This window comes from Micromys minutus (assembly GCF_963924665.1).
Source record: "Micromys minutus genome assembly, chromosome: 4".
In the NCBI taxonomy this organism is placed as follows: Eukaryota; Metazoa; Chordata; class Mammalia; order Rodentia; family Muridae; genus Micromys; species Micromys minutus.
This window is the reverse complement of record NC_137973.1, coordinates 37,040,032-37,184,210: the sequence shown is the minus strand read 5'-3', so window position 1 is coordinate 37,184,210 and position 144,179 is coordinate 37,040,032. Positions and strand designations below refer to the sequence as shown.

Here is a 144,179-nt window from a genome sequence, read left to right as displayed (position 1 = left end):
CTCTCTGGAATAATCAATGCAAAGAATCACCTCATCTAATTGTCCGAGGTTTACTGCTTCTGTCTGCTAACCTAGGCCTAGTCCTGGAAGTTCCGTACAATATAATCTAGGCCTAGAATGTTCTCAGTCTCTGAGACTTACTGCTGAATAAACTCACCCTTTCTTGTTCTTTCTGATCTCTGACTAGATGATTCAACTTAGCTTTTCTGGCTCAAAACTCTCCAAACTGATTCAATCTAGCTTCTTTATCTCTCCAGAATTGTTCTGTTTGGCCTCTTACTAACTCTGGCAATATGTTTTAGTCTTCTGGCTCCTTCTCATTCTCTGGCTTTACCTCATGTTTTGTCTTTACCTGTATCTAGCTTGTTCTCTCTTCAACCTATCTCTGTAAAACTCTCCTGGTAAAACTGCCTTCTTTCTCTCTGCATGGCTCTCCCTTAAGTAGCCTCCTCTTCTCTTTTCTTGTGAGAGTTGGACATAGGCTATTCTGTCAAATCTTTCTTTGATTAGTCAGTTACTTTGTCTGTCACTCAATTAGACATTGTTTTCAAACATGGGTGTTTCCTTCTACAAACTAACTTTACCTTCATTGTTTGGGTGTATCTGTGTTCCAGCCAGAGGGATTAAAGGTGTGTGCTAAGGTTGAGCCACAGCACCACTAGAAGCAGTTTTTTCCCCCCAGCAACTAACACAATTTCAGGGGTCACAGTGTGATAAAATATCCTGCAGCAGTGCTGTGACTTTATTTTTGGTGCATAGACTAAACATTTTGTGACATAGGACCTCCTATTAAGAAATTGGGCCTTGGGCTGGAGAGATGGCTCACTGACTGCTCTTCCAGAGGTCCTGAGTTCAAATCCCAGCAACCACATGGTGGCTCACAACCAGCTGTAATGAGATCTGATTCCCTCTTCTGGTGTGTCTGAAGACAGTGACAGTGTACTTACTTATAATAAATAAATAAACACTGAGCCTGGTGGTGGTCATGGTGGTGGTAGTGGTGGTGACATACACTTTAATCCCAGTGTTCAGAGTCAGGCAGTCAGATCTTTGTGAGTTCAAAGTCAGCCTGTTCTACAAAGTTCCAGGACAGCCAGGGCTAGTCTAAACAAACAAACAAACAAACAAAAATAACCACAAACCCCAAAATAAAACAAAAACCAAACAAGTTGGTGCAGCAGTGCTGTGAGCCTGTAATCCCGAGACTGCAGATGGAAACAGGAGGATCAGGATCAAGTTGTCCTGAGCTATATTGCGAGTGTGTGGTCAGCTTGGGCTTATGACACTCTGTCTCAATCTAAAAAACAAAGACAAGAGCAGCCCAGTTTAATGTGCCATGACTTGGAGATTTCATCAGGAATTCTTGTGGAAACAAGGAACTAGAAGAATTCAGCATGAGAGTAAGAACTGCAGAGTCATACCCTGGACTAAGACTAAAGCAGCAAGTTAGACAGAGCAGCCGAGGCCTTAGGTCAGAGAAGATGTGACCAACAAAATCAGAGTTTAACAGTGGAACTGCATAACCTTGCCTCCTAACAGTGCCTTACAGCAGCTGTTCTCAACCTGTGGTTCGACACTCTTTCGGGGTCCAATGACCCTTTCACAGGAGTCGCCTAAGACCATCAGAAAACACATGTATTTACGTTACGATTCATAACAGTAGCAAAATTACAGTGCTAAGTAGTACTGAAAATAATTTAATGGTTGGGGATCATCACAACAGGAGGAACTGTATTAAAGGGTTGCAGCATTAGGAAGGTTGAGGACCACTGCATTATACGGATGAGATCATGTGCCTAGTGTCCAACACACTTTGTTTATATAAGTGGCATCTTACAAAATGATAGTGAAGTTATTTACATATCTTGCTTGGACTTTATGGAATCTCATCTCTTACTAATTAGCTATGAGAACCTAAGCAAGCACTGGAGTCTGGTGTCTATTTATATTACATTTTTTATGGGGAGGGAGGGAAGCAGGGAGGGTAATATATACATTGGGCAGTGTACTCATTTGTAAACCATCATTCATTTATCGATTTAATTGGTGTAGAAATTTATTTATTTTTTGGTAGGGGAAAGGAGAAACAAGACAAACACATCAAACTCTCCCATCACTTGTATTAATGGATTTTTCCATCAATGTGGACCCCAATTTTTCCTTTACAGCCCCCCCCCCCCCGCCCAACTTCTGCATACATTACCTGCTGGTTTGCAGAGACCCAGTGTCTTATAGCTAAAGTGGAAGAATATCACATTCAAAACAGAAAGCATTTGTTACGTAAACAATCAGAAGCTCTGAAGAGTGGACCTGCAGGTCCCAAAGCTCAGTCCCCGATGGACCGGTTATATATTGATTTATGTCAGCCTGAAATTGCCCTGTTTTGACCCAGGAGAGGGTTGTGTGGGAGGTGTGTCTGTGAGACAGAGCTGGGGCACTGCTCTGCAGAGTGTCTGGAGCCTAAGTGGATGCAGTGTCCCCTGTCTAGCCTCTGATAAGCCAGGAAAGTGCCTGCTCTACTCAGCTGGGACGTCAATGTAGCTGCTACGTTTCTGCTCATTCTGTGAGGAGGAGGGCAGACCGCAGGAACACTACCCAACTGTGAGTCTTTTGTTTTCTCTAAAACAAGACGACTTTAAAATCTTCTGCTGTCTGATTAAATATGAGTGTTAATTTTATTGTCGGTCTGCACAGTGATATCAAAAAGACATTTTTGAGAGCTTTAACCTTTACCATCACAAGTTTTTATTTTGCAAAAGAGAGTGAGCTGATAGTTATTTAGAGTTAAACCCTGAAAATCACTTTCCTTAAAAATAAGAAATTGTGTGGACTGTAGTAGATTATAAAGTCATTTCATTCTTGCCTGTAGAAGCTCAGCGATTTTGGACTATAGGTGAACTTAGCTGACGAATGGTCTAATAATGTAATCCATTCAGGATTGAGGCTCACTGTTTCACTTGCTAAGTGAAACCTGTTTTTAAATCAAGACCTTACTGATAATGTATTTTGTCTTAAAAGGCAAGATTACTGGTAGATCTAAAACACCATGAAATATATACTGTATACGACATTTCTGTTGAAACTGTTATGAGGATATAAAGATTAGACTAGGGAAATAGACACAAATTATGTTTCTGAAATATAGAATGCATTAATTTTATAGTTTCACTAATTTTAAAGAATATCAGCATTTTTCTCTTTTGATATAATTATTAATCCACAAAATTATTTGAGATAAAATGAATTAAATGACTATTTTTTTAAAACTTATACACAACCTTATGGCTCTTTTTGCATGAAATATCTAGACTAGAAGATGAATCTGTTGAATGTTTGGGAAGGGGGTGAGGTATGAACTCTGTTGGATTTGAGGTCTGAAGGCAAAAGGACTCTGGGGTTGTGTGGTGATGGCAGTTGCATTGGGTGTGAATATTTTGAATTCTATAGTTAAGGTTGAGTTTAATGAGTTAACTGTATGTCAATAAATTACCATCAAAACTACAGGTTAATAGTCCATATTGGAAAGTGTCTTCTATATTCTAAAGTACAAACTTTCTTAGAGGAGTTAATAAACCGTATTTTCTGTTGCTCAAAGACATCCTTCTCATTTTCTCTGATGAGAGTAATTTAGACTGGAGAGTCTTAGCTCAAAGATGCATGGGCATGAAAAATCTAATTTTTAAATGATTTTTGCATCAAAGAACAACTTTGCCATGCAAAACATTTTTGTAATGATATGTTATTCTTTTAGAAGTAGTATGAAAATGAAAATATTTTTCTTCGAAAGAAATCTACTTCATTTACTTAGAATTCAAGTGATACACACAAGAGTAAATCTTAACACTGTGAGCCCCCCCCCCCCACTATGTAATCTAGTTCTCAAGAGTCGATGTTTCTTTTTCCTATTCAAAACTCTAGACAGAGAAAATCTTTGAGACTAATTCTTGATTAAGGAAGAAGAAATGCCAAGGCATTTATAGAATTAAGCAACTTGTTAGCAGAACACCTCTACCAGTGACAAGTTGTAAAATGCACACTTTTTAGTGAGTTATAGTCATTAAAGGAAAAACAGATCTTGTCCATACCCAGTTGATTATCTTGATAAAAGGTCCTGTTTTAGCTGAGCTATTTTGTTTTAAATAAACATTTACTAGGAAAGATAACCAGAGTACTTCCAGATCCACAGAGACCTTGCTCTCTAGCAGGGCAGAAATTTTCTCATGCTTCTGGTTTACTAGTAATCTACTGGGGTGTTTAAAAAATTATGTTATACTTGTTTATTTGTGTTGTTTGTGAGTGTGTGCACACATGCAGATGCATGTGCCACAGAGCGTGTGTGCGTGGAGGACAGAAAACAACTCTTGGGAGGTGGTTTCCTCTTTGCATCGTAAGGTGCCAATCACAGGTCAAGTGATTTTTACATAAAGGTGTGCCTTGTTGACCCTACAGCAGGTTTTAAAATTAATGCTATTGATATTTTTGAAAGTTTTATGTTGCTGTATATCTACATACAGTACTCCTATTAAATATTTCAAGAACGTTGTTTATAAAACCTGGTGAATCAAAAAACATTGCAGCAAAATTAAATATGAGAAGTCTGGAATTTTTGTGAAAAGTTTGAGGTAGAAAAAGATGCAAGTACCAGGTGTGGTCTTTACTCCCAGCACTCGGGAGGCAGAGGCAGAGGCAGAGGCAGAGGCAGAGGCAGAGGCAGAGGCAGAGGCAGAGGCAGAGGCAGAGGCAGAGGCAGAGGCAGAGGCAGAGGCAGAGGCAGAGGCAGAGGCAGAGGCAGAGGCAGAGGCAGAGGCAGAGGCAGAGGCAGAGGCAGAGGCAGAGGCAGAGGCAGAGGCAGATGGATCTCTGAGAGTTCAAGGCTAGCCTGGTATACAAAGCAAGTTCTAGGACAGTCAGTACAGTTATATAGAAAAACAAAAACAAAAACAAAACAAAACAAGACAAAAAGGGGATACAAGTATTTCTGTGAGCACATAAAACAGACATGCATTTCATATTTTGAAAGGTCTCTCTTTGCAAGAGGGTAGCTGATGTATACATCCTGGATTATAACTTATCCACATTTGATGGGAAAGATCTGACGTAGCCAGTATTTTAAGGCTTTTTCCTCTAAAGCTAGTGTTAGGAGAATTTGGTTTTAGAACACCATTATTTGTAGCATGTAGTGTGACACCGGCATTGTTATAAGTCCCTTATGTGTGGCCAGACAGTCACCACTTTTGCTCAATATAGTTTGTCAAGTGAACTCTTAGCCAGAGAAATCGGATGTAAATAGAGATAGCTGATTTTTAATATTCAGTCTGTTTAGTTATTTTATGTTGTGCTATAGGAAGCTTAAATAATAAACACAGTCAATCTTAAAGATGAATATCACGTTCATCTGCATCATTCTAGTGTCTAAGTGAAACTCAGAAGAGACATTTAGAATAAACTACATGATATTGCTAAAATTAGCACAGAAATCAAACTAACAGCATTTTTACTTTTGGAGCCCTAGGCTGGTCTTGAACTCACTATGTGACTGCAGTTGGCTTTGAACTCACCGTGTAGCTGAGGCTGGCCTTGAACTTGTGGTGTTACTGAGGTTGGCTTTGAATTTACTGTATATCAGAGGGGCCTTGAACTCCTGATCTTCATTCCTCCACTTCCCAAGTGCTAGGTCATAGGACTGTGCTGTCACATTCAACTCAGAATTCCTTTTATGTGGAAAGTCAGCTGACTTACAAATACACAGCGCAGCGTCACTGGTGTTCTTACGAGGGGCCCTGGAGGCATTGCTCCTGCTTCATTCAGTTAGAGTCAAAGGACTGTGGTTGTACCAGCGGAGACTGGGAGGCTCGTGTGCTTTTAAAGGAGCATGACTTCCAGACCGATCACTATGGGAATCATCTTCATAGACGGAGAAGTCTTGGTTATGGAGCTCAGGAGTAACACACCAAAGAAAAATTTAAAAAATAATTTCACAGCTAGAGAGACGACTCAGTGGTTGAGAGTGCTTACTGCTCTTCCAGAGGTCCTGAGTTCAATTCCCAGAAATGACATGGTAGCTCACAACCATTTGCAATGGGATCTGATGCCCTCTTCTGGTGTGTCTGAAGACAGCAACACTGTACTCATAAATAAGTTTAAAATTTTTTTCAGATACTCAGACGTGTGTCATCGGTGTGTATTTTTGGAATGATTTAACCCCTCCCCCCTTTTCTGGGCATGGAGGCACAGAAATAAAACTTTATCTCAAAAAACCAAAACAAACAAATAAACCAAAGGAAACAACCTTCTACACTCCTGAAAAGCAGCAAACCCATCTTCTTTGCTGTTTTCTTTTGGGATAATATTTTTTCTTCCTTTTTGATTCACGCTTTCTGTGTATCCCAGGCTGGCCTCAAACTCACGAGCCTCCCGCCTCACTGAGGCAGCCCCTTATCTTCGGTTGGAGAAGATAAAGTTACAAACTGTGATGACCTCTTTGGTGTTCTTCCCTCCCAATGGCTCCCAGCTTCGGAACTGTGCTAGTTAAAGACGTCCTTTTTGGAGTTCCTTCCCAGGAAATAACAAAACCCTGCAATCTCCCCGAAGGGATAGCCTTAGATTGTGAGCATTTGTCTTCATGACTTTCTCTTCTTTTGTATCTTTCTATTTAAAGTAAAACTGATGAACTTCGCCAACATTATACTTTAATACTTACCAAAAGTGTTTACAAAAGAAAATGCCATGAAAACTATTGTTTTTCACTCTCCAACTCCTTCTGAATTCGCAAAAGACCTCTAGTTGTCTTTAAATTTCACCTTCATTTAAAACATGGAGATCTGAAACACCATTAGAATAATTTTTTAAAAAGACTTATTTATTTTGAGACAAGTTCTCATGTCTCTCTGACTGGCCTGGAACTCTCTGCTAGACAATACTGACTTCAAACTCAGAGAGATTCACCTGTCCTTTGTGTCCTCAATGCTGGGTATAAAAGCATCTTCCATGATGCCTATCTGAGCTACAACAAAAATTACAATTCTCTCTCTCTTTCCCCTTCTCTTCCTTCCCCTTTCTGTCTTGTGTATTCATGTGAGTGTGTGGGTGTCTGTGTGTGTGCATGCCAGAAGAGGCTGTTGGATTGCCTGGGGCTGGCATTGCAGGCAGTTGTAAGCTTTATCCTGAAACCAAACTCTGTCCTCTGAGAGAGAGCAGTTCTCTGAACTGCGGAGCCGTCTCTCTATTCCCCTAGAGCAAGAGTTTTGAGAAGTCAGTTACTGTTAGGAGCTGTGCTGAGTCTTAGACACCTACAGCTTTGCTAGAAGAGTGTCCATGCTATGGCTAAGGTTGAGAGAGATGTAATAAGTTACCCAAAAGTAAGTGGTGAAACGTTGTTAGAGTTCTACCTTCGAGTTTGGTATATCTCTAATGGTTATTGCCAAAACTGTTAAAGGCTAAGCAATAAAAAAATTGGCAAAATTAAATAACTTGGTGTTTGAAAACATGAAAAATTTCTTGATTATAATGGAAATATATGTCTCATGTATATATTCTGCAAATTTCACTTCTTTTCTAAAATATTGTTAATATGCATGTGTTTGTGTGTACGTGCACTCACATGTGTGCACATGTGATGTATGTGGGTGTGTGGGTATGCTATAAAACACAGGAGGAGGGATTGGTTTTCTCCTCCCACCTTTTTGTGGGTTCTGGGAACTGAACTCAGATTGCCAGGCTTTTGTTGCAAGCTTCTTTACTCCATGAGCCATCTAACTAGCTTAAATTTTCTATTAAAAAAATAAGCCATTGTAACATTTTGTTGTTTTTTTGACACAGAATCTTGCTATGTACCCCAGGTTGGTTTTGAACTTCCTGTGAAGTCCCGGTTGTTTACAGTGATGCTCTTCCTGCTCAGTCTCTCCAGTGCTGAAATTACATGCGTGTGCCACGATGCCTGGTTTTACACTGTGATGTAATAAAATCATAAGGAGTCTGTTCTAATCCCCCTCAGGTTTTATTCTCAAAGTGTTTAGCATTGTTGAAGAAAACAACTGGACCAGAGAATGGCAAATACCTATGTCACTACGTCTGATGGGTACTACCTCGTTGAACCCACACAGTATTATGGTATGTAATAAAAATATTTTGTGTGTGTGTGTGTGTGTGTGTGTGTGTGTGTGTGTGTGGCTGGAGGGATAGCTCTGCAGTTAAGGCTGCTTTTCCAGTAGACCAGAGTTCAATTCCTAGCACCCACATGTTTGCTCATAACCATTTACAATTTCTGTTCTAGAGAACCCAGTAGCCTTCTCTGGCCTCCTCTGGCACCAGGCACACAAGAAGTGCACAGACATACATTAGTGAAAAATTCTCAAACACACAAAATAAATAAGTGAAAAATTGAAAAAAGCTGTATTTAATTAAAAGAACAATTAACTCAAAAAAAAGTGGAAGTTAGTTTTAAGGACAAGCAGAGGGAAGCTTTATGTCAAATTGTACATGAAACTCACAGTAGTCATGCTTGATACGTTTTTATGTTTTTAAGGTTTATTTGTATTGATTTAATTGTGTGTGTGTGTGTGTGTGTGTGTGTGTGTGTGTGTGTGTTTGCAATGCAGGTTCCCATGGAAGTCAGAGGCATTGGATCTGCTTGGAACTGGAGTTTGTGAGCTGAAATGTAGGTGCTAGGAATCAAACATTTGTTTCTTCTTTTATGCATTACATCGCAACCACAGTTTTCCCTTTCTCCCCTCTCCCAGTCTCTTCTACCTCTCCTGTCTACAGATCCACCCCTTCTGCCTCCCATCAGAACAGAGCGTGCCTCCCAGGGACATCAACTACACATGGCATCACAAGCTATGAAAAGACTAGGCACATAGCATCACATCAAGGCTGGATTAGCAACCCAGTAGGAAGAAAGGGGTCCCACAAACAGACAAAAGAGACAGAGACAACCCCCCTCCCCGCTACCATGCACACTGTTAGGAATCCCACAAGAAACGCAGAACTCATTTGTAAAAACTAAACTTCCTCTCCAGCCCTTAAAAATTTTTGTAACAATTTATTTACTATTTTTTCTATTTTAGTTGTATATCTGTATGTGACTGTGTGAGTTTCTGTGTACCATGTGAGTGTAGGTGCCTGGGAAGGTGAGAAGCTGGGGTTACGAGCAGTTGTGAGCCACCCTGAGTGTGCTGGGAATTGAACCCTAGGCTCTTTGCAAGGGCTCTTAGTTATTGGGCTATCTCCTCAGACCCAGCTATGCTTGAAATGGTAATATAAACATAAATCTTATAAAACGGAAAGAAATGAAAAAAAGAATGTGGGTGGCACTAGAAATTGTCTACACACACACTATGGCAATGTTATAGATGTCATCTTACACGTCGTTTTCAAAGGGATTTAAACTGTCATTCTACAGGGTGAGAAAGGTCTACTCTGGACAGTCAGCTAGTGACAGCCCTTTTCTTTTTTAAGAAATAAGTAACTGTTTTACTGATTCCTTTTCCCTGGTTTGTTTGTGGTGCTGGGAATTGAACCAGGATCTTGGCATGTTCTGGGAACACTTTACTTCAAAACTATATCCCCAGGAACAATTTTCTTGTATCAAACTATTTGGTAGTATTCAGCCCTGCACAGGTGTCAGATGCTAGAGAATTATAAACGACTTGTGTAAATAAGTTTTACTGATCTTGATGGTGGAAACTGGAAGCTAATTTTAAATCTAATTGTCTGATGACTCAGTTTCAGGAAAAATGCAACTCTTACCAACTATAGACAAGGACAACTCTGTTCTTTTGGGGCTAATATTTTGAATTAATTAAGTAATTTTCCTGAAAGCTGGGAGTAAATTAGCTCTCGGAACTTCTGATGATCATGACCATAATTTAACCATTTATGCCACCTTATAGCTTATATGTGCTTTAAATTTTTATTTATTTACTTTTTAATTTTCTCTACCAGGCTTTGTGCTGTAGACAGCTTGACACTTGAGATACTAGGAGGTTTCCTCTTTCTGCCTCCCATCTCATTGTAGGAGTGTTAAGATTAGACATGTATACCACTGCATCAGGTTTTAGGTGGCCTCTGGGTATAGAACCAACAGGTCATCTAGCTTGTGTGGTTAATGCTTTTATGGGTCGAGCCATTGTGAGGACCCTAGGCTATGCTTCTAAAAAATTATATGTATGACTAAAGAGATAGTTCAGTGGTTAAGAGCACTGTGTGCTCTTCCCGAGGTCCTGAGTTCAATTCCCAGCAACCACATGGTGGCTCACAACCATCTGTAATGGGATCTGATGTTAATTCTTAAAACGTTGTATGTGTGTGTCCCAAGGTGTCCCAAGAACACACACACAAACACAAAACCAAGCATGCAATATATCGAGGCATACTCATGCTGCAGTGTAGGTATAGAGGCCAGAGGCTAACCTTGGGCATCGTTCCCACTTTCCGTCTGGTTTGAGATTGTCTCGTTTAGTTATTGCCATTCTATGCGCACCTTTCATCTTGCTGAAGTCCTGCTGGGATTACAATGTAATCCGGCCGAGCTGTATGTGGTCCCAACTCAAGTCTTCATGTTTAGTTCACTGAGCCACCTTCCCAGACCCCTTAGTTAATACATGTCATTTAAATCTCTTAGTAATTCTTTGGGGTTGAGATGCTGATCTCCATGTACACAGTAGGTTGAAAAAGAAGCTAGTAACCCTGGGATGCAAATGTTAAAAGAGATGCTTTAAAGGAGAAGCCCAAACAAAAGGCTGTTTGCTGTTGTTTATTTTATTTAAAATTTGTGTTTTTTTTTCTTTTGGGGTGAGTTAATTTATTAATTTATATTGTTTATGGCTCGACTGTACTAAAAACAGCTGTACCTATTAAGGTTGGAGGCAGGTGTGGCTCTGTAGGTGCTTGGAGTTGGATGTTCTTCAGATAAAGGGTTTGTCAGAGCTGACTTCATGGTGGGGTATGAAACAAACTCAGCAGGCTTAAGGAGCACAAAGGACATCTTTTATTATTATTTTTTAATAAAAGACATTTTTTTTTTGGAGACAAGGTCTTATTGGGTAAAGGAGCTCTTTACAGATGATCCCTAACTGGAGAAATTGGGTGAGGCAGCTGTTGGGCCCCCAGGAAGTGGGTCTAACGTTGACAAATTAGGCCAAGAGGCACTGTTCTATGTGGCTTGGGCTGGACAGGTGTTTAGAAAGTCCCAAGAATATTCTGCATAAGAATAATGGTCCCAGTTAAAACTCAACTAATTGGTTGTGGTTGTGGTGGGATGTATATGGGGTGCTGAAAACATTCTGACCATGCACGAAGCCTTCTCTGCTATGTTGTGGCAACAACCATGTATATTTCCAGGGTAGGGGAAAGTCAGTTTAGAAATCTGTGAAATACTGTTTTCCTTAAGGAGAGAGACAAGATTGGTGTAAGCACCACTAGCAACTAATACCCTTTCTTCTGGCTCCTGACCCATCTCTGCACATCCTTGGGGGTCATAGCATCTATTAGGTATTGTATTTCCATTTACTCTGTTCTTATTGTGCTGGACAGCAAGCCCTGAGATGTAGCAGATGTGTTGAACTAACTTTCTGTTGAGCACAAAACATTTTGAAATTTAAAATAACTATGAACCTTTTTTGACTTTTTTATGATTTGTTCTTTTTCATGTTAATAAAACTAGATATTTTGCCAGAACAAATCCATCCTCAGCTGTGTGACACGGATTTCCAGGAACCACCCTATTGTCAATATTCTGGTGCTCAGTTCCCTCTGGCTTTACAGCCTTCACCTTTACAAAGCCATTGCTACGCACACGACTTGGATCCACAGTCCAGTGGTGGCGGGTGGTGCGGACTCGACGCCCGAGAATCTAGTCAGTCCCCTTATGTGGTTGTTCAAGATGATGAAGATGAATTCCCTGGGACACAAAGGTGCAGACCAACTTGTTCTTTACGCTGGAAGGGACAAGATGAGCTCTGCATGGTCTGTGGTGACAAGGCGTCAGGATATCACTACAATGCACTTACCTGTGAGGGCTGCAAAGGTAAGGCTAAGGCACAACCAAACGGATAGTGCTGCATACACCTGGTACCCTTGTGCATGCACACACAAACTCTTTTTTACATACACACACACACACACAACACACACACACACACAACACACACACACACACACACACACACACACACACACACACACACACACACACACCACCTTTATAAAACATGAGAAAGAAAAACAGGAAAAATCATGTTTAAAGGAATCGATCCGAAAGATCAAAGACAGGAGAGTAATATGTTAAGTTTAAGGTTTAGTTTCTGTTTTGTCTTCCTTCCTTCCTTCCTTTCTCCTTCCTTCCTTCCTTCCTTCCTTTCTTTTCTTTCTTTCCTTTCTTTCTTTCTTTCTCTCTTTTTTTTTTTTTTTTTTGAAATAGCGTCTCTATGTGTAGTCTTGACTGGCCTAGAACTCATGGAGATCAGGGTGGCCTTGAGCTCTCAGATATCTGCCAGTATCTGCCTTCTAGGTGCTGAGATTAAAGGTGTGGCCACCATGCCTGGCCCTAGGGTTCATTTCATTTCTTTTCTTTTCCTCTGTTCTCCTTGTCCTCATCTTCATCCTCCTCATCTTTCTTGTCCTCCTCTTTCTCCTTCTCTTCCTCCTCCTCCTTGTCTTTTTTCTTTTTTGAGAGAAGGTTTCTCTATGCATTTCTGGCTGTTCTGGGATTCACTGTATAGACCAGGCTGTCCTTGAACTCTCAGAAGTCCACCTGCCTCTGTATCTTTAGTGCTGGTATTAAGAGCGTTCACTACCAGGTCTGTCTCTTCATTTTGGATGAAGACTTTCACATTTTACTTTAAACACAATAAGCAAATGTTTTCCCTATTTCTAGAAGAATTTAATGTTGTAACAAGACATGACATTATAAAGATCTATTAACCATGGCACCTTTTTATATAGTTGATAAAATTTACACACTTGGAGAAAATTTGAAATAAATGACTTCTATGATTCTAAGTCAAAAGATTTTTTTTAAAAGTGTTTCACAAAGAGAACAAACTGAGAACCCAGCATCAAGGGCTAGTGTTTGCAATGTTATTTATAAAGAGCAGAAGCATTTTTGATAACAGTTCGGAAGCAGTCCAGCCCTTCACTAATCAATCAACATCAGGATGGGAATTCAGGTAGGTGGTAGAGTACTTAGCACCTAATTTTGGTTTTGATCCTAGCACCCTCAGAAACAAAACAAAGCAGCCTGAACACCAGAAAACTGTTCTGCCAATATAACACAAATAAATGTGTTTGTTTAGGGTAAAATTTTACCTGTAAATCTTACACCTCAACACTGGCAAAGAATAGTCAAAAGGAAATGAGGTAACAGTCCTGAGGATAGTAGTTAGACAGAGGTGGCCTGCTCTTGACACTGTTAAAACTGAGCTGAAGTACCTGGCACAGTTTTGAAGACCTGAGCTGGGCCTTTCTATCCTTCACTGAATTGAAATGGTAAACTCCGTTTGTCAAGGTCCAGCGGAAGACAGTATGTGGTGGGGCTTTAAATGAGGCTCTGACTAAGTTTGAGGACTCAGGAGGGAGAGCAGGGATGGCAGGGATTACTGTGTGGGGTTCGCTCAGAGGAGGAAAAGGGAAGAGAAAAGCTTTCTCATCTCAAGTGGTCAGAAAGGAGAGAGGGAATGGTCTGCAGGTGGAGGGCTTAGAAAAGAGGTTTCTCTGATGTTTTTATTTTAGGTGACCATGTATCCTCTCAGAGGAAACTGAAGAGATGCTTTGTTGATTCTTGATATTTTGTAAAATGCAGTTTAAAAATTTTTAATAGGTAATTTACCTATAGTAGGGTAGAGAGTTGTCTTAATGTGATAAAGATACTTCATTTAATCTCCGGATGTTATAAAGAAAGCCCTAGCCTCAGGATGTCAACTGGAGTATACCAACTGGAAAAAATTAGATAACTTTCCAGATAAATATATATTAAAAAAAAAAACAGTGGGAGGAAAAAAGCCCATTTAATTGAAATACTCTAGTTAACTCGATTACTTTACTATAAAGGTAAAATGTCAATAAAAATGAGGAGTAACTAAAAATATCAATGTTAAGCTTTGTCAATCTTTGTTGTTAGGTTTTTTCCGACGTAGCATCACCAAAAATGCAGTGTATTCTTGCAAGAACGGTGGCCACTGTGAAATGGACATGTACATGCGTAGGAAATGCCAAGAGTGCAGACTGAAAAAGTGTAAGGCGGTGGGGATGTTGGCTGAATGTAAGTGCCACTGTGTTTGCGGTTTGCTTTTCTAAGGGGGTCTTAACTTTTCCCAACCTTGCCGACCCGGCAGGGAAGACATGGTAATGGTGGCGCTTTCCTCAGGGCTCACCATTGCACCGGGGATATGCTGACTGACTCCTACGATTTCCACACATGTGGGAAACTCGGGGTGCATAATTTATATTAGTGGAAGACTGTTCTCACACTCTCCTCTACATAATAAAATTGAACTTAAAAATAATAAAAAAATAAAAAAATTCCAACCTAACCGAGAACATAAAGCATTCTTCAAGTTGTTTTGAACAATGCCATGTTCGTTTGTATGTGTACCACCACACACCTGTGCAAGTAATTGCTCAGCACGGACGGCTCGTTATCAATTTAAGTAGTGATTTTCATAAATGTTGCTCTGTACTATATTGCTTTAATTTTGAAACCTGTCATAGTTTCATCTTAATTAGAAGTTTTTGGAGAACTGGGGAGTTAGTTCAGCAGTTAAGAGCACTTGCAGAGAACCTGCGCCCGGTTCCCAGCCTCCACAGGTCTGCCCACATCATTTCTAACCCCAGTTCCTGAGGATCCCTTGCCCTCTTCTGACCTCTGCAGGCAGGAATGTACACATGCAAGCAAAACATACATAAAACCAAATAAATCTACATAATAATTAAAACGAGATCTTGTATTTTTGTTACTTAACCTAAAACAAACAAACAAACAAACAAACCTTGAAGAAGTGCAAGAAAAACCAAAAGTGCAAAGTGAAAGTTAGAAGTTGCCAAAAAGAAAGCGAGGGGAAGGAGAAAGAGAAAAGGAGGAAGGGGAGAAGGGTTCTCAGAGTGCTAACACATGGCCGTGTTAGGACAATTGAAGGGTGAATGGATCCCTGGGTCCCTGCCATGCTCGTGTGCAAAGCCCACTAAGCGTCTCAGGTGAGTCAGGACCAGTCTCTGAGTACATCAGTCTCCAGCGCATCAGAGGGAGGACCAGTCTCTGAGTACATCAGTCTCCAGCGCATCAGAGGGAGGACCAGTCTCTGAGTACATCAGTCTCCAGCGCATCAGAGGGTAGCGCTTTAGCGTATGAGCTTTGGGAGTCACATTTCTGTCCAAAGCAACCCTTGAAAAAGGTTTATTTTCTTTTATTTATCAACTTAATTTGTATGTTTTTAAAATACTTATGAAAATGACAGGTATATTAATACTTAAAGAGTTGTAGTAGCTGCTGGTGGTCCAGCTATGGCACAAATAGAAGATTAAACACTTGATAAAAACAACAATCCCCAGGCTGGAGAAACGGCGCAGTGATTAACAGCATACAGAGTTCAGGTCTCAGCACCCATACTGGGTGGCTTACAACCAGCCATAGTTCCGGCTCAAGGGCATATGACCTCTCTGGGCTCTGTGGGCACCTGCACCCGTGTGTACATTTCCCCAGACAGACTCATGCAAATAACTATAAAGTATTTAAAAACAGACAAAAGCAACTCTCAGAGAAATGTTATTCACCTTTGAAAAAGAATTAAATTATAGGAAAAATTGACAGCTTATTTTAAAAATTCTAAGATAGTTTTTCTTAATCTTATTAATAAAACCAGTGATAATAGTTATATATAATTCTGCTACTCTATAAGAAGACTCTTTCAAGATGCAACTAATGTGTAAATTTCTTATGCAAAAATTTAAACATAATTTGGAAATGAAAAATTAATTCTTAATCTTTGTTATAAGTGTATTTTCTTTTTATATGTTTTATTCTTTAATCCCTTTTTACAGTCCAGTCTTAATTCTTCTCCTGCTCTACCCCCAACTGCTCCCCATCCCATACCTCCTCTCCTATCCCAAGAGGATGGTCCCACTCTCCCATAACTGTATTTTCAAGCTGACAAGGTAGCTATGAAGAACAAAGGAATATAGGAAATTTAATAGATACATACATGCACAAGAGATGCCTATGACCACTTACTCCCCTAAGACCATTCTAATCAAATTCTGCAGTGTTGTTTCCTGATCCAAAAGTACTTACTGTGAATTTTGTAATGCTGCAGGTTTGCTCACAGAGATCCAGTGTAAGTCAAAGAGACTTCGTAAGAACGTTAAGCACGGGCCAACCCTGTTCTCTGCCATCCACGTGGAAAGTGAAGGAGCGGACACCAAACACGTGTCATCCACCACTAGATCTGGAAAAGGGGCAAGACTCTTGTTCCATACAGTCTCTCGTTTCTTTATGAGCAGTGTGTGTAACAGGCACACATTACAGGGGCCCCTCTGTGTCCTCACAGGTTCAGGACAACATGACTCTAACTCTAGAGGAACATCGTCTTCTGAATACCATAGTGACTGCTCATCAGAAATCCATGCTTCCTTTAGGGGAGATAAGTACACTTGTATGTATCCATTATTGGCAAAAAAATAATTTGTAATGAATGTTATTAGGAAATGATAGCAAGAACAGTAAAAACAACAACAACAAAAAAAAAACCTCAGCAATTATCAGAAATAAAATACTGTGGGTCATTTTTATTTCTTTTTATGGACCAGCTACAGGAGTACTCCAACCCTGAACTGAGTTTTTTGAGACTCTCGGAGGCATTAATCGTGCATGTACACGGGCTGATGCAATTTACCAAGGGACTCCCAGGTAAAATTCTGTTCATTATTTTTTAAGCTTTATTTATTTGTACATTTATGCGCCGTGCATGTTTTGCCTTCAATCATATATTTACACTTTGTATACCCCATGTCGTGGAGGCCAGAAAAAGAGTGTTGGACCCCCTAGAACCAGAGTTACTTACTGATGGTTGTAAATTACCTTGTGGGCGCTGGAGCCAGAGTCTCTGCAAGAGCAGCACATGCTCGTAACTGCGGAGCTGTCTTTCCAGCCCCACATTTTCTGTTTTTAAGACAAGGGATAGTATAGCAAATGGAAACTCTCACTGTGGCCCTCCTGGATATACGGCTCAGAGGCAGAGCGCCTGTCTAATGTGCGTGAGGCTCTGGGTTCTCAGCAGTGTTGCTTCTAACTAAGAAAAATGCTTATTTTATTCTTGTCAATGAATCAGGTGTGTGACGATCTAGATATTTACAAAATTATTATAACGATGTAGGTCTTCTTAGCTGAAACAAGAAACAAAGTTTCCTGTGCAATACTAGAACAAGCCACAGTTTAACCCAAACTTAGTTATAGATAACTTATATATTTAAATAAATATTTTAAACATTTAGTTTATGAACATTATTTTTTGATTATCTGTTTCTTCATGCTTTATTTTTTTTAAGGTTTTGAAAATTTAACCACCGAGGACCAGACTGCATTACAGAAGGAGTCAAAAACTGAAGTGATGTTCCTTCACGTAGCCCAGATTTATGGTGGGAGAGACTCAACCTCTGGAAGTAAAATGACAAAAGAATTTTATTTAACTTTAAGTGTGGACACACACACACACACACACACACACACACACACACACACACACACACCATTTTTTTTTTTAAAAAGAGAATCCATGTAGCCCAGGCTAAGTAGAACTCATTATGTAGCTAAGGAGGATCTTGAACTCCTGCTTGTCTCCAGGGTAAGACTAGAGACCTGTGCCTCTATGCCTGGCTTCTACTGTGCTGGGGACAGGAGCCGGGGCCTTGTGCATAGTAAACCAGAAATCTACTGAGTGGCATCATTAGCCTCTCATTTACATCTTCATTTTATTTTATCTGTTAGCATAGAAACAAATGTTTCATAATAGCTGTTTATAAATAGTTTCACATTCATCTAGCATTTTTCTCTCAACAAATTAATTCTTTTAAAAATTGTATTTCTTATTCTTGTGAGAATTTTATTCATGTACTAAGTATTTTTTTTTTAATCTTACTCAACTCCCTTCCTACCAACTACTCTAGAATTCCCCACACACCTCTCTCCTAACTTCATGCTCTCCCCGATCCTCCTTTAAAAAAAAAACAACCCATTGAGTCTAAATAGTGCTGCTCATACACACAGGGGTGTGGGGTCATCCACTGAAACATGGCCAACTTCGAGGGCTCAGCACCCTAAAGAACTGGACCCCCAGCAGCTGTCAAAGGCCAATAGCTCCTCAGCTGTAGGTGGGGCTTCTGTGCTCTTCCAATGGGGAGGACTTTTACAGGTGCTCAAACCCTAAGGCATTGGTGATTCTAAGACACAAAGGAGCTCTGTGGGAAGGCCATGCCCTTGCTTCGAAACTCCTAACCGCAGGCTACTTGCTTGTGGAACACCTCTGCAGTGATATGCTATTTAGGTTAGTGTTGAACCAAGTATGCAGGACCTCACTTCCATAAAAAAACAAAAGCTTTTTTTTTTTTTTTAATTAAAAAAAACCAATAAACTGTTTGACTAGGGCAGGAAAGCCAGTATTGTTTAGTGTGTGAATGCAAGAATTCAGTCTGTAAAGTTGTATGTGGGTTGAGGACCTGGGAAGAGGCAACGTGACAAAATCAAAACCAAAGCCAACAAAACATTCGCCAGCTGTGCCGGTTGCCTTCACTAACCGCACTTGTTTCAGCGCATAGCCTTTCAAATATCCGTACGAATTCATTGCTCTTCTCTGCACACGCTAGTCCAGAGGCTGCCAAAGGGAGGCCCTTGGCGACCTGGTCCATGATTGCTTGAGTAATGTGTGCTTAAGAGTCTCCACGGCCTCTGGTGCACTGAACGGTTTGTGGAGGGTGTATGTGTTTAAGAAAGTCGTTTTTAGTTTCCACTCCATTATAGTATCATGGAAAACTCATTTTGGAGGGTCTTCTGTACAACCTTTTGACAAAATATTAACTAACATCTGGTTTTATGTTCCAGTAACAAAAATGAGAAAGATATCATTTTAGGAGATTTTTTTTTTCCCGCGTAATAGTTATGCTGGATTCTGAAAAGATACTGATGTACAAATTTACTATTTATATCATGATTATGAAAGAATATCAGACTTTGTCTTTTCCTCTTTTGCTAGGTACCATGAAACCAGCAAAGCCCTCAGCTGGGACACTGGAGGTGCATAATCATAGGGGTGATGAAAGTGTTTATTCTTCCGAAAACTTCCAGGAAGGCTACCCTTCGGCTCCTCTACCTGGTAACATTGTGCAATATGAAGTACCACCTTGGGTGGACATACTTTCTTTTCTCCCCTTTCCATGTTGTTACAAGCAGAATGCCAGAGGATTTCTCACAGTTCACAGGTGTCTCTGTGGTGGTAAGAGCATTTATAGACACAGCCAACGCAGTTGCTAGTGTTGGCAGGTCATCAGTCAGCATTCTGCTTGTAACCATTTTCTTGTTTTGGCTGCATAATGAATGGCAATTCTTTCCCTATTTAATTTCGAAGCTACTTGGGGCCTCTGAATTATTCTTTGAGATGTTTTCAAAGTTTCCCAGGATGATGATGATGATGATGTAATGTACAGCCAATATCCCAGTGTCAACCCCTTTTATGGGTAGAAGGGTATGCCTCACTATAGATAATACAGAAACACCGAGAACGGCTTCTGCAGGCTAAAGGCTCTCAGTCCCACAGCCTCCTACTTGGTTCACATGATGACACCCTCTAATCATTGTTCTGGTATTTTTCAATAGCACGCCTAATGAGCCCACTACTGAGGTTCAGACGAGGGCTTCAAGGGCACAACAAACCCCACCCTCATTTCAGTTTCCTTATACTAGTTTGAGAGAAGACAAGGCAATCACAATGGGTTTGCTTCTGTGCTACATTCTGATGAAAATTCACTTGTATTAATCTTTTCAGGTATTACTAGAGAATTTATTGCCTCACTGTCTTACTTCTACAGAAGAATGAGTGAACTTAATGTAACAGATGCTGAATATGCTCTGCTTACCGCGACAACCGTGCTTTTCTCAGGTACAGACTGTGAGACGTAAGGCTGGGGTGTCCTCTGGACAGGGAATCACCAAGTTCTTCTTACTGAACTATTATGTGAAGTTCAGTGTACCGATTCCATCCCATCATGGTTTGTACTCTGAGCATTTCTTTAAGCTCACCGCTGTGTTATAGTTTCTTGCATCTTACAAAAAGTGCTTTCTTGCCCTCATAGCCCCTGGATATACTCTTCCAAGTCCCTGACAGAGAGAGGTTCTTTAGCGAGTTGGCTATATTCTGGTCTCCACCTTACTCCTGCTCACTCCTGAGTCCTCCACAGTCCCATTTCACCCCACTCTCTCCCGTTTACTACAACCTGTCAGGATCTTCAGGACATCACTGATGCTCCGTCTCCATCTTACTTGACCCAGGGGTGTATTTTGTAGATAATATCATAAATATCTGAAAGAGAATATGGGGACATCCTATTTTCTGTGAGCCTTTCGGCAGAGTTCTGAAGCCGTGGTGAGGATGTTTGGTGTGTTAGGAGAATTTCTCAGGCTTTTTGTGTCAACTCATAGTCTTCTTGACATGCCCATAACCTGCATCATGTACTGGACCCAGGTTGAAGTGAGACAGTCGCTTAGCATGGGTAATCCTTTGCTCAAGCCAGTGAAGTCTTCCTAGGGTACCATTGTCCTGCCTCCTTCACTGATCCGGACATGTTTGTGCTCTTTTATACTCTAACTTGCTGTGATATCAGGGTTCATGAGCGCTCACCAGGAATGCACAGCCCAAGTTCAATCACGTCGGCTCCAGGGCAGCTATGCTGTTGTGCTGTCTGTTGTGCTGTCTGTTGTGCTGTCTGCTTTCCAGTATTGTTCTTCATTCCAAGACGCTTTGTAAGCAACTGTGTGGTGAAAGGATAGAGTTAAGGATTTAGAAGGCTGGAGGGACAGCAGTGTTGACTGTCATCTGAATCTAAATATTTGGAAAACCAGCTCGGACTATTACTTAGGGACAGCTCACCCTGGTTGGACCATAAAAATCAATTCTGGATGGTGCAGTACCGTAGAGCCTTGGTGTGCTGGCTCCGTGAGCATTTATTTCCCTGCCTCTCAGGAGTGGGACTAATGATGCCTGTGGCCATTATCCTTTATCTTTTTTGGTGGACCTTTTGAAACAAGGAATGTATCATGCTCTCTACATTTAAGAACGTTTCAATGGGGCCAAGGGCTCCCCTAGACTATACATTTGTCATGAGGATGTCATCACATCCCTTCAGTTGATCTTTGTTTTTTTCAGGGCTAATATTTTATTCCCAACAAGTTAACCCTGTCATGATCTTGGCATTCCTACTCACTGTTAGGTGGAAAATGGTAAGTTCTCTGTGTATACTGTAGTCGACTTAACAACTTGCCTCCAGCCTTGTTTTTTTCCCCAAGATTTATTTATTTTAATGCATGTCACTGTCCTCAGACACCAGAAGAGGGCGTCAGAGCCCATTACATGTAGTTGCTGGGAACTGAACTCAGGACCTCTGGAAGAATAATCAGTGCTCTTAGCCACTGAGCCATCTCTCCAGCATCTTGCCTTATGATCTTATGGCTGCATTTTACAATATTCATTTCCAGTAAATGACTTATGCTAAACAATTTTTTTCTTGCTCAATAAAAACCTGATTCTTTAAAAAAGATGATGGAATGTTTTATTCTGAAATTGGTTCCAAGTTCAGTGCATCCCAGACAAGCAAGTATCATCCCACATGGGCACTCGAGCTGACACAGAGTGCATCCCTGGACCTACACACACAAGATTTTTCTTGTCTAGCTTAAAAAGAATTTCTATTTGGGGAAAGTGACGGTGAGATTGCAGAGAACACCATGTATCTGCATACACTTCAACAGGGTGCACACATCAACAGGGGCTCACACATCAACAGGGGTGCACACATCAACAGGGCTCACACATCAACAGGGAAGGTGCCCTGTGGTCTACAGGGCCTTGTTTCCCAGGTGATCCTTTCTTAGCCTTGGGCTGTCATACTCCTTGTACTTCTTGCTGCTTCTCTCTGTCATGTCCACAGGGACACTCCCATCCTGGCCCTTCTTCCCTCTGTCCTGGATGAAGTCTTCCCCCCCGCTTTGACTCATCTTCATTTCTTCTGGAAAACCAGGCAAACTCTGAGTGAATGCTGTGCTTTCTGCAACTGTCTGGATGGCATCTTGAAATTTCAGGTTCTTTCTCTTGAAATCTTTTGTCCCTTGGCTCTTTTCCACTTCGATCCTGTAACCTCTCCCTAGATGTCTCTGACTAGCTCTCTGCCGGCCGGGCTTCCTGCTTCTCCTCTCCAGCACCAACGGCTTCACCTCTTTCTTTGGGTTTCTCTGTGGTCTCTTCTTCTCCTGTTTCCAGTTTCTTAAGAAGCTGAGAAATCGTAGCATTAATATGATTTACTATTACTACTATATGATTTATTACTAAGGCTTGGTGCTCTATAAGAGCACCTGGAGTAGGTTCCTATCCGCCTCCAGCCTTGTCAACATTCAGTACCACAAAGCAGAGCTAAAATTATGCAAAGAACTGTAGAAGCATGGTGGTCTCGGGAAGTTTCCACTCCAAATAACCACCCACCCACTAGCTCTCATGGGTGGCTTTGTTTCTTTTTGTTACACGTTTAAAATTTTATTTATTTATTTATTTATTTATTTATTTATTTATTTATTTATTTAGTGTGTGTACATGCCATTCATGTGGAGGTCAGAGGACAACCTATGGGAATTGGTTTTCTCTTCCCACCACGTGCATCCTGGGTTCAGGCAGTCAGGTTCAGCGTCTTTCCTGCTGAGCATCCCACTGGTAGCTTTTGTTTCACTGCATCTCATTCTCTCCTGATTTCCCCCATTCATTGGTTATTTTTTTCCATGGCTTCTTTATTCTGTACTCTTCGAGTCTCTCACAACGACAGATACTTAGGTTGTCCGAGGACTCAGTTTGCTTTTAGCTTACTTTGTTATTTTATGCGTATGCTTCGCTGGCACTTCCGCACCACAGTGCGCTCCATGTTGCTGAGTTCAGAATGTTATGGAGGTTGTGACAAGGCCCTGGCTTCCTTCCTGATTCCATTCTAGCTCTTGTCATTAAAGGCCTGTGTGGGTTTGATACTCTCAGACTTATCTGTGAACTTGCTGTGCTCCTCCAGAATGCATTAAATAGCTTCTTCGAGAGCTTCCGGCTGTGTTCAGCCTGGGCCCCATAGCTGAACCCACTTTCCGAACTGGATTTCCTGACTCCATGCTCTGTAGACTCTCCCTGTATTAGTGCACAGAGGGGTTCCCTGAAAATGTAAGTTAGAAGATAGCATTGTTCTGGAACCATCGATGGCTTCCAAGTCTGCATAGATTAAAACCAAAGTTCCTTCTATTAGTCTAGTCTGTCTTGCTTCCTTTTCATCCTCGCCTTTCCACGTTGTTTTGACACAGACATCCCTCGAGTCCTGCAGGTTCCTGCTATGGGCTCTACCGTTCTTGATGCATCTTTCACCCCCTTTGCTCAGATGCCCACATGATGCCATCTCATACTGTTTTGTCATTTTATTTAGTTTTTTTCTTTACCATTTTGGGTTTGGGTTAAATGTTGTTATATCCCTGATTAGTCTTTGCAAGTAGCTACCATCCCTCTACCCAAGAGCCTTATCTATTTCCCTGTTTGCTTTTCTCTATAGCACGTCACTATTTTACTTTTGCTTTTTTAAAAAAATATATTTTTTATTCATTTACTTTTATTGATGTGTATGTCTCCTTTGTCTGTATGTACACCCTGTGTGTGCACTATCTGTGAGTCCACAAGGAGGTGTCAGATCCCCTGGAGCTGGAGGTACAGATGGCTGTGAGACACCATGTGGGTGTGAGAATGGTACCCCAGTACTAGGGAAGAGCAGCTAGTGCTCTTAACTGTTGAAGCATCTCTCCAGGCTGTTTTAACTTTTGAAGATGTGTGTCATTCGCCCCTTCCCCACTTATTCCATATTAAGAATATAAGTACAATAAAGGGAGAAAAATTTCCCTGTGAATTTCATTGCGGTATAGCTAGCGAGATGACTGAATGAATGAAGGCTATCTAAGCCTTCAGAAATTCCTGGTTAGTTTATCTTTTATGGTAGGAATCCAGGAAGGTTCATGCTTTACTTCCTGTTGACTCGTAGAGAGGTTACTTACTACTGTTTTAAAGCTTCAGGCAAGCCTTCAAGGCTGTTAGATCCCTAACTTTATTCACCAATCCCATGTGACTTTATGGAAATTACTTAAGTCCCTACATTTCAGGGAGCTAATCTGAAAAATGTGATAAAAACAGAATGCAGTTCAATAGGATATAGTGAAGGTGAAGTAAAATCATGAACAAAGAGAATTTAACTAGCAAACCTAATGTGTATTGGGGTTCTGTAAGTACATGTAATTTTATAACTTAATAACTCATGGTTTTGAGTGCACTGATTAGTCTACCCCTTAGGATCAAGATAAATATGATGTTTTTCAGATCGTCCATGCCTTAAAAATAAGCAGCATGTGGAAAGCCTACAAGAACCAGTTCTGCAACTTTTGTTCAAGTATTCAAAAATGTGCCATCCGGAAGACCCACAGCACTTCGCTCACCTCATAGGGAGGCTTACTGAACTGAGAACTCTGAGTCACAGCCACTCCAAAATCCTTAGCACTTGGAAAACAAAGGACCCTAGGTTGGTTACACTATTCTCTGAGAAATGGGATTTGCACTCACTCTATTGAAAATTTAGAGTGTTGAGCTTTGCCTTAAAATCAAAATTGGATGAGTGATTTGAAAAATGTGAACAAAATCATTGAGTTATCATACATCACCATAAAATGGAGATCTGAAGAGCTCATCAGAGTTTGTGGAATTTTCAACTCTTAGTAGATGAGTACTCCAGGACTCTTCTCAATATTGGATGCAAAGGAAAAAAAATGGAGCCATGCGGTGGCACAGTCTCTGTACGTAGAGACAGAGGCAAGAGGACCTTATATTTAAGATAGTTCTGGGCTGTGTAGTAAGACCTTATCTCAGAAGAAGAGAAGAATTAATGGCCATTGTTTTTCCTCAAGTCCTCCTCACCTGAAGAAACTATTTATTATTAGTTTTTGATTAGCTTAAATACATAATATATAAATGTGAGCAAAGGTTAATTATGATTAGGATAATGCAGTTTGTACGCCTCACTGATTAAGGATATTGGAGTAGAAGCTAATGCTTAGAACCTCTTCTTTATGAATAATTAAAGAGGAAAAAAATCTTTTCAACTGTGTCGGCTTTATATTTTTAATGAGTATGTGCTAATTGTATAGCATGGTAGTTTGATTATGAAAGTTTCATACGTATATTAAGTATTTCTGGCATATTTGCCACACACTGTGCTCCCCACACACTGCTGGAGCCTTTCTCATTCCCTAATATTTCCCTTCCTCTTTCATGCCCTAAGAAAACAGATTCACACATGCAAGAAAACACTTGATTCCAGGCTGAGTCTGATTTATTTCCTTTGACATGAAATATTCCTCAGCTATTTTTCTGCAAATAACATAATTTCATTCCTCTTAGGGACTGGATTGTGTATGTGTATCTGCATACATCACATTTTATTTATCCATCCATTGGCTGATGGCACCTAGTTTGATTCTGTATCTTGGCCACTGTGACTCATGCTGTAATAACCATGACCGTGAACATTTTGAGATTTTATGTGGCTCTTGATTTCTTGATTTCCAGGAATTGGTGCGGGTTATAATGGAGCTCTATTTTTAGATTTGAAGGAAACTATGCAATGATTTTCACAGTGACTAGTTTCTTTTTAACAGTGAATAAAGAGTCATTTCCCTTCACAATTCTTGCCAACTTTTGTTTTTCCCTTGCTTTTGTATCCTTTTAATTAAGAAAGTGTGTGTGTGTATGTGTGTGTGTGTGTGTGTGTGTGTGTGTACATCAGAGACAGCTCTGTGGAACATGTTTTGTTGTTCCACCTTTATGGGTTGTCAGGCTAAACACAGTGTCTTAGCTGCTGAACTATCATCTCCCCTGTCCTGCCATAGCCTACCTGGCCTGGTTCTGGAAACCTGGCTGGGGTGATGAGTGAATGAAGACATGGCAGACATGAAGACACAGTACAGCAAAGCTGGACTTGGGTGGTGTCTTAGTTTCTTTTCTATTGCTGCAAATAGACCCTGGGACCAAGGCAGTTTATGGAAGAAAGCATCGAATTGGGAGCTCAATTACAGCTTTAGAGGGTGAGTCCATGTTGATCATGGCAGGCAACATGGCACCAGGCATGCCTGGAGCAGAATCCGAAGGGCTCACATTCTGATCTGCAAGTTGGAGGCAGGGGAGAGAAGAAAATGGCTGATGGCCTGGGACAGGGTTTGGAAATCTCAAAGCCTACCCCTAGTGACACACCTCTTCCAACAAGGCCACACCCAGTACTCCTCAAATAGTTCTACAAAGTAGGGACCAAGCAGTCAAATTTAGGAGAGAATTGGGCCCATGCTTATTCAAAACACCACAGGTGGGCCTTTGATGGAGGACATCAATTACACCACCACGGAGAAACTTAGCACATTTACTATGCATATTGTAAAGAGTCAGAATAGCTACTCTTGGTTGAAGGTCCCTGAAGCTGGGCAGTCTCAAGTCGTAGTCATCCCAGAGGAGGAAGCTGTGGGTGCTGGATTTTGCACACTCTGTCAATATCCGTACATGGAACAAAGGAAGGCTTTGCTATTCCCATGTGTCTGAGGCATCAATCTTTGACAGGGCTGTACTTCTGTCAATGATCCACATTCACTTAGGATTTCCTCTGATTTACACTGCTAAATTTATCCCATCAAAAGAAATATCAGCTAAAGATAAAGGAACACATTTTTAATATTCTGTAATATTATACATACAAAAAACCTTTTTGTATGCATCAAACTTTTCTCTTGAGAATACCCAGTGCTGCTTGATTTCAATAGCTGAATTTTTAAGGGAAGATCTGAAATAAATGCTAATGAGAGATCCGGCTCTTTGATGAAACTATCAGGGTTGGTGAACTTGTCAGAATTAATGTGAAACTGAGGAGGTGAAGCTGAAATGCTTTGGAGAGCAGTGTTTTTAAACAGCTCCATTTTTCTTCCTCTTCAGAGCAGATGAAATTCAATGGTGTCTATGCGGACGCACCGTGATATCCTGTTCTATAGCTTTCTAAATGCAACCCTGTGGGTTTAAACGGTGTGCTTACATTTACAGCATGCAAACAATATCGTAGGATATAGAAAGAAGCACTTAACCTTATGAACATTATTTAAAAAGTGTTTTGCTGTTACAATGTTTCTATTTGGGAAGAGGAAGGGGAGAAGGAAAAAAATAGAGCAAAACAAAACAAAACAAAAAAAAAAAAAAAAGAAACAGAAAAGAAATAGAGTGTACCCCCCAAAATTAAAAATAGCTATCAAGATACCTCAGGGAACTTCTGAATGTGGAGACACTGTAAGCAGCCACTGCCACATTCTCCTGCCTCCAGGCTTCCTCCCAGGATGCACTGTGAACCAAAGTTGCTATTGTTTGACCACAAGAATAAGAGATGAAAATTGTCTCTGAACAGCTGGACACGTGATAACGGCAAGTCTGTGGTCCACAGGCCTTTGCAAGGGGTTTGTGGCAGGATTTTGGAAACCTGTGGAGTTGTTGCCCAGAGAAACCCTAGACTGCTTTAGGCAGAGCTTAAGTGTGAAGGAACCACAGTGCTACTGGTGTGGGCGGTAAAGGCCTGGCTCATGAGGCTTCAGAGGGAAACAAAGAATAACAGAAATGGGACTAGAGACCATTTCTGTTACATTCTGGCAAAGAACATGACATTATTTCCATATCCTGAGAAACTGAGGTTTAAATATAAAATAATAATAATAATAACGGGCTAGTTTGTTTGGTAAAAGTCACTTCAGAATAGCATGAATTGGGCTGTGATAGTTACTATTTACTGCTTTTAAGCAGTGTTTATAACAACTGTGCAAAAAGATATGAAAAGATGTGCAGTTTTGTGGGTGGAAAGGATCTTTATCTAGCTTAAATTGGCAGATAGAAGGGTATGCTTGTTAAAAATATTACTGCAGTTTAGGAGAAGCCTTTCAAACTGAGAGGCTCCTTAGGACCAATGACTGATACACTGAAGATGCTAGCTTTCAAAAACCCCAGATTAATTTGGAAGGAGACAGTGAGTTGAGAATGGACCTGAATGAACGGGTTCTCTGCAGGGCTCTCTGCCTGGAAAAACCTCCTAAGCAAGTGCTTCCCTTGATTTGGCCTTGAAGGAGGTAGAGGATGCTGTGGGTGTGGTCTAAGAGGCCAGCTTATGTCGTCACCTGGCAACGGAACGGATGTCAGCACTGATTTTGCAGGCAGGCTAGATGAAAGAACGGGTGGCTAGAAAAGTACTGACCACCGAGGTCAGGCAATGTGTAGTAGGGTCTGGTTCCCTGCAAGGAGGTCATTGTGTGAATCTATGAAGTTCAAGCCTAGGTTATAATGGAGACTCCAGCATGGTTGGAGATGCCAGGACTGTGAGGCATCTGCTGGGAAAAGTTGAGGCATGAAGTGGAGTCAGCCTAAGAGAGTTGGGGAGAGTTGGGCCAAGGCAGCTGTCTCAAGACTGCAGTGATGATATATCTAGTTAGCCAAGTCTGTTCCTTGACTTCTTTCCCTTTTACTTAAGTCAAACATACAGATTTGAACTGGTAAATGTATTTTCCAACTGATACCTCATCTCCACCATCCCTGTCATCCATCATTCAGGTCCTCACATCTTGTACTACATATTAAAACAGGCTCACTCCATAAACTGGAAGCATTCTTCATACCATGAATTTTCTTCCAAACATGATCATGCTAACCCTGATGCTCAAAATTTTACGATCATCATCTGTAAAGTCCAACACATGCCCCTGCCCCACCCACTTTTAGCCTTCATATGTCCAGCCTTAGCACTTTCCATTTTCCCCACCCGGCTCTCACACAGCTGTCCTACTTATTGGTCTTGTTAAGACTCACAGACAGCTCCACTGTTTTGCCTACTTAGTTGTGGATCTTGTGTAGCTGGACCTGGGAAGCTCTACAGACCCTGTAAGCCATCTTTTTAGCATCCAGCATCCTCAGGGATCCTTAGAAACGACTCCTTTTTATGGGCTTATGGCTATAGCCTGAGACCCATGTTTGGTCCCCCTTTTCATGGGGCTTATGGTCATAGCAGAGGACTCATGTTTGGTTCTCAGCATCCACAGGGCAACTACAACCATCAGTAATTCCAATTCCACGGAATCCTACTCCCTGTTATGGCCGCCCAGGACACTGCACGCGGTGCACATGCGTACACACATTCACATGAAATACTCAACAACACGAGCCAGAAAGTTATAAATCATTAAAAAAAAAAAAAAGAAGGGAAAAATGACTCCTTTGAATGGCAATGTGACATTTGGACATTAAGGTTGTGAGCGCCTCAGTTTTTCTGTCTGTGCGCCAGGAGAGCTTTTCCAGAACTCTCTGGCAATTCTGACCTCAGACTTGGTGGAGAAATAGAACCCGGCCCGTGGGGAAGGGAAATCCCGCGAGAACTGCTCACGAGATCCCGGCCAGCTGGACCAACGGTTAAATTTAGCCGGTACAGTCCGGTTGCCCAGTCGGGCGGGTCCTCGGGCTTCTAGGAGGTTCTGTGCGGAAGCTCGCGGTTCCATTCGATGGCTTCATAAAGAAGTGTTCGCGGGGTGCGGAGCCCGCCAACGGTGAGGGTATGGAGGGTTCCCGGGGCCTGGGGCCCACGTGCAGTTCCGTCACTAATGTCTGTGCTCGGCTTCGCGGGCTTTGCGGGCTTCGCGGACCTCGCGGGCGAGGGAGGCCTGGGGCCTGGGCCTCAGGCTGTCCAGGCGGCCTTCGAGGTTCTGGCTGGGCCTATGGCCGCGTGGCGGCCGGGCTAGGGAGATGGCGGGACCGTGCAGGCCTTTATCGTGTAGGCCACGGGCACCGTGGGGGTGACACAGGGACGCTGGACCCCACTGTGCTTCAGCCTTACTCACAAAGCCCTGTGAACTCTGTCCTTCCCCCGAGGCCCAGTAGACACCATGGAGAAGCAAAAGCCCTTCACGTTGTTCGTCCCACCGAGACTGAGCAGCAGTCAAGTGTCTGCAGTGAAACCGCAGACGGCGGGAGGAGACTCCAACTACTTCAAGGTCAGTTTGCATGTGCGTCTTTAGGAAAGTGCCTCCGTCTGGGAGAGGACTGGGCAAAGGCCCTTGCCACTAAGCCCAGACCCAGTTCATCCCTCAACCCACGGGGTCAAGGGCGAGAAGCAACTGTGTAAATCGTACTGACTTCCACACCACGGGCACGGCTGCGAGTCCACGGACACACAAGAGATTGATGCTAATAAGAAAAGCATGCCTTTTCACTTTTTAATGTTACAGTAATAGCTGATATACCCTACATTTTGAATGGCTTTTTTTTTCTTTTGCTCGGAATTACAGGCTTATTGTATGTTGACAAAATTAGAACTTTAAAAGAGATTCTGGTAAAGATTCACTGCTTGGGTGGAGAAATGGCTCCGCCCCCAAGAGCGCAAACAGTTCCCAGTAATTTCTACATTTGCAGTGCCAGGTCTTTGATATCATTTTTGCTGGCAAAACACATACAAACACACACACACACACACACACACACACACACACACACACACACACACACACACACAACTTAAAATCCTTAAAAGAATTGCTGCTATAAAACTGCATAAATAGGATTTGCTCATTTAAATTATCTCTCTGCTTAGATGACTTGAAACTATTTCTATTGTTTCTATTAACATATTAATTGGAGGTAATAATGAGTTTTATTATGACATTTCCACATATATAAATTATACTTTAAACACTGTACTTCAAAGATTTTATAATTATAGTGGCTTGTTTTTAAGTCAGTGTATATGTAAGTGTATATACATATATATACATATACACATGTATAATATATACATATATGTGTACACATATACACATATACATATATGCATTATACATGTATATGTGGGTATGTATGTATATATATATATATATATATATATATATATATATATATATATATATATGCTTAAATGTATTTGAATATTAGCACTGCTCAGTATCAAAGTGATATTAAATAGTATATTTAAGAATTTCCATTCCCTTCTCATTCCCTTCTGACTAATTTCTTCCCAGTTAGTCCTACTTTCATGTTTCCTTTGTGTGTGTGTGAGTGATCCAGTGCTGTACCACTGCAGAATATGTCTCAGGATTTGAGGCAATTTATAAGGAAAAATAATATGAGAAAGGTAGAGATTTTATCAAAGAAAATTAAGACTATCTGAACAAATGGCTATATGTGGGTAGTAATTAATATTGTGACTGAGCTTCTGGGTAGATGGGGTAAAAAGGAAATTCATTTATTTAGTAAAATTCTAGTTGAGGAGAACTACACAAAATTTCTCAGGTGAAACAGCTTTTTATATTATTTAAATTTCTTAAGTGGTACTTTTTATGGAAATGATATGCAGTTAATATTTTAATTTTACATGCTGCAGGTAATTTTTGCTGTAATCAAGACATATGTATCATTGATAAGTGATTCAGTGAAGATCTCAATTTAGTTAAAGGAGATTGAAGGAAATCAGATACTATTGAAATTACTAATATTGTAGAATATTTACAAAGCTTCTGTTATATAATTTATAGCTTAAGTCCATCTTACTAGAGGAAATAATTAAAATTTTTGCTTTGTTTGCTTAGCAGAAGCATTTGATATTTTAAACACCATATATCAAAAGATTTATAATTACAGCGACTTTAATACTATATTTGTATATCACACTGTTAGGCATCAAAGTGGTATTGGATAGAATATTTAAAGAACCTCTTTGTATTTCTAGACTGTCAACAAATGTACAGAAGGTGATTTTGGTGTTCCATTTACAATGTCCAGTCTATCAAAAAATCGGGAAAACATTGATGCAGGTAGGTTTGGACAAATATGTAAACTTTCATAGAAACATTTTGTTATATACATTGTCAGTTATACAACACAAATATTACACTAATACTCTTGACATTTAGCTAGATAAAATAATATAAAATGATGTTCTCATATTTAATAACTTTTTTTATTTTGTAGATCCTGCTTTTCAAAAACTTAGCATTTTGCCCATGCTTGAACAGGTTAGTAAGAGTGTGTCCATAATCTCTTAGAGATTTAATTATTTGAAGAAAAAAAATTGGTAGTTGTGGGATTAGTAGCTTTGTGTAATTTAGTTTTTATTACATTTATGTGTATATGTGCTTCTGTATATTTGTATGTATGCGGGTGGGCACATACCATGATATGTGTGTGGAGGTTATACTACAACTTGTAGACCTGGGCTCAAATCAGGTTATCATTGTTACTCATGGAGGGAGCCATTTTGCTAGTCATTGTCTGGTGTCATTTTCTAATCATTAACTGTCATTAGCTTTAAAAATATAATCTTACAGTTTAAAAAAAATTTTTTTTAGGTTGCTAATTCTGGCAGTCACCACTATCAGGAAGGAGTAAATGACTCTGATTTTGAGGTCAGATATTTCCTTCTTATTTCTGGAATTTCATTTATTATCTAAATATACCTTTTTAAGTTCCCGAAGTATTCATATTTGGTTAATGTTTTAAAATATATTCTTTGAAGTCATTCTTTTGGTGGCTCTGGGGACTAAGCCAGTACCTTATACACTTTAAAGTGGCAGCTATTCTACAACAGAGTTGTATCCATATTCTAGATATTTTTTCTTCCTAAAGTATTTGAAATGCTAAACTTTTATATTTTCCTAGGTAAAAGAAAACAATTCTTTTAGGGAAATTAATCTTTAAAATAAAAAAAAAAAAAACGAAACTAGAAGAGTAGAGATAGATATGTGGAAAGGCCAGCATTTTACAAAAATAATCATTTAGTAGGTAAGATTGACATTTGGCTACTTTATTGTATAAGAAATTTATTTATAGAATATGGCATAGTTTTTGTATTATAAGAATCATTTTTACAGCATATCTTACAAATTAAGGGAAATCTCAGGACCTGATAAGTGTTGTATTATTGTGTTAAATAATAAATAAAGGAAGAGGCACCATGCTATACTAGTGCCAAACTATGCTGGGCACTGGTGGGCCACATGGCATTGGCAGGCTGTTCTCATCTCAGCAGACTCTCTGGTCTGGAACTACCGAACATCCCACTCAACTTGCTAAGTTCTCCCATGCCAGCTCCATACATTCCAATTCTGTGGTGGGCTTGGTGCATCTCACCACCAGACCTTTCTCTTGAACTCAGTTGAGTCACCACATTAAGGAAAACACCATACAATCTTGGTTTAGAATCAACAGGTAACTCAGTCACTGGGTCTAAGTACTAACATCCTAATTAATAAGCCATACTAAAATTAATTCTCTGGTGATGTATCTTGATGTATCTGTTATCTATCTTCACTTAAGAAAGGCTTAAAATCTATATGTTATATCCTGGCTAGCTTATATACTATTTGAAATAAATCTAATTAAATATTTTTCAGTGTTAAATAGCACGAGTAGGCTATGAGACTATATTAGTCTTCAACCCCAACAGAAATTAGAGAGTGATTAGTAGTATTAACTGAAAATATAGGAAGCCTAACATGGTTTTTAGAACTGAGACAAGTTATAGAGACAGCTGCCTACCTATATAGCTCTTATATGTCAGAAAGTTGGAGCATCAGTGTTTAGCCTTTTGGCCCAGGATCATCTGACAGACCTTTGTAATGCAGAATTTTGGAGGACTGGATACCCTGACTTGGCAGAAATTATCAGTCAACTATTCTGTATAGTGTGTCTTTTTTCTGGACTGTATTTTGTCTATAGATGAAATGCGTAATTTCTGCCCAGTGTACCTAGCCACAATGTACTACTTCACATGGAGATAGAGATGCTCAATTTATTCTTTGAATCCACAAAAGGGGAGCTACTAGGAGCAGGTATGTCTCAACAACAAAAGAATAAATAACATTAAATGTCACATTTTGTGGATTTCTGACATTTTTCAAAACAATCTATGTAAAGTAATCTGGACTATTGTTCGTTAACTATCCTTGGCTGTTTCTAAATAATATAAAGCAAGCACCCTAGCAATAACTTAGAGCCAAGAGTTTGCTATCTGGCCCTTAACTCGTATTGCTTATTAATCTAAAGATAGTTTAAAATGGCATTAATAGAAGGACGGGGTCCAAGCCTTGTAGTTTAAAAATTTTTGTAACAATAGAGGAAATTTACGTCAAAGAAAACCCTGATTTGTATCAGAACAATTCTGTACCAATGTGAAAAATTATAACTTAGTAACAATTATAAGAATTTTTACTAAATGAGATTATGGCTATACAATAAATTCTAGCTAATTTATCCATGTTAAATTATGACCATTTCTAAATTCCCCAGAAAGACAACATTAGAATAACAACCTTCAGTCCTCCAAAATCCAGGATATTTGGTCAATGACTTTTCATAACTTCTTCAGGCTGACTGAATATGGGTGTTGAGATATCTTGAAGGGGGGTTAGGGAGAATGAAGAAGTTGGTTAGGCCTTATAATCTCTGATGACTGACCTGACTGGATCTGGCTGAAAGTTCCTGAGATCAGGAGTTTATGGAGGTCAGTTCAGCATGTCTGACAGTGGGTCTCACCAAAGCTGTACATTCTGTAGTATATAAATCTCAAAACAAAATTTAAGTATCATCAAGATATCTATTTGGGTAGATCTGTGTAGGGTATATAGACTGGTTAGAATGAAATTCTGCTCTTTTTTTTTTTTGTTTTATTCTCTTGAATCTAGTTCAAGGGCTCTACCTCTATCAAATCAGATCCATATAGCTCTGGAACGTGTTCAGAGTTTAATCATCTTTTCTAAAAGCACAAAGACAAAAACCTTTTCCCCAAATCAGTAAGCATATCCTTTAGTTGACAACCAGAAAAGTTTGTATTTTGCATTATTTCCCAGAGAAATAATATAATCACAAAACTCAAAATCACAGCCATTTTGAAAATTACAACAAATAAACTAAAACACTTTATGTCTTAGGGTTTTATTGCTGTGAACAGACACCATGACCAAGGCAAGTCTTATAAACAACAACATTTAATTGAGGCTGGTTTACAGGTTCAGAGGTGCAGTTCATTATCATCAAGATAAAAGCATGGCAGCATCCAGGCAGGCATGGTGCAGAAGGAGCTGAGAGTTCTACATCTTCATCTAAAGGAAGCCAGGAACAGACTAAGCATCCTCAGACTAAGCTAGGAGGAGTGTCTCCAAGCCCACCTCCATAGTGACACACTTCCTCCAACAAGGCCACACTTTTTAATAGTGCCATTTCCTGGGCCAAGCATTTGCAAACCATCACACTGTATGAGCCTATTCATAGGCTTTTCTAATTTGTCATGCCAGGAAATTAACCCAAAATTCCCATGGAACCCACATTAGAGAATATAAGTTGCCTGCAGACTATAATATACTATCTATCTGTTATTCTCACTACCTTGAGCCTCAGACTTTTATTTATTAATGACTTTTATAATATCTATTTCTTATGCTCTCTACTTGGAGTTACAGACATGTTTTTTCTATCTTAGTTATGAACCATGGGTGAAATTCCTCATGTGATTCAGACAAACTCTGTATATAAATCTATCCTAAAAGCAAATAAGCCAGCCTTTGAATTAACTCACACTCCAATCAACATCTTCTAAGGAAGCAGGCAGCCTGTACTTTTCAAAGCAGGGGACCTCAGAACCTGCAAGCAGAGTTTTCTTGTGTTTCTTTGTTTCAAGGTTCCTGTGTGTGAGTCCATGTATGTGACTTGTCCCTGTACCACTTTTTTCTCACTTAGAAAATAAAACTTTCTCAGGCTGGTAATCTTAAATTTCTAGTGGATTTTTGCCTAACTCGTTGGATTGCCACCTGTTGTGTTAATAAAAAAGGAAAAGGCACCATGCCATACTAAGCTGGGCACTGGCAGGTCACATGGCACTGACAGGCGGGCTGTTTTCATCTTGGTAGACTTTCTGGCCTGGAGCTCCTGAACATCCCACCAATTCACTAAGTTCCCATCACACCAGCTCCACACATCCCAATTTTGTGGTGGGCTTGGTGCATCCTTTCTTTTGAACTCAGTTGGGTCACTGCATGAAGGAAAACACCACACAATCTTAGTTTAGAATCAATAGGAAGTCAATCACTTGGCACAACTACTAACACCCTATTTAATAAGCCATACTAAAATTAATTAATTCTCTGGTAATGGATCTTGGACATCTTACCAGGGCCCTCTAGTTCGTTACATCTTGTCCCCAAATTCTCTCTCTGTCCCAAAAGCCTCAAGTCTCTCTTCTCTCTTCCAGACTCTGACCTGGAAGTCCTGCCTACTCCTCACCCAGTGATTAGTCCCCTGAAATCTTTATTCATTAGGGGAAGGTCCTTGCTACACTGTATATGTATTGCAAGGGTTAATAGTGTCACAGAATAAAAAAAAAAATTGGAACCAGTTTATATTTTGGTAACAGGTTAAATGTAAGCAAATGCCAGTTTATATTTTAAATACAACTTAGAGTATAGCTTCATGTTAGAGTTATGTTATTTGTTTAACATGTGAGATGCCCCTGAGTTAGCTTTCCAGCTCCAACATGAAAAGCAAACACAAATTCCTCTGCCATTTATTCTATGATGTGGATAAAAGGTAAGAAATCGAAAACCTCAGGCTCATTGAAAATTATATATTAGCTATTTTCTTGTCATAGTCTTAATATACTCTTAATCCTCAGATAATTTCTATAGACAGAATGCTTTAAGACAATTGTTAGCATCTATGTATTTCCAGTGGAGTGATGTATTTTAGTTGTTATTGAGTTAGATTCTTTCACTGAATTAAATTGTTTTTAACTTTAGCATTTTTCAGTCTTGATTTTACTCAATTTTAGTGCAGTAGCATATGATGTCTTGATACTATGAAAGTTAATCTTGCTAAAATATCAATCAAATAGTTTGTCACCATTAGTACAGGTAGGTAGCTATTGTTGGTTATATTAAAATTTAGACAACTAACTTTTGGAAATCCATTTAAGTAGAATTCAGAGCCAATGAGCAGACTGTATTCAAAGCTATATAAAGAGGCTGAAAAGATAAAAAAGTGGAAAGTGAGCATAGAATCTGAACTGAAGCAGAAAGAAAATAAGTTGCAAGAAAACAGAAAGATAATTGAAGCCCAGCGAAAAGCCATTCAGGAACTTCAGGTATAATGGTGTTTTGAATTATAAATAATAAAAAGTATAAGAAAAAAGATAAAAATACAGCACATAGGAAATATTAGCACATTACTGTTGGAAATAGAATATTAATTCAAAGTTAATTACGTTAATTTTGTTTATGTGGCAGATATTCTGAGAACAAGACTTTTTGAAATTTTACTAATAAAAGTTCAGGTCGGGCAGGAGAGATGGATCAGGGGTTAAGAGCACTGACTGCTCTTCTAGAGGTCTTGAGTTCAATTCTCAGCAACCACATGGTGGCTCACAACCATCTGTAATGCGATTTGATGCTCTCTACTGGTGTGTTTGAAGATGGTGACAGTGTGCTCATATACATTAAATAAATAATTCTTAAAAAAGTAACAGGTCAGATTCAGGAATGAATACAGGACAAATTCTGCAAAATTCCATGAAGATGATTAAGGAAATACTTAGATGATGACAAATTTAGTCACATTGATTCATTAAAAAAGTTAAAAATTTTATTAAGTTCTATTATTGATGTTTAATTTGATGTGCTATATATCAGAATGTTTTCATAAAACTTTGAAACTGTTTAGTTATAGCATAGAATGAGAAAAAAGTTGAAGTGCAAGCAGCTAATATTCTTCAGTATTAGAGATACTATTCTCTAAATATTATTGAATGCTTTTACTGGTCACTTAGCAAATTTAATCCGATGAAAGTGAAAGGTTTTTTCTTCCCTTTTTACATTATTTAGTGTATGTGTGTGTGCGCGCGTGCGCACCCCCCCTCCTGTGTTAGTGTGTGTGTATTTGTTTAGGTCAGAGGACAACTTCTGGAATTCAGTCTTCTGCCTGTATCATGTAGGTTCCCAGGGATGATAGCATATGTCTTAATTGGCAGAGCCATCTTATACTCCCCTTTACTTTCTTGGGATGGGGTTTAGTCTTGTGTAGCTCAGGCTGGCCCCAGATTTCTGATGTTCATGCCTCTACCTCCCAAGGGAGACATATATTTTTATGAAAAATAAGCTGTAACAAAACTTTTTCTTTTATGTGGAATAAATAATTTTATAAAATTTATTTAATAACATGCTAGTAAAGAAATCTTGCCTAATTACACTCTATGCTCACTAATTTTTAAATGAAATTTAATTAACTTATTCTGTTTTATAAATTAGTTTGAAAATGAAAAAGTAAGCTTGAAATTAGAAGAAGAAATTCAAGAAAATAAAGATTTAATAAAGGAGTAAGTAGTAGTTTTACTTCCAAATTTATTATTAAAATAGTTTTATTTGTTGAGTACTTTCTTTGTGTCATATATCATAGCAATAATAATTTCTACCTGAGAGTGAGGGGAGCCTAGAAATCCCTGAGTAGTTGTGGAGGGAGTGGAAGAAGTCCTGAGTGAATGTATTGTTTTATGTAGCTAAGCCTTAGACCCTTGAAAGTGGCAAAGCCTTTTCAGGGTGAGGCATGAGGGATAACAAAGCTTTCCTCTGGTCTAAGAGAATATTAACTGTATGCAAGTAGGAATGTTTATGAATGTTTGACCATTGTGTTCAAACACTGGTAACTCTAGCTTCTTCCTCCTGAGTGATTGATAAGTGAGACTGCTCCCCTATAGAGTGAGCCCTCCTACCAAGACTAACTAGCTCCTCCTGGTGGTGTGGTACATGTATTTATTATGTTTATTATAAAATTTCATATTATTACATATTATATACAATATAACATTTTATAACCAAAGAACTGTATAATTATATATAATGTATAACAGAACAACATACTTATATAATACATAATATTTACATATACAATGTTACATAAAATATATTATGCAAAGTATATGAAATATATCACCTATATTATTTATATAATGTAAAATATATGATTATATAGTTTAGTACATAATTATAAAATATAGTATAAAAATATAATATAGTTAATATTGTGTACAACACAGTTGTTGCATAGTTGGTGCATCTTTATCAAAGTGAGTGCAGCTCACCTAATACTGGCTTTTCTATATATGTGTCTGTGTGTCCTTTCTTCATTCCTTTGCCACTTCACTTAGGTTTCCAGGACCAAGGCATCAGGTCATGACATTAGTGCTATGGAAGAAAAGAAAGTATATCCATTCTACCATTTTAGATTTAGCAAGCTGGCTAATGATGAATAACTTTTCACTTTATAAAATGTCAGGTGTCAGGGACAATCATTTCCAGGAATCAAACAAGATGCCTGAAAACTCGGTATTTAGAACTACCTTGGCATATTGTCCACCTATCTGTGTCACTGTTTCCCTAGAAGCAACACTTAAAGAGTCAGCTCAATTTGGAACTGCTTTTCTCTCCCAAATCCCTTTTTAAAAAATATCCTTTTGGTCTGTAATAATTCATTTGTACTGAAAAATTAAATGTTGAAAAATTAAACTGAATTGCTTTTTATATTAGTAAATTATTACAGATAGAGATCTTATTCACACAGTGAATACCTACTGATAAAATTAACCTTTTGGCTTTGAAGGTTAGGCATTGTGCTCCCCACCCCCACCTTTTGTATGTTAGAAGCTTGAGTTATCTTGGATGAGGGAATCTATCAGATTGAACTGTGGGCAAGCCTGGTACATTTTCTTGATTGACTGTTGATGTGGGAGGGCCTAGCCACTATGGGCAGTGTCATTCTGGGAAGGTGTTCTCAGCTGTTAAAGAAAGCAGGCTGACTAAGCCATGGGGAGCAATCTAGTAAATCAGCATTGTTCCATGTTTCCTGCCTTTGCACTTGCTTGGGTTCCTGCCCTGATTTCCATCAGTAATTGAGTGTGATAGGGACTTCCATGTCAAACTCTTTTTCTAGTTGCTTTTTTAGTCATGGTATATCACAGCAATAGAACATGCATCAAGAACAGTTTAGGAATGAAAATGAGAAGTTTAACCCTGTACACTTCTTATCATTTGTCCTAGACAAATCTGGAACTTTTTCTGAGAGGGTATTCATAGTAATAGTAACTTGCTAGATACTGGGAAGGAGCTGTCCCTTTTAATTAGAGGAAAAAAAGCAGTTATTAAGTGATTTACCAACAATACAGTCTCTACTTGATTGTTATTGATTGAGGGTATAATAAGTTAATGTTTAAAAATTTCTCTAAAATTTTAACTATATGTCTCATAACTTTCATGTATAATTTTGGTTTCAGATCAAATTACACTTAGGGAAACTTTTTTTTTCAGGAATAATGCTACAAGACACTGGTGTAGTCTACTCAAGGAAACCTGTGCTAGATCTGCAGAAAAAACAAATAAATGTAGGTATCTTTCTTTTTGAATGTGGTTTTTATCAATTTATTATTCATTTAATGGTGGAGGCAGGAGGAAAACCGCTTTTTTCAATTTTTGGACTTTTGATTTTTATGAGCTTTGTATATCTCAAACCTTACTTAAGTCAGTAGCAGCTAAGTTTTTTCTTTTTGAAAGGTAATAAATGCCAAGAAGTACATATATTTGGAGTTAATATTCTTTTCATTCATTAAAGTGTGATTTTTTTTGAGACAGGGTTTCTCTAGCCCTGGCTGTACTAGCACTAACTATAGACCATGCTGGCTTTGAACTTAGAGATCCTCATGACCCTGCTTCCTGAGTATTGGGATTAAAGGAATGAGCCAGCATCTTCTGGCTTAAAGTATGACTTTATGACTACACTTTCCTGTCTAGAACTACCATGGTATTGAATCGAAAATAAGATCTATAGCTGTGTCCATAATAGAGAATAATACTGTGGGGTAGGAACAGTAGTATAATACATTTTATAACTACATTAAACTCAATAATAGAGTGCATACAGGAAATGGGCACCATAAAAATATAAAGAGTTGAAAATTTTCATCTAGCAGTGGATCCTTTGTAACAGTGTGGACACTAATTTGTAGTAATGTTGCTGTAAACAAGTCTGCATTGCTAGTTATATAAAAGTATATCACATTAATTATATGATACTTGAATAATAAGCAAACATTACTACATTTTAACTTTTCTAGACTCTTAGGTTCCTATTTAAAATGTGCTTTCATATTCTTTAAAACAGTATGAAGCAAGTCCTTCAGAGGTATTCTAGAAGAAGGCATTGTTATCATAGGATATGACAGCTCCACATGTGTTCTTGCACCTGAAAATCTTCCAATGGAACAAAATGTGGAAGTAGTAAACAGTGATGCTTATTATCTCCATACTGTGTATGCATCAGATAAATTGTATATATCTTCATTTTTTTAAAGCAGAAAATTGAAAAAGTGAAAGAAAGAGTAGAAAATACTAGGAATAGTGATATAATGCTTTTCAATCCTAGCATTTGGGAGACTAAGGCTGAAAGATTGCACGTTTGAGGGCAGCATGGGCTGTGTAGTTTGATTCTGTTTCAAAGGACAAAGGAGAAAAGTGCTTATATAATAAGGATATAAAGAGAGAAACCATTTTTGTATAGCTGTATAATATTTTGTTTTGACTCTTGTAGAAATTAAAGTTTATAATGTAAAATAGTTGCAATAAGCTTTGGTTAATTTATTATTAAAGGAAAAAAAAAACCCAAACTTAGTGTAGTCCAAATGTGCAGGTCACTAGTGGTATGTAGAAATATTCTAGGCCTTCACATTCACTTATCCCTCACTCATTGGTTCACTCAGTAAAACTTACATGGATTACATGTTAGACCAAGTAATAATAAGCATGGGCGCACATGACTATAATCACAGGACTTGGAAGCTAGAGGCAAGATTTTGAATTCAAGGCCATCCTGAGCTACATAGTGACACCTTGTTTTAAAAAAGTGAAGGACTGTAAATGTAGCTTAGTGGTAGAGTACTTGCCTAGCATGCTTCAGGCCCTATGTTTGATCCGTGGCATGTATTCCTTCTTTGGTGCTTGTCTTTATGAAGATCTGGGTTTTTTTTTACCTATGCTACTTCCTTCTCTCTAAAGAACTTGTAACATTTTTGAAGCCTGGGCACTGACAATAAAAATTTTCACTTTGTTTAGAGAAAGTTTAAAAGATTAAATTACATTTATTTGTTGTGTGTGTATGTGTGCACACGTGTAGTACGGCACATTTGTGGAGGTCAGAGGACAACTTATGGGAGTTGATTGCTCTGATTCACCATGTAGTACAGGCTGATTATCATTGGGCCTCAGTGATCTGATCTGAGCCTTGAAAATAAAAAAAAAGTTTTTTTACTTTCATTTATAATTTGTTTTTATATTTTATTTTATAATTCTTTGTTTCTTCATTAATATTTTTCCTTGTAGTTTCTTTATTTTTGGTTTTATCTAGGTTGAAAATTAAGAATTAGATGTAATTTTTCTTCTTTTTTTCTCTTTTGGTGTTTATCCTGCTTTTGTCCCCTGAGTCTCCTGTATACATGGGTTAGTGTCTGATTTTGGGGAAATTATTAGTTGTTACTGTCTGAAATAGTCCTTTTGTTCCTTTTTCTTTCTTTTAGTGTTTCTGTATACATATATTTTATCTTTTACAACTTTACCTCAAATCTTGTTTTTTTTCTGAAATGTTTTCCTTTTATTCATTAAAATTTTATTACTTTTTTATGTTTATAGGTAACTTCTGTCATCTCTGCCCTGTTTAGTCCTTGGTCCTTGTTCAGTTTTTTTTTTTTTTTTTTTTTTTTTGCCTTTACTATTTTATAACTGGCCATAGAATTGGTATAAATTAGTCTTTAGTAAGGGTGATATTGTATAGAAAATAGGGAGAAGTATAGGATACATTCTGTAGACTTATGAATAGGCCTTTTTTTTTTTTTTTTGTAAATACTCACCTACAAATTATGGACTTTCAAGTACTTTTCCTTCTGTTTAGGTGGGACAAGATACAAAATAGCCAGTGAGTGCTGGAGTTTAGTATTTAGCCTTCTCCCTTTTATCTTTTTCCTTTCCTTTTCCTTCCCCTTTTTCTTCCTCTGTCCTTCTTTTCCTTCCTTCCCCCTTTTATTCCTTTCCCTTTCCCCTCACTTTATTTCCCTTCCTTTTCTTCTCCTATAGTCTAGAGATGGGTAGAAAAGTATATTTTTATTCCTTTATATGGAAGGCTGGAATCAGTTTTCTTTCCTACCCTAGGTCAGACACATTGAGTGTCTAGTAATGCCAGTTACAGTTTAGGTATTTTGGCTTTTTTTTCTTGTATATTTTCTTTACTTATATTTCAAATGTTATCTCATTTTTTGGTTTCCTCTCTTGAATACTCCATCCTTTCCCCCCACCCCTGCCTCTTATGAAAGTGTCACCCTGCTTACCCACCCCCTCCTTCCCATCTCCATGCCCTGGCACTCCCCTACACTGGGGCATTGAGCCTTCACAGGGCTGAGGGCCTCTTCTCTCCTTGATGCCTGATAAAGCCATCCTCTGCTACATATGTGCCTGGAGCCATGTTTACTCTTTGTTTGGTGGTTTAGTCTCTGGGAGCTCTGGGGGGTCAGGTTGGTTGATATTGTTATTCTTCCTGTGGGGTTGAAAACCCATTCATCTCCTTCAGTCCTTTTTCTAACTTCTCCATTGGGGGAACCCTGTTTTCAGTCCAGTGGTTGGTTGAGAGCATTTGCCTTTGTATTTCTCAGGCTCTGGCAGAGCCTCTCAGGAGACAGCTATGTACTTCTTGGCATCTATATTATTGTCTGGGTTTGGTGAGTGAATATGGGATGGATCCCCGAATGGGGCTGTCTCTGGATGACCTTTCATTCAGTTTTTGCTCTACCCTTTGTTTCTGTACTTCCTGTGAATATTTTGTTCCTCCTTTTAAGAAGTACTGAAGCATCTACTTTTTGGTGTTCCAATTTCTTGAGCTTCATGTGGTCTGCCAATTGTACCTTGGGTATTCCAAGCTTTTGGGCTAATATCCACTTACTAGTGAGTGCATACCATGTGTATTCTTTTGTGATTGGGTTACCTCACTCAGGATGATACTTTCTAGTTCCATCCATTTGCCTAAGAATTTCATGAAGTCATTGTTTTTGAAAGCTGAATAGTACTCCATTGTGTAAATGCACTACACTTTCTGTATTCATTCCTCTGTTGAAGGACATCTGGGTTCTTTCCAGCTTCTGGCTATTGTAAATAAGGGTGCTATGAATATAGTAGAGCATGTGTCTTTGTTATATGTTGGAGCATCTTTTGGGTATATGCCCAGGAGTGGTATAGCTGGGTCCTCAGGTAGTAGTACTATGTCCCAATTTTCTGAGGAACCATCAGACTGATTTCCTGAGAGGTTGTACCAGTTTGCAATCCCACCAACAATGGAGGCATGTTCCTCTTCGTCCACATTCTTGCCAGCATCTGCCATCACCTGAGTTTTTGATCTTAGCCCTTCTGACGGGTAAGGTGGAATCTCAGGGTTGTTTTGATTTGCATTTCCCTCATGACTAAGGATGTTAAACATTTCTTTGGCTTTTTTTTTTTTTTTTTTTTTTTTTTTTGGAATGCTGGCTCTGGTTTCCAGAAGGTTTTTATTCCAGCCTTTTTGCTCAAATAAGTTGTAAATTATGGTTTTGCCTGTCCATGGCTTGAATTTTGAAAGTAGTTGCTTGCTCTATGACCTTGCTTCTTTTGAGTCAGAGAATTTTCAGTTTATTTTCCTTCATGTTTATAGAATAAGAACTTCCAAGCTTCTTGCATAAGAGATCAGAACCCAGACTATCTTTGATGCTATTTTTAGAAACTCAGAACTAAATTATATACCTACAGAATTTTAAATGTTTTTATGGTTTTGGGATATAAGTATTATCTTGTTGATGTTATATTTTAAAATTTAGTCTTGACATTTAAAAATAATAATTACAGATGAATATGAGCGGGAAGAAACCAGACAAGCTTATGTGGATCTAAATAATAACATTGAGGTAAGTGTTAGTGAAAAATGTGATTATTTTAAGTAAAAGAATTTTTAAGCAGAGAGTCATAGCTACAAAGGTTTTTGTCAACTGCAATCGGTATAAATTATAATAAATAAAATTATTTATTGATACGTGATTGAATTCTTAAGGTTCTAAACTATGATGAATACTTATGTTTTATGTATCGTATCCTTTTTATTTTTTTTGGAGGGAGGATATAAGACACAGTCTTAATACAGTCTAGGCTCATTGTCTTCAGGCCTCAGCATTCTGATCATATGTGTAACTGAAGTAGCTTCCCCTTTTCTTATATTTGTGTGTATGTGTGTTACATGAGTATGGGTGCATGTTTATGCATGTATATATGGGAGCTTAAGGTTGATGTTAGGAATTTTCTTCCAGTGCTTTACCATTTTTTTCTTTTTGAAACAAGGGTATCTCAACCAAACCCAGGTCTTGCTGATATGGCTGATTTCCCTAGCCAGTTTGCTTCAGGGATCTCCTGTCTCTGCCTTCCAAGGCTGAAATCACAGGCAGGCCACTACTCTCACTTAGAATTTATATAGATTCTAGGGATTCAAACTCTGGTTCTCTTGCTATATGGCAGGTGATTTTGTTGTAGAGTCATCTCTCCAACTCCATAATACCCCTCAAATTGACATGTTAGTAATACAGCTTAATTTGTTAAATATTTATTGACCCTGTGACAGAGATAGCACATTGTGACATATAACTGTTAATTAAAAAAATGGGTATTACTAATCTGTATTTTACTCCTGCTTACCTTTGTTGTCTTATCTTTTACGACAGAAGATAGCATAATTTTTTGTTTCAATAGAAAACAATTTCTACTATTGCTTTTTTGTTTTTTCCCCTTTTTCCCTTTCTTCCTTCCTTCCTTCCTTCCTTCCTTCCTTCCTCCCTCCCTCCCTCCCTTCCTCCCTCTCTTTCAATTTTCCTCCTCTTCCCCTCCCCCCTCCCCTTCTCTCCCTCCCCTTCCCCTGTCTCTCTCCCCTCCCCCTCCCCCTCTTACCCTCTCTCTCTCTCTCTCTCTCTCTCTCTCTCTCTCTCTCTCTCTCTCTCTCTCTCTCTCTCTCTCTGGCCTGGGCATCCTGGAACTTGCTCTGTAGTCAAGGCTGTTCTTGACTGCTGGGATTAAAGGCCCGAACCACCATGCCTGTTTCTTGCTTTATCAAATACTTTCTGATTTCAATACTTCATTTTTTTCCCCAGAACTTTTGTGTTCATGCTCTTATGTATGCTTATGAACATTTTTCCCTTTTAACTGTACTATTAATCTAAACATCTTTATTCAGTTATTCTCTATTTCATTTAACTTTTATGAAGAATATTTAAAACTATATTACAGTTATTTGATATACAAGCTTATTTTATATGTATGCACATTATCTTCTTATATTTAATGTTAACTTTCTAGTACAGTGGGCTTTGTGTCATATCCTAACGTTTATATCCTAAAATGAGTTCAGAAACATAGGCACTTGGTAAATATTTAGTGGATGAATGAATGAATAAAATAATTTGATTTTACAAAACAAAATTTATTGAATGCTGAGTAAATGCATTCTATCAGGTGATACAGATACAAATTTGAATTTTATGAGATTGCCTTATATTAGTGCTGAAAAAATTTAATAAGCACAATAAGTCTAAAATGATAGTTTCAATGCTATTATATGTTTTTGTTACCCCTTTAAGATCTTATGGATTGTAGCAGGGGATTATTGTATGTTAAATGATTTATTAAGAATAGAGTGACAATATTCACTCTGCTGGTGCAGTGTTAGATGATGCTACGTATTTTATGATAGTTACATGCATATATATTTAAATATATAAGCTATTAAAAACATAATTTGTATTATATGTGTGTGGGTGTGTTGCCACAGTGTGCATGTAGAGGTTGGAGTTGGTATTTTTATTTCTGCTATATGGATTCCAAGGATCAAACACTGGCTAAAAGGTTTGTTGACAGGTACCTTATCAGCTAAGGTATCATATTGGCTTCATTATAAACACAGCTTACATCTTTTTAGTAAATTATTGTTACAATGTTTTTATTTTTCAAAGGTGTATTAATTTATATCTAAGGATTATGAGGTAAAATTTATTAATATTTTTAAAGTTTAAAAAGTAAAAAGTCTCATTTTAAAAGTTAAACTTTGTATTCTAGAAAATGATACTAGCTTTTGAGGAACTTCGCCTGCAAGCTGAGAATGCCAGACTGGAAATGCATTTTAAGTGTAGGATTCTTATTTACATTTTCATGTTGTTTTTCTGCTACTTATATTTTACTAGATTTTGTCAATATTTTGTGTCCTTAATTTGATACCCTCAACTATTGTATATTTCATATTATTTTTGCTTTCATAAGCCCCTCAAAATCTTATTGGTGGCAGGGAATTAATATTTGTTACATTTTCTTTTTGAAACGACTTTTTATGAAATAAAATTATGGCTTATATTTAATTTTTTAGAGGCATAGTTTTGCCTTACATATTTCTTGGTAAATTATTAAGGTACAAAAATCTAAGGTTTGTTGTTTTAGATAAGTAAGTATTGTTATAAGAGCTGTAGTCATTATTTTACTAAAAAGAATTGGCAGCAAGAAAAAGCCAGTTTTAGTGTACTAGAATCTTTTGAGGTTTAATATAACTTTGAGATAAAGAAATTAAATATTTAAATTTTGTTGGCAATGGAAAAGTTAAGCAATTATATTAAGACAGGGTTTATTTATTCTTTTTTAAAGTAAAAGAAGATCATGAAAAAATTCAACATCTTGAAGAAGAGTATCAGAAGGAAGTAAACAACAAAGAAAATCAGGTTTTAAAAAATAACTCACTATTTATATTCTTTTAAAATTAATAATGCTTATATATTTATGAGGTATGATGTGATGTTTTGGCTTATGTCCACATTGAGTAGTGATGAAATTAGGCTAATTAGCAAGTCATAACCATCACTTAAACTTTACAATTAGGTACATTTAAATTCTAACTTTTTAGAGATTAATGCTATATTCTTTATATTTGGTTATTGAAGATTTATTTATTTATTTGATGTATGTGATAACTGTTGCTCTCTTCAGACATATTAGAAGACTAGGACATCAGATCCCAGTACAGATGGTTGTGAGTCACCATGTGGTTGCTGGGAATTGAACTCAGGACCTGTCGAAGAGCAGTCAGTGTTCTTAACCGCTGAGCCATTTCTCCAGCCCCTCTTTATATTTGTTAACTCATGAAATACCTAATATATCAAAAGCATTGTGTTTGTACACATATGAGATAATTTATATAAAAAGTCAATATTATATATATAAATCTTTAGCCTTTTGCTTAGTCAAATTAATTTTCATGATTCAATTAGCCCTCAGTAGTTTTGAATCAATGAATCTACAATGTTTATATCATTTTACATTGCTGCAAAATATGAGAAATTTTGTTTAAAAAACTTAGTAAGTAAAGATGATCATTGACAACTCATTTCACATTTTGCAGTTTATTTTGAAATTAACTCTCTTTAACACCAATGAGAGGAAACTAAAAAATTCTGTTGCTTCTTTCTGTTAATATCACATAGTGGAAGACTTGTAAATGGTAAGCCTATATTCTCTGATATTTGCAAGAAGAATAACAGTTTTAGGTTTGTATTATGCTGTCTCTTTTTCATGCCTTTTGATTTTCAAATAGAAAGTGATACATAATAAGGAATCCTAGCAGGCATGGTGGTGTACTCCTTTAGTCCTTGTATTTAATTTAAGAAGCAGAAGCAGCCAGGTTTCTGAATTTAAAACCATCCTAGTTAACACAATGATTTCTAGGACATTCAGGGTTTCATAGAGAGATCTTGTCTCAAGAAGGGGCAAGGGATCTTCTTTTATTTCTTCCCATTATTTTAGTTTTCTATAAGAGACCTTGTTAAGGGGGTATCTATTTAAATAATAATAAAAAATAGTTAGAAGTACAGAAATGATGCTTAGAGTTTAAATTGTGACTAAAATATGTTTCAATTTCTAAGCTATGCTTATATTGTGTGAAAGAGTTTTTATCTTTATTTTATTTTTTTTTAGAAATAAGCACACTTTATTGTTTAATATAGCAGTTTCAGAGCTTGTATTTCACATTGAATTCAGCACTTTAGGAATGGTTCTCCCTTTGGAGTTCATTTGAACAAAGACATGTCTCAAGCAAGACATCTTTCCTTCCTTCAGAGGCTCAGAACTTAGAGGGAACCCTGACAAATAAATAATCTCTATGTCAAGAACAGTAAAGATACACAGTGTAACAGAAGAGTATGGATAAGGTATCTTGGACATATAGGACTGTAAGGGATAGATGTGGGGAATTCTATAGGGGAAACAGATGAAGCACATATTCTGAAAACATACATGCAAGTAACTTCATATGGGCAGACACCGAGCAGGGAATATTTGTATATAAATATATGTATACACACATTGACATAATTGTATTATTACATCAAAAAATAATTAAAGGAGATAGACAACTATGGGGGTCCGGAGAGACAGATTAGTGGTAAGAGATGATGTTCTTAATACAGAAAACAACCAAGATATATTGACTGTGAAGCATCACATTTAAACACAATCCTGTCAGCAACAGGGAGTCGCAAGTGAGGTGGAATTCCCAAAACGGTCTTCATGTAAATTACTCAGGGAGACTTTTAAACTGTGAATTTTGATGCAGTGCATCCAGTAAAGGCCTACACTGGAAGCAGTATTTGTAGTGAAGATGTATTTACTGGGAAATAGACAGACCAAGCAGCAACAGTCTAGGGAGTTTTCCTTTGGGAGAACCTGATAGAAGCAGACTAAGAAAATTGTTGGAAAATCTGAGTTGTAAATTGTTAACAAACCAGGAAAAACCTGTGTCAGTCGATGAATATATTTGGGAAACACAGTTTAGAGACTTTCTCTTTCCCTCTAACACTTTATAAACTTTATTTTAAAAAACAAAGATAAAAGAACAAATTTTAAGCATTTTTACATGAATGTATACGAATACATTTTTGTCAGTGCTTGGCTTTTTTTTTTTTTTTTTTTTTTTTTTTTTAAGGTTTGATACTCTGCATTAAGGTCTTACTAGTTACAATGAGCAAAAAGTACATGTAAAACAGGATGTAACCCGGAATTAGTCAAGGTTTTATTGGTGTGTAAGGATTGAGCATAATGTTTTTTGTTTTTTGTTTTTTTTTTTTTTCTTCACATAGTCTGTGAGTTGTTTCTGGGGCAGTCTGAGCCCTCTGGGGTTAGCATCCCAATATCAGTGACTGCATATTATGTCTGTTGTTTTGTGACTGGGTTATCTCACTCAGGATGATATTCTCTAGATGCAACCATTTTCTTAAGAATTTGGTTAAGTCATTGTTTCTGATGTCTGAGTAGTACTTCATTGTATAAATGTACCACAATTTTTGTACCCATTCATCTTCTGAAGGACATCTGGGTTCTTTCCAGCTTCTGGCTATTATAAATAGAGCTGCTATGAACATTGTGGTGCATGCGTTTTTGTTGTATATTGGAGTGTCTCTGGGGTATATGCCCAGAAGTGGAATAGCTGGATCTTCAGGTAGGACTATGTCCAATTTTCTGAGGAATCACCAGAGTGATTTCCAGAGTGGTTGTATCGGTTTACAACCCCACCAACAGTGGAGAAGTGTTCCTCTTTCTCCAGAACCTCGCCAGCATCTGCTGTCATCTGAGATTTGGATCTTGACCAATCTGACTGGTGTGAGGTGGAATCTCAGGGTTGTTTTGATTTGCATTTCCCTGATGGCTAAGGATGTCTAGCACTTCCTTAGATGTTTCTCAGCCATTCGATATTCCTCAATTGAGAACGTTTTGTTTAGCTTTGTACCCCATTTTAAAAATAGGGTTGTTTGATTCTCTGGTGTCTAGCTTTTTGAGTTCTTTGTATACATTGAATATTAGGCCTCTATCTGATGTGGAGTTGGTAAAGATCTTTTACCATTCTATTTGCTGCCATTTTGTTTTCTTGACAATGTCCTTAGCCTTACAGAAACTTTGCAATCTCATTAAGTCCCATTGGTTAATCTTTGACCTTAGAGCACGAGCCATTGGTGTTTTGTTCAGAAAATTTTCTCCTGTGCCTATGTGTTGTAAGGTTTTCCCTACTTTCTCATCTAATAGTTTCAGTGTATCTAATAGTTTAATGTGGAGATCTTTGATCCACTTACACTTGAGCTTTGTACAAGGAGATAAGAAAGGGTCTATTTTCATTCTTCTGCATGATGAGTGCAAGTTGGACCAACACCATTTGTTGAATAGGCTGTTCTTTTTCCATTGAATGTTTACAGCTCCTTTGCCAAAAATCAGGTGACCATATATGTGAGGGCTCATTTCTGGATCTTGTATTCTATTCCATTGATTCACGTGCATATTTCTGTACCAGTACCAAGCAGTTTTCAGCACAATTGCCTTGGAATATAGCTTGAGGTCAGGGATAGTGATTCCCACAGATGTTTTCTTGTTGTTGAGGATGGATTTTGCTATTCTAGGTCTTTTGTTATTCCATATGAAATTGCACATTGCTCTTTCCAAATCAATGAAGAACTGGGTTGGAATTTTGATGGGGATTGCATTGAATCTGTAGATTGCTTTTGGTAGGATGGCCATTTTAAAAATGTTGATCCTTCAAATCCATGAGCATTTTCTGAGAATTTTCATTTTCTTTCCATTTTCTGAGATCTTCCTCTATTTCCTTCTTTAGAGGTTTGAAGTTCTTGTCATACAGGTCCTTCACTTGCTTAGTTAGAGTCACACCAAGGTATTTCATATTGTTTGTGACTATTGTGAAGGGTACCTTTTCCCTAATTTCTTTCTCCACATATTTATCCTTTGAGTATAGGAAGGCTACTGATTTGTTCAAGTTAATTTTGTATCCAGCCACTTTGCTGAACTTGTTTATCAGCTGTAGGAGTTCTCTTGTGGAATTTGTGGGGTCGCTTAAGTACACTATCATGTCATCTGCAAAAAGTGATGTTTTTACTACTTCCTTTCCAATTTGTATCCCTTTGATTTTCTTTTGCTGTCTAATTGCTCTGATCAGGACTTCCAGTACTATGTTGAATAGGTAGGGGGAAAGTGGGCAGCCTTGTTGAGTCCCTGATTTTAGTGGGATTGCTTCAAGTTTCCCACCATTGAGTTTGATGTTGGCTGTTGGTTTGCTGTATATTGCTTTTATTATGTTTAGGTATGGACCTTGGATTCCTGTACTTTCCAAGACTTTTAACATGAAGGGGTGTTGAATTTTGTCAAATGCTTTCTCAGCATCTAGTGAGATGACCATGTGATTTTTTTTCTTTGAGTTTATTTATATAATGGATTACATTGATGGATTTCCGTATTTTAAACCATCCCTGCATCCCAGGGATGAAGCCTACTTGGTCATGGTGAATGATCGTCTTGATGTGTTCTTGGATTCGGTTTTTGTTGAGTATTTTTGCATCAATGTTCATAAGTGAGATTGGTCTGAAGTTCTCTTTTTTTGTAGGGTCTTTGTGTGATTTAGGAACGAAGGTTATTGTAGCCTCAAAAAATGAGTTAAGTAGTATTCCATCTGATTCTATCTTGTGGATTAGTTTGGAGAGTATTGGTGTTATGTCGGCAATAAATGTCTGATAAAATTCTGCACTGAACCCATCTGGACCTGGGCTCTTTTTGGTTGGGAGGCTTTTGATGAATTCTTCTATTTCTTTAGTTGTTATGAGATTATTTAGATGGTTTACCTGGTCCTGGTTTAACTTTAGGATCTTGTATCTGTCTAGGAATTCATCCATTTCCTCCAGATTTTCCAACTTTGTGTAGTATAGGCTTTTGTAGTAGGATCTGATGATTTTTTAAAATTTCCTCAGTTTCAGTTGTTATGTCTCCACTTTCCTTTCTGATTTTGTTAATTTGTATACTCTCTCTTTGCCCTCTAGTTAGTCTGGCTTAATGGTTTATCAATCGTACTACTTTTCTCAAAGAACCAGCTCTTTGTTTTGTTGATTCTTTTAATGGTTCTTTTTATTTCTATTTGGTCTATTTCTGCCCTAAGTTATATTATTTCTTTCTGTCTACTCCTCCTGGGTGTATCTGCTTCCTTTTGTTCTAGAGCTTTCAAGTGTGCTGTCAGGTTGCTAGTGTATGCTCTCTCCAGTTTCTCTTTGGAAGCACTCAGAGCTATCACTTATCCTCTCAGTACTGCTTTCATCGCATTCCATAGGTTTGGGTATGTTGTGTTTTCGTTTTCATTGAATTCTAGAAAATCTTTTATTTTTTTCTTTATGTCTTCTTTGACCCTGCTATTGTTTAATAGATTGTTTAGTTTCCATATATATATGGGCTTTTTGTTGTCTTTGTTGTTATTAAAGACCAGCCTTAGACCATAGTGATCTGAAATGATGCATGGGAGTATTTCAATCTTCATATATCGATTGAGGCTCGTTCTATGTCCAATTATGTGGTCAATTTTCGAGAAGGTGCCGTGAGGTGCTGAGACGAAGGTGTATTCTTTTGTTTCAGGATAATATGTTCTGTAGATATCTATTAATTCCAGTTGGTTCATAGTCTCTGCTAGTTTTACAGTGTCCTTGTTCAGTTTCTGTTTCCATGATCTGTCCATTGGTGAGAATGGGGTATTAAAGTCTCCCACTATTATTGTGTTGGGTGAAATGTATTTTTTGAGCTTTAGTAGGGTTTCTTTTATGAATGTGGGTGCTTTTGTATTTGGAGCATATATGTTAATGATTGAGAGTTCCTCCTGACATTTCTCATCATTTTCTCTGTAATGAGTAAAAAGTGTCCTTCTTTATCTTTTTTGATAACTTTTGGATGGAAATTTAATTTATTCGATATTAGAATAGGTACTCCAGCTTGCTTCTTGGGGACGTTTGCTTGGAAGTTTTGTTCCCAACCTTTTACTCTGAGATAGTGTCTGTCTTTGTCTCTGAGATGAGTTTCCTGTATGCAGCAAAATGCTGGATTTTGTTTATTTATCCGGTCTGATAGCCTATGTCTTTTTATTGGGGAACTGAGTCCTTTATGTTAATAGATATCAAGGAATAGTGGTTGCTGTTTTTTGCTATTATTGCTTTGTAGGTTGAATTTTGTCTGTGTCTCTTTCTTCTTTTGGTTTTCCTGCTTAGGAGTTTTTTGTTTTTACTAGGATGTAGTTCCCCTCATTGTGTTGGGTTTTCCACCTATAATTCGTTGTAGTGCTGGGTTTATGGTCAGATATTGTGTGAATTTTGATTTGTCTTGAAATATCTTCGTCTCTCCATCGATGGTGATTGATAGTTTTGCTGGGTATAGCAGCTTGGGCTGGCACTTGTGCTCCCTTAGGGTGTGCATGATGTCTGTCCAGGATCTTCTAGCTTTCATAGTCTCTGTTGAGAAATCGGGTGTGATTCTGATTGGTCTGCCTTTATATGTTACCTGATCTTTTTCCCTTACTGCTTTTAGTATTCTTTCTTTGCTTTGGGCACTTGGTGTTTTGACTATTATGTGTTGGGAGGAATTTCTTTTCTGGTCCAACCTATTTGGAGTTCTGAAGGCTTCTTTTATGCTCGTGGTCATCTCATTCTTAAGGGTAGGGAAGTTTTCTTCTACAATTTTGTTGAAGATATTTACTGTGCCTCTTAGTTGATATTCTTCTCCCTCTTCTATTCCTATTATTCTTAGGTTTGGTCTTCCCATTGTGTCCTGGATCTCCTGGAGATTTTGGGTTAGGAGCTTTTTGCTTTTTGTATCTTCTCTATTTTGTCTATGTTTTCAATGTTGTCTTCGGCTCCCGAGATTCTCTCTTCCAGCTCTTGTAGTCTGTTGGAAATGCTTGCTTCTCTGACTCCTGATTTCTTTTTTAGGATTTCTACTTCTAGGGTTGTCTCTTTTAGTGTTTTCTTTATTGTGTCCATTTCTGTTTTAAATTCCTTCTTCCATTCCTTTTTCTCTTTGGTTCTGTTTTCTTCTAGTTCTTTGAGTTCTTTGAATGTTTTTCTTGTTTTTTCTTTAAAAGCTTCTAATTCTTTATTCTTTTCTTCCCGTTCTTGTTTAAGGATCTCCATCATCATCTTGAGGTAGGATTTCATGTCTGAGTCTTCTTTTTCTGGAGTATTTTGCATTCCGCTGTTTGCTGTGATGGGAAATCTGGGTACTGGTGTTGCCAGGTTGTCTTGGTTTCCCAGGGGTATGCTCTTTCGGTTTTCTCTTGCCATCTTGTTGTCAGTGATTGGTTCTTTCCTTTCCCTTGTACCTGGCTTGTGTCCCTCTATCTCCGCTGGTCCAGGTGGTAGATGGTCTGAGCCCTGTTCTGTGTCCCAAAGCTGCTGGGTGGGAACAGAGGTCCCAATGCTGGGTTCCTGGTCCCTGGATCAGGCAGGGCAGGGGTGTGCTTTCCTTGCATACTCGGCAGAGATCTCTCTGCCCCTTGGCTAGTCGGATCCCCTTCTCACCAGGCGTTTATCTCTGGAAACTGCTGGTCCAGGTGGCAGATGGGCCGAGTCCTGTTCTGTGCCCCAAAGCCGCTGGGTGGGAACAGAGGTCCTAATGCTAGGTTCCTTGTCCCTGGATCAGGCAGGGCAGGGGTGTGCTTTCCGTGCGCACTTGGCAGAGATCTCTCTGCCCCCTGGCTACTCGGATCCCCTTCTTACCAGGCCTCTTTCTCTGGGGCTCCACTGGTCCAGGTGGCGGACGGTCTGAGCCCTGTGTGAAAGAGTTCTTAAATAGTCTTTTTATATTTTAACTTTATTTTTTAACTATATTTCTGGAAGAGCGAAGTGTTAAAATTAAAATTGTGTTTATTTCACAGAATGTAAAGATAGAATAAAATGCTAAAAAAGACCATTTTGTAATTTTTGGTGCCGTGTTAGACCTTGCTAAGTTGCTGTTTGGCCTGCTAGTGTTTTTCCTACGGATATATAAATACCATTGTTTCTAAGATTTTTTATAGACATTCAAAATTCCTGCCTGGGGATAGAATGTGACAGATCACATTATGAGCTTAGCAAGGTTGTAAAGATTAGCTGAGTGGCACTATTTTCATGCTGACTTATTTCTATCTTTCATACTCGTTTTCTCACCTGTGATATCTATTTTAGACACAATTTTTGTTTTGTTTTGTTTTGGTTCTTGAGTGTGATCTTAGGTATGCTAGGTTAACTGGTATGCTACTTAGCACTATCTCTAGCCTATCTATTAAAGGTCCCTTGCAAAGTAGAACAGAGTTAGTTCTCTGATGGCATTGGCTAGTAGGTGGTAGCGTCCAGAGTGAAAAAGTGAATTATTGTACATAAGTCCCTCTGAAGTTTCCCTGGCCTTTAGTTTTTAAAAATTTTCTGGACTCTTTGGGTTGTTATCTCACTTCTCATTAGTATCCTCCTTTGTATGTTTTTTCCAATTGCTTTACTTCTTTACATGTTATGATTTGTGATAAATTATTCTCCATCTATGAAATGAGCCAATTCAAGCCAAATTAAAGTATATAAAGACAGTTTATTGGAAACAGCCGGTTCGCCAACTTCATAGGAGATCAGTGAAGTTGCCATGAAGAGGGAAACAAAGGGGAGGGGGAAGAGAGAGAAAGATTGTGTGCTTCCAGGGAGAGGGAGAAGAAGGGAGGAGAGAGAAGAATGAGAATGTAAGGAGAAACAAGAACCAAAATGTCTGGAGTATATAGGGAAGAGCTTCTGGGGGAGGGGGAAGCCCAACCCTCTGGGTTTGTAAGTTGAGCTTAGAAGGCAGGGTATATGCAGGCCATGCCCTGTAACAGGAATGAGAGATGCTAGGAGAACCTGGAGGCCAGGTTGGTTTTGGTATGTAAAATATGCAGTTCATCCTAAACTAAACCCCAACAATTTGGATTATAATTGTTTTGTGGCTTCTTACAGTTAAGTTTATCTCTGATACTTCCGTGGCTAATTTTTAGGTGGTTTGGAGATAAAAATAGGGAGTTAATTTTTTTTTTTAAATTTGAATCTTTAACTTTTGCTATTTCTTTACATCACCTGTAGCCATCTGAATACTTTTGGTTATCTATATAAAGATTTCTCAATAGTTTGTCTTCTTAAATTATTCTAGAACAACCATTTCTCTTTGCTTTCCTTCCTTTCTGTTTTTTTTAAAAAGATTTATTTATTTATTATATATAAGTACATTGTATCTGTTTTCAGACACACCAGAAGAGGATGTTAGATTTCATTACAGATGGTTGTGAGCCACCATGTGGTTGCTGGAAATTGAACTGAGGAACTCTGGAAGAGCACTCAGTGCTCTTAACCACTGAGCCATCTCTCCAGCCCCCTTTCTGTTTTTTGAGACAAGGTCTTTCTGAATAGTCCTTGCTGTCCTAGAGCTTGCTATGTAGACTAGGCTGGCCTTGAATTTACAGAGATCCATCCTTCTCTACCCCAGTACTGGTGTTAAAGGTGTGTGCTATTATGCCTGGGTTTCCTAATTAATTTCTGTATTTCAAGACTCATTTTAACCCTTTGAATGTTTTACTACTTTCCATGAGACTGATTTAGATAGATGTTCCTCTCCTAGACAGGCTTGGCACATGCCTAAAGTCTCAGCACTTGGGAGGCAAAGACAGGTGGATTTCTATGAGTTTGAGGTCATTCTGGTCTACATTGAACTCCAGACCAGTAAAGGATACAGACAATAAACTCGATCTAGAAAAAAACCACAAAAACAAAAGATAAAAAAAAAAAAACAAACCAAAATCTAAAACAAATACTAGTAAAAAGTTGCTTTTCATATTTTGATAACATTTTTCTTTTATTACTGATGATAATGCTCAGGTGTATTAATTTGTGTGAATGCTGAGTTTCTTAATGGTGAGTTCTCTCATTTCTGTATATTCAGAACTTTCAGTTTGTGGTGCTCATAATATTGAGTGAATGAATTTTCATTATGTGTTTTCTCTTTAAAAGTTGGAAATGAGTAGTTTAATATTGAATATGGTATCTATGTTTACTCATACATTCAATAAATATTTTATAAGCATGTATTAAATGCACAGTATCTAGAAATATAAAATAAGTATATATAATTATAGGTGATAATAAATACTAAGTTGCTAATTTTAACTTTTTTCATCTACAATGATTTTAAAAATGTATTTTAGGTATCACTACTATTGATCCAAAGTACTGAGAAAGAAAATAAAATGAAAGATTTAACATTTCTGCTAGAGGAATCCAGAGATAAAGCTAATCAATTAGAGGAAAAAACAAGTAAGAATTCATATAAAAATATGAGAATGTCCCTTATGTGTTCTTTTTCTTCTAAATTTTTGGGTTTTGTCATAATTTCTAATGACAGTTTCTGTTTCTTTGCTCTTACACTTGGTTTGTATCAGTTGAAGGAGGGCATAATTGAATCACTTGGAGAGAGATCTTTATCAAAGCACATAAGCTCCTCTTTTCCCTTTTTCATATTTTAACCTTCAGATTTAACAACATGCAATGAAAAGACATTAATTGTAGTTGTTTTGGACAGTGCATTTTTTGTGCGTATGTATATATATATATATATATATATATATATATATATATATATATATATATATATATATATACACACACACACACACACACAAGATACAGCTTTAATGTTGTCTATTGATCACTTATAATTAGCATTTCTTTTATCATTACTTTATAATGGGTATTGTAGTTAGGGTCCCTGCTGCTCTGATAAACAAGACCAAAAGAAAGTTGATGTACACTTTTAGATCACAGTTCATTACGGAGGGAAGTCAGAAGAGGAGTGAAAGCAAGAGCAAAAGCTGAACCTTGAAAAGAAATTGCTTACGACTTGCTTTGTAGTTTGTTCAGCCAGCTTTTTATATAGCACACGATTTGCCAGTAATTGCACCATCCACAGTGGGCTAGGCTTACATATGTCAATTAGCAATCAAGAAAATCCCCACAGACACGCATGCCTACAGAACAGTCTGTTAAAGCAATTTTTCAATTGAGGTTCTCTTTCCAGTAAAGGCACATTTTCCCAATGTAGGGGAATGCCAAGGCACTGGGATGGAGAGGATGATTTGGAGTAAGTGCTGGGAAGACAAGTGGAGGGGGGAGAGGGGAATGGGAGAAAGGTAGGAGAAGGGGGATAACATTTCAAATGTAAATACAGAGAGTATCTAATAAAAAAAGAGCTGAGAACAAGTAAAAAAGAGTTTTCTGGTATAGTAACTATATTAAAAATTATAGTAACTAATTTAAAAATAGAATTTTATGTTACCTGCAACTCTGGATGATTTGACTTTCTCTTTGTATATTTGTATCCATTTTATATTTTTATGTTGTGTTACTATTTTAGCTAATGCTTCAAGCAGTATATTGAGTAAGAGTTGAGAGAGTTCTCCTATTCCAGATTTTTAGAGGAAATACTCTTATTTTTCTTCCATGATGGTTATAGCTTTGTCATAATAGCCTTTATTATTTTGATATATATATATATATTTCGTATAATATACATATAAAATATTTCATCTATTCTTAATTCTTTTCATAAATTCATGTTAAATGCTGTCAGATATCTTTTATGCATATATTGTGGTAATCGTGCATTTTTTTTCTGTTATTTGCACAGTGTTATTAGATTGATTTTTCACATGTTGAACTTACTTTGTATCATATTTCATAACAGCTTTCTTATGATATATGATTTTTTTAATGTGTTTTTGAATTTGATTTGCAAGACTTTTGTAGAAAATTTTTCATCTATGTTCATCAGATAAATTGGATAATAGTTTTCTTTTCCTCCCTAACATTTTTTCTAACGAAATGTTTGTTTCTAGTTTTGGTGTCAAAACAGTACTGACTTTGTATAATAAAATAAGTGACTACATGGTATATTAATCTATTTATGAACAGTCATAAATTAGTGTCAGCTTTTGTATGTTTATATATTACTCAGTTTTGCTGTTCTAAAATATTTTATTCAGGCATGGAGGTACATGTCTATAATTATTTAAGGGAGTTGGGCAAGAGATTGCCAAGTTCAAGGCTAGACTAGACTACATATTGATTTCTAGGCTATTCTGAAATATAAAATTAAAATGAGTTTCAGGTAACTAGGGTACAAGGTGAGACCCTGTCTCCAAAACAAAAGCAGACAAATCCACGACCACCACCACTGCCATCACCACTTAAAACCTTCTAGAACAAAAAGCAAAACAAAAAAACAAAAACAAAAACAACCCCCCCCAAAACCCTTTAGAAACACATATTTATTATTTTAGTCTTAAATATTCATGATTGATGGAACTATGGAACTTTCATTGGGTTTCATCTTGTGTTATAAGAGAAAAAAAATCCTGTTCTTTAAAACCCCAAAAGACTGTATCTTTGAAGATCACCAGAGTTTCAGGTTTTTGCATACTACCTAACAGAGCCTTAGCTTTCTTCACAATGGACAAAGGCTTTTTTATTTTCAAAACTTTTGTTTTTAAGAAGGAGCATGAGAAGAAAAAAAAAAGAAGGAGCATGAGCTACTCAGGGTTTTGTTTTGTTTTTTTCCCCCAATATTTAGATATGAGCTTGCCAAATTGCTCAGGTTGGCCTCCAAGTTTTAATACTACTTCAGCCTCCCTAGGAGGTAGTATTATAGACTTGTACTCACTGGACCTGGTTCCAAGACATATTTGTATTAACAAATAAAATAGGTTATGACATATGTAAGCCACTTGACTCTTTGATAGCAGTGTACAAATGAAAAATAAGGAATAGTCTATTAATCTTCCTATGAAAGCTGGTTTATATGTCTGTTTTCATTCTATTGTAATTATAAATGTAGATACTGGAAAAATGTCAGATTTTCATTTTTGATGTTTTGGGAAAATAGTCTTATGAAATTTAATGTGTATATGTGTATTGTTTTTTTTGATTGTTTTCTAGTACAGGAAAAGGAGTAATTGCTATAGCAATTAGTTTTCCTAGTAAGCCTTTTTACAAACAATGCCTATCTGTAATTTTATCTTTTAGAATTACAAGATGAAAACTTAAAAGAATTAAATGAAAAGAAAAATCATTTAACATCAGAACTTGAAGATATCAAAATATCCATGCAAAGAAGTTTGGTATGATTTAAAAACTGACTAGTGACTACTGTATAGTGTGTATCATATAATCAGTTAAAAAATACTATTGTATACAACTAAAATGTATCATGATCCAGAGATTCAAATAGAAAACTCAATTCTACCTTTAAAATGCTTCTAATAAGAGGCATTGTATTAAAAATACCTAAGTATCAAGAGAATGATTCAAGCTAATAAATTGTCATTAACACAGTGAAGAGATCTGTGTGGGCTAACTGCATGGGACAATTCTGTGGTGGGATCAGAACTATAGAGAATGGTTACTTGAAATTTGGTAGTGCATGGGTAATTTCAGTATGCCAAGGAAGGACAATGGGAAGGTGGAAGTATGGAGTGCAAAGGCAAACAAATGTATAAAAGCAGATGACTTAAGCCTTAAACATTTTAGGCCTTTGCATCATTCTTTCTGTTATGTGTTTTATTTCACTTAGAGCACTCAGAAAGCTTTAGAGGAAGATTTGCAGATAGCAACAAAAACAATTTATCAGCTCACTGAAGAAAAAGCAGCTCAAATGGAAGAACTCAACAAAGCTAATACTACTCACTCATTTATGGTGACTGAACTTAAAGCTACTACTTGCACCTTGGAGGAATTACTGAGAGCAGAACAGCAAAGGTGAAACAGTTTTTAAACAAATAAGTAAATACATAAATGAGTTACTTTTGAAATTCAGTACCATTTGAAATCAGGTATTCTTTGGAATAGTTCCCAAGCATGCTTTGCCATGGGGTCAAGCTATATAGACAAGTCCTTAAATGTTGGCTTAGTGATAGATAAGTATGTTTATTAATAATGTGGACCAATGCTTCTCAACCTTCCTAATGTTGTGACCCTTTGATACAGTTCCTCATGTTGTGGTGACACCAATCATAAAATCATTCTCATTTCTCTTCAGAACTGTAATTATGTTACTATTATGAGTCATAATGTAAATGTTTTTGAAGACAGAGATTGCCAGAGCACTTGTGACCCACAGGTTGAGAACCACTGTGTTTGGATTATTAGTGTTTTAGGAATAATGTCCAGGTTAAAGAATTATCTTTTACTGAGGTCTGTAACTTAACAATATTTTAATTTAGTAACTATCTTGGAATAAAGTAAATACTACTACATATGTGGTAAATACTTATTTGCTTTTAACCTAAATAGTATTTATGTAAAATTAAATTGTTAACAACTAGCTCTCTTTTCCCTCACTTTATACAGTTTTAATATAAAAGTATGTTGAAACCTAGGTAATTATTTTTTGTTCTGTTAGCATGATGTTTAATTGAATTTGGCAGAGTAAATGAGAGTAACAAATTTCTCTCCCAACATATATCCTGAGTCTATTTAATTTTTCCTCTCTACTGTCCATAGTGAGAAGAAAAATGTAACCTTTAAAAGTCTTCTATTATATATTTATGATTAACTTGTCAAAAAATTTTAAACAATAAAATTATAAATTACTATAGAATTATCTGTTCCAATTACCTTATTTAAATTTTTTATTTACTAAAAAAACAAAAAACCTTTATGCTTGCATGTATGTCTCTGCATTACATGCATACAGTGCACAGAGGCCTGAAAAGGGTGTTGAATCTCTTAGAATTAGAGTTACAGACATTTGTGAGCCATTGCTGGGAATCAAACTCAGGTCCTCTGGAAGAGCAGTCAGTGTTCTTACACCCTGAGCCATCTCTTCATCCCCTTATTTACTACATATATTTATTTGTGTATATATATATATGTATGTGCTTGTGTGTGGAGATCAGAGGGGTAGGTTCTCTACTGGGGATTAAATTCAGGTTGTTAGGCTTGGCAGCAAGCTCACTTATCTGTTTATCTATCTCACCTTAGTTTTATGGTTTAAGGAAACAGAAAATAAGAAAAGCTTAGAATATATTAAATTTTTTTTTTTTTTTCACACAGGGTTTCTCTGTTTTGCCTTCCCTGGTTGTCTTGAAACTCGCTTTGTAGACCAGGCTGGCCTCAAAGATCTGCCTGCCTCTGCCTCCTAAGTGCTGGGGTTAAAAAGGTTTAGACTATCATTTAGCGGTTAACATACACATTATAAGCCTTAAGGTTTTAGGTAGATAAAATAATTATTACAATTATAATTTTGATTTTAAACTGCCTTATACAGATTAATACTTAATGTTTAGATATATCACTTGTTACATTGTGCCAGTTTTAGTTATTAGATGAATGGTGACTAAAATAATAATTTGAGTTTTAAAATTTATCTCATAAGATTGGAAAAAAATGAAGATCAACTGAAACTGCTTACTATGGAGCTCCAGAAGAAATCAAGTGAACTAGGTAAGGTTTAGAGATTAATATCCTTTGATAATATTAATAACTAATTATAAAAATAAATTTGGTGTTTTTGTTAAATTTCTTAAACTGTTAACAGTTAAGAGTACTTACTGCTCTTGCAGAGGACTTAGACTTCTTTTTCCCCATATGATGCTGACAACTGTTTATAATTCTAGTTTTAGGTAATCTTATTTTGCCTCTGTGGACAATATGCATACATGTGGTATTTATACATTCATGTAGACAAAATATTCATCTATATAAAATAAAGAAATATAAAACTTAGGGAAAATTCTAATTGAATATAGAATATTTCAATCTGAGAAAAGCTGTTATGTTTCTTTATGTGGTTTATTGATGTCTGAATACAAGCCTGAGATGTTTATGTTTTCCTTACTTTTGGATTTAAAAGTCTGAATAATCTTTAGGTCTGAATTCAAAGGACTGAATAAAATTGATTACATTCAATTTAAGACCATTTTTGAGGCAGGATCATATTTCATAGTTCAGACTGGTCTTGAAATCTTTGAAATCAAAATATGATTCTTTTGCCTCATGAATGCTGGGATTACAGGAGTACATCACTTCCTGGATTGATTTGTTTGTCTGTTTATTTATTTTTTTTCTTTAGGGTCTTGTACAGCTCCAACTAGCCCAGTATTCTCTGTGTAGACCAGGGTAGTCTTGAACTTGTAGCAATCTTCCTGTCTCTGCCTCCTAAGTGTTGGTATTACCAATGTGCACCATCACACCTGGCTCATCCTTTATTTTGTGGATCTATGGTTCAGTGGAGTTGGATCATAAAATACCTTTAGGAAAAAATGATTTTATGTTATCATATAATATTGTTAATATTCAAGGACTTACACAGATAAAATAATTTTGTAATTCTGTGAACTTATGACTTGGTAGTTAATTAGAAGTCTGTACTTTATATTTATTAGACTGAATATCTGCAAGTATAGACAGTTAAAAGATAAAACAAGTTTTTTTCAATTTCAGTTAAAAGGTATTTTTAATTAATATACCTGGATTTACAGGTATTTTTCTACATTATTTTTATAGCTTTTTATAAAATTTTATATTAGTTTGAATATTTGTACTGTTAGTTGAATTACTTGTACAATTAAAATAATTACAAGCAATATTGCTTAGTATTTGAAATGTTTACTTAACATTTTGTAAGTAGTTGACTCTTTGGTTGATTTCCTTTTTTTTTTTTTTTTTTTTTTTTTTACTATTTTGATGTCCTTATTTTTATAAGCTCTAAAATCAGAAAATTATTTGTTGACAAACATTATATATCACTAGGTTGCATTCACAAACACACTGTATGAAAACATCTAAAATAGCTTAATATGTAAATATCTAATAAAACTTGTTTTTTATTTGATACAGATAAATTTATAACATTTAGTCATTCAGACTAAGACATGGTTATTTTGGACATCTTGAAGCAAATATGTAGTAGAAAGATATGAAATGCTTGTTCTTTGATGAGCAAAGACATTAATGTTGGGACTAAGGACACAATGATTTTTTAAATTGAACTTGTGCCATTTAAAGTGAGATATATACTTCTTTTTTTTTAAAAAATTGAACAACTTTATTTTAAAAAAACAAAGATAAATGTACAAATTTTAAGCATTTTTACATAAAAGTACATGAATACATTTTTGTCAGTACTTGATTTTTTTAAAGGTTTGATAATATGCATTAAAATCTTACTAGTTACAATGAGCATAAAGTACATGTAAAACAATATGTAACTTGGAAATAGTTAAAGTTTTCTTGCTATGTAAAGATTAAGCATAATGGTTTTTCATTTTCTTTTTCCTTTTTTTTTTTTTTTTTTTTTTTTTTGGCCTTTGTTTTTTCTTGAACTTCATATAGTCTGTGAGTTGTTTCTGGGGTGTTCACAGCTATCCTGGGTTAATATCCAATTATCAGTGACTGCATATTATGTCTGTTCTTTTGTGACTGGGTTGCCTCACTCAGGATGATATTCTCTAGATGCATCCATTTTCTTAGAATGTCATAAAGTCATTGTTTCTGATAGCGGAGTAGTACTCCATTGTGTAAATATACCACATTTTTGTATTCATTCATCTACTGAAGGACATCTGGGTTCTTTCCAGCTTCTGGCTATTATCAATAGGGCTGCTATGAGCACTGTGGTGTATGTTGGAGCATCTCTGGGATATATAGCCAGAAGTGGAATAGCTGGGTCCTCAGGTAGAACTATGTCCAATTTTCTGAGGAACCTCCAGACTGATTTCCAGAGTGGTTGTACCAGTTTACAACCCCACCAAAAGTAGAGAAGTGTTTCTCTTTCTCTGCTGCATCCTCACCAGCATCTGCTGTCATCTGAGTTTTTGATCTTAGCCATTCTGACTGGTGTGAGGTGGAATCTCAGGGTTGTTTTGATTTGTATTTCCCTGATGGCTAGGGATGTCAAGCACTTCCTTAGATGCTTCTCAGCCATTCAATATTCTTCAATTAAGATTTTTTTGTTCAGCTCTGTACCCCAATTTTTATAGGATTGTTTGATTCTCTGGTGTCTAACTTCTTGAGTTCTTTGTATATATTGGATATTAGACCTTTATTAGATGTGGGGTTGGTAAAGATCTTTTCCCAATCTGTTCGCTGCCATTTTGTTTTCTTGACAGTGTCCTTAGCCTTACAGAAACTTGGCAATCTCATTAAGTCCCATTTTAAAATTTTTGGTCTTAGAGCACAAGCCATTGGTGTTCTGTTCAGGAAATTTTTCCCTGTGCCTATGTGTTCTAAGGTTTTTCCTACTTTCTCTTCTAATACTTTCAGTGTACCTGGTTTAATGTGGAGATCTTTGATCCACTTACACTTGAGCTTTGTACAAGGAGATAAGAAAGGGTCTATTTTCATTCTTTGCATGGTGAGTGCCAGTTGGACCAACACCATTTGTTGAAGAGGTTGTCCTTTTTCCATTGAATGTTTACAGCTCCTTTGCCAAAAATCAGGTGACCAAATATGTGAGGGCTCATTTCTGGATCTTGTATTCTATTCCATTGATCCACGTGCCTATCTCTGTACCAGTACCAAGCAGTTTTCAGCACAACTGCCTTGTAATATAGCTTGAGGTCAGATATGGTGAATCCCGCAGATGTTTTCTTGTTGTTGAGGATGGATTTTGCTATTCTAGGTCTTTTGTTATTCCAGATGAAATTGCACATTGCTCTTTCCAGCTCTATGAAGAATTAATTGGGTTGGAATTTTGATGGGGATTGCATTAAATCTGTAGATTGCTTTTGGTAAGATGGCCATTTTTACAATGTTGATTCTATCAATCCATGAGCATGGGAGATCTTTCCATCTTCTGAGATCTTCCTCTATTTCCTTCTTTAGAGGTTTGAAGTTCTTGTCATACAGGTCCTTCACTTGCTTAGTTAGAGTCACACCAAGGTATTTCATATTGTTTGTGACTATTGTGAAGGATATCTTTTCCCTAATTTCTTTCTCCACGTTTGTCCTTTGAATATAGGAAGGCTACTGATTTGTGTGAGTTAATTTTATATCCAGCCACTTTGCTGAACTTGTTTATCAGTTGTAGGAGTTCTCTGGTGGAATTTGTGGGGTCGCTTAAGTACACTATCATGTCATCTGCAAACAGTGATGGTTTTACTTCTTCCTTTCTGATTTGTATCCCTTTGATTTTCTTTTGCTGTCTAATTGCTCTGGCCAGGACTTCCAGTACTATAGGTAGTGGAGAGTGGGCAGCCTTGTCGAGTCCCTGATTTTAGTGGGATTGCTTCAAGTTTCCCACCATTAAGCTTGATGTTGGCTATTGGTTTGCTGTATATTGCTTTTATTATGTTTAGGTATGGGCCTTGGATTCCTGTTTTTTTCAAGACTTTTAACATGAAGGGTGTTGAATTTTGTCAAATGCTTTCTTAGCATCTAGTGAGATGACCATGTGGTGGTTGATTTCCTTTTTAAAAATAGTTTTATAAGCATATATTAATTATAACCAGTGTGACATTTTCATACAGTGCAAATTTTGATCACAGTTAGTTTTGTTTGTGCCCCTCTCATTTCTTATAATCTTGCTTTTTCCAACTAGCCCCTTTCTAGTTTCATGGTGTGTGTGTGTGTGTGTGTGTGTGTGTGTGTGTGTGTGTGTGTGTATGTGTGTTTGTGAGAGACTTAGTGAGTTTCATTATAGTGTTTATAGGAGTGTGGTTGACAGTGTGCAGTGTTCTATTGGAGCATAAATACCTTTTCAGTGACTACATCACTGAAGAAAATGTCTATGCTATCCTATCAGATTTGGTAGAATTATTGAACCATATTAATGCCTTTTCTTTTGCCGTGCTTACTTTCTCACTGTAGATTAATACTTGGTTATCCAACCTTGTAGTGTCCAAATAACTTTATTTATAACTTGACTTCTTAGCATAATTATTAAAGATGGCCAGTCATGATGGCATAGCATTTGAGAGGCAGACAACGTGGCCAGCCTTGTCTACATAATGAATTCCAGGATAGCCAGGGCTATATAGACAGACCCTGTCTCAAAAAACCAACTAACAACTAACTTGCCATCATGGTGGTGGTGCATGCTTTTAATTCCAGAACCTGAGAGGCAAAGGCATGTGGATCTGTATTGAGTTCAAGGACAGCCTGGTCTAGAGTGAGTTCCAGGATAGCTAGAGATACATAGATAAACAGTGTCTTGTGAAACCAATCCCCACAACCCCCACCACCAACAAAAAAACCATCAACCAACCAACCTGCCAGCCAACCACCACCACAAAACCCAGTTAACCAACCAACCAACTAACTAACCAAACAGCCAACCAATTAAACCTCTAATATAATGGTTAATGACAATTTCTTTTATCTAATTAAAAAATTCCTTTAGTATACAGGTTTTATTTTTAAATCATTGCACTTACCTTCTTTCTTTAGAATTTTTGAATGTTGTAGATTAAGGAATAGTCTTAGTACTTTTAAATATCTTTATTTCATATTTATAACAACTTTTACTTCTAAGTAGCTATTATATATTACATTGTAATTTCAATACTTTGCCATACTAGATTATTTTTATGAGAAGTTTGTATAAGGAATTTTAGAACTGAAGCATCACTATATGTATTGTGAAAACATGAAATAAAACACTGTGCTTTTGGGAAATCTCTAATTACTATGAGGGGAAAAGTTAAAGATATAACATAAAACCATTGGGGCAATAGTATCCAGGATGAGGGGATATGGAAAATTATGTTAAAGTATTAAGGGAAAAATATCAAAATTTCTTTTTTTTGTTTAGGTTATATTTATGAACAGCATGATAATATTTATATTACAGTTTAAAAATATAAATACATATTCATATTTTTTACATATTTATATATTTGAGGTGAATGCTCAGGTTTCTTATTGAATGTTAATGTTGATACCAAAAGGAAGCAAAAGAGTAGGTAAGGTACTAAGGAAGCGTTGGATAGTATGAGTAGATTTTAAGGTATGGAGAAGCTTTGGGTAGTTGTGTTGATAGAATGTTGAAAATACTATGTATGGGAGTGCAAATTAAAAATTACATGTTAAGAGCACTGGCTGCTCATTCCAAGGTTCCAGAAACCACATGATAGCTGATGTCCTCTTCTGTCTTGCAGGCATACATGTAAATAGAATACTCACATGCATAAATAAATAAATCTTTAAACAATGTAAAAAGTGGGAAGATTATGCTTCAAAGACTTTATAAAATTACTACTGAATTCACAGAAATAACAATAAGTACTGTAAAGCACTACTTTTCCTGGTAGCAAGAATGAAAGTGTGAAAGCAAGAAAATAGGTATAGGAGTTAGAGATGAAATATGAGTAATGCAAGGTCTTGATAATTTAAGGTGGAAAAAACAGTAGGGATTGTTTCATGCAATCAAATATGACCCAGTTACACAATAAGATGGAGAATGGTATTACAAAGTACCTACTGTTGAATTTTTATGCAATGTTCAGAATGAATCTGAAAAAAGGTCCATTCTTTAAATTTGAAGAGAAGCTAATAAACCAGATAAGTTTAGGAATTAATCAGTTTTGATAGAAAAGTATACACCCAATTCCAAATTATTTTTATGTGGACTCATTGTTTATTTTGCTTTATGAGTTTTGGATTCATTTGGCTATAACTTAACCTAGAAACATGAGTGTTAATATTTATCCATTATTACTTTTGCATAGTTGACTTAGACTCTGTATAAGCTTCTTTTAAAGTGTTAATCTATCTTTTTTAGTGGTGTATGTATTCATTTAGCAGCATAATAGTAGCAGTTTCTCTGTAGGCTTTATATCCTGTTTAGTTAGCCATAGGCTTTTATCCTGATAATGGCGCCAGATATGGGTTGGTTCTTCTTTTTAAATACCACTATGCTTATTTCTTCTTCTTCCTACTTTTTAATCTAGCTGTTAACACACTTTATTTTGTTTATTTTAGAAGAGATGACTAAATTAAAAAATAACAAAGAAGTGGAACTTGAAGAATTGAAAAACATATTGGTAAGTATATATTCTTACTTAATATCATGTAATTACTTTAAAGATAATTTTGAAATTACTAGCCTATATTTTCAAATTATACATACTTCATTCTAATTTTTCTCCTAAATATAAAAAATTTAATTTGCTTTTGAGTAAAACTGCTGTTTTGCATATATATATTTTTATAGATTTTATTAACTATCTTGGCCAGAATGTTTATAATATTTAAATATGTTGACAATACACTTAAAATCATAGAAGTATGAATATTATATCATATCACAAAGATTCAGTAGACACACTTGACCTACATCTTCTTGAAATTGTTTTCAGTTTTTTTTTCCAGTGTGATATTGGCTATGGGTTTGTCAAATATAGTTTTGCTACACTGAGGCATTATCCTTCTATATCTAATTTATTCAAGGATGTTATCAAAGGCTTTCTCTGTGCCTCTTGAAATGATTATGTGGTTTATACTCTTCATTCTTTTTATGTACTACATTATATTTATTGATTTGCATATGTTGAACCATTCTTGCATTACTGAAATGAAACCTGCTCAATCATGGTACATAATCTTCTTAATGTGATACGATTTTGATTTGCCAGTATTTGAACTTATGTTTGTTAAATATTTTTGTCTATATTATCCTTTTTGTTGTCTTCTTACCAAGTTTTGATAGAAGGGTGATATAGGATTTGTAAAGTTATTTATAAAATTATTAAAGAAAATTCTATGGGCTACTGGAAAGAATATATATTCAATAGCCATTGGATGGGATATTCAGTTAATGTGTATTAACATTTGATCTCTGATACAATTTTATTATGTGTGTAGTTTATTATATACTTTTTTTGGTCTAGATGATATCTGAACAGAATTGGACATTGAAGTCACTTATTATTACTGTATCTTGGCCTGTCCATTCATTTGTTTTCAGTAGATTTTGTTTTATGAAATTGGGTGCACTAATATTTGATGCACATTTATTTCCATTCATAGCTTATTGTTGTATTATCATCTTTATTAATGTGTAGTGACCTAGTTTTTGGCTTGAAGTCTGCTTTTTCAGATACTACTATTACTCCTCTGCTTGTTTTCAGTTTCTACTTGCTTAATATGTCTTAAAAACTTGCTTAAAAGAACTTAGGATGTGTACTTAGGATTGTGATTGATGTAAGTGTATGTGGGAATATCTGCATAGGCTTGTAGTTGATCTGGCTATAAGTGGGAATATATGTACAAGTATGTAGTTAATATGACTGCTTTATAGCTCAATTGTATTGTTTGGTTATTCCAGTGCTGGCAAAATTAAGAGACTTTCATACAACATTTTATTATTAAAATCAGGAAAATCAAAATACCAATGATGATATGGAGATATGCACATGTATGCCCATATCAAATGAAAGTTCAAGAAATAGAAGTCAGTATGTACTGTGACTTTAGCTCAGAGCTACAGTGCTTGCCTTGAATCTGCAAGAAGTCTAACCCTCCTCTCCCCAAACATCTGTTTAGAAAGAAAAATCTGTATTATCTGCTACATCATGTCCAAATTAGAACCTGGAATTAAACTTATCTTGAGCAATGTATTATTGTACTACTTTATTATCATTCTGAAGTTAATAATACCATGCAAAGAAAATAGCTTTATTTTGTTTACATTTGTTTCTCTGTGGACAACAAAAAGGTATTAAGCAAAATAAGTACTGTAATATGTTATATTCAGAGCTGTTTAATAAATGTTTGCTGTCTTAGTGTATTTACTACACACACACAAAACGATAGGTAGAAGGCATTTTGGTAACATGAATAATTCAGCAAAACAGTAGTAAGTTCTCTACTAGGGCCTATTATATTTTTAGTCATGGGGTTTTCACTAGGTTTACCACACTAAGCATGAAATCAGTCCTTGGACCTGCTTCATACCTTATCATTTGGTTATCCCTATTACAGTGGTTATCCCCATTCACTTATAGACACATCTTGGTAGGCAGGTCAGTATTTTAGTACACAGGATTCAATGCTGGGAGAGAGACCATTGATGTCTTTTATCCAGGAACTTGTATTTTTCCTAACCCTTCTAATTAAAATTGGTTCCTTGGGTTGGAAGACTGTAGGTTTTCATATAGTTTTTCATGTACTACTCATTTTGGATAAGCCTTCTGCCACCTCCTTATTTCCCTATTCCCACTACCCATCCACAACTGATTTATCCTCAGTGAATGTGTTTACCTTTCTCTTTAGTCTGAAATACTCTTTTCATTATCGTCTATAGAAATGGCTCAATAATAATACATTGTTTTTATAATGATAAATTTCACCTTTAATTTTTATAATTATTTTTATTTTATGTCTGTGTGAATGATTACATGTATGTATATATGCATGCATGTATATATGTATGTATGTATGTATATATGTAATCTAAATATATACTTAGTGTCTGTAGAAGCCAGGGGAAGGCATCTGATTCCCTGGAACTAGAGTTACAGATATTGTGTGTTAGCCTCCGTAGTAGGTGCTGTAAACTATTCTTTACTATTTCTATGCTATTTGTATCTTCTTTGAAGACCTTTGTTACTTTTTACAAGTAGACTTTTGAGTTATTTTTCTGACATTTTAGCCATTTTAAAATTGATTGATTAGTTGATTGATTGATAGTGTGTATCTGTGTGATGACATATGTGTGGAAATTAGAGGACAGATAACCATGTGGTTCTAGGGATCAAACTCAGGTCATCAGGTTTGGTAGTAAATTCCTTTACCTACTGAACCATCATACTAGCCAGTTCAATTTCATGTATTTGGATTTAATAATAGATATGTTATGATCTGTTATAGGGCCTGCTTTAGGGTCCGATGTACAATTAGAGCTGCCTTCTTTGGTCCAGCTAAGGCTTGTTTTCCCAGTGTAGGGGAATGCCAAGGTGCTGAGGGGGGAGTATGGTTGGGAGAGGGAGCACCTTTATGGATGCAATGGGAGGGGGAAGGGGAGGGGATTGCGGGAAAGGAGATAATACTGAACTATAAAAATTAATTATTAAAAAAAACCAAAAAACCCCAATAGAGTTGCCTTCAATTTAGGAATTTTCTTTCTTTGTATATCAAAAATCTTTTGGCCAGATTTAGCAGCTGTGGGCAGTGCGGTTTCTAATCTAGAGGCTCTTCAGCTTGAACACAGAACACTACTAATGTCTGATTATTGAGTATCTCCTAAATGCATGGGAAGAAAACATAGCATTGAGATCTGTACTATGTTGGGCTGGAGAGATGGTTCAACTATTAAAGACTGGGTTCACAACCAAATATATGAGATTTGTACTGTAGGTTCATTCTCAGTGCATTCTTTCCCACACAACATTCAATATTATATAGGAGGGAGGTGGTTGTAGAAATTGCAAGGTTAGGTAAAATAATAGCATCATCCAAATTACCTCAACCAAACTTCAGAGTTTTTAGTCCTAATAGTGAACTGTTGAGTAGATAGGTAGTCTCAGGAGTTCAGACATTCACTAACTTCAGACTTAGACCTTCAATCTCCACAGCTATTCTTAAGTAGTATTTTTTATCATGGAAGGTGTGGCTACTGACTACTGTACTCTTCATTGCCTGACCCTCCAGCTCTCCCAAATTTCTTAAAATACCGTTCTCCATCATAATTGTTGTCTCACATCTAAGGGCAGGCTATTGCCTGGCTTTCTAAATTGTGATTATGCCTAGAATAGCTTACAACCAATAGACTAATTTTCAAGATGGTACACAGGGACAACCATCCAAGACAAGAAGAATGACAAAATGGGCCTCTTTTCCAGTACCCATTGTCTTATCAGATTTAATATTGCATCCAAGTTTTAGCAAGCATTGTGAACTTGGTGTGTGTGAAAGACTGGCAGTCTCTTCTCTAGGGCTTTCTGGCTTACCCCGTGGATAAAGCTCTGTCTTCTTTCAGTGCTGGAGCATCAACTGGAGCAGTGCATTATCTATTTCTGTTTGATGCTTAGCCTTTCTGTTTTCTTGTGTCTTTCAACAATACTTTGTAATTTTCATTGCTCTTGGAATTATTTACTTCTTGTAATAGAGTCTGACTTTCCTAAGCTTGGCCTTTCTCATTTACCCTGTTCTGTTTTACTACAGAAATCTGTTTTTAAATAAATAATTTATTTTTTTTTTGTCCCAGGGCTCTTCATTATTCTTTTTGTCAAATTTTGGTTTTGGAATTTACTTAATAATGACTGTTTTTCTCTGAGGCAATTTTAGCCAACAAAATACACTGTAGTTCTTTATATTATTCTTTGGGCAGTTTCAATATGTATGTATTTTGACAATCATGCTTTTATTTTCCTACTGTTTTTAGGCAGAAGATCAAAAACTTTTAAATGAAAAGAAACAAGTTGAGAGGCTTGCTGAAGAATTACGAGGGAAAGAACAAGAACTAAGTTTCCTTTTGCAAACCAGAGAGGTTTGTTAAAATACGTTTGTTTACAATGTTTTGTTAAGAGAATATAGATTTATAAAATATAGTATCGTGTAGTTATTTGCTTTGTGAAGGATTTCTTTACATTTTTTGAAAGTATGTGTTCCCATTATATTTAATGTGCTAATGACTGCTTTGAAATATACCTGGGGAACCTACATATTGTAATATGGGAGAAAAGGTCAACATTTAAGAATCCAACTTACCACGGGCTGGAGAGTTGGCTGAGTGTTTAAGAGCACTGACTGATCTTCTAGTGGACATGAATTTCAGCAACCACATGGTGGCTCACAATCATCTTTAATGGGATCCAATGCTCTTTTTTGGTGTGTCTGAAGACAGCGACAATGTCCTCACATAAAATAAGTAAAATCTTAAAAAAAATAATTTAGCCTGTGTATAATGTTGTAGTTTATAATAATTCTATTTCTTGTTATCTTTAGTATTTCTTGATACATTTAAATTTTAGCCCTTACTAAGCTGGATTCATATACTGTTTATAGTGTTTATATTTAAACTTAGCTTTTAATTTAAAATATATTCATAGACCTATAAAAGAATTAGAACTGCTTTTTTATAATAGTAAGCACATCTTAGTCTGTAAGACAGTGTTTGACCACACTAATATACTTTTCCTTACTAATAACGAATTTTAGTCCCAGTGTAGTGGTGGTACACTATTTCATCCTAATATTCTATAGGTAGAGGCAGTTGGTCTCTGTGAGTTTGAGGCTATCCTGCTCTGAATAGAGTTCCAGGCTATCTAGGGTTATATGGTTGAAGTCTGTCTCAGGAAAACAAACAAAAACCAATTAGCTAACGGTAAACAAAAGTAATATAAAATTTTAATTGGAATTAATTACTTGGTAGAATAAAATGGTTAAAAATTATGTGTAAACTTTGGCCTGAGATTTAGGATGTCAAAATATAATTTACTTGTATTGAATTTGTCATTGTAAGTTTAAATCTGTTTATTTTATGTTTATGTTTTATTGGAACTTCGGATCCAATTACAGATAGTTGTAAGCCACCATGTGGTTGCTGGGAATTGAAACTCAGGGCCTCCAGAAGAGCAATCAGTGTTATAATTATTAACCTCTGGGCCATCTCTCCAGCCCTGAATTTGTCATTGTTAATTTTAAAAATTAAAGTGATTATCACATTGTCTACTTAAATTAAAAAAATATATATACATATACATACATACATACATACATACATACATACATACATACATACATATATATATATATATATATATATATATATATATAAAATCCTAGTACTTTGGAGAGAAAAGCATGAAAATCAAGAGTTCAAAGTCAACCTCATTTTACACAGTGAGTTTGAGACTAGCCTGTGCTGAATGAGACCCTGTCTTAGAAATATTTTTTTAATATCCTGCCAAATTTTCCACTGTATTGCTTGATTACTTAGAGCAACCATATCTTTTTTAGTTTTTCTCTTTTTTTTTGAGATTGTCTGCGGAGCTCTTGCTTTCCTGGAACTGTGTAGACCAGGGTAGCTTTGAACTTATAGAAATTTACCTGCCTCTGCCTCTTGAGTTTCCAGGATTGTGCCACCATACCCACCCTGTGACTTTTATATGAAGAAAAAGCTGATAGAATATCTGTCATAAATATATACATTTATTTTACAGAAAAAAGTCCATGATTTGGAAGTACAAGTAACTGTCACTAAAACAAGTGAGCAGCATTATTTAAAACAGGTTGAAGAAATAAAAACTGAGCTTGAAAAAGAGAAGTACGTTTTTCACCAAACTATATACAGTTTAATTACTAAGCTTTATGGTAAAAGTAAATAGTGTTTATTATTTATATCAGTGAATTTGAAATTGAGTGGTGGTGCACAAATATAATCTCAATACTCAGGAAGCCGAAGCAAAAGAGAATTATAAATTCAAGAACTGTGCTTTGTAGTGAATAACTTTCTTTGTGTTAGGAAGATTTGTATAATTTATGTAATAGAATAAATAACAAATTTAAATCATTTCATATCAGTGTATAGTTTTCTCTTGGTGTTTATGAGCATTGGTTCAAGAAATTCTGAACATAAACAAATCTGCAGATTCTCAAGTCCTATATACAAACAGCACAGTACTTATATAAACTATACATAGCCTCTTTCAACTAAGTTTTAGCTCATTTTTTTTGAAATTCATCTTTTATTTTTTTAAGCTTAATTAATCTCATTTATTTCCTGATAATTTGTGTGTGTTTTATTGGCTATATTTTATTTACATTTCAAATGTTAACTTCTTTCCTGGTTTCCTCTCCATAAACCCTGTTTCATCCTCTCTCTCCCTGCTTGTACCACCTACCCACTCTCTCCTGCCTCCCCGCCCTGACATTTCCCTACACTGGGGCATCTATTCTTAGCATGACCAAGGGCTTCTCCTCCCATTGGTGCCCAACAAGGCTATCCTCTGATACATAGCAGCTGGAGCCATGGTCTATCTATGTGTACTCTTTGGATAGTGGTTTAGTGCCTGGGAACTCTGGTTGGTTGGTATTGTTGTTCTTATGGGGTTGCAAACACCTTCAGCTCCTTCAATCCTTTCTCGAACTCCTTCATTGAGGATCCATTCTCAGTTCAATGGTTGACTGTGAACATTTGCTTCTGTATTTGTCATGATCTGGCAGAACCTCTCAGGAGACAGCTATATCAGGCTCCTGTCAGCATGCACTTCTTGGCATCAGCAACATTGTCTGGGTTTGATAGCTGTATATGGGCTGGATTTCCAGGTGGGGCAGTCTCTGGATGTTTGCTCACTTCTAAACTACGTATAGTACTAAATATATATAAATTCTATAAAAATGTTTGTTCTACTGCATTCAGGAAATAATGGCAAGAAGTTTATATGCTCAGTCCAAACATACTTTCCTGAACAGTTTCATCTCTAGATGAATAGGGAATACAGAAGGTCTAACATTAATTTTGGGGAGGCATTTAGTTTTCCATAAATATAATTAGATATGTTGATAAAATTTCAATGTAAATATTTATTTCTAGTGTTACCCAAATATTCAATGGAAGGGTTGCACTTATTCAGAAGTTTTGTTTGGTAATGATTTATCATGAGGAAAGAAGTAAATTTAAATGCATGTTGATGGTAAACATTATTTTTTCCTTTGATTGCTTCTCAGGAATAGAAAAAAATGGCAAGTAAAGTATTAGGTATGATGCTTCATGCCTGGAATTCTAACATTTGGGAGGGTGATGTGTAGCAGTAAATATTAAAACATGTAAACAATTCACCAAACCACGCTACCACTGGCTACTCTCTGGCCCCAGCAGTGATCTCTTCAATGGCTAGGCCCAGCAGTGGCTACCCATCTAGTTCCCATGGCAGGTGGCTGCCATATTAAATTAAAAAAAAAAGGCCAGACTATGCCAGGCATTGGCAGGTCAGTGGGGGTGTTCTAATCTCATCAGAATCTCTGGCCCAGAGAGTTCCTGAGATGTCTCCACCCAGCTTGCTAATTCTCTTGGCAGGTTGCTGCCATGCCAGCCCCATGCAACACCACCTGTCTTGCTGTGGACTCTGCTCAGTCACAATTCTCAGTAACCTGGTAAAATCAAAACTCTAAAGGCTTGTAATTTATCAATTAGATTTATATCAGTAAATTCTCCACAAAGCATTCATAAAATAAACTCAGAGATAATTAATATTGATATAAACTGCCCACCTAGATAAGACAAATTGTCATGCAATAATCCATCCCTTATAAGATATTCATAGCTACCTGTGGCTATTTAAAGCCACATGGATCTGAGTCATCCTTCTCTTCATCTTCCTTTCTTCTCACTACTCTCTATTTGCCTCTCAAAAACTCTGTGCCTGCCCTCCTTTCTACTGTCCAATCACAGGCCTTGTCTTATCTTGTGCCTGCCCTCACCTGCATATAGGCATCAATATACATGGAGGAAGAAGGGTTGCTGTGAGTTTGAGGCCATCTTAGTCTACATCATGAGTTCCAAGACTCACTTTTTCTTGTAGCTCCATTCCCTCCTTCTGATATTCTTTCAACATTTTTTTTAGGAGATCTAGATAACTTCATTAAAAATCCCCATAAGAATGGAGTGGTTATTTATATTTTAGTACCAACTTACATTATTCTTGCTATATTTGCTCTTTAGTCTCTCATTACTTAGGAAAAAAATGCCTCTATTTTATCTGCTGAGTTTCCAGTATTATTAAGTAGGAGGAAGCAGTAGATGCTTCTGAAATAATTTGGTATTGCCACATCCTACATATCCTTTATTTAAAATAGATACTGGTTTCAGCTAATAGTAACAGTAATATCTCTTTCACTATGGAACATTTGCGACTTTGTAAGAATGGTTGCCTTTAGTTACAAATAGCTCATGCCTCAGGGACTATTATTCTAATTCAAGTTTCAGAAGTTTGAAATAGAATATTAGATATAAAACAATTTGAAAAATGTGTGCTTCATATTTTTAGAAGGAATGAGAGTATTGAGAATGTGACATGAAATGTTAATATGGAAATAATTAATATATATTTGAACAAATGATATAATGAAGCAGCATGAAATTATAACTTTGCTTCAAGAATTAATGGCCAATATTTGTATCCTGCCTTTTCCTTTTATTAAGATTATTTTGAATTAAATTTTATATGTCATGTTTAATTCTTTTTATATGTTTTTTTTAAATAGACATAAGACTACTGAATTAACTGCAAGCCATGACATGCTTTTGCTTGAGAAAAAAAAATTGGTACAAGAAGCAAGTGATAAGGACCTAGAACTCAAGAAACACCAAGAAGATATCATTGTGAGTTGACAGAGTTATCAGTGACTTTGCTTTCTTACCTTCAAAATTAGAAGGACTTGAAAATATATGATCACTGAATACCCTTTTAGCTTAAAAAGTTTCATTATTTCCGAGTTGATTTTTTAATTTTTGGAGGAAAAGCTGCATAGTATTGTGTGATATGATGATCCTGGACAACAAAAAATAGACCACCAATATATGAAGTTAATATAATTTTAAGCATTAACAGTTGTATTTAGTAACATTGTATTTAGTCATAGATTTCTGTGGCAGATATAATAATGAATAATCTTGTCATTTTTCTTCAAGAACATATGAATTAGTATAAAAATATTGTTTTAATATTTTAAGTAAAATAGTATATCATATATTTTGATAATGTGATAAAGTGTTATTTGAGTTCATCAGTTCACTTCTGCCTTTATGGAAGAGAAGTTGTCAGAGAACAACATTGATTTTGGTTCTTGAAATAGAAATTATGAATTTTGTAGTTAATGATTAATGAAACATTATAAGTAACATATAAAAGCCTCAAAGTACCACTGGAAAATTAAACATTTTATTAACTGCTATATATTATTAGGATTGTTATCAATACAAGTCTGTAAACTAGAATTATACAAATTAAATAGCTTTCTATTAGCTTGCATTCTATTTCTGTGATAAAACCTATGAAGAAAGTAGTTTTGGGTCAGGGGAAGTAGGTTTGTGTAGGTTAGTGCAACTGAGTAGAATGGGCCTGAAGCAAGAAGTAGGTCAAGAAGTATAATACCTTGAAAAAAATCTCATCTTGAGACTGAAATCTCACCTTGAAATCAGTAGGAATAAGGATGGCTCCCTTCCTGTTCTCAGTTTGCATACATCACAACACCCCACCTCCATTCTTGGAGAGGTCATATTAGCCTCTTAGTCAAATTACAGGTTTAAGTACCCAGAATCCCTCTTCATGCAAATAAAGCATTCCCAGTTCCTCAGCTCTATCCCACAATGTTAACTGTCATTGAAAAACTTCTACCCACTCCCCAAGGTTTATATAGCCCCTGTTACCCTGGAATAAAAAGAGCTGCTGTTTATGGAATATCGTCTGGATTTGTTTTACGAGCCTCCTTCCCATAAGCGCTCACAATTTAAGCAAAAAATGTTTAAAATCTGTACATTTATCTTTGTTTTGTAAAATAAAGTTGTTTTTTAAAAAAAAAAAACAAAAAAAAAAAACCCTCACAATTAATGGTGCCTGAATACCGTGAGGGCAGAAACAGCCTGGCCCACAGAGGTTTATTTGGCTTACATATCTCAAGCATAGTCCATCATGAAGGGAAGTCAAGGCAGGAGCTCAAGGCACTAACCTTGAAATAGGAACTAAAGTAGAGGCCCTGGAGAAGTACTCATTACCAGCTTGCTTCTTGGGGTTTGTACAACCACTTTTTTTTTTTTTTTTTTTTTTTTTTTTTTTTAAATAGACTCTAGGACACCTGCCCAGGGTGGCACGGGTCTATGGGCTAAGTCCTCCCACATTAATCATCAGTCTAGAAAATGTCTCACAGACTTGCCTACAGGTCAGTCTTATGGAGGCATTTTTTGACTCTTAATTTGTGTTAAGTTGATCAAAAAATAATTAGTACACTTACCTTATTTTTTTATAATGAAATAAAATTTATGTTGAGAAATGACGGTTTTAAATATTAATTTCACTTATATTTCTGTTGAAGAAGAATGATTAACATAAGCATTGTTGATTATCCTTATAGAATTGCAAAAAGCAAGAAGAAAGGATGTTGAAACAAATAGAAAATTTGGAAGAAAATGAAATGCATTTAAGGCAAGTGTTTGTCTCTCTCTCAAAAAGAATTTTAGAATTCCTTTTTTTATTGTTGACTATTGTATAAAGTGAAAATATTAGGTATAATTTAATGATTTTAAATCCTGTCTAAAATTATAATAAATTTATAGTTCAATAATTATTTTAAAGCATCATAAATCTTAATTTTTTAAAGCTTAAAAAATTATACTAACTGTACCTAAAAATTTAGAATAAAAAATTTTCATATTTACATTTAGTATTTTCAACATTATATTTCTTGATTTTTTAAATAATAATATACTTGTATATGTAATAATAACTATTTTGGGATATTTACTGTTTTGTACTTTTCACTGTTAACAATACCGAGTAAACAAGGTGCACATGTATTTTCTTTATTTGAAATTTGAGAGAAAAACATTTTTTAAAAATTTGTTAATAAGATCATAGAAATAATGATTTCAGTGACTTGGTAATTAACTGGTTTCTAGTAATTTTTATTAATTGTAAATTGCGAAATACAGCCAAGATCATGTGAAAGCTCTGTTTCCAAAGTGTTTGAATTGTTATCTGGTAGTATCACTAATTTATTGATAATTTAAAATATAAATAACAGTTTTCATAATTTGCAGTCATTACATTTTATATAAACTAGGAATTTTTTTAATTTGCCTATAATTATTTTTTTTGTAAAATTATCTGCAAATACTGTTTAATATTTTATGGGATTTATCATTTACCATTTACTTAAACATTAAAATAACAATTATTTATTATTTTATTTATAGAATTTTTATAACTTGTTATAGAAATTTTAATTTTAGGCAATTTTTTTACTTACAGAAGTTTTAAATTTTTCTATTTGTTTTTCTTTTGTGAATTCATACCATGTTTTTATACTTAAATATTTTTGTCTTCCTAAATTCACATTCTATTCTTTCAAAATTTGTATACTGATGCATACTTTTTTTTTCTTTTAAAATTATACAAATATTTGAATCAACAGTTACTTGCAACCACATTTAGAAATTTATAACATGGTATTTTTATTATTTTATTTTGATATGGCATTTAAAATATTATTTTATTGATTCTTTTAAATTTTTTACATATTTTGACCATATTCACCCCCATCCCCTCAATTACCACTAGATCTACCCAGATCTTCTTATCTACTAAACATCATGTCATCTTTTGTTTTTCTTTAAACCTATTCGTTCCAATTTGTGTGGCCCAGATATTCATGTGTGGCTAACCCCTGAAATGTGACACCCTAAAAGAAAATTTACTGTCCTTCTCACAGCATCCATCAGTTTCCAATAGCTCCTAAACTAGGGATGGGACTTTGTGCCTGCATCTCCTGTTTATGCTGGGATTTTGTCTGACTTGAGCTTGCATAGGTCTTAGGCATGCTATTATAATCACTATGACTTCATATATGCAGCTGCCCTGTTTTGTGTCTTGTTTCCCTGCTGTCATCTACCATCTCAGGCTTTTACTATCTTTCTACTCTTTCCACAATGAATGTTTAGCCTGGGCAGAGGGTGTATGATAGAGATGTTCTATTTAGGGCTGAGTACTCTGCAGTCTCTTATTCTCCATACATTGACCAGTTATGGGGGGGGTCTGTGTGTTAACTGTCATCTATACAAAGAGAAGCTTTTCTAATGGGATAGACTGTTATACTTAATTATAGGTCTAATTAAGTTTGTAGGAGTCAATTTAATAATGTATTTAGCATAATAATAATAGTAGGAACCTAATCTTCATGCCTACCAACTGATAAATGGATAATGAAGATATGATATATTCACATAATGGAGTATTATTCAACTATTAAGAGAAAGGAAGTATGAAATTCATAGGGTAAATGAACGGAGATGGAAATGATCATCCTGAGTGAGGTAAACCATATCCAGGAAGACAATTATAATATGCTTTCTCCCATATGTAGCTTTTAGCTTTGAATCTTTAGATATGTATGTTTCATTTGGAATACACACAGTGGTCAGGAATCTAGTAAGGGACTATGAGTTGGAGGGATTTCTAGGGGTGGGGTGATAGAATGAGTGATAAAAGAGAAAGGGGAACAATGTGACAAAGAGGGTTAAGTAGGATGAGCATTGGAGGAGGGTGGGGTAGAGGAGGGAGTTAAGAAGAAGGATAAAGAACGAAGACACTAAAGACCTTTAGTAAGTCATATGAAAACTTTCTACTATAGGAGCTTCCTAAAATACATACACATACAAAAAGAATTTAAATGGAGCTCTTTATAATGGTACACAATGCCATGCTAGACAATTCAAGTTAGTAAATAATAAGGCCATAGCTAGTGATGGGGTACTTTTTTTGGAGATGCTAGCCAGTGTGACTCTATTGACTATATATACCCACTGGTATAATAGTGACATGAATGTTACAGGAGTAACCTGCCACATTTTGATTGGATTTAAGGACTTTAGAACTCATATCGGGCACCACTAACAAGGCCAAGAATCCAAAGCTAGATAGTTCATAGGTCCTAACGGAAGGGCCTTATGTAGACCAGGCTGGACTTGAACTTATAATGATCCTCTTTATCTCTGCCTCCTGGTTTCTGAGGTTGTAGGCATGAACTCCATGCCTAGCTTGTTATGCAGTTTCACTATTATCTTCTCAGTCAATCTCTCCCCCCCAACCCCCGTGTATTTTAAGTTTTTTTAAATCCATTGGTATCTTGGATGTTTTTCAGATATTGTGTGTATGTTCTTGTTTACAATTACATAGAAACTTTTGTTTCCTATGTTTGTTCAAAGAATGTGCTTTTGCAAAAAAAAAAAAAAAAAAAAAAAGAAAAGAATGTGCTTTTGCAAACTATTATTTAAAACCCTTAGACCAAATACAGAATTGTTTGGAGATAATATGAGGTATTGTGAGTAGAGGTGAGTATGGTGCTTGATTCAGTCATTGCTTAATAAATTTGCTGTTAACTATTTTCCAGATTAAAAAAAATATCTTTTGTCATGCCCATGATTGATTTTGCCATTTTGTTTACCTTTCTTCTTCAGAAGCAGTTGTTATTTACAGATTAGATATCTAGGATTAAACCACTGTACTATTTTTTTGCTTAAAATATGAAAGCATACTTTAAATAGAAGCTGTTTTTTCCCTATGATTTAAAAATGTTTAAATTCATTCACTTAGTTTTTGAGACCAAGTATATATATAGTTCAGGATGGCCTTTAACTGATCTTCCTGCCTCAGATTCATAAGTGCTGGAATTTATGGTGTGTACTACTACTCCTAAAGCAAGAGCCTGTGTATGTCATGTATGCATACTATGTGACTGTGTAGCGGCCAGAGAACCTTAGATGTCATTCTTCATATATTAGATATATTCTTCATATATCAGACTGTTGGTATATCACTATACTATTTGTCTGGATTTGAAATATGACTAGTTTGGAACTAAGTAGTTTAGAATGGCCAACAAGCAGTCATTAGGGTTCTACCCGTTTTTTTCCCTCACCAGCAGTGGGATTACAACTATGCCTTAATAATTTCTATTCTTTTATGTAGTTTGTAGAGATAAAATTCAGGTCCATATGTTTGCAAGGGAAGCACCTTATCCACTGAGCTATTTTCTTAGCTCAAGATAGTTGTTTTAAAAACAATATTTAAATTATCTGAGTAATATATTCTGAATATCTACATTTAGTATGGACTTATGGACATTTAAATATGAATTATCTATGAACAGTGAACATACTGATTATAAATTTGTATTCAAAGAATAAAGCTAGCAGTATCTCAGTGGTAAAGGTGCTCACTGCCAAGTGTTCAATTCCTGGAGTCCACATGGTGGAAGGAAAAACTGACCATTAGAAGTTGTCCTCTGACCTCCATACATGTGCTATTGAAAGTATACATTCTTTTTCTCTGTCTCTCTCAATAAATAAGCAAATAAATAAATTAATATAAAAAATTTTAAGAAAATTATATCCTGTATTCAGTTTTTGAAAGATCAAATTACTGATTACCAGTATAATAGTGATACACAGGAAAACAAGTAGAAAAATATCTTCAAGTGTCCACTGAGAAAAATCACTAATATGTTCATCTGTAATATACAATAATTTAATGAAAATATTAAAAAATTAATGTATAAATACAAAATTTCAAAGGCCAAAGGAGCACATGGATCAAGAACAGTATCTTTCATTTACCTTTTGCCTTTTTGCTATCAGTTTTCCCTACCCAAAGCATCACTACTCTTACATTTCTAGAGATTCTCTGAACATGTACAATGATACATGTATATGTAAATATCATTAAAATAAATTGTACTTATATTTTAAATTTACTTGTGTAAATTTTTTATGAACATTAGAATGACCAAGAATATGAAAATGAAATATTTCTATAGGTTTTAAAAGTAGGAAACTGATGACAATAATGCATATAAAGATAAATGTGTATAGTAACTTAAATGTGGGAATAGAAATGTGCCTATTAATGTATAAAAAGTTACTAATCAAAATGAAAACTCAAACCAAAAAATTTATAAATAATCATTAAAAATTCTTAGGAGATAAAATAAAAATATGGTTTGAATTATGATGTTCTTCTCTTGCATTTTCTTTTAGGGATGAACTGGAATCAGTAAGAAAAGAGTTCATACAACAAGGAGATGAAGTTAAATGTAAATTGGACAAGAGTGAAGAAAATGTATGTTATATTTAACAACAAATTAGATTCAAAGATTTAATTTATAAAAGTAATAAGACAAAGTGATGTAGTATTTTATAAATAACTAGTGATCTAGGTACTAAGCTATTAACATTTAAAATATGGGTTAAAAGAGGCTTTAGAGATGACTTAGGCATTAAAAGCACTTGCTGCTCTTGTCAAGGACCCTCAGGTTCATTTCTCAGCACGCACATGATTTATAACTGTCTGAAACTCTAATTGTATGAGATATAATACTATCTTCTGGATTCTGCAGACACTGAACACATGTGGTACATATATACAAAAGTAAAACACCCTCCATGCTGTTAGAATTCACTTCCTATGATAACTCTGAGTCACAACTTACTAATTTCTGTGTTCCATATTGGCTGCTCCAGCCCTATGGCCATGTTTTTTTATGGCTTAGATATTCCATTGTGGCTCTCCTTCTCCCTTCTGCATGTTATTCCTCTTCCATGGCAGCTCCTTTCTCCTTTCTCTCCTCTTCCTCCTCCTGGTTTCAAGCCCAGGAAAATCTAAATCCTACCTATATCTCTTCTCAGCTGTTGGCTGCTGGCATCTTTACTTACCAATCAAGAATTAACTGAGATTGGGTCTCTCAGTGTCTCATGTGAGGACTCTCTTGTCTTTGGGGCAGTTTTGGGAGACCCAAATTAACATTACAATACAAGCAGCATTGGGCCAACCCACTAAAATGCTGTGATAATATTTAATATATTAAAAAGTGTGTATTGTGCCTTGAACATGGTTTCAGTAAGTTGAAATAAGATATCACAAAACTATGAGAATATAAAGCATGCCACATGGTTATACAGTATAGTATTTTATTGCTCAAAACTTACTAAGTTTGGGTATACTTTTTAGTAGAAGGAACATCAATCAACTTAAGCATAACAGAAATTAGTAGAAGATAGAGTTTTAACATGTAGAAGAATATTACAAATTTTCTTATTTTTTTATCAGATATTTTCTTTATTTACATTTCAAATGTTATTCCCTTTCCTGGTTTCCCCTCCAGGATTCTCCTATCTCATTCCCACTCCCCCTTCCTCCCTCCTGCCTCCCTGCCCTGGCATTCATTCCCCTACACTGGAACACTGAACGGTCGGTCACAGGACCAAGGGCTTCTCCTCCCATTGAGGCCATCCTCTGCTGCATATGTGGCTGGAGCCATAGGTCCCTCCATGTGTACTCTGTTTGGTGGGTTAGTCTCTTGGAGCTCTAGGGGGTCTGGTTGATTGGTATTGTTATTGCAAACCCCTTCAGCTCCTTCAGTCCTTTCTCTAACTCCTCCATTAGGGACCCTGTTCTCAGTCCACTGGTTGGCTGTGAACATCTGCCTCTGTATTTGTCAGGCTCTGGCAGAGCCTCTCAGGAGACAGCTATAATTTTAAAAAGCCATAAATTATTTGAGAAATCACTGAAAGTATGAAAACCTATGAAGATTTAAACAATATTATGTCTGGAATTTTGATGGGGATTGTGTTAAATCTGTAGATTGCTTTTGGTAGGATGGCCATTTTTACTATGTTAATCCTACCAACTCATGAGCATGGAAGATCTATCCATTATCTGAGGCGGTTTTTTTTGATTTTTTTCTTGAGAGACTTAAAGTTCTTTTTATTTTTTATTATTATCTTTAATCTTTTTTATAGCCAGTCATCATCCCCCCTCTCATTCTGCCCTCTGACAGTTCCTCATCCCATTCTTCTTCCTCTGTCTCCAAGAGAATATCCCCCCACACCCACACACCCCTCCAGTTCTCTCCATTTCATGGGGCCACAAGTCTCTCAAGGGTTAGGTGGGTCTTCATTGAGGCCAGACCAGGCAGTTGTCTGCTATATGTGTTGGAGACCTCGGACCAGCTAGTATAAGCTGCCTGCCTGTCTGAGAGATCTCGAGGGTTCAGTTTGTTTAGATTGCTGGTCTTCCTAAGGGGCAACACTCCTCCTCAACTTCTTCCAGCCTTTCCTTAATTGAACCACAGGGGACCCTGACTTTAGACTATTAGTTGGTGCAAGAATCTGCATCTGTCTCAGTCAGCTGCTTGTTGGGCTTCTCAGAGGGCAGCCATGCTAGGCTCCTGTCTGTAAATACATATCATCAGTAAGAGTGCCAGACCTTGGAGCCTCCCCTTGAGATGGGGTCCCAATTTGGGCCAGTCACTGGACTTTCTTTCAGATTCCTAGCACCCACATAAAACATGAGCACAAGGGCACAAAGTGTGAATCCTAGCTCTGGGAAGGCAGAGACAGGTTATCTCTGGAATTCATTTGTTAGCCAGCTTAAATAAATTGATAAACTTCAAGCTCAGCTAGAGAACATATTTTACATGTACAGCATACAAGCATGTATAAAACACATATGAGAGGGGGTGGGAGGGGAACATGAAGAATTTAAAGTATAATTTGTAATAACTTTTTATTAGTTTAGAAAATATTAGTGATAAGAGGACTGGAGAGATGGCTAAAGCATTAAAGAACAAGTAATGCTCTTTACAGACTACCTTAGTTCTACAGCACCCATATTGTTTGGAAACTCACAGCTGCCTATAACTAGCTGCAGGGATCTGACATCTTCCTCTGAACTTCATGGGTACCTGCATTCATGTGCACAGGCCCACACAAACACACACACACTACACATAATTCAAAGTAATAAGAAAAATCTTTTTAAAAAGAAAATACTGGTAGTTAGGCATGAAGTTAAATATATGATGTATATTAGCTTATTTCTGTTTTCTGCAGTTGGATTTCACTTTACTAATAAAAAGTTTCCAGATGAATATTGAAATTATAAATATTTTTAGATAGTTTCCTTGGCGATTAGTTGAATTACACTCCTTTTTTTCCTAGTCCACTACCTTAGTTTAGATGGTTGTTTTGCACATATGTTACCTATCTTAGCTCCACTTTCTTCATGTCTTCAAAAAGAAGTTATAATACCTATTTTTTACTGAGTTATAAGTTTTATATAAATGCTTTTATTAGATGTATTTAAGACACAAAGATTTATGTATATAATTCAGTATAGTTCATGCTGGGTGGCATAATAATCCTTTAGTCCCAGCACTCAGGAGGAGAAGCAGGCAGATATCCATGAGTTGAAGGCCAGCCATGGAATATGTTTTAGGACAGCCAGAGATACACAGAGAAACACTATCTCAAACAAAACAAAACAATATATAATATTTATATATAGTTTATGCATATGTGTTGTGAAATACTAAGGTAGTTAAGAGATCACATAAAGGTATATTTTTTAAAAAAACAATGAAACAAACTGGGTGAGCTAATAAATATTTTTATAAATATGTAAAACTATAATTTCATTGTAAAATACCTAAGAAAATGTAATTCTAATTAGTATTTTAAATATGATGTCAAATAATTTTTTTAGGCTCGAAGCATTGAATGTGAAGTTTTAAAGAAAGAAAAGCAGATGAAGATATTAGAAAATAAGGTACTATTTTAATACTTTAATTTAAATATAATTAATTTAAATTTAATACAAATAATTTAAAATTTTTGGAAATAAGTACTTAGTGAAATATATGAAAGGGTTTTGAAGGACCAGTCTTTCTATTATTCTCCTTTAGAAGGCTTTGAGGAATAATAAAATGTTTTTTTTAAATATTACTATTTATTTATTTATTTTTATTTTATGTGCATTGGGGTTTTGTTTGTATGAGGGTGTCATATTCTCAGGAATTGGACTTTGAGAGAGTTGTGAGCTCTTATGTGGGTGTTTAGAATTGAACCCAAGTCTTCTGAAAGAGCAGCCAGTGTTCTCAACCACTGAGCCATCTCTCCTGACCCAATACAGTGTTTTTTTCTTTTTTTTTAAACTTTATTTTAAAAAACAAAGATAAAAGAAAAAAAATTTTACACATTTTTGCATAAATATATATACAAATACAATTGTGTCAGTGCTTGGCTTTTTTTTTTTTTTTTTTTTTTAAAGGTTTGATACTCTGCATTAAGGTCTTACTAGTTACAATGAGCAAAAAGAACATGTAAAACAGAATGTAATCCGGAATTAGTCAAGGTTTTCTTGGTGTGTAAGGATTGAGCATAATGTTTTTTGCTTTTTTGGTTTTTTTTCTTCACACAGTCTGTGAGTTGTTTCTGGGGCAGTCTGAGCCCTCTGGGGTTAGCATCCCAATATCAGTGACTGCATATTATGTCTGTTCTGTTATGACTGGGTTATCTCACTCAGGATGATATTCTCTAGGTGCAACCATTCTCTTAAGAATTTGGTTAAGTCATTGTTTCTGATGTCTGAGTAGTACTCCATTGTATAAATGTACCACAATTTTTGTATCCATTCATCTACTGAAGGACATCTGGGTTCTTTCCAGCTTCTGACTATTATAAATAGAGCTCCAGTGAACATTGTGGTGCATGTATCTTTGATGTATATTGGAGTGTCTCTGGGGTATATGCCCAGAAGTGGAATAGCTGGATCTTCAGGTAGGACTATGTCCAATTTTCTGAGGAATCACCAGAGTGATTTCCAGAGTGGTTGTATCGGTTTACAACCCCACCAACAGTGGAGGAGTGTTCCTCTTTCTCCAGAACCTCGCCAGCATCTGCTGTCATCTGAGATTTGGATCTTGACCAATCTGACTGGTGTGAGGTGGAATCTCAGGGTTGTTTTGATTTGCATTTCCCTGATGGCTAAGGATGTCTAGCACTTCCTTAGATGTTTCTCAGCCATTCGATATTCCTCAATTGAGAACGTTTTGTTTAGCTTTGTACCCCATTTTTAAAATAGGGTTGTTTGATTCTCTGGTGTCTAGCTTTTTGAGTTCTTTGTATACATTGAATATTAGGCCTCTATCTGATGTGGAGTTGGTAAAGATCTTTTACCATTCTGTTTGCTGCCATTTTGTTTTCTTGACAATGTCCTTAGCCTTACAGAAACTTTGCAATCTCATTAAGTCCCATTAGTTAATCTTTGACCTTAGAGCACGAGCCATTGGTGTTTTGTTCAGAAAATTTTCTCCTGTGCCTATGTGTTGTAAGGTTTTCCCTACTTTCTCATCTAATAGTTTCAGTGTATCTAATAGTTTAATGTGGAGATCTTTGATCCACTTACACTTGAGCTTTGTACAAGGAGATAAGAAAGGGTCTATTTTCATTCTTCTGCATGGTGAGTGCCAGTTGGACCAACACCATTTGTTGAATAGGCTGTTCGTTTTCCATTGAATGTTTACAGCTCCTTTGCCAAAAATCAGGTGACCATATATGTGAGGGCTCATTTCTGGATCTTGTATTCTATTCCATTGATCCACGTGCATATTTCTGTACCAGTACCATGCAGTTTTCAGCACAATTGCCTTGGAATATAGCTTGAGGTCAGGGATAGTGATTCCCACAGATGTTTTCTTGTTGTTGAGGATGGATTTTGCTATTCTAGGTCTTTTGTTATTCCATATGAAATTGCACATTGCTCTTTCCAACTCAATGAAGAACTGGGTTGGAATTTTGATGGGGATTGCATTGAATCTGTAGATTGCTTTTGGTAGGATGGCCATTTTAAAAATGTTGATCCTTCAAATCCATGAGCATTTTCTGAGAATTTTCATTTTCTTTCCATTTTCTGAGATCTTCCTCTATTTCCTGCTTTAGAGGTTTGAAGTTCTTGTCATACAGGTCCTTCACTTGCTTAGTTAGAGTCACACCAAGGTATTTCATATTGTTTGTGACTATTGTGAAGGGTACCTTTTCCCTAATTTCTTTCTCCACATATTTATCCTTTGAGTATAGGAAGGCTACTGATTTGTTCAAGTTAATTTTGTATCCAGCCACTTTGCTGAACTTGTTTATCAGCTGTAGGAGTTCTCTTGTGGAATTTGTGGGGTCGCTTAAGTACACTATCATGTCATCTGCAAAAAGTGATGGTTTTACTTCTTCCTTTCTGATTTGTATCCCTTTGATTTTCTTTTGCTGTCTAATTGCTCTGATCAGGACTTCCAGTACTATGTTGAATAGGTAGGGGGAAAGTGGGCAGCCTTGTTGAGTCCCTGATTTTAGTGGGATTGCTTCAAGTTTCCCATCATTGAGTTTGATGTTGGCTGTTGGTTTGCTGTATATTGCTTTTATTATGTTTAGGTATGGACCTTGGATTCCTGTACTTTCCAAGACTTTTAACATGAAGGGGTGTTGAATTTTGTCAAATGCTTTCTCAGCATCTAGTGAGATGACCATGTGATTTTTTTTCTTTGAGTTTATTTATATAATGGATTACATTGATGGATTTCCATATTTTAAACCATCTCTGCATCCCAGGGATGAAGCCTACTTGGTCATGGTGAATGATCGTCTTGATGTGTTCTTGGATTCGGTTTGCAAGGATTTTGTTGAGTATTTTTGCATCAATGTTCATAAGTGAGATTGGTCTGAAGTTCTCTTTTCTTGTAGGGTCTTTGTGTGGTTTAGGAATGAGGGTTATTGTAGCCTCAAAAAATGAGTTAGGTAGTATTCCATCTGATTCTATCTTGTGGAATAGTTTGGAGAGTATTGGTGTTATATAGGCAATAAATGTCTGATAGAATTCTGCACTGAACCTGTCTGGACCTGGGCTTTTTTTGGTTGGGAGGCTTTTGATGACTACTTCTATTTCTTTAGTTGGTATGGGATTATTTAGATTGTTTACCTGGTCCTGGTTTAACTTTAGAATCTTGTATCTGTCTAGGAATTCATCCATTTCCTCCAGATTTTCCAACTTTGTGGAGTATAGGCTTTTGTAGTAGGATCTGATGATTTTTTGAATTTCCTCAGTTTCAGTTGTTATGTCTCCACTTTCCTTTCTGATTTTGTTAATTTGTATACTCTCTCTTTGCCCTTTAGTTAGTCTTGCTAGCGGTTTTATCAATCTTGTTGATATTCTCAAAGAACCAGCTCTTGGTTTTGTTGTTTCTTTCGATGGTTCTTTTTGTTTCTATTTGGTCTATTTCTGCCCTAAGTTTGAATTATTTCTTGCTGTCTACTCCTCTTGGGTATATCTGCTTCCTTTTGTTCTAGAGTTTTTAGCTGTTTTGTCAAGTTGCTGATGTGTGCTCTCTCCAGTGCTCAGGGCTATGAGTTTTTTTCTCAGTACTGCTTTCATTGCATCCCATAGGTTTGGGTATGTTGTGTTTTCGTTTTCATTGAATTCTAGAAAATCCTTAATTTCTTTCTTTCTTTCTTCTTTGACCCTGCTATCGTTTAGTTTCCATGTGTATGTGGGCTTTTTGTTGTCTTTGTTGTTAAAGACCAGCCTTAAACCATGGTGATCTGAGAGGATGCTGAGAGGATGTATGGGAGTATTTCAATCTTCTTACATCGATTGAGGCTCATTCTGTCTCCAATTATGTGGTCAATTTTCGAGAAGGTGCCATGGGGTGCTGAGAAGAAGGTGTATTCTTTTACTTTAGGATGATATGTTCTGTAGATATCTATTAATTCCAGTTGGTTCATAGTCTCTCCTAGTTTTACAGTGTCCTTGTTCAGTTTCTGTTTCCATGATCTGTCCATTGGTGAGAGTGGGGTATTAAAGTCTCCCACTATTATTGGGTGAAATATATTTTTTGAGCTTTATTAAGGTTTCTTTTATGAATGTGGGTGCTTTTGTATTTGCAGCATATATGTTAATGATTGTTCCCAACCTTTTACTCTGAGATAGTGTCTGTCTTTGTCTCTGAGATGATTTTCCTGTATGCAGCAAAATGCTGGATTTTGTTTATGTATTCAGTCTGATAGCCTATTTTTCTTTATTGGGGAGTTGAGACCATTTATGTTAGTAGATATCAAGGAATAGTGGTTTCTGTTTCCTGCTATTATTGCTTTTGTAGGTTGAGTTGTGTCTGTTTCTCTTTCTTCTTTTTGTTTTCTTGCTTAGGTGTTTTCTTTTTTTTCTAGGATGTAGTTCCCCTCATTGTATTGGGTTTTCCACCTATAATTCTTTGTAGTGCTGGGTTTGTGGTCAGATATTGTGTAAATTTATATTTGTTTTGAAATATCTTCATCTCTCCATCTATGGTGATTGATAGTCTTGCTGGGTATAGCAGCTTGGGCTGGCACTTGTGCTTCCTTAGGGTCTGCATGATGTCTGTCCAGGCTCTTCTAGCTTTCATAGTCTCTGTTGAGAAATCAGGTGTGATTCTGATTGATCTGCCTTTATATGTTACCTGACCTTTTTCCCTTACTGCTTTTAGTATTCTTTCTTTGCTTTGGGCACTTGGTGTTTTGACTATTATGTGTCGGGAGGAATTTCTTTTCTGGTCCAACGTATTTGGAGTTCTTAAGGCTTCTTTTATGTTCGTGGTCATCTCATTCTTAAGGGTAGGGAAGTTTTCTTCTACAATTTTGTTGAAGATATTTACTGTGCCTCTTAGTTGATATTCTTCTCTCTCTTCTATTCCTATAATTCTTTGGTTTGGTCTTCCCATTGTGTCCTGCATCTCCTGGAGATTTTGGGTTAGGACCTTTTCGGTTTTTGCATCTTCTCTGGCTGTTTTGTCTATGTTTACAGTCTTTGGCCACCGAGATTCTCTCTTCCATCTCTTGTAGTCTATTGGAAATGCTTGCTTTTCTGACTCCTGATTTCTTTTTTAGGATTTCTACTTCTAGGGCTATCTCTTTTAATGTTTTCTTTATTGTGTCAATTTCCGTTTTAAATTCCTTCTTCCATTCCTTCATCTCTTTGGTTCTGTTTTCCTCTAGTTCTTTGAGTGATTTTCTTGTTTCCTCTTTAAAAGCTTTTGATTCTTTTTGCTTTACTCCTGTTCTTGTTTAAGGATCTCTATCATCGTCTTGAGGTATGATTTTAGGTCTGCGTCTTCTTTTTCTGGAGTGTTTGACATTCCAATGTTTGCTGTGATGGGAGAGCTGGGTACTGGTGTTGCCAGGTTGTCTTGGTTTCCTTGGGATATGCTCTTTCGCTTTCCTCTTGGCATCTTGTTGTCAGTGATATGTTCTTTCCTTTCCCTTGTACCTGGCTTGTGTCCCTGGTCTAGGTGGCGGATGGTCTGAGCCTTGTTCTGTGCCCCAAAGCCACCGGGTGGGAACAGAGGTCCCAGTGCTGGGTTCCTGGTCCCTGGATCAGGCAGGGTGGGGGCATGTTTTCCGTGCGCACACGGCAGAGATCTCTCTGCTCCCTGGCTGCTCATATATCCTTCTCACCTGGCCATAACTGCTGGTCCAGGTGGCAGATGGGCTGAGCCCTGTTCTGCCCAATACAGTGTTTTCATTGATGTTTCTTTGAAGAGGCTCTGGATTTACCAATTTTGAATAGGCTTTTGAAGAGAAAGTTTTATTTAACCCCATCTTAGCTTTTTCTTTTTTCTAAAACTGTATACTCATAAGTAGCAATATTCATTGTGAATACTCTTAAAATAACAAGATACTTCTATAAATCATTCAGCTGTTTTGCTCATTTCCAAAATTGAGCTGCAGAAAAATTTCTACCCTCTTTATTCACTATATGTCTTTTTCTATACTTAATCCTCCATACAATGAATAGTCTTCTGGAAAATGTCATTTACTGTCTGAAGTCTTTACCTCTAATAATACTCATTCTTTTTTTTCAACTGAAGGAAGTAATTATTTCAGCTTGTAAATAAAATAGTTGTAGATTAATAAGGAAGCTCATAATGAGGATCTAAGTAGTCTTTTTGACAAAATAAAAATGCTTTATTTTTTTAATAAATAAAAATTTCATGTAACGTTAGTTTTACCTGTTGCAGTGGGTTTTGTTTATTTTCATTTATCTATTGAGACAGAGTCTTACAGTGTAGCCTTGACTGTCCTGGAATAGTGAACCAGACTGGCCTTGAACTTACAGAGATGGACTTGTCTCTGCTTTTCCCTTTTTTTAAAATTTTTTTTTTAGTACAGAATAGAGTTTATTCATGGCATGGGGAAGTTAAGAGGGTAGTAGAGGCAGAGAGAAGAGTAGAGAGGTAGAGAAGTAGAGGAGTAGATGCTGGCCATGAGTACGAGGAGAGAGTGGGAGGAAGGGAAGGAGAAGAGGGGCAAGGGGGGAACAAGAGAGCAACAGAGAGAGGAGGGCAAGAGATTGTCTCTGTTTTTTTAGTTCTTGTGTAAGGCTGGTACTAATGTGAACAAATCAGAGAAATTCTTTTCATGTTTTATCAAGTTGTTTTTCTTAATTTTCTTTTGAAATTATTCTCAATTTTGAGCTTTGGACGAAACAGTGTTACATCCCTGAAATCCCAGTTTATAGGAGGCTAGGATAGGATGGAGTCAGTTTGGGTAAACAGCGAGACAGTAATTTAAAAAGTGATCACTGTAAACATAAAGAGCAGTGCTACATAAAATTGACTTATATTCAGAATATTAGTTGACCGTGGTGGCTATATGTGAGTATTATAAGAAAAATATTTAACAATGCTTTTTTTTAAAGAAGTATAAAATATAGAGTTTATTAAGGACATGGGGGAGTTGAAAGGAGTACAGACAGAGAAAGGCAGAGAGGGGAGGGGAATGAGGAAAGAAGGAACAGAGAGGGAAGAGAGTAAGACGGTAAGAGAATAAGAGAGTAAGAAAGCTGGACTAATACAGTTTAATTCAATTTTGCATGTACTCAGATGAAATAACACCATTAAGTAACATTAAAAAGTGACTTAGTATGTCAATAAGAGGAATTGGAATTTTGTGGAGGCAGAATATCATATTATGCTTCTCTTAACTTTAATAACATTAGAATCTTAAAAATGAGAATGAGGGAACAAAGTAATGAAGAAGACAGTATTTTTATTCTTACCATTACTGATGCTTTTCTCAGCCTTCTAGTAATAGCATCCAGCCTTCTGTATAAGCTTGTCCAATAGGCATATTTTACTTAAAATAGTTTAATTTATATTTCTTAAGATATGTCATATTTATATACTCATGTTTATAAAAATCTACAGTTTTACATTGACAGAATGGCTGGAAATCACAAGTTAGCCTTGTTACTTCATACAATTTTATTAGTTTCAAATTGTTTGTTTTGATTAGAATATTGAGTAAAATTGTATAATTTTTAAAATAATTTTACAGTGTAATAATTTAAAGAAACAAGTTGAAAGTAAAAGCAAGAATATCGAAGAGCTTCACCAGGAGGTAGGTTTTCTTAATATGTTCTCAAAATCATCCCAGTATTTTTACAATAGTTTTAGAGAGCAGTGCATTCATTTGTAGTGATTTAAGTATAAGTCATTGGCATTGTAAGTCTTGATTAGCTTTGTGATTATTAACTATAATTAACTTTCCATAGAATAAAACCTTGAAAAAGAAGAGTTCAGCAGAAAACAAACAACTGAATGCATATGAAATAAAGGTATTTGACATTTATATTTTTGTTTTCTTAAATGCTAGTAGATACATGAGTCTTTAGGAATATTATACTACTTATTTATAATTTAATGGTTACCTTTCAATACTATTATTATTATTATTTTTTTTGGTGAGCACAAAGTTTAGTTTAATACCCTGTCTCAGACATACTGTACAGAGTGATTAAACAAGACAACAGGTGTCAATCTTTGTCCTGGTACGTGCATGTGAGCACACACACACACACACACACACACACACACACACACACACACACACACACAAACATACCATCTTTTTTTTTACTTTGTCTGAATATTCTTTATTTGGTGCTTCTTTCTTTCTTTTTTTTTTAATTGAACAACTTTTTTTTTTTTTAAAAAACAAAGATAAATGTACGAATTTTAAGCATTTTTGCATAAAAGTATATGAATACATTTTTGTCAGTGCTTGTTTTTTTTTTTTTTTAAGGTTTGATAGTGTGCATTAAGATCTTACTCGTTACAATGAGCATAAAGTACACGTAAAACAAGATGTAACCTGGAATTAGTCAAAGTTTTCTTGGTGTGTAAAAATTAAGCATAATGATTTTTGATTTTTGTTTTTTGGCCTTTGTTTTTCTTGAACTTCATATAGTCTGTGAGTTGTTTCTGGGGTGTTCAAAGCTCTGAACACCCCTTGTTCAGTTTCTTTTTCCATAATCTGTCCATTGATGAGAGTGGGGTGTTGAGGTCTTCCAGTATTATTGTGTGGGGTACAATGTATTTTTTGAGCTTTAGTAGGGTTTCTTTAATAAATATGGGTGCTCTTGTATTTGGAGCATATATGTTAAGGATTGAGATTCCACCTGACAAAATTTTTCTGTAATGAGTAAAAAGTGTCCTTCCTTGTCTTTTTTGATAACTTTTGGTTGAAAATCTTTTTTTTCGATATTAGAATGACTACTCCAGCTTGTCTCTTGGGGATGTTTGCTTGGAAGGTTTTTTCCCAAACTTTTACTCTGAGATAGTGTCTGTCTTTGTCTCTGAGATGAGTTTCCTGTATGCAGCAAAATGCTGGATTCTGTTTATATATCCAGTCCGATAGCCTATGTCTCTTTATTGGGGAATTGAGTCCATTTATGTTAACAGATATTAAGGAATAGTGGTTGCTGTTTCCTGCTATTTTTGCTTTTAGAGGTAGAGTTGTGCCTGTGTGTCTTTCTTCGTTTGGTTTTCTTGCTTAGGTATTTTCTTGTTTTTGCAAGGATTGAGTTTTCCACCTATAATTCGTTGTAGTGCTGGGTTTGTGGTCAGATATTGTGTAAATTTAGTTTTGTCCTGGAATATCTTGGTCTCTCCATCTGTGGTGATTCCAAGTTTTGCTGGGTATAGCAACTTGGGATGACACTTGTGTTTTCTTAGGGCCTGCATGATGTCTGTCTAGGATCTTCTAGTTTTCATAGTCTCTGTTGAGAAGTCCGGTGTGATTCTGATTGATCTGCCTTTATATGTTACCTGACCTTTTCCCTTACTGCTTTTAATATTCTTTCTTTGATTTGGGCACTTGTTGTTTTGACTATTATGTGTTGGGAGGAATTTCTTTTCTGGTCCACTCTATTTGGAGTTCTGTAGGCTTCTTTCATGCTCATGGTCATCTCATTCTTAAGGGTAGGGAAGTTTTCTTCTACATTTTTTAAAAAGTTATTTACTGTGCCTCTTAGTTGATATTTATTCTTCGCCCTCTTCTATTCCTATATTCTTTAGGTTTGGTCTTCTCATTTTGTCCTGTATCTCCTGGATATTTTGGGTTAGGAGGATTTTGGCTTTTGCATGTTCTCTGACTGTTTTGTCTATGTTTTTCATGTTGTCTTCGGCCCCTGAGATTCTCTCTTCCATCTCTTGTAGTCTGTTGGAGATACTTGCATCTGTGACTACTGATTTCTTTTTTAGATTTTTCTACCTCTAGGGTTGTCTCTTTTAGTATTTTTTTATTGTTTCCATTTTTATTTTAAATTACTTCTCTTTGGTTTTGTTTTCCTCTAGTTCTTTGATTTCTTTGAGTGTTTTTCTTGTTTCCTCTTTAAAAGCTACTATTTCTTTATGCTTTTCCTCCCGTTCTTGTTTAAGGATCTCTATCATCATCTTGAGGTATGATTTCAGGTCTAAGTCTTCTTTTTCTGGAGTGTTTTGCATTCCGCTGTTTGATGGGAGAGCTGGGTTCTGGTGTTGCCAGTTTGTCTTGGTTTCCATTGGGTAAGTTCTTTCGCTTTCATCTTGCCATCTTGTTGTCAGTGATTGGTTCCTATCTCTCCTGTGTACCTTTCCTGTGTCCCTGGATTTCCGCTGTTCCAGGTGGCAGATGGCCTGAGTGTTTGGTCCATATGCACGGGCCCTCTGGGTGGAAACCGAGTCCCTAAGGCAGAGTTCCTGTTCCCCTGAACCAATGGGGGAGTGGGGGGGGCGCACTTTCAGCTTGCTCGGCCCAGACCTCTCTGCTCCAGCTACTCGAAGTGCAGTCTCACCAGGCCTACGTCCCTGGATCTCCACTGTTCCAGGTGGCAGATGGCCTGAATGTTTGGTCCACACGCACAGGCCCTCCGAGCGTTTCTCTTCTTTCACCTTTATATGGGTTCTGGGGATTAAATTCAAGTTGTTATGTTTGCACAGTAAGTGACTTTACCTACCTAGCTATTTCTCTGGCCTTGCTGTTGGTAATTTAAGTTGTTAAATACTTAGGAAGTTATTGAAAATATCTTATAATAAGTTGCACATGTAACATGCCCATGATTGAGACATTTCAGTTTTACATACTTATCATAGAAAATTTGTATACATTTATACCACAGATTTTTCTTAAGAACATAGAATTAATTAGGGATCTAAGAATAATTGAATACATAAACAGTCTGTGATATATTTATGTAATGGGATACTGATAACCAGAGAAAATCAACAAACTATATTATGCATATTAGTATTTGGTACAAGCTTTGTATCTAAAAAGCAAAAGAAAGAATATATAGACCATGAAAGTATTGGATAAGTTAAAAAAACAAATAGTTATTTGAGGAAATATATAAAACAGATAAAATTGTATTTGAGGAAACATAAAACAGAAAAAGTATTAAATAATAGTTACTGGGTTGACAGATGGCTTAGTATCTAAAGGAAACTGCCACTAAATCTGAAAAACAGAGTTAGGTTCTTGGTTCCACATGGTACAAAGAAAAAACTGACCTCTGCAAGTTGTCCTCTGACCTCCACATGCATGTGGTGCCTCTCTTCTGACTCTATATAAATAGATAACTATAATAAAAGTTTTAAAGTACTAAAACAGTCCTTATAAATATTAAGAATACTTACAGCTACTTTGAGGAGGAAGCAATGATGAGCAAAGCCATGATTTATATTAGTAATATCTGTACCTTAGAGTTAATAGTTGATTTATGGATACTGAATGCTTTCTGGTTCACACTGTTAATACTATCTGTGTCTTCTTGATGGTATTCTTGTCACCTACTCTGACACATTTCTTTAGTTAAAATTTATGTCTCAGGAAAAGTGAATCTGTGCAGTAGGTGCTGGTTCAAGATTCTTTGTATCTCTTGATAATTACTGTATTTGAGGAATATTATATAAAATGAGAAACCAAAAAAGTAAAAGCATTCTTTACAGAAAACATAAAATATTTTATTTTAATGCATGGGGTTTCAGTTGGGAGAGGTAATTAAAAATTAATTACAACTTACTAACACAAATATTAGAAATTTATTAAGGGATAGGCATGGTGGTACAAGCCTTTATTTCCAACACCCAGGAGGCAGAGATGGAGACAGGAATACTTCTGTGAATTTAAGGCAGCCTGATGTGAATAGTGAGTTTCCACGACAGCCAGAACTACATAGAGAGACCTTGTTTAAAGGAAAAAAGAAGAAAAAAGAAAATGAAAAAGAAATTCATTAAAAATAAATATGTGGCAATAACCCAGAAACAAAGATAGCAGGGCAAGAACCCACACCTATGAGAAATGCCCCTACCTTGGTTATGATAAACCACACGTGCTAGTAGATGTACTTGTAGATGGTTGTGGGAAAGGGTCTTTGATCGGGTATAGACTCACAATGGATGCCAAAGCTCTTTTTTTTAAATTGGATATTTTCTTTACTTACATTTCAAATGTTATTTCCTTTCCTAGTTTTCCCTCTGGAATCCCCCTATCTCACCCCCCCTTCCACTATGAGAGTGCTTCCCCACTGACCTACCCATTCCCTCCTACCTCCCTGCCCTGGTATTCCCTTATACTGGGGCATCTAGCCTTCACAGGATCAAGGGCCTCTCCTCTCCTTGATGCCTGATAAGGCCATCCTTGGCTACATATGCAGCTGGAGCCACACGTTCTTCCATGTGTACTCTTTGTTTGGTGGTTTAGTCTCTGGGGGTGGAGGTCTGGTTGGATGATATTGTTTTTCCTATGTGATTGAAAACCTCTTCAGCTCCTTCAGTCCTTTCTCTTTTTTATTGGGGACACCATTCTCATTCCAATGGTTGGTTGAGAGCATTTGCCTCTGTATTTGTTAGGTTCTGGCAGAGCCTCTGAGGAGACAGCTATATCAGGCTCCTGCCACAAGGTACTTCTTGGCATCCTCAATATTGTCTGGATTTGTTGGCTGTATATGGGATGGATTCCCTGGTGGCCTTTCCTTCAGTCTCTGCTCCACACTTTGTCTCTGAATTTCCTCCTGTGAATATTTTGTTCCTCCTTCTAAGAAGGACTGAAACATCCACTCTTTGGTCTTCCATCTTCCTGAGCTTCATGTGGTTCATGGATTGTATCTTCGGTATTCTGAGCTTTTGGGCTAATATCCACTTATCAGTGATTGTATACCATGTGGTTTGTGTGTGTGTGTGTGTGTGTGTGTGTGTGAGAGAGAGAGAGAGAGAGAGAGAGAGAGAGAGAGAGAGACAGACAGAGAGAGAGAGAGAGAGAGAGAGAGAGAGAGAGAGAGAGAGAGAGAGACTGGGTTATCTCACTCAAGATGACATTTTCTAGTTCCATCCATTTGCCTAAGAATTTTATGAAGTCATTGTTTTTGAAAGCTGAGTAAAACTCCATTATGTAAATGTACCACATTTTCTGTATCCATTCCTCTGCTAAAGGACATCTGGGTTCTTTCCAGCTACTGGCTATTGTAAATAAAGCTGCTATGAATATAGTAGAGCATGTTTCCTTGTTATATGTTAGAGCATCTTTTGGATATATGCCCAGGAGTGGTATAGTTGGGTCCTTGGGTAGAACTATGTCCAATTTTCTGAGGAACCGCCAGAATGATTTCCAGAGTGGTTGTACCAGTTTGCAATTCTACCATTATTCTTGCCAGCATCTGCCCTCACCTGAGTATTTGATCTTAGACATACAGGACTGATGTGAGGTGGAATCTCAGGGTTGTTTTTTTTTTTTTTTTTTTAAATGACTTTATTTTACAAAACAAAGATAAATGTACAGATTTTAAACATTTTTTTTGCTTAAAATTATACGTTTTTGTCAGTACTGTTTTTTCAGACATTGAAATAATTTTTACATAAAACCATGTGAATATATTTTTTTAGTCAGTACTTGATTTCTTTCAAGGGCTTGACAGTATGCATTGAAAACCTAATAGTTACAATAAGCGTAAAGTACATGTAAAACAAAACCCAACATGGAAATAGTCAAAGTCTTCTTGTTTTGTAAATATATGTATATTTTTTTGTTTTCTTTATTTCTTGGACTTCATACAGTCTGTGAGTTGTTTCTGGGGGAGTGCAAGCCTTTGGGGTTAGCATCCCACTATCAGTGACTGCATATTATGTCTGTTCTTTTGTGACTGGGTTGTCTCACTCAGGATGATATTCTCTAGATGCAGCCATTTTCTTAAGAATTTGGTTAAGTCATTGTTTCTGGTGGCTGAGTAGTATTCCATTGTGTATATGTACCACAATTTTTGTATCCATTCATCTTCTGAAGGACATTTGGGTTCCTTCCAGCTTCTGGCTATTATAAATAGAGCCGCTATGAACATTGTGGTGCATATATCTTTGTTGTGTATTAAAGTGTCTCTGGGGTATATGCCCAGAAGTGGAATAGCTGGGTCTTCAGGTAGTACTATATCCAATTTTCTGAGGTATCGCCAGACAGATTTCCAGAGTGGTTGTATCGGTTTACAACCCCACCAACAGTGGAGAAGTGTTCCTCTTTCTCCGCAGCCTCGCCAGCATCTGTTGTCATCTGAGTTTTGGATCATGGCCAGTCTGACTGGTGTGAGGTGGAATCTCAGGGTTGTTTTGATTTGCATTTCCCTGATGGCTAAGGATGTCGAGCACTTCATCAGGTGTTTCTCAGCCATTCAGTGTTCCTCAACTGAAAACGTTTTGTTTAGCTCTGTACCCCGTTTTTTAATAGGGTTATTTGATTCTCTGGTGTCTAGCTTTTTGAGTTCCTTGTACACCTTGGATATTAGGCCTGTATCTGATGTGGTGTTGGTAAAGATCTTTTCCCATTCTGTTGGTTGCCGATTTGTTTTCTTGACGATGTCTTTAGCCTTACAGAAACTTTGCAATCTCATTAAGTCCCATTTGTTAATCTTTGACCTTAGAGCTTGAGCCATTGATGTTTTGTTCAGGAAATTTTCTCCTGTACCTATGTGTTGTAAGGTTTTCCCTACTTTCTCATCTAATAGTTTCAGTGTATCTGGTTCAATGTGGAGATCTTTGATCCACTTACACTTTAGCTTTGTACAAGGAGATAAGAACGGGTCTATTTTCATTCTTTTGCATGCTGAGTGCCAGTTGGACCAGCACCATTTGTTGAATAGGCTGTCCTTTTTCCATTGAATGTTTACTGCTCCTTTGTCAAAAATCAGGTGACCATATACATCAGGGCTCATTTCTGGATCTTCTATTCTATTCCATTGATCCACATGCCTATTTCTGTACCAGTACCATGCAGTTTTCAGCACAATTGCCTTGTAATATAGCTTGAGGTCAGGGATAGTGATTCCCGCAGATGTTTTTTTGTTGTTGAGGATGGATTTCGCTATTCTAGGTCTTTTGTTATTCCATATGAAATTGCACATTGATCTTTCCAATTCCATGAAGAACTGGGTTGGAATTTTGATGGGGATTGCATTGAATCTGTAGATTGCTTTTGGTAGGATGGTCATTTTTAAGATGTTGATTTTTCCAATCCATGAGCATGGGAGATCTTTCCATTTTCTGAGATCCTCCTCAATTTCTTTCTTTAGAGGTTTGAAGTTCTTGTCATACAGGTCCTTCACTTGCTTAGTTAGAGTCACACCAAGGTATTTCATAGTTTTTGTAACGATTGTGAAGGGTACCTTTTTTCTAATTTCTTTCTCCACATGTTTGTCCTTTGAATATAGGAAGGCTACTGATTTGTTTGAGTTAATTTTGTATCCAGCCACTTTGCTGAACTTGTTTATCAGCTGTAGGAGTTCTCTGGTGGAATTTTTGGGGTCACTCAAGTACACTATCATGTCATCGGCAAAGAGTGATGTTTTTATGTCTTCCTTTCCGATTTGTATCCCCTTGATCTTCTTTTGCTGTCTAATTGCTCCAGCCAGGACTTCAAGTACTATGTTGAATAGGTAGGGGGAGAGTGGGCAGCCTTGTCGAGTCCTTGATTTTAGTGGGATTGCTTCAAGTTTCTCGCCATTAAGTTTGATGTTGGCTGTTGGTTTGCTGTATAATGCTTTTATTATGTTTAAGTATGGGCCTTGGATTCCTGTTCTTTCCAGGACTTTTAACATGAAGGGGTGTTGGATTTTGTCGAATGCTTTCTTAGCATCTAGTGAGATGACCATGTGATTTTGGTCTTTGAGTTTGTGTATATGGTGGATTACGTTGATGGATTTCCTTATGTTAAACCATTCCTGCATCCCAGGGATGAAGCCTACTTGGTCATGATGAATGATCATTTTGATGTGTTCTTGGATTTGGTTTGCAAGGATTTTGTTGAGTATTTTTGCATCAATGTTCATAAGTGAGATTGGTCTGAAGTTCTCTTTCCTTGTAGGGTCTTTGTGTGGTTTAGGTACGAGGGTTATTGTAGCCTCAAAAAATGAGTTGGGTAATATTCCATCTGATTCTATCTTTTGGAATAGTTTGGGGGAGTATTGGTGTTATATCCTCAATAAATGTCTGATAAAATTCTGCACTGAACCCGTCTGGACCTGGGCTTTTTTTGGTTGGGAGGCTTTTGATGACTTCTTCTATTTCTTTAGGTGTTATAGGGTTATTAAATGGTTTACTTGGTCCTGGTTTAACTTTGGGACCTTGTATCTGTCTAGGAATTCATCCATTTCCTCCAGATTTTCCAATTTTGTGGAGTATAAGTTTTTGTAGTAGGATCTGATGATTTCTTGAATTTCCTCAGTTTCAGTTGTTATGTCTCTACTTTCCTTTCTGATTTTGTTAATTTGGATACTCTCTCTTTGCCCTCTAGTTAGTCTGGCTAGTGGTTTATCAATTTTGTTGATTTTCTCAAAGAACCAACTCTTGGTTTTGTTGATTTTTTTCAATGGTTCTTTTTTGTTTCTATTTGGTCTATTTCTGCCCTAATTTTGATTATTTCTTGCTGTCTACTCTTTTTGGGTATATCTGCTTCCTTTTGTTCTAGGGCTTTTAGCTGTGCTGTGAGGTTGCTGATGTGAGCTCTCCCCAGTTTCTTTTTGGAAGCACTTAGGGCTATGAGTTTTCCTCTCAATACTGCTTTCATTGCATCCCATAGGTTTGGGTATGTTGTGTTTTCGTTTTCGTTGAATTCTAGAAAATCCTTAATTTCTTTCTTTATTTCTTCTTTGACCCTGCTATCCTTTAACAGAGCATTGTTTAGTTTCCATGTGTATGTGGGCTTTTTGTTGTCTTTGTTGTTGTTAAAGACCAGCCATAGACCATGGTGATCTGAGAGGATGCATGGGAGTCTTTCAATCTTCTCATATCAATGGAGGCTCGTTCCGTGTCCAATTATGTGGTCAATTTTTGAGAAGGTGCCATGTGGTGAGAAGAAGGTGTATTCTTTTACTTTGGGATAGTATGTTCTGTATATATCTATTAATTCTAGTTGGTTCAAAGTCTCTGTTAATTTTATGTTTCCATGATCTGTCCATTGATGAGAGTAGGATGTTGAAGTCTCTTACTATTTTTACGTGAGGTTCAGTGTGTGCTTTGAGTTTTTTAATGAGGCTTCTTTTATAAATGTAGGTGCCTGTCTTAGTCAGGGTTTCTCTTCCTGCACAAAACATCATGACCAAGAAACAAGTTGCAGAGTAAAGTGTTTATTCAGCTTATACTTCCATATCGCTGTTTATCACCAAAGAAAGTCAGCACTGGAACTTAAGCAGGTCAAGAAGCAGGAGCTGATGCAGAGGCCATGGAGGGATGTTACTGGCTTGCTTCCCCTGGCTTGCTCAGTTTGCTCTCTTGTAGAACCCAGGTCTACCAGCCCAGTAATGGCACCATCCACAATGGACTGGGCCCTTCCCCCTTGATCACTAGTTGAGAAAATGCCTTTGAGAAAAGCTAAATCTCATGGAGGCATTTCCTCAACTGAGGCTTTTTTCTCTGTGATAATTTCAACTTGTGTCATGTTGACATAAACCAGCCAGTACAGTGTCCTTGCATTTGGAGCATAGGTATTCAGAATTAAGAGTTTATTTTGCTGGATTTTTTCCTTTGCCAAGTAGGAAGTATCCTTCCTTATCTTTTTTTGATAACTTCTGATTTAGTCAATTTTATTTGATATTAGAATAGCTACTCCAGCTTGTTTCTGGGGACCATTTGCTTGGAAAATTGTTTTTCAGCCTTTTATTCTGAGGTAGTGCCTGTCTTTGTCACTGAGGTGTGTTTCCCGTTTGGAGCAAAATGCTGGGTTCTCTTTATTCTTTTATTTTTACTTTTTTTTATTTAAACAACTTTATTTTAAAAAACAGATAAATGTACAGATTTTTTGAAAGCATTTTTGCATAAAACTATATGAATATATTTTTGTCAGTACTTGTTTTTTTTTTTTTTAAAGGTTTGATAGTATGTATTGAAATCTTACTATGAACATAAAGTACAAGTAAGACAAAACGTAACATGGAAATAGTCAAAGTTTTCTCAGTGTGTAAAGATTAAACATAATGATTTTTAAATACTAAGAATTGCCACAAGGCTACATTATTAGCTCTTGAATTACTAATGATTTAAGATCTAGGTGTATCACATTCTGAGAGGGTACTATACACTTAATTTTTTTTTCTAAGAAGGACTGAGGCTTCCACTTTTTGCTGGGTCCTCTTTAAGTAACTAGTCTGTTAGTCTATGTCTTTTTATTGGGGAATTCAGTCAATTGATACTGAGAGATATTAGGGACCAGTGATTGTTGTTTTTTGTTACTGCTTTAGTTATTAGAGTTGGAATTATGTTTGTGTGGCTGTTGTCTTTATGGTTAGTTGAAAGAATATCACTTTCTTGCTTTTTCTAGGGTGTGTTTTCTCTCCTTGTATTGGAGTTTTCCTAGTATTATTCTTTGTAGGGCTGCTGGATTCATGGATAAGTATTGGGTAAATTTGGTTTTGTCATAGAATATATTAGTTTCTCCATCTATGTTAATAGAGTGTTTTGTTGGATATAGTAGCCTGAGCTGGCATTTGTGTTCTCTTAGGATCTTTATGACATTTGCCCAGGATCTTCTAGTGTTCATAGTTACTGTTGACAAGTCTGGTGTGATTCTGATAGGTCTGCCTTTATATGTTACTTGACCTTTTCCCCTTACTGCTTTTAATATTCTTTTTCTTTGTTTTGTACATTTGGTGTTTTGACTATTATGTGACAGGAGAAATTTCTTTTCTGGTCCAGTCTATTTGGAGTTTTATAGGCTTCTTGTATGTTCATAGTCATCTTTCTTTAGGTTAGGGAAGTTTTCTTTTATACTTTTGTTGAAAATATTTTCTGGCCTTTTAAGTTGGGAATCTCCCCTCTCTTCTACACCTTATATCCTTAGGTTTGATATTTTCAGTGTGTCTTGAATTTCCTGTATGTTTTGGGTTACAAACTTTTTGAGTTTTGCATTTTCTTTGACTGTTGTGTCAATGTTTTCTATGGTTTCTTCTGCCTTTGAGATTCTCTTTTCTATCTCTTGTATTCTGTTGGTGATACTTGCGTCTATAATTCCTGATCTCTTTCCTAGGTTTTCTATCTTTAGGGTTGTCTCCCTTTATGATTTCTTTTATTATTTCTGTTTCCATTTTTTAGATCCTGGATGGTTTTGTTCAATTCCTTTACCTGTTTGGTTGATTCTAATGTTTCTTCTTTAAGGGTGTCTACCTGTTTACCTGTGTTGTCCTGTATTTCTTTAAGGGAGTTATTATTTAAAACCTTCTTAAAGTCTTCTAAAATAATTATAAATTGTTGTTTTTAAGTCAGAATCTTGCTTTTCTAGTGTGTTGAGGTATCCAGGACTTGCTATGGTGTGTGGGTGAACTGAGTTCTGATCATGCCAAGTGGTCTTGGTTTCTGTTAATTAGGTTCTTGGACTTACCTCTTGCCATCTCCTTATCTTTGGTGTTAGCTGGTCTTGCTGATTTTGACAGTGGCTTGACCCTCTTATAAGCCTATGTGTCAGCACTAGTGGGGGACCAGCTCTCTCCCAGCAGGGTTTGGGTACAGAGAGATGTGGCACAGGGTCAGCTCAGTGTGCACACAGAAATTGTAAAGATTCTGTGCCGAACTGCTTCTCCTTTTCTGTGTCCTGAAGGCTCCGGGCAGGTCTCTCAGAGTAGAAGTGGTGGTCTTACCTGTGCTCTCAGGTGTGTCAGCAATTCTGGGGGATCAGCTCTCCTCTAGTAAGGTCTGTGTACAGAGAGCTGTGGCACAGGATCAGTTCCGGGCACAGGTGGAAATAGGAAGAATCCCATTTGTCCATTTGATCTTAGAGTATAAGCCATTGGTGTTCTGTTCAGAAAAATTTCCCCTGTGCCTATGTGTGTGAGGCTTTTCTCCACTTTTCTATTAGTTTCAGTATATCTTGTTTTATATGGAGGTCCTTGATCCACTTGTTCTTGAGCTTTATATAAGGTGATAAGAATGGATCAATTAGCATTCTTCTACATGCTGACTGCCAGTTGAACCAGCACCATTTGTTGAAAATACTGTTTTTTTCCACTGGATGGTTTTAGCTCCTTTGTCAGAGAGCAAATGACCATAGTGTGTGGGTTCATTTCTGGGTCTTCACTTCTATTCCATTAATCTACCTGCATACAAGACTCTTTTTCAACGAAATGCATTTTTGGTTATGAACTCCTTCCTGGGTGGGTTAGCCATAAAGAATTTTCTTCTACCAGTCTTGCTTCCTGCAAAGCTGCTGTTGCTACTTTGTCCTTATCACCACAAGGGACATGGTGGATCATTTTAGTATCATGTATCTTAATAGTTGTAAGTTCACATATATAGTACACTTAGTTCATGTATATAGTACACTTAGATGTTTCACTTTGAAGAAAAAGCTGAAAGCTACTCAAAGTTGGATTTAAATATTATTCAATCTGATAGAATCTTGCTTTTCTAGTGTGTTGGAGTATTCAGGACTTGTTGTGATGGGTGGATTACTAGGGCATATCAGTGGAAGCTTGTACATATTTTTATGGAGCATTACTTATAATTTTTAAGTAAAATGTTTTGAAATGAAAATGTGGTTGTTTATATTGTATTGCTTGAGAAGACTAAATCTATATTTTAAGTGTCAAGTTAGACTTTGAAAATTGAAACACATTTCTTCATTTGAAAAATGTAAGAAAATGATTCAGTCATAATTTTCAAGAATTTTAGTGTTTACAAAACTACAGGTGATTATGGACTATTTTCAAGTAGTCTATGGAATTTACTAAATTAATGTTATTTTCTTTACTTATAGGTCAATAAATTAGAGTTGGAATTAGAAAGTACCAAGCAAAAATGTGAAGAAATGGCTAACAACTACCAGAAAGAAATTGAGAACAAAAAGATAGCAGAAGAAAAGCTTTTGGGAGAGGTAGAAAAGGCTAAATATGCCAAGAACTTATTGTACTAAAAATGTTTGTTGATTAGCTTTAAAAATTAGTACTTTTGCTGGGGAGTGGTGCATGCCTGTAACACTAGCACTGGAGAGTCAGAAGCAGGTAGATCTCTGTGAGTTTGAGGCCATCCTGGCCTTTAGAGTGAGTTTCAGGACAGCCAGCATTACATAGAGAAACCCTGTTTCAAAAAATAAAAAAGTACTGTTAACTTTTAAATTGCATTTAACAAGTTTTAATATATTTATAATAAGAAAATGATCAGATAATAGAAAGTATTATTCTAATGAGTAACATGTAATTTAAAAATTTTAAAAATATTTATAAAAGTATTTATAATACATTTTTACTTTTTGAAACATCCTAAAATAAATCAAACAAGTAGTCCCTTTTTTATTTGTTTCATTTCTAATTTTCTGCTGTTTTAGTTTTATATCTCATGTAAGTAGAATATGTGATTCTTAAATGGAAAAGTTTAATTTTTAAAATGTGGTATAAGGCTCAGCACCAATAAATAAAAAGAAATACTTTTTAAAAAATTTGATAGGTTGAGAAAGCCAAAGCAACAGCCGATGAAGCCGCAAAGTTACAGAAAGAAATTGATTTACGGTGCCAACATAAAATAGCTGAAATGGTAGCACTTATGGAAAAACATAAGGTAACAATATAATACAATTAGCACTTAGACCATATGTCTATTAAAATGAACTTAAGGCAGTCTTCTGATTTATCAAAGAAGTATTTTCTATACAACAGGAACTAATTATAGCTTGAATATTATTGATCCTGGTTCTCTAAGTTCAGATTTTAACCATTCAAAGTTGCACTGAGGTGCTACTTTCTCTAACACCTCATATTTTATTATTTATGGTCAAGAGAAGTAGTCATGTTTCATGAATTCTTTTAGTAGTCTCATAGCACTTCCCATATTTTATTAACTACATACCCAGGATATTTCTCATTAATATTTCTATTTGCTGAATGTATCTAACATTTACAAACTGAACAAATTTTTTCAAGAGAATACATAAATAAAAAAGTTATGGTTGTCGGCCTAGCCTTTAGTGGATGACCCATTTCTCTGAGGAAAGACTAATATTTGTTGTATGTTTTAGTTTTTGTATTGTTTGGGTAATTCTTCTTTTAGGAAAGATTCATTTTCCTTTAAATTTGGAAAGGAAGTAGGGTGCCCTTACCTATTAATTTTTAAAAATTGTTAGCAGAATCTAACATTATTATGAGGTAATATATCAATAGGAATTTGAATGCAGAATTTAAGTAATATTACAAGCTATATTCTTAGATGATGAAATTTAGTGTTTCCAATTAAAATAACTATTTTTTTATTGTGTTAGACTATATCCTAAACTTGTTTATATTTCACTGTTTAGGTTGTTAGAATACATATGAAGGTACATTTTCACATAAATGTATAGTGAAGCTTTTCTTCTGGTGTAGTGTACCAATCTTATAAAAATAACCTATTCTATTTTAATATGCATAAAATGCCCTGCTTTGTTTAATACAGCACCAATATGATAAGATTGTTGAAGAAAGAGACTCAGAATTAGGACTTTATAAAACTAGAGAACAAGAACAGTCATCAGTGAAGGCTGCTTTGGTAAGATACAAAACAAATATCAATAAAGGCCAACTTTTAAAATATCAGAATTGAGGAAGAAGAATAACACTAAGTAGAGCTATGATATTTGATTTGTAGAATCTGAAAGGATTTTTACTTATTTTTTAGTTAAATGCTTTTCCAATTTATTTTACATTGTAGCTTAAAGTGTCATTTTAACAGAGGTGTTAAAAAGTCAGTTAAACTGAACTTAAAGCCTTGATGTTTATGAGAGGAGAGTGGGGTGGAATTAGAGAATATAAGTAAATGTGTTAACATGTATACATACACTATTTTAGTCCTTAGAACTGTGAGAAACTTGAAATTTATTTACTTGAGTTAGGTTCTGTTCTATTATCAATGTTCATATTTTCTGAGTTAATTCTTTCTAGAGCTGAATTTATTTGGGACACTAGATTACAGTTTCATTGATTTAAGAAAATATAGAAGCATTTACTCCTTTATTTTTCTTTAGGAGGCTGAACTAACTGATATCAGAAATGAACTTGAATCCCTTCAGAAGCAACTTGAAGTAGAAAGAGAAGAAAAAGTGAGTTTTGTGGCATTACATATAAGATAACTGTAGGATTTTGGTTGAACTTTATGTTTTATAAATGTTATATTATAAAATATTTTGACAAATTTTGGTAATTAATATTAAGAAAATACAGTTCTTCTCTATAAGTATTTTACATTTCATTCAAATATATACTTCAAGAATAGAAATGTTTTCAAATATGGAGTACTTTGAGAAATATCTCAAGGGTTGGAGAGACATGTCTACTTGCCTGCAGAGGATCCAAGTTCAGTTCCCAGTACCCAATCTAGGCAGTGCACAGCTGCTTATAATTGCAGCTCCAGGGGGAAACCAAATACCTCTAGCCTCTGTGGGCACCTGCACTCAAATGCACATACCCAATTCAGATAGGCATACATAATTAAAAATAAGTCTTTAAAAAGGAAATACTGTCTCATAGTAAATGCTTGTATATTTAATATGAATTTTTAAAAAGCTATTCATTGTTATAGAAAAAATTCTAACATCCTCATGTTTTTTGTAGTTTTTGCAAGGTGCTATAACTCACACTTAAAATACTAAATCTTTAATTTTTTTTTGTATAGCATATATTTCACTGAGTATTTATAACTAGCTTAATAATTATTAAACAGCATATGAAATATTCTTCATAATGGTTAGGTTATATATTCAAGGTTACATAAGAAACCAGAACATTTAGAATTAGTTATATTTTGTATGATTTTAAAACCTGTTCTATTACCTATGTAATAGTCTGGTAAAGTATTTCAACTTGAAGCCTCAGTAACTTTGTTCTGCACTTTAAGTCCTTTATCTTTTTCTTTATGGGGGGAAAATCTTACACAACTTATATATTAAAATGTCAATTTTTAAAGTATTCTCATATCTGTCTATACACACATACATACATACATACACACATATATTCATACATACAACGTCACATTTAAAATGTAAATTTTGCTGGTTGTGGTGAACTTGGTTAATACTTTTGGTACTTGAATCTTTTCAGATTTCTTGGCTGGTAGGGTTGCTGAGAGACAGACACTTGATGTTTTCTGTTGTTTCCATCTTTATATATGAGTTGGCATTTTCCCTTACAGTTTTTTTTTTACTATATTTCTTTCTTTTTTTTGACATCTTGAGTATAATGCCATGGAGAGGTTCTTGTTTGGTGTTATTTATTTAGGGTTCTAAATGTCTCTAGTGTTTGAACAAGAATAGAATGTCTTCTCTAAATTGAAAAGTTGTAATTTCATAAGCGATTGTTTCAGGTTCTACTATCCCTTGAATTGTTAGGTTTTTGTGCCTTGTTCATATTCTTAACTTCTTAGACATTGTGCTCATGGTTACTTTTTCTTATTGATGTCTGAATGTATTTCATCATTCTTGCTCTCTATTTACAATATTCTTGACTCTTTCCATTGCATTTTAAAATATTATTCATTGAATTTTATATTTCTAATACTTTTTAATATAAATGTTCTTGCTTATTTTTTTTTTTTATATTTCTAACTTTTCCATCCATAAAGCTGATTTTCTTAGGCATTTTGCTAAGAGAAAAATAACAAAGAGGAAAAACAGAAAGATATCATAACTAAGAAAGTTGAAAGGTGAAATTAGATAAAATAAATATATAAGGGTTTAAAATAGGAAAGTAAAAATATTACTAAAATAGACATGTCTGGTAAGGAAATGGAAGCAGGGAAATAAAAACAAAACTAAGGAAAAGAATAAAATCATTGAAATAGCTAAAGAACATAAATAAAACTTGATGAATGTGTGGAGTAGAATAACAAAATTATAAAGTAAAATTTGAAATACAATAAAGTAAGAAAAATCATACTAAATATGCAGTTTTTTTTAAAAGATGGGAGAGTGACTCGACAGGGATTTAAAAGGAAGCAGTTTAGAGTAGTTTCTCTGTCAGTCATTGGAAATTGGAGGCTCCAGCTATATGCAGAAGATGGGGTTAGTTGAACTTTCACTCTTCATTGATAAGAAAGTTTCAACATCATATGCTCATGCTTTAAGATTTAGTGTTAACTACAACTCAGTGTTTGATTACCCACAAGCCTGAAAGTTTAATTCTCTGTATACAAATAGGATAGGTACAATATTTATTTGTGGCGTTATTACAGATATTACAGAATGCTTTCATAAGACTTACCTTTCATTGTAAGTTATTTTTAAAGTTTGGACACAGGACTGCTCTTTTCTAACTTAGTATTTGAAGTTAGTGTTGTTTACCAAGACTTATTTTAGGAACATTTTATTTATTAATGCTACACAGGAACCTTATTATGTATTTGCTATTAAGGAACCATGATCAGTTAGCTTCTATCAGAGACAACGTTTGTATATGAGCTAGTTCACATCTTTGAAACACATTTTATCAGCGGACTATACTAAGAGTACATACAAAAAAATTTTTTAGTTGTGACTATGTAAGCTGTGAGAGTGCCTTCTCTTTACTCTAGTAACCAAGGTGTCCCTAGAGTAGATACATTATTGCTAGTTTAATAAATATACTTTGTCCTAGAGTACAATAGTCTAGATCTCTGGAGTAGATTCCATTGTCAGTGAAATCAAAGACTAACCACTTGTAGATGATACAACATAAGAAAGATAAATAATATTAATATTAAGCCATTTTACTGCCAAATAATTTCATAGTAAAGTGAGTTTTTTTGTTTTGGAGTAACATTTTGGGGAATAGAGCATGGCATATACCAGGTGAATGATTCAGTGTGGTTAGATACTAGCATAGGCACCATGAACAGCAAAGTGAGTTTGTCAAAAGTTCTGTGCACTAAGAGAATTTAGCTTCTCTGATACCTTTATGCTTCCAGGAGGCCACTACTGGTCTGTTTTATAAATATTAAAAATGTTCTACATGCCTTAGATTTTAGGTCTCATTGCTGTGATAGACCATCACCATTAGAAAGGGTTTATTTCATCCACACTTCCATATCACAGTCTGTTATCAAAGGGAAGTCAGGGCGGAACCGATCTAGGGGTGCCGAGACTGTGGAGGACAGCTTAGTAGCTTGTTTGCTCCTCATGACTGGTCAGTCTGTTTTCTTTTATACCCCTAGGATTACTACCCAGTGATAGCACCACATACAATGGATTGGGTCTTTCTACATCATCAATCAAGAAAATGTACTGTAGGCTTACCTGGTAGTGGCATTTTCTCAGTTGAGGTTTCCTCTTCTAAAAGGATTATAGCTATATTATGTTGACATAAATTTAGTCATCATCACAGTACATTTTTATATCTGTAAGCAAGATTTAGGTTTTCTTCTTTAGCTACTGAATCATTCCTCTAGTTCAGTGTGCTATACTTTTAACACAGTCTCTTCATTTTTTTGACTCTTTCTAGAAACATATCCCATTCTTTACTCAAAGTAGGTATTGTTTATTAGGTTTATACATTTTTGGAACGTACTACTATGATTATTTTTGCTTCTCAGCATATTTATACCTTTTTTTGTTCAAAGTTAGTTCATTATTTAAAGTACTACTGAAATGTACTTTCTTAACACTGAAGGGAAATGCTGACTGAATCTCTCAATATAGACCATTATTTGGATTTTTTGCAACTTCTAATTATTTAGGTACTTGTCTGTAACTCTTACTCTGTAGTTTTAAAAATTCATTTCAAAATTTAAAAGTAAGAAAGTTGAGATTCAAAGCTTAAAGAAACTCACTAGTGATTTCACAGATGCACAGGAGAGAGGGAATAGAACTAAAAGATAAAACCAAATAAAAACTCTGTAAAAATGATTGTGTAAATAGTTTGTTTTAATTTGTGTTAATAGTAATATCTGTTATATAATTTTTAACTGCTTATTTTTAATAGGAGAAACTAAAAATGGCAAAAGAAAATACAGCTATTCCCAAAGATAAAAAAGACAAGGTAAGAGTTTTATGTCATTCTATTTTTTTTATAACCAATATATTTTTCAGTTCAGAATGTGGACCAAGGCCCTATATGTGCCAGGCAAATGTTCTGCCATTGGGATATATCTCATTTTTCAAACAATAATTAGAAATAGTTCTTGTTGCTTATAAGTAGAAATTATTAACTTTAATAATTTTGTTTTCAAATTTATTTCTTACAATATTAATTTAAAGGCATTAGCTAAAAATTTTTATACATTTGTCATTTTGATTTGGAGATTTAGAGATTGCTTCAATTTAATTCTTCTTTTTAATTAAAAAATTTTAAATTTAATTCTTTAAAAATTTATTGTCTGTGTATATGTGTGTGTGCACATGCACATATTTGTATGTGTGTACATGCAAGCATGTGTAGAAGCAGAGGACAATTGTGGAATCTGGTTTTCTTTCCATCATGTGAGTCCTGAGGACTAGTTGAAGGTCAGCAGGCTATTTGCTGAGCCATCACCATATACGGAAAAATAATAAAACAATAGTGAAAAATAATAAAATATATTTGTAGAGCCCCCCATTGTAAGGAACTTTCATTGTGAGGATGAAGAGTTAATCCAGAGCCTCCGACTTAACAAGTTTTGGGTTAAATTAGTACCTTATTTTCTCAGAGAAGATAACACTATATTAAAATTAACCATCAAGATTATAGTCAGTGCAATAGCTGATAAAATAAAAAAATATTTAGTCACTAATATTATTTTATAGACTTAGAACATTCATATAATTAAATTATTTATTATGTTTTCCTAGAGATAGGCTGATTCATGTTTAATTCTATAATACATACTTAATTATATTTGTTATCAGATTAGTAAGTAATATATTTTTATCTGAAGAGTGTATGTGTTATGTATGCTGTAAAAATCAACAAACTTATTTAAGAATTGAAGAAATTTAAGTAGGCCTTTGAGAATTATACTTTTCTAATGATATTAGAATTTCACAGGCCTAATATAAACATTAAATTAATCAAATGTTTCTGATTTTTGTGTAAATTATTTAAATTCTTCATGCCTTAAATTTCTCTAAAAGAGTTTTCTTACATACATCTTCAATTTGTTAGGAAGAGTAAAGTGAGATGGTATTTGTAAATCCATTTAAATAACCTCGAGCATGAGTAAATGTTATATAAGATAAACAACAGAATCAATGTATGTTCTATATAATTTGAAATGCATATGACAAATTGTGTTTACAGGAATATACATTTCTATGATTATCTCCATTATCTATTCTCCAAGGGATATATGTATGAGAAAGTCAGGTTTGCTTTTTAGGCTGCCAGATAAATGGCATTTTCCTGACATGGCCACAAGGTGGTGGAACAGTAACTTTAAATTTTCACTCAGATCTATTTGGGGAAAATTTTGTCCTGGAAAAGTTATAGTTAGTTGGAGGTTCCAAATATGTCCTCTGAGGAATCCGAGAGCAGAAAAAAACATAAACTGTCATCAAAAGAATACATTTAGTTCTAGTATAAAATACGTGCAAAAGGATATAGAAATAAAATTGAAAAAAAAGTGCTAGTCCTTTACTTCTGTGTTTAGGAAGTGAAGATTGCTACAAGTTCAAGGACAACTTGATTTGTATAGGGAGTCTCAGACCAGTTCTCAAAACAAAGTTCAGAAAAATAAAAAAAATGAATAATTCCTATGTTCTTGAAAAGTGGTTACCATAATAGATCATTAGAACAAGGCAGAAACCGAATCATTTTCATTTAGTTGCTCGATTTTCTAAATAGGCAAATTTAAATCTGGAGACATATTTGTAATCACCTAGGAAGACAGTAATATATCAAGAGAATACTGTGTGTTTCTACTTTAGTAACTTTTTTGTTTGCCTTCAACTCTTCTTCTTCCTCTTCCTCTTCTTTTTCTTCCTTCCTCCTCCTCTTCTTCTTCCTTTTCCTCTAATTCCCCTTCTTCCTCTTTCTCTTCCTCTTCTTTTTCTTCTTTCTCTTTCTCTTCTTCCTCTTCTTCCTCTTTTTCTTCCTCTTCTTTTTTCTCTTCTTCCTTCCTGTTTTTCTTCTTCCTCTTCCTCCTCCTCTTCTTCCTCATCCTCTTCTTCCTCTTTTGCTTTTTCCTCTTCTTCTTTCTCCTCTTCTCCTCCTCCTCTTCTTCCTCTTTTTTTCCTCTTCCTTCTCTTCTTCCTTCCTCTTTTTCCTCCTCCTCTTCTTCCTCTTCTTCTTCTTCCTCCTCTTCTTCCTCTTCCTCTTCTTCTTCCTCCACCTCTTCTTCCTTCTTCTTTCTTCTTCTTCCTCTTTCTTCTTCTTCTTCTTCTTCTTCTTCTTCTTCTTCTTCTTCTTCTTCTTCTTCTTCTTCTTCTTCTTCTTCTTCTCTTTTTTCTTCCTCTTCCTCTTCTTCCTTTTTCTTCTCCTTCTTCTTCTTCTTCTTCCTCTTCTTCCTCTTTTCTTTTTCTTCTTCCTCTTCTTCTTTCTTCCTCTTCTTCCTCTTTTTCTTCTTCCTCTTCTTCCTCTTTTCTTCTTTCTCTTCCTCTTCCTCCTCCTCTTCTTTCTCTCCTTCCTCTTATTTCTCCTCCTCTTCTTTTTCCTCCTCTTCCTCCTCCTTCTCTTCCTCCTCTTTCTCTTCTTCTTCTTCCTCCTCCTCTTTCTCCTCCTCCTCCCCCTCCCGTTCCCTTCCCTTCTCCTCCTCCTCCTCCTCCTTTCCTTTATTTGTTATGTGTTTGGGTGTTCTGTTTGTATCCATGTCTTTGCACTATGTGCTGGCAGTGAGTGCCTGAGAAGGCCAGAAGAAGGCATCAGTTTCCTTGCAACTGGAGATACTATTTATTTTGAGCTATCATGTGGGTGCTGGGAATGGAATTGGGGTACACAAGAAGAACATTCAGTGGTTTTAATTGTTGAGCAAATTCTCTAGCCTGTGTCATTACTTTTTCAAAGTTGTGAACCTATACCCCTAGTTTAAACTCACTCTCCAAGTTAAATAGCGAACTTTTGAAAGTCCCCTTCTCCCTCTGTGTGTTTATATGTGTGTATGTTGTGTACACATATGTGTATCTGTAGATATTTAATAGAATGTTTTCCATAATTGAATTTGTGGAGATCATGGTAACCAAAGAAAAAGGTAGAATAGAACATGATGTACTTAGAATTCATATAATATGAATTCTACTAGAGCAATTATTAGTACCCTTTGAGAGCTCAGGATGGAACTCAGTCACAGAGGTCTTTCTAGCATGTATAAGGCTCTAGGTTTGATCCCAGTACTCAGTTCTCCCTCCCCTGTCTCTCCCCCCTTTGTGTGTGTGTGTGTGTGTATTTAGTAGGAAAATTTTTTATCTTTTACCAGGTTATAAATAATGTATATGGAAAGAAATTACTAGCAATTTACCACATGAATTGCTAGGAAGCTGTATACAAAGATAGAAATGAGAAAAAAATAGTGGGTTGAAGTAAAGGCAAAGTATTTAGAGTAAATTTATGACATTTTCTCACAATTGGAGAAAATACCCATTTTATTTTCAGAAAAATTTCTTATTTCATTTCCCCCCCTCACTTTAAAAGATGAATTAGAATGCAAAGCTAAAGCATTGTGGAGTTTGAAGTTGACATGGCTTCATAATGAGATATTATTTAAAAAAACAAAAATATTAACATGGTTTTATTCATTTTTTTCAATGTAGAAAATACAGGCATCTTTACTGGAATCATCTGAAGCTACTAGTTGGAAATTTGATTCTAAAACAACTCCTTCACAAAATATATCTTGGCTTTCCTCATCAATGGATAGTGGCAAATCCAAAGATAACAGAGATAATCTTTGGACACCAGCCCAAAGAATTTTATCTACAACAGTTACAAAGGTTTGTTGATAGATTTCTAAGATTTTAGTAATTTTTTAATATTCATACACATATAAAACTAATTTTTTTGCAAAGACCTTTTTTTGTGGCATCAGCATGAATGGTTTTGTTTTTTAAAATATTTTTTTCTTCATTATGTCTCAACTTACTGGCATCTGGGTCATTTTCCATAACTTGCTGGTCATTTACCAATGCATAGTGTTAAATATATGGAAAATCTGGTTCTGATTTAAAGCGTTATAGCATTGCTATAGTTACCATCCCCATTGCTGTTTGTTCTGTATCAGTTTTTTTGCCTTTTATTTAGCAGTCATCTTGCAGTAATTTTATCTTGCCTTCTACATGTTTTTTTTTATTTTGATTATTTTTGAGACAGGGTTTTTCTATGTAACCTTGGCTATCCTAGAGCTTGCTATGTAGGCTAGGCTAGCCTTGAACTTACTGAGATTTGCCCTGCCTCTGCCTCTAAAGTTCTTATTTAATCTGTAAGGAACAAGTAAAGAATTTTATTCTGATAACCCCCTTTTTATATGCCATTCTTCTCTTAAGTTTATTTTCCTAACTCATCCAGACACAAGGATAGCTAAAAAGATTTGTTACCTAGGTTCAGAGATGAATTTTGCCTGAAGTATATTTCATGTTCTTTATGATGTGAGCTCCTAGAACTTATCCCAGCTTTGAGTTCTAGTTGACCATTACAGCATGAAAGAAAAAGTTTTCAGTTCTTTTATAATAAATATACACAAATATTATTAAACTTGTGCATATTAGTCAATTTTAGTTCTAATTTTCTTTCTATTGTTGTGAAACAGTCCATCATGGAAGAAAATCAGGGCAGGAACTCAAGGTAGGCACTAAAGCAGAGGCTATGGAGGAGTGCTGATTACTGGCCTGATTCTCATTGCTTGCTCATCCTTTCTTATAAACCCTGAGATTCCACCTCACACCAGTCAGAATGGCTAAGATCAAAAACTCAGGTGACAGCAGTTGGATGTGGTGAAAGAGGAACACTCCTCTATTGTTTGTGGGATTGTAACTGGTACAACTACTCTGGATATCAGTCTGGTGGTTCCTCAGAAAATTGGAAATAGTTCTACTGGAGGACCCAGCTATACCACTCCTTTAAATAAAAAAAGAAAAAGAAAAAGACTATGAAATTCATGTAAAAGCTCAAATTTAATTAGTAAGTACTATACTAATGTAAGCCTTTTGGTTTTAACAAATGTGTTATGTTGTAGGAAAACCTGGAGAAAAGATACACAGAACTGTATTACCTTATAGCAAATTTCTGAAAATACACAATTGCAATTAGTTTACTTTAAAAAAGGTAGTCATGTGCACTAGAATGACTAAAATGAAAAGCTAAGAATATACAGCCATTAGAACATGTTTTGACTCTCCAAAGGCAGCTTTTTGTAAATACAGAAATACTCTTATGAGAGACCCTTCATCAAAACACATAGAAAACCAACCATAACCTTTCTTCATGAAAAAAGTTTTTTATGAAAGGCCTATGTAGAACATTTTCTTAGAAATTCTTGAACAAATTAACAATCAGAAGTTTTTTTTATATCTGAAAGATGAATTCATTGGTTTTTACCATCCTCTTATTTTTTAAAGAAAGTAATCATTTATGTCTTGTTAAGGTGGGTTCTGATACTGCTGTATAAACATTATGACAATAAATATTTAAATTTCTATTTATTATATATCTGCTGGTTTCCTAGGTAAGAACAAAAGGAAAATACTTTCCTTTGTCTACTATTACCCATGCTTAGATCCCCCAAAGTCAGAAGTCTGGCCTTCAAAGTCTATGAAGGAAAGCATCTTTAAAATAGACTGCAAAAGAAAGATAAGCTAGAACATTTAGTTATGTATGTAGGTTTCCTTTTGTTATTCCTGAGCCTTATTGAAAACCTCATTTAAACTTTCCAACCCTATCTTATTTATGTGATGGGAGGCAAGGCACAAATTAATGTCATGAATAGTTTGGATTAAAGGGGAACAGTCTGAATAAACTTGTGGTAAAGAAGATGAAGGTAAAGTTCAGAAGCTGCATTTTTGTGGAGTCCTCCACTGTCCATGGTGAAGCACACAGAATCTAATTTTGGAGGAGAGACCTAGTGCAGGATTCTGCAGAGTGATAGCTACACCACCTTTATGTGAATTTGTAATAACTCAAGATTCCAAATGGAACTGGCACAAGTCTCAGATAAACTGAGCCATAATGTTTGTGGTATGTGGCAGGAATAGACTTTGTTATTTTAAGACAGTCTTATAAGCTTGGGGTAACCTTATAGAGATCCTTCTGCCTTAGCTTCGCAAGTGCTGTGATCACAGATGTGAGTTACCATGTTTGGTTAGGTATTGGCCTTTTGGAAGGATTCCCAAATGATTATTTGTCAAAATGTCTTTCCTAGTTATATGGTGTTAATATGCTTCTCTTCTCACAAATGAAAAGTGCAATCTTCCAGAGGCTATAAAATAGGAAATATTGCACCATAGCAACTATAGAAAGAAGTGAGAATCTAACTTCATTAAGTTAGACATTAATTTTATTGGAAAAAATGCAACACCAACTTTCTCATTAAATTTTTTTAACGTTTGAAAAACTTGTCATTTAATTTTTAAAAATTTAATATGTATGGCTGTTTTGCCTCCATGCATGTCTGTGCACTACTTAGATGCAGTGTGAATGAAGGCCAGTAGAAATCATTGGCTTTCCCTGAAATTTGGGTAAAAAATTGTTATGAATTGCCATGTGGGTACTGGGAATTAATCATCTTTCTTTCCTGGGGAAGGAAGTTCTAGCTTTAGGGGAAACAGTTGGTTACTAAGCTTAGGTGAGTTTCTTTTTCATTGCTAGATTTGGTCTTATATCCTTTTTTTAATTACTTATTTCCTTTCCTTTAATGATTCTAATTTTAAGCTTATGCACACCCAATATATATATATATATATATATATATATATATATATATATATATATATATATGCATAAGTTGTTAACTAGGAGATTCTCACTTAAAGGTTAGTAGGTGACAGTTTTGTCCTACTCTACATGCATCCAAAAACAGGATCAGACGGTCTTTGTATTCTTCATAAACAGATAAGTTGAGAATACTTGCTTGAATAGAAATCTAAGTTGAATTGTTGCTGGGAGTGGGGAAACTTACACTATTGTTCAGAGATAGGAGGAAGTGTAGGTGTTGGGGTGGAAGTAGGAGAGATTCTGTGGTTGCTAAGCTCACTGTTTGAAGAAGGATGCATGTACAATGTGTAGGCAAAGGCTGCCTAGTGCATTACTACAAGATGGAACATGGAGATAACTCCAAATAACTCTCGCCTATGTTTGTTTGCCTGCCTCAATACTTTAGGTGAACACGGACAGTTTTTATTTTAACCATTTTGAAAATGTCAGTCCTTGTTCTTTAGGACTCTGAGGTCTATCTGGCTAGTTGGTTACTAACATTTATTTGTATGCTTTTAAAAATCTTTTATGGATAGTGATTAGCTAGAGATCAGCAGTGATGGGGACAAGGGTAAATTAAAACATCACAAAGCTTCCTGGATGGCTGTAAGACTTTTATTAATTTCCAGAGTACTGTTTAATGTTGTTACAGAGGAGTGAGCTCTCTATTGTGGCAATTTTGCTTATATTCTTTAAAATTAAGCATGTCTTCTCATAGAGAAGCGAGTTTTATGGGAAAAGCAAAGCTTATTAAATATTTGGTTCTCAATTGTGGTTAGAAATTACTGAATTACTGAAGCTGGGATGGAAATTTTTCTTTCTCTGCTGTTTTTTTGTAGTCTGTTAAAGGAAAGACTAAACTCTCATATTCTAAACATTTTGAAGGAAGAAAAATATATCAAATTCATTTGCATTAGATATCTGTCCAAAGTGTCTGCTTATTATGTTTGCTAATAATGGAAGCTTATTGCCAATTTCAAATTGCCTTGAAGTGCATGAACTAGAACTGGCAGTGTTGTCCAGGTTGATCTCAAACTCATCATCCTGTTTCTTTAGCTCCCTAAAGGAATTATAGGTCTATCACACTACATTAAGCACTACATATTTTTTTTTCTTTTTACATAGGAATATACAGTGAAGACACCAACTAAAAAGAGCCTATATCAAAGAGAAAAGAAGTATATACCTCCTGGAGGAAGAAATCAAAAGAGAAAAACAGTCTTTGAATTTGATGTTAATTCAGATAGTTCAGAAACTACTGATCTCCTGGTAAAAATATTATGAAGAACTAGAATTTTTAACTTATTTTGTCATCATTTGTGTTATTTCTTGACATAAATGTGTAACATGTACATAGTATCTACCATTGTGATAATGAAATACAAAAAAACTGTCACAACACAGTATTATTTGTTTCATGGCACTTGACAGAAATTAAAGTTTGAACAATTTTTCTCTAAATTTCAGAAAACATGACACTTAAACAATACAATATCATATATTTGACATATGAGATAACTAATTATCACCATGATTTCCAGAAAAATATGAAAGTTTTACTACATTTAAAAACATAAAAGTAGGATTTAGTATTTTAATATTGTCCCAGCCAAATTTCTTATTAAGGGCCTCATATTTGTTGCTTTATTTTACACTACTACTGATTGGCATTTATATCACAATGTTAATTGACAACTGTAACATTCTATCACTCCTAAGGAGTAATATAGTAAGAATAGCATGCTTAAGGAAGCTACTATTTTTACAAGAATGTTTACTTCAAAGGATGGCTAGAGATAGCCTGGACTTTGGAGGTAAACATTCCAATGTTGTAATCCTGTTGTATTTCTACACGAGTAATCTGGACCAACTTCTTAGCTACTGTGATATTCAAAATGTCTTTAAATTACTTCATTTTCATTTTTTTAAAAGGAAAGTTGTATGGGCTAAGGTTATAGCTCAGTGGTAATATTTGTCTTGTATTGGTGCCTGAGCTTTAATCCCAGCACTGCAAAACTATGCAAAGTAAAACAAAATTATTGTGCATGACCCTGGGAACATGGTATAGTGGAATATACTGGGAATCTCTTGCATAGGCAACACTTATGCTGGCAGAAATGAACTGTTTTGAAACTCTGGAATTTTAGTTTCTATATTTTCCAGTGAAAACATTGGTTGGCAGTTTTTCTTTTTTTCTTTTCTTTTCTTTTCTTTTCTTTTCTTTTCTTTTCTTTCTTTTTTTTTTTTTTTTTTTTGGTCAAGTTCAGCCTTAAATGGTAGTGACTAATAGTATACTCCAATCAATTTGCAGAGCTGTGGCAGATAACCACACTTGTGTTTCTGGTATAGTTTTCTAGAGTTGTGTGCATAATAAGTATTTTGCTTCTAAATCTCAGGGTGCAAATGTTACAGGTCCTATTTTCCTTAATCTTTTTGCTACTCCCTTTCTTCTACTAAATTTACCTCTCATTCTCCTCATAGGTGATATGTTGAGAAAATGTTAATAACATAATACTGAATAACTATAACATTGTATTTTTGTATTTTTCTTCAAGAGTTTGGTTTCAGAGGAAGATATATCAAACAAGCTTTACAATAATAACCCTCCAGATTCTCATCTATTAGTCAAAACCCCCAAACAGGTAGCTGTTAAATTTTAATTCAGAAGCAAAGTTTAAAAGCTGATGTAATTTTAAAAATGTATTAAGATATTGTTTTTAATTTATATTTAGACTCCTTTATCTCTATCAACTCCTGCATCTTTTACAAACTTTGGAAGTCTGAAAAAAATGAGAGAAGACCGTTGGGCAACGATTGCTAAAATTGATAGGAAAAGAAGACTAAAGGAAGCAGAAAAGTTATTTACTTAATTTTAGAAAATCAATGTTGGTTATAGAGACTAATAACATTAAATAGTTTATTATTTCCCAGAGAGCCAAACTTTACCAAGGAATTCAGACTTTAAAATTAATTACATAAATAAGTTGTGTTTGTTATTATATTTGTGACCTAAATATAAAATAACTATATTTTATCTGAATTTTTATTGTATTCAGTTACTTACATTTTGTTGCTGTTACTTGCAATGCATGTTAAAGTTCAAAGTTTTTTTTTTAACTTGAACTTTTTGGCCATTAGAAATGAATTATTGAAGTTTATAATTCTTTATTATTAAACTATTTTGAATGCAAATAAATATTTCTCAGTGATTTTTCTGATGGTCTCTGAATATCTAATCATTATAATTTTGAGATATGGGAGTGATAAATTATATTAATGTTCCTCAGTGGTAAAATGAAATTGATGGGAAGATCATTGGCAATTTTTCTGGTAGTTTCTGTGATTTGAAGTATTTAAGGAGAAAATGAGGGACAAGAAATGGAGGCAGCTTTTGCTATTAAATGTAAAAAGCTCATGAAGTCAAACTTTGAAGAAAGAAGTTAAATGAGGTAATTACTAGAGAGGAAGTGAGTTAGCAGAAGCAAACTTTTATAGAATGTTTTACAATAGGCAGGAGAGGTGGAATTTATTGGGTAATAAAAGAGTAAAACATTGGCAAGAATAGCCATTTCTACAATAGTAACAGGTAAGAGGAAGTGATATATATCACAAGGTAATTGTAAATGAATGGAAGTTTATAGGATTTTTTGGTTTTACATCTAAAGTTTCCTTAATGATTGTTCTGGTTAGTTTTTGGTCAACTTGACCAAAGGTAGAGGCATCTCAGTAAAGGAACTTCAGTTTAGAGTGTCAGGGTACTACCTGTTAGATTGCTTTTAGGCAAGTCTGTAGGACATTATCTCTCTCTCTCTCTTTCTTGTTTTCTCTTTATGCTTTTATTTTTTAATCACTTTACATCCCAATTGGATGCCCCTCCCCAAATCCCATTCCACCACATACTCCTTCCCTCTATTCCCCCTTCTCTTCTGAGCAGGGAAGGCTCCCCATGGTAATAGCTTGCCTCAGCACATTAAGTCTCTGCAGAACTAGATGCATCCTTCCCCACTGAGGCCAGACAAAGCAGCCCAGCTAGGGGCAAGGGATTCAAAGGGAGGCAACAGAGTCAGTCGGTTCCCACTCCACTAGTTAGGGGATCAATATTGTCTTAGGGTTTTCTTTCCTGCACAAAACATCATGACCAAGAAGCAAGTTGGGGAGGAAAGGGTTTATTCAGCTTACACTTCCCACATCGCTGTTCCTCACCACTGGAACTCAAGCAGATCAGGAAGCAGGAGCTGATGCCGAGGCCATGAAAGGATGTTACTAACTGGCTTGCTTCCCTTGGCTTGCTCAGCTTGCTTTCTTATAGAATCTAAGACTACCAGCCCAGGGATGGTACCACCCATAAGGGGCCTTCCCTGCTTGATCACTAATTGTGAAAATACCTTATAGCTGGATCTCATGGAGGCATTTCCTCAAGGGATGCTTCTTTCTCTGTGATAACTCCAGCTTGTGTCAAGTTGACACACAAAACCAGCCAGTAAAATTGACCCTTGTCAACTTGACACACAAGCACACCACTATTAAGCCTCAACCCTTACTTTCTTATTCATCCCCAAGATCTAAATAACTTAAAAAGTCCCACCATCTTTACAAATTCTTAACATATTTAAATTTCAATTCCTTTAAATATCCAATCTCTTAAAATTCAAAGTCTTTTTGCAATTCAAAGTCTCTTAACTGTGGGCTTCACTAAAATACCTTTTTCCTTCAAGAGGGGAGAAATATCAGGGCACAGTCACAATCAAAAGCAAAATCAAACTCTAACCATACAATGTCTGGGATCCACTCATGATCTTCTGGGCTCCTCCAGGGACTTGGGTCACTTCTCTAACTCTGCACTTTGTAGTACACACCTTGTCTTCTAGGCTCCAGCTGCCTGTTCTTCACTGTTGCTGCTGTTCTTGGTGGTCATCTCATGGTACTGGCATCTCCAAAACATTGCTGTCTTTGGCTGCAACTAGGCTTCACCAAGAGCCTCTCATAGTCTTCATGGTGCCAAGCCTAAACTCCTTTGCATAACCCTTTCAGTCCTGGGCCATCAGTTGCATCTGAGGCTGCACTTTCACCAGTGGCCTTCCATGGCCTCTTTCAGTGCCGTGCCTTAGCTGCTCTTCATGTACCCTTTGCCTTCAAACCCAGTATTTCAATTTAGTAGTTCTGGTATCTTGTTAACCACAGCTAATCCTTCAGTTCTAGGCAACCAAAAACCACAGAATCTTTACAATCAAAATAGCAACAGCCCTGATAAGAGTCTTTAATCTTCCCTCTGAAATTTCACAAACCAGGCCTCCATCTTCTGCACTGTTCTCAACATTATCTTCCAAGCTCCTACAGAACATCCCAATGGCTCTTGTAGCTCAATGTTCCAAACTCCTTACACAGTCCTTCCCAAAACACACAGGTTGTCACTGGAATACCCCTCTATGCTGATACCAATTTGTCTTAGTCAGGGTTTCTGTTCTTGCACTAAACATTATGATCAAGAAGCAAGTTGGGGAGGAAAGGGTTTATTCAGCTTACACTTCCACACTGCTGTTTATCACCACAGAAAGTCAGGAGTGGAATTCAAGCAGGTCAGGAAACAGGAGCTGATACAGAGGCCATGGAGGGATGTCACTTACTGGTTTGCTTTCCCTGGCTTTTTTAGCTTGCTATCTTATAAAATCCAAGACTACCAGCCCAGGGATGGTACCACCCATAAGGGGCCTTCCCTGCTTGATCACTAATTGAGAAAATGCTTTATAGCTGGATCTCATGGAGGCATTTCCTCAAAGGATGCTCCTTTCTCTGTGATAACTCCAGTTTGTGCCAAGTTGATATACAAGTCCAGCCAGTACAAACATGGAGACTATGCTGCATTTTCTTGATTAATGATTATTGTGGAAGGGCCCAGCTCATTGGGTACCAGTGCCATACCTGAGCATGCACTCTCAGCTGCTATAAGAAAGCAGGATGAGCAAGCTAATAAGTAGTACTTTTCCGTGGTCCCTGCTTCAGTTTCAATCTCCAGGTTTCTATCCTGAGTTCCTACCCCAATTCCCCTTTGAAGGATGGTAACCTATAAGGTAAAATATTTTCCTTTCCAAGTTGCTTTTGGTTGTGTTAATTATTACAGTAATAGAAGCCAAACTAAAACAATGATAGAAGAATTAAGATCATTTGCTAAGGGTTAGTATAAGGATGAGAATTTTGAAGACTGAGAGAAGAGTAGATATAAAGGGTTTAAAGGAGGAAAATAGATCAACTTTATATAAAAAGTAAAAAAATTAACAAATAGCTTTCAAGCTGCGTGCAGATAATTATTTCATAATGGAACACACAATTCCCTTATGGGAGGGACTTTTCTTTTTTGATAAGGCTAGAAAAGAAAAAAAATTAGAATGTCTGTAATATTATAGAAGTTTTGTTTCTTCAATTTGTATGATGGTATACACTTCTATAATTTAGCTATGTTAGGATTTCTGACCTCTTTAATTAAAATTTCATTAGTCTCCTACAACAATCATTTTTCGAGGATTAGTTAAGTCTTTAAAATATACTTAAAAATTTTAACTTAAAGTTTTTATTGTTTTGAGAGTTTCATACTTGAGTATTATATTTACATTATTGCTGCTTCCCTCTTCCTCCTGCAACTCATCCCATATTCTCCTTCTTAACCTCTGGAATTCATGATCTCTTTTTTAATTGCTACTCTTATATATTAGCAACACTAAATGAACTCTGTGTGTGTGTGTGTGTGTGTGTGTGTGTTTAGGGCAGACAACTTTGTATTGGGTAATATATCACTGGCATATTTCTGGAAAGACATTCTTTCCCACTCAGCAGCCACTGATTTCCTGTAGCTCTGCATTTAAGTATGGGACTCTGTGGAATGTCAATTGGTGTCATTAGGTTAATCTTTTTAAGGCAACTGTATTGTTGAAATTCTATTGGTGTGGGTTCCTTGTCATGTCTAGAAGGTTATTTTATAGTAGGCATCCTAGTTCTCCGACTATTAAAATGTTTCTGCTGGCTCTTACAGTGTTTCTGCCCTCTCTTTGACTATTTTCCCTACTCCCTAAGTGTTTATGATGCTTCATCTTGGTTGTCATCTTGATCACATCTGTGATTAACTGGGACCCAAGATGCTGAGCACTCCTGTGGGGACACTTCTGGGATACACCTTCTGATGTCAACAGGGGAAGACAGGGAAGAAGAAAACTTTGCTTTTTGCCACTCTCATTGGAAAGTTCATTTATTCTTTTGTTGCCAACTTCTTCAGAATATCAACAGACCAAAGACATCATCCTTGTGGATTGAATTAACTACCAGATTCTCTGCATTTCCATTGTTGTTGGACTACCAGATCACATTCTATAAGCCACTCTAATAAATTACATTTTAATGTGCATTCATTCTATCAATTCTGTTCCTGAGGGCAGAGGTCATGAAGAGGTGCTGCTAACTATCTTGCTTCCTCTGGCTTTTTCTAGATCTCATAGAAGCATTTCTCCAAATGCAGCACTCCTTCTCTGGTGACTAGGTTGTGTCAAAGTGACACAAAACCAATAAATAAAGGCTGGTCCCATTTTCTATGTGTAGCTCTCACTGATAAATATTCCATGGCTCTGGCACCTCAAAATACTGGGGTCTCTAATGCAACCCAGGCATGATTTTTACAGCTTCATGTAATGGCTTCTCTGGGCCTCCACTGTAGGGATTCTCCTGCCACAAGGCCTGGCCTTAATGGCTTTCCTTAATTACAGAGGAAGATTCCACAGACCTTTAATTTCTTGTCTTAGTTAGGGTTTTAATACTGTTAACAGATACCATGACCAAGGCAAGTCTTATGAAGGACAATGTTTAATTAGGGCTGGCTTACAGGGTTCAGCCCATTATCATCAAGGTGGAAGCATGGCATCATCTAGGCAGGCATGGTACAAAAGAGACTGAGAGTTCTGTATCTTCATCTGAAGGCTGCTAACAGAAAACTGGGTTCCAGGCAGCTAGGACAAGGGTCTTAAAGCCCACACCCACAGTAACACTCCAAAAAGACCACACCTACTTCAACAAGGAGACACCTCCAAATAGTGCTACTCCCTGGACCAAGCATGTACAGGCCATCATGAATGTATCCTTCATAACTCTAAAGCACAACCTGACAAGAACTGGTTTGAAGTCTATTTTGTCAGATACAAAATAGAAACTCCTGTTTTCTGGTTCCATTTGTTTGGAATACTTTTTCTATCCATTCACCCCTGATAGTATTTATCTTTGGCAGTAAGCTGTGGTTATTGGAGGCAGCAAAGAAAGTTTTTGTTTTTATTCTAAACTGCTATTCTGTGTCTTTTGATTGGTCAGTGAGACCATTGGTACTCTGTTATTATTGAGAGGTATTGCTTCCTTCATTAAGTTGGTTTTGTAGTATTTGAGACTTTCTTAGTTTTCTTTTGCTTAGTGTTACTGTGTTATTTATCCCCTCCCCTCCCCGCAGAACTTTGAGTATGTATATCTCTGTTTTCAGACTGAAGTATTTCTTCTAGTATCTCTGTATGGGACTTAACATTTGATCATGAATTTCTTTAGTTTGCTTTTATCTTGGAAAGTTTTTCTTTCACCAGCAATTGTGATACTGGGTTGGCTGTTATGGTCATTTAGAATTTGAAAAATCAGTCTATACCCCTTTTGCTTTCACTTTGGAAACCAGTCTGGAGATTCCTCAGAAAAATGGACATAGTACTACCTGAAGACCCAGTTATTCCACTTCTGGGCATATACCCCAGAGACACTCCAACATACAACAAAGACACATGCACCACAATGTTCGTAGCAGCCCTATTTATAATAGCCAGAAGCTGGAAAGAACCCAGATGTCCTTCAGTAAATGAATGGATATGAAAATTGTGGTAAATTTACACAATGGAGTACTACTCAGCTATCAGACACAATGACTTTATGAAATTCTTATTACTGCTTTCATTGCATCCCATAGGTTTGGGTATGTTGTTTTCATTTTCATTAAATTCTAGAATATCTTTAATTTCTTTCTTTATTTCTTCTTTGATCATGTTATCGTTTACTAAAGCATTGTTTAGTTTCCATGTGTATATGGGCTTTTGTTGTCTTTGTTGTTATTAAAGACCAATCTTAGACCATGGTGATCTCATAGGATGCATGGGAGTATTTCAATCTTTTTATATCTATTAAGGCTTATTTTGTGACTGACTATATGGTCAATTTTGGAGAAGGTACTGTGATGTGCTGAGAAGAAGGTGCATTCTTTTGTTTTAGGATGAGACGTTTTGTAGTTGTCTATTAATTCCAATTGGCTCATAACCTGTGCTATTTTCATTGCTTCCTTGTTCAGTTTCTGCTTTCATGACCTGTCCATTGATGAGAGTGGGGTGTTGAAGTCTCCCACTATTACTGTGTGGGGTGCAATGTATTTTTTTGAGCTTTAATAGGGTTTCTTTTATGAATATGGGTGCTCTTGTATTTGTAGCATATATATTAAGGATTGATAATTCCTCCTGATAAATTTTCCCTGTATTGAGTAAAAAGTATTTTTCCTTATGTTTTTTGACAACTTTTGGTTGAAAATCTACTTTATTCGATATTAGAATGGCTACTCCAGCTTGTTTTTGGGGGCCTTTTGCTTGGAAGTTTTTTTCTCAACCTTTTACTCTGAGATTGTGTCTGTCTTTGTCTCTGAGATGAGTTTTCTGTATGCAGCAAAATACTGGATTCTGTTTATGTATCCAGTCTGTTAGTCTATGTCTCTTTATTGGGGAATTGAGTCCATTTATGTTAACAGATATTAAGGAATAGTGGTTGCTGTTTCCTGCTTTTTTTGCTTTTCTTGCTTTTTCTAGTATGTAGTTTCCTTCCTTGTGTTGGGTTTTCCATCTATTATTCTTTGTAGGGCTGGTTTTGTGGTCAGATTTTGTGTAAATTTAGTTTTGTCGTGGAATATCTTGGTCTCTTCATGTATGGTGATTGAGAGTTTTGCTGGGTAAAATATCCTGGGCTTACATTTGTCTTCTCTTAGGGTCTGTATGATGTCTGTTCAGGATCTTCTAAATTTCATAGTTTCTGTTATAAAGTCTGGTATAAATCTGATTGGGCTGCCTTTATATGTTATTTTTTCTTTTTCCCTTACTGCTTTTGTATACTTTCTTTGTTTTGTACATTTGGTGTTTTGACTATTATGTGTTTGGAGGAATTTTTTTTCTGGTTCGATCTATTTGTAGTTCTCTAGGCTTCTTTTATGCTCAGGGTCATCTCATTCTTAAGGGTAAGGAAGTTTTCTTCTACATTTTTGTTGAAGATATTTACTGTTCCTCTTAGTTGATATTTTTTGCCCTCTTCTACTCCTATTATCCTTAGGTTTGGTCTTCTCATTGTGTCCTGTATCTCTTGGATATTTTGAGTTATGACCTTTTTGTTTTCTGCATCTACTCTGAATGTTTTGTCTATGTTTTCAGTTTTATCTTCATCCCCTGAGATTCTCTCTTTCATCTTTTCTAGTATGTTGGAGATGCTTGCATTTGTGACTCCTGTTTTTTTTTTTTTTTTTTTTTTTAGGCTTTCCATCTCCAGGATTGTCTTCTTTTGTGTTTTCTTTATTGTTTCTATTTCCATTTTTATTTTCAATTCTTTCATCTCTTTGGTTATGTTTTCCTGTAGTTTTTTGAGTGATTTTCGTGTTTTCTCTTTAAAAGCATCTATTTGTTTATGGTTGTCCTCCCATACTTGTTTAAGGGAGTTATTCATGCTCTTCTTGAAGATCTCCATCATCATCTTGAGGTATGCTTTTAGGTCTGAGTCTTGTTTTTCTGTAGTGTTTGGCAATCCACTGCTTGCTGTGGTGGGAGAGCTGGGTTCTGATGTTGCCAGGTTGTCTTGGTTTCCATTGCTTAAGTCCTTTCATTTTCCTCTTGGGATCTTGTTGTCTGTGGTTATATGTGGTCTTGTTGTCTGGGACTGGCACCTGTCTCTCCTGTGCATCTGAGGGGCCCGTGGGCTCAGAAAGAAAATTGCTTCTGAGTGTTTTACTTTTTTGTGGGTGAGCAATTTGTTCTAGTGGCAGGTACTCTGTTGTCTTTGTGGGTTCAGGTAGGGGAACTCTTGTGAGGCTGCTCTGGGAGCTCGGCCCCTTGCCCATTGGTCCTGAGTACTAATAGTGGGGATCTGGCTATTTCTCCAGGCCAAAATGGACCCTTTTTCCTGGGAGTACAGCACTCTCTGCTCACTGAGAATTCACAGTGTGCCCTCTCTGGGCCTTTTCGTCAAGTTCACCTCTGGTCCAGGTGTAAAAGTGCCCGTGGAGCTGATATTCCAGAACTCCCTTCCCCAGGCACAGTCCCGGGCACCACTTCTAAGCACTCTCTGTGCTCTGGGTGCTCACTGCACAACTTCCTTAGGTCTGTACCCCAGGTTACCTGCTGGTCTAGGTGGACGAGCTCCTTGGCCTCAGGTCTGCCAGCAAAGCCTCCTAATATTCTTTTGTTGTTCTATAGATTTTGTGTTTTGAGTATTATGTGCCAGGAGAATTTTTTTTTCTGGTCCAGTCTAGTTGGTGTTTATAGACATCTCTTTCTTTAGGTTGGGAAAATTTGCTTCTATGATTTTATTGAGAATATTTTCTGGGCTTTGGATCTGTGACTCTTCCCCTTCTTCTATTTCTGTTATTCTTAGGTTAGGTCTTTTCATGGTATCTCAGATTTTTTGGCTGTTTTGTGTCAGGAACTTTTTTAGCTTTAAAATTTTCTTTGACTGATGTATCAATTTCTTCTATTGTATCTTCTAGGTATGATATCATCTCTTCCATTTCCTGTTGGCATCTGTTGTTTCTGTTCTCTTCCCTAGATTTTCCATCTCCAAGATTTCCTCAGTTTGTGCTTTCTTTATTGCTTCTATCTCCTCTTTCAGGTCTTGCACAGTTTTATTTATTTTCCTCACTCATTTAATTGTAATTTCTTGTATGTCTTTAAGGGATTTGTTTCCTCTTTAAAGTCTTCTGTTGCAGTAAATATTAAATAGATGGCTTAGCCTTTTATCGGCCCCTGTGGTTTTACCATGAGGACACCGCTCTAGTGTGGAGCAGAGCGCGCAGACTCCATCTGTCACTTGGTCTGCATACTGCACTTTTTAGGTGGTTCCTTTCCCAGACGGTTCAAGCAGGTTTATATATTAAATTCTCAACCCACAAACTCTCTACACAATAAGCTTACATCCAATGGACAAAGATACCAACTGAGCTGCTATATGAGACAAAAAGACCTATATAAACTCTTAAAATATTTATATATACCTATAGCAATTAAGACCACCTAGATCTAGATCCTCCTTCTCTAGCTCCATCTTGATTTCTCCTCAAATCCATTTCTCTCCTCCTTTTCTAGTTTCCTAGCCTTTTCCCTGACTACCTCTCCACTGTCCAATCATGTATCACCTTAACATCAACCCAGAGACTTCTATTTGATTGTATTTTTCTGTATTTCTTTATGGAACTTTATTCATTTCCCTTTAAAAGTTCTCTATCATCTTTATAAGATTGGATTTAAGATCATTTTCTTGTGTTTTGGTTGTGTTAGGATATCCAGGACTTGATGTAGTTAGTGGTATAGTTGTGCTTTGGAGGTATTATGTTGCCCAGGCTCTTGTTGATTGTTTTCTTTCAAGGGCTTTTAGCTATCTCAATGGTTTTGATTTCTGGGTGTTCTTGATGTAATAGGTATTGGGCATGGGGTGAACCTCGATGGTCCTGGTGTGGCAGGCCTCTGATGGATATCCTTGGGCTTTATGATACTGGACCTGCAGTTTTGTATGGTTCAGGTGCTTTTGGGCTGATGCAGGTGGGCAGAGAGACAGCAAGAGAATGGATATCCCCTGGGATAATAGCAGGCTGCTCAGGGGCATTTTGGCTTGAACAAGAGGACTCAGAGAGCTGGGAAGTTTGTCTTACCTGTGTGGTTCAAGAGTCTGATGGAGGTGGAGGAGAGTAGAGGTCCCCCTGAAATAGCAGGTTGCTCAGGGCAGCTTGTCTTGGCCCAGAGGACTCAGAGAATAGGGAAGATATATGGGGCAAAGGAAGCTTACCTATATGGCTCAGGAGTCTGATGGAGGTGGAGAAGAGGCAGTGGGAGAATGGAGGTACCCCCTGGGATGGCAGGCTTCTCAGAGCCGTTTTAAATCTTTCTTTTGAAGCTGTGTTCTGTACACTTAATGTTTTGACTATAATGTGATGTGGGAAATTTCATTTTGGTTCTCTCTGGGTTCTGTATATCTCTTGTATCTGTATGAGTTTCCCTTTTCAATATTAAAATTTTTTTCTATAGTTTTATTTTATTTTCTATTCCTTTTGCATAAAATTCTTCTCCTTCCTGTATACCAATGATTTGTAGATTTTTGTCTTTTCATGGAGTCCCAGATTTCTTGCATGTTTTATTCACATATTAAAAGAAATTACATTGACCCTGACTTAATGACACAATTACATTCTTTTGTCTTAATAGCCACACTTTCTATCTTGTACATGATCCATTTTGTGAGTGGGATTTTACACTCAACTTCATACTTAACGTATTCATTTCTATCATCAGAAATGTGTTTTTGGTTTGGGTTTTTATTAGTATTTCTCTTTATTAAATTATATTATTATATTATGGGTTGACTTTTTATTCAGTTTTTCTTTTTAAAAAGAAGTTTATTTATTTTACATGTATGAGTATTTTTGCCTGCATGCACATATATCTGCACCTCATGTATTTCTGGTGCCATGGATCCCCTGCAATTGGAGTTATGGACAACTGTGAGCTGCTATGTAAGTCTTGGAATTGAACCCAGGTCCTCTATCGGAACAGCCAGTGCTCTTAACTGCTGAACCACCTTTTCATCCCCTTATTCAGCTGTTACATACTCTTAGAAAAGACTAAAGTCCTCTTTGGGTTGTTGCTATATTTCTAATCATTTAAAAAACTATGCACCTGGTATGTCTTCAAGCCATTTTGATTGGGGGTTGTTAGGATGGAATTTTTGAAGACAAGCTGTCTTGGGTTTTCATTTAGCTTGTGGTTTTGCACTTGGACCTGCCTTTCTGGGGTTAGATTATTGGTTATGATTTGTTTTTGTTTTGAAATTTAGGTTTCCCTTTTCTTTCAGTGTGTTTTTAGTATTCAGGACAGACTAGTCCCGGTGATGTTTTTGTCTGTTAGACTATCTTCAGTCTGCCCCCGAGTTCTGCAGCAACAGCTATTCAGGAGTTAACCCACCACGATAATAGAATAGCAAGTGACTATAAAAGTGACATTTAAGTACTAATTTGTTTGGGGAATAGAGGAACTGTACTCTGATGGTACAGTTCATATTAATACTTTAGTGTGAATGCAAAAGAAAAGAAGAGGTAAGCAAGTGAGACTGGTGATAAATATTAGATTGGTAAATGTTGTTAGGTCTCAAAACTGGGACAGATGGTTAACTGAGGTACCATATCAAATTGGATCTGGTTGCCAGGTTCTCCCAGCATCCCTGAATCCCTACTGGTTACAGGCTCCTTCTGGCTGGCATACCCTATTCCCTACCCTAAATCTTAGCCCTGGGAATGGGCTGCTCTTCCCTATCTAATCCAGCAATTTTGGTTACTTGGACCTTTCCCCCTTTCATCTGTTTTGTTATTCTCCTGGATCTCCTCCACCTTATCACCTCTCCTTACATGGCCAGGATCAGGGTCAAGTTCACTGAGCTCTGGCTTTTCCCTCCTTTTGTTTCCTTCTCTACAGAATAAACCTCCTGGAGATTTCATCATACCTAGAAGCAGTCATGTCCTTCCTTTTTAATTCCTATTGCTCTCCTCATTCAGATGTGAAGTAGAGGAGAGGGACATACATAAGGGTGAGAATAATTCAGGCAAAGAAAAAGTGAGATGGATATGTGGGATATATATATATCCAGAAATCATAAAGCAGGTATTCCTCTGGGTTTCTGGTGGTTGGGTATCAAAAAAGAAAAGGAAGAAAAAGGAGAGAGAGAGAGAGAGAGAGAGAGAGAGAGAGAGAGAGAGAGAGAGAGAGAGAGAGAGAGAGAGAGAGAGAGCGAGCGCACAAACAGTAAAAGGTGTGATCAGTAGGGGACAGTGTTGGACAGTCTGAATGCACTCTAGTGGAAGTGAAATAGCTGTAGGGAGGAAGAGAGTTGGCTGGAGATAAAGATAAGAGAACCACAGGGCTGAGAAAAGATACCTGCAGCAGAGAAGAGATTGGTGGGAATATAAAAAAAAGTGAGATCATTTTAAATTTGATTATTTAGTTTTGACATTTTTGTAAGAACTATAATATTAATAACCTTTAGAAGTTAAGATCATATTAAAGATTATTTTAGGAAAGAGCTTCTATTTTTGGCTTGTTGGAAACTCCTTTTGTCTTGAGCTGCTATTAAAGGATTGACTTCATTTGATTAAGAATTTAGAATGACCACTCCCCAAGCATCTTAGTGAGGCTGCAGTCACTACTCTCTGAGCTTTGCCTGCTACCCAAAGACGACAAGAAGAAGATGCTGAAAAGTCGGCCAAAAAAGACAAAGACTCAGCACATAAATATGGTGCTAAGGCCAAAAAGAATAAGTGGTCCAAAGGCAAAGTTTAGAACAAGCTGAACAATCTTGTTCTGTTTGACAAAGCTATATATGACAAACTTTGTAAGGAAGTTCCCAAGTATAAGCTTATTACTCCAGCTGGGGTCTCCTAGAGACTAAAGATTTGAGGTTTCCTGGCCAGGGAAGCCCTTCAGTAGCTACTTAGTAAAGCAGCAAGTAATTTACACCAGAAACACAAAGGGTAGATGCCCCAGCTGCTAGTGAAGAGGCACAAGCAGGTTCAATCAGCTGCACACTTGGAAAAACAAAACTTTGTTGAATCAAGAAAACGTTTAGAATGACTAGAGCTCAGTGGATACATGTTTTGCTGTCTCTCTTGGGCATGGATATTGTTGCAGTGTCTTTATATTCTGATTCATGCCGTATTTACAAAGCAGCTCGAAAAGTGATTCTGTTAATTTAGGAGACTATTAGAAAATCCAAGTATTTTGATAAATACAGTGGCTACTTTGTAAAGGAAATACAGTAGCCTTTAATGGAACTAAATCTGATACTAAAAATGAACTCTGGATATGGCTTTGGTGGCAGCATCTTGAGTTCTTCTTTGTTGAATCATTGAAGCCCATAGTAGCCTTATAATTTACAAGAGCCTCTGGTTTTGTCATAAGTTATATTTATTGGGTAGAGTGTGTTTGTATGTGTGTGTGCACGTGTATGAAAGTTAATTTTCCTCCCATTTGGGACACAAAGATTGCACTTAGTTTGCCAAGTTTGATTGCAAGTGCCTTTCCTTGCTGGCCTAGAATGTATTGTTTTTTTTTTTTTTTTTTTTTGATTACTGATTTCAGTGGATATTATATCAGCCTTAAAGCAAAAATGGGCATCTTAATATTACCCGTATCCCACAAACTTCAGGAGAGTAACAGACCCCAGAAAAGGACTTGCTGGAGGTAAGAATACAAGGAGAATGCAAGGCTTTATTTCTTTCCTTGTACTGGGGATTATGGTGTTTGAATGGGAAATATCCTCCATGTAGGTTGCCTTGGTTTTGATATATTATCACATTAATAGTAAAGTAACTAATACAGGTACAGAACTTCATACTTGGTAATCAGACAGGCTACCACTGAGTTACATCTCCAGCCTGAAAACAAACAGACAAACTGGATTTGAAGTACTTTCTTTTTTTTTTTTACAACTTTATTTTAAGAACAAAGATAAATCTACAGATTTTAAGCATTTTTTGCATAAAAGTATATAATACATTTTTGTCAGTACTTGTTTTTTTTTTTTTTTTTTAAGGTTTGATAGTGTGATCAAGATCCCACCAGTTACAATGAGCAAAAAGTACATGTAAAAGAAGATGCAACCTGGAAATAGTCAAAGTTTTCTTGGTGTGTAAAGATTTTTTTTTTTTAACAATGAGCAGACAGTACATGTAATACAGGGTAGAACCCGGAATTTGTCAATGTGTTCTTGGTGGGTAAGGATTGAGCATGACTTTTTTTTTTTGTTTTGTTTTCTTATTTTCTTGGACTTCATACAGTCTGTGAGTTGTTTCTGGGGCAGTGCAAGCCTCTGGGGTTAGCTTCCCACTATCAGTGACTGCATATTATGTCTGTTCTTTTGTGACTGGGTTATCTCACTCAGGATGATATTTTCTAGATGCAGCTATTTTCTTAAGAATTTGGTTAAGTCATTGTTTCTGGTGGCTGAGTAGTATTCCATTGTGTAAATGTACCACAATTTTTGTATCCATTCATCTTCTGAAGGACATCTGGGTTCTTTCCAGCTTCTGGCTATTATAAATAGAGCTGCTATGAACATTGTGGTGCATATATCTTTGTTGTGTAATAAAGTGTCTCTAGGGTATATGCCCAGAAGTGGAATAGCTGGATCTTCAGGTAGTAGTACTATGTCCAATTCTCCGAGGTATCGCCAGACTGATTTCCAGAGTGGTTGTATTAGTTTGCAACCCCACCAACAGTGGAGAAGTGTTCCTTTTTCTCCACAACCTCGCCAGCATCTGTTGGCATCTGAGTTTTGGATCTTGGCCAATCTGACTGGTGTGAGGTGGAATCTCAGGGTTGTTTTGATTTGCATTTCTCTGATGGCTAAGGATGTCCAGCACTTCCTCAGATGTCTCTCAGCCATTCGATATTCCTCAGCTAAGAATGTTTTGTTTAGCTCTATACCCCATTTTTTAATAGGGTTGTTTGATTCTCTGGTGTCTAGCTTTTTGAGTTCTTTGTATACCTTGGATATTAGGCCTCTATCTGATGTGGAGTTGGTTTCCCATTCTGTTTGCTGCCGTTTTGTTTTCTTGACAATGTCCTTAGACTTAAAGAAACTTTGTAATCTCATTAAGTCCCATTTGTTAATCTTTGACCTTAGAGCTTGAGCCATTGGTGTTTTGTTCAGGAAATTTTCTCCTGTGCCTATGTGTTGTAAGGTTTTCCCTACTTTCTCATCTAATAGTTTCAGTGTATCTGGTTTTGTGGAGATCTTTGATCCACTTACACTTGAGCTTTGTACAAGGAGATAAGAACGGGTCTATTTTCATTCTTTTGCATGCTGAGTGCCAGTTGGACCAGCACCATTTGTTGAATAGGCTGTCCTTTTTCCATTGAATGTTTATGGCTCCGTTGTCAAAAATCAGGTGACCATATACCTGAGGGCTCATTTCTGGATCTTGTATTCTATTCCATTGATCTACATGCCTATTTCTGTACCAGTACCATGCAGTTTTCAGCACAATTGCCTTGGAATATAGCTTGAGGTCAGGGACAGTGATTCCCGCAGATGTTTTCTTGTTGTTGAGGATGGATTTCACTATTCTAGGTCTTTTGTTATTCCATATGAAATTGCACATTGATCTTTCCAATTCAATGAAGTACTGGGTTAGAATTTTGATGGGATTGCATTGAATCTGTAGATTGCTTTTGGTAGGATGGCCATTTTTAAAATGTTGATCCTTCCAATCCATGAGCATGGGAGATCTTTCCATTTTCTGAGATCATCCTCTATTTCCTTCTTTAGAGGTTTGAAGTTCTTGTCATACAGGTCTTTCACTTGCTTAGTTAGAGTCACACCAAGGTATTTCATAGTTTTAGTGACTATTGTGAAGGGTACCTTTTCCCTAATTTCTTTCTCCACATGTTTGTCCTTTGAGTATAGGAAGGCTACTGATTTGTTTGAGTTAATTTTGTATCCAACTACTTTGCTGAACTTGTTTATCAGCTGTAGGAGTTCTCTGGTGGAATTTGTGGGGTCACTTAAGTACACTATCATGTCATTGGCAAAGAGTAATGTTTTTATCTCTTCCTTTCTGATTTGTATCCCCTTGATCTCCTTTTGCTGTCTAATTTCTCCAGCCAGGACTTCAAGTACTATGTTAAATAGGTAGGGGGAGAGTGGGCAGCCTTGTCGAGTCCTTGATTTTAGTGGGATTGCTTCAAGTTTCCCACCATTAAGTTTGATGTTGGCTGTTGGTTTGCTGTATATTGCTTTTATTATGTTTAGGTATGGACCTTGGATTCCTGTTCTTTCCAGGACTTTTAACATGAAGGGGTATTGAATTTTTTCAAATGATTTTCAGCATCTAGTGAGATGATCATGTGATTTTGATCTTTGAGTTTGCTTATATGGTGGATTACATTGATGGATTTACTTATATTAAACCATCCCTGCATTCCGGGGATGAAGCCTACTTGGTCATGATGAATGATCGTTTTGATGTGTTCTTGGATTCGGTTTGCAAGGATTTTGTTGAGTATTTTTGCGTCAATGTTCATAAGTGAGATTGTTCTGAAGCTTTCTTTCCTTGTAGGGTCTTTGTGTGGTTTAGGTACGAGGGTTATTGTAGCCTCAAAAAATGAGTTAGGTAGTGTTCCATCTGATTCTATCTTGTGGAATAGTTTGGAGAGTATTGGTGTTATATCCGCAATAAATGTCTGATAAAAGTTTGCATTGAACCTGTCTGGACCTGGGCTATTTTTGGTTGGGAGGCTTTTGATGACTTCTTCTATTTCTTTAGGTGTTATGGGATTATTTAGATGGTTTACTTAGTCCTGGTTTAACTTTAGGATCTTGTATCTGTCTAGGAATTTGTCCATTTCCTCCAGATTTTCCAATTTTGTGGAGTATAAGTTTTTGTAGTAGGATCTGATGATTTCTTGAATTTCCTCAGTTTCAGTTGTTATGTCTCCACTTTCCTTTCTGATTCTGTTAATTTGGATACTCTCGCTTTGCCCTCCAGTTAGTCTGGCTAGGGGTTTATCAATGTTGTTGATTTTCTCAAAGAACCAACTCTTGGTTTTGTTGATTTTTTCAGTGGTTCTTTTTGTTTCTATTTGGTCAATTTCTGCCCTAATTTTGATTATTTCTTGCCATCTACTCTTCTTGGGTATATCTGCTTCCTTTTGTTCTAGGGCTTTTAGCTGTGCTGTCAGGTTGTTGATGTAAGTTCTCTCCATTTTCTTTTTGGAAGCACTTAGGGCTATGAGTTTTTTTCTCAGTACTGCTTTCATTGCATTTGGGTATGTTGTGTTTTCATTTTTGTTGAATTTTAGAAAATTCTTAATTTCTTTTTTTATTTCTTCTTTGACCCTGCTATCGTTTAGTAGAGCTTTGTTTAGTTTCCATGTGTATGTGGGCTTTTTGTTGTCTTTGTTGTTGCTAAAGACCAGCCGTAGACCATGGTGATCTGAGAGAATGCATGGGAGTATTTCAATCTTCTTATATCGATTGAGGCTTGTTCTGTGTCCAATTATGTGGACAATTTTCGAGTAGGTGGCATGGGGTGATGAGAAGAAGGTGTATTCTTTTACTTTAGGATGATATGTTCTGTAGATATATATTAATTCTAGTTGGTTCAAAGTCTCTGCTAGGTTTGCAGTGTCCTTGTTCAGTTTCTGTTTCCTTGATCTGTCCATTGGCGAGAGTGGGGTGTTAAAGTCTCCCACTATTATTATGTGGGGTGAAATGTATTTTTTGAGCTTTAGTAGGGTTTCTTTTATGAATGTGGGTGCTTTTTTTATTTGGGGCATATATGTTAAGGATTGAGAGTTCCTCCTGACAGATTTCCCTGGTAATGAGTAAAAAGTGTCCTTCCTTATCTTTTTTCCTAACTTTTGG

General features: G+C 36.2%; 2 protein-coding genes across 2 annotated transcripts; both read left to right on the top strand.

Annotated features, from left to right (window-relative positions):
• Nucleotides 1-8,045: 8,045 nt before the first annotated feature.
• Nucleotides 8,046-24,880, top strand: LOC308420060 (bile acid receptor-like; the record flags this gene model as incomplete). The annotated part of the gene is made up of 10 exons (XM_080916006.1): nt 8,046-8,109; nt 11,663-12,025; nt 14,117-14,257; nt 16,305-16,447; nt 16,539-16,643; nt 16,798-16,897; nt 17,536-17,649; nt 19,236-19,355; nt 20,025-20,138; nt 24,633-24,880. 10 exons carry the CDS (start codon nt 8,046-8,048, stop codon nt 24,878-24,880), a joined length of 1,512 nt encoding a protein of 503 aa, XP_080772132.1.
• Nucleotides 24,881-30,250: 5,370 nt separating this feature from the next.
• SYCP1 (synaptonemal complex protein 1) lies at nt 30,251-126,340 on the top strand (the record flags this gene model as incomplete). Its single annotated transcript, XM_080916005.1, has 32 exons — nt 30,251-30,358; nt 32,086-32,170; nt 32,328-32,371; nt 32,705-32,761; nt 37,324-37,488; nt 38,648-38,715; nt 40,700-40,773; nt 45,302-45,360; nt 47,549-47,618; nt 48,125-48,198; nt 58,524-58,632; nt 61,396-61,490; nt 61,943-62,127; nt 63,746-63,813; nt 70,291-70,352; nt 74,693-74,797; nt 76,473-76,576; nt 79,516-79,633; nt 81,382-81,452; nt 86,060-86,141; nt 89,565-89,627; nt 97,214-97,276; nt 97,431-97,493; nt 110,420-110,536; nt 111,106-111,216; nt 112,087-112,179; nt 112,655-112,729; nt 116,583-116,639; nt 120,320-120,499; nt 124,596-124,739; nt 126,026-126,112; nt 126,203-126,340. The coding sequence occupies 32 exons, from the start codon at nt 30,251-30,253 to the stop codon at nt 126,338-126,340; spliced, it is 2,994 nt and encodes a 997-aa protein (XP_080772131.1).
• Between the last annotated feature and the right edge of the window lie 17,839 nt (nt 126,341-144,179).